This window comes from Emys orbicularis, chromosome 14 (assembly GCF_028017835.1).
Source record: "Emys orbicularis isolate rEmyOrb1 chromosome 14, rEmyOrb1.hap1, whole genome shotgun sequence".
NCBI lineage: Eukaryota > Metazoa > Chordata > Testudines > Emydidae > Emys > Emys orbicularis.
The window spans coordinates 11,236,633-11,380,811 of NC_088696.1; the positions used below are offsets into that span (position 1 = coordinate 11,236,633).

A 144,179-nucleotide genomic window follows, 5' to 3' on the forward strand; every position below is an offset into this window, starting at 1 on the left:
TACATGAAAGTAGTATATCTTTGTGGAAAAAGTCATTTTAAAAAGTTTTGAATGGAACAGATCATTCAAAATACTGAAATGATTGTCAACGGTATGACAAAGAGGGTGAGTTAATATCTTTTATTGGACTAATGTCTTTTGGTGAGAGAGATAAGCTTTCAAGCCACAAAGAGATCTTCTACTGGTCTGGAGGTGATGATCTGGTTGTATTCCTCCATTATGTTCTTCAGTCTCCTTGATTCCAGACACTGCAGGAGGCATCGGGTGTCAGCACTAGGGAATGGGGGGATGGCTGCAGGATTACGCGATAGTGGGTGAGAGAGGGGTGCCTTAACAAGAGGGATGTGCCAGGACATAACTGAAGTGGTCACTGCTTCATGGGAGTGCCCATTTTCAATATGTAGAATAGATTTAATTTTTGCAATTAGAATTGTAAGAAGATAAACTGGATTAATGTACAAATTACACACAGCTATGAGATGTCACATCCCTGCTACAGATGTAAAGGCCATTGTGATTATATCCGCTTTTGAATTACAGTTATGGCTCTCAATATGTGAAACCAAGAGGTGAGAGTCTGCTCTCATTTATATCTGTGCAACCCTAGTGATATCAACAGGTATAAAAGATTAGAATTTGGTCAAAGATTTTTATAAGCAGAAGCTCATCAGTGTCTCTCATTTTATATGGGTTTAATATTGATATTTACATTAATAAATTGTAGATTTGGCAATGATATATTGGTAGTGTATAAGTGTTGGCATATTTTTTAAAATTTCACTAGATTATTTCATTCTGAAGATTTGGTCAGGTTCTGTGTTGTTCAGAGAAGCACCAGAGCACTGGTAAATAGTAGAATTGCCTAAGATCTTACCAGGCTGTGCAGCCCTATCTATCAGAATATGAAAGTTGTGTGAAACATTGTGCTCTAATGAAAACATGTGACCCCAAATGTAGACTAGTGAATAGTTTTTCCTAGCGGGCTACTGTAATCTAAAGAGAAATGTAGCAGATTTTTTAAAATCAGCATCCAAATAAACCAAGGAGTTTAAAATTGTCTTTTCTTATTAGAGTTAAGCTTAGCTTATACCATTGTAAATCTACCACACTGTTTTGCTTAATGCACCCTGCACAATTTTACTAGCTAAGCATTAACCCTCTATGTTGCTTCTAAGTGACTGGCCTAAGAGTTCAGAGGAGAGAAACAAAAATTGTAAGATTTAACAAATAAAATCAATGGGGAAAGGACTAAAAACTGAGGATATTAATTCTGGAGAAAAGATCATACAAAGCCTGATTTTGAAAGAATTTATGCAAGCAGTTCCGCTGATTTCAAAAGGACTGCTTGCTTGAGTGAGGATTAATTTATATGAGCAAGAGTTTGGCAGGGTGCAGTCCCTTGCTAAGGACAGCTGCTGTACAGATTTTCCACACCCAGGTCTGAACAACTGCACCTTGATCTTGCCATTCCTGACATAACAGTCCAGGGCATCCCTTGAACTGAGGCTGACCATCACAGCAAATTGTGTGATGATTTTGTAACCAAGGATGGGTGTCTCCAAGTCACATCCTCTGGTAATAGTGCTAAACTCCAAGCCATATTTATCAAACATCCACATGATACAGCAGCTATGAATGCCTCACTAGAACAAATTAATTATCTTGGAAATAAAAATATACTCATTTTGGAATCAAGTATAGTTTTCACTTTCATATTGTAACAAGACAGGTCAGGCACCAATTCAAAACTTTCCTACACCTCAGTGTGGTACAACAAAATGCAGGAGATCATTTACCTTTTCAGATTAATTCCTTAGTCTCTTTATCTTCTCATTTTTGTCCTCTGTTCTTTTCTTTTGCTCTCTATTTCCCTCATGTCTTCTTGTTTGGTGCTGTTTCTCTCAAACATTACTCTAGTTTTCTATTAACCTTTTCTCTCTCATTATTCCCTGTCACTCTTCTCCTTAAGGGGTTCTCTACACTATCTTATTTTCTCCTCCTCTCAAACTGCTCAGTTACGAATGTCAATCCTAAATGCCCTGTTCCAACATCTCAACTGCCGTTCTTGACTTCCCATTCCCAACTGCACCACCTCATTGACCAGTGTGAATGGATACTGATCTGAACATTCTCCATGTTCTCTAATCCAAATGTCAGATTCCAACTATTTGGTCCTAACCCTCTGCTCACAATTGCCCAGTTCCAGCTGCCTCTCCTAGATGTCTAAATCTGAACTGCCATAGACCCTTCTGCACCCGATATTTTTCATCTCATTTCTGGCCAAAGAGGCACCACTCAAAATTTTCGGCTGGCTGTGTGAATGACAGAGGTAAAGGCTATCACCCTTAGTGTAGGCCAGTTGCAGCTGCAAATGTTTACTAGGGACAAGGATGAGGCCACCAAGTACTTTTTCACTTCTGCCCTACAGCAAGTTTTGAACCTAGCTCTTCAGAGGCGGAAGGCCCAAGTGTCCACAATGAAGGAATGGGACTGGAAAAAGCTGCTCAGAAAAAAGTTGATCCCACAAGGAGTCCTTGGCAGCAGTCTGCCAAGTCTTGCTTATTGGGAAGGAGAGACTTCATTCCTGGACAGTCATTCCATGGCATTGTGATTTGCTGAAATCTTTACCCACATAGTCACAGCCTGAGTCAGCCCTGTGCCGGGCTGAGGTAACACATCACCCTATGGGGGCATCTGTGCAGCTGTCCATCCTGCAGCACAAACAAGGAACAATGGCCGGCGGGATGGCCCAGGACTGTGACCTGGAGCACGGTGGGCTGGAGGTGCAATGCTAGCTTTGACAGGCTATGCAAGCATCTCTCAGCTAGGCCTTTTGGCCCTTTCTGTGGTGGTTGGGAAAGCTCAAGAAGACCAGGCTAGTTCCAAGTTTCCACACCGGCACCCCCTCTGCGTCCTCCTCTGTTCTCTTACTTCCTCATCCCTCCATCCCCTAGTCCTCCTGCCACTGCCCCTTCCCTCAGCCCTGCCAGCCAATCCAGCCCTCTCCCACTCCTCATACTGCCCTCCCCCTTCTCCTGCTTCCTCATCCCGCCATCCCCTAATCCTCCTGCCACTGCCCCTTCCCTCAGCCCTGCCAGCCAATCCAGCCCTCTCCCACTCCTCATACTGCCCTCCCCCTTCTCCTGCTTCCTCATCCCGCCATCCCCTAATCCTCCTGCCACTGCCCCTTCCCTCAGCCCTGCCAGCCAATCCAGCCCTCTCCCACTCCTCATACTGCCCTCCCCCTTCTCCTGCTTCCTCATCCCGCCATCCCCTAATCCTCCTGCCACTGCCCCTTCCCTCAGCCCTGCCAGCCAATCCAGCCCTCTCCCACTCCTCATACTGCCCTCCCCCTTCTCCTGCTTCCTCATCCCGCCATCCCCTAATCCTCCTGCCACTGCCCCTTCCCTCAGCCCTGCCAGCCAATCCAGCCCTCTCCCACTCCTCATACTGCCCTCCCCCTTCTCCTGCTTCCTCATCCCGCCATCCCCTAATCCTCCTGCCACTGCCCCTTCCCTCAGCCCTGCCAGCCAATCCAGCCCTCTCCCACTCCTCATACTGTCCTCCCCCTTCTCCTGCTTCCTCATCCCGCCATCCCCTAATCCTCCTGCCACTGCCCCTTCCCTCAGCCCTGCCAGCCAGTCCAGCCCTCTCCCACTCCTCATACTGCCCTCCCCCTTCTCCTGCTTCCTCATCCCGCCATCCCCTAATCCTCCTGCCACTGCCCCTTCCCTCAGCCCTGCCAGCCAATCCAGCCCTCCCCCCTTCTCCCTCATCCTCTCCCCGTCCTCCCCACACGCTCCCTGAAGCCTCCCCCCATAGCCCCTCCCCCCAGGCTGTTTGTGTCGCACCTCGCACCCCATTGCTCATGCGCTCACTTCCGCGCTCCGCCCCCCTTCCCCCCGCCAACCCCGTCGCCCAGGGTAACGGCTTCGGGGTGGGAAGGGGGCTGCGAACAACCGCAGTAGCAGAGCGACCTGTGCGGCTCCATGTCCCTGCGCCCCGGGACCGAAAGGTGAGGCGGGAGGGCAGCACGAGGGGCAGGAGAGAGCCCGGGAATGGGGTGACGATGGGGAGCCTGGTGGGGGGGAGGGCAGGGGAGAGCCCGGGAATGGGGGAGCCCGGGGGGGGGAGGGCAGGGGAGAGCCCGGGAATGGGGGGAGCGCGGGGAGGGCAGGGGAGAGCGCGGGAATGGGGGGGAGCGAGGGGGGAGCCCGGGGGGGGGGAAGTGCGGGGAGGGCAGGGGAGAGCCTGGGAGGGGGGGATGTAGGTGGACAGGGGCTGGGGGAAGTAGCTCAAAGAGCAGCCTAAGCTAAGGGACTGGTATAAAATATCCAATTCTGGTTCTTTAGTTAAAAAACTCCTTGCAGCCCTCAACTCCTTGCATTAAAATTAGGATATTTGCACAATAATTGCCAGATTGATTATTTAAGACACAGATCTTATTGCAGCTTTAAAGGGTAGAACCTTGGGGCACTGGGACCATGATGAACTCCTCCAAGAAGAATGAACTAGATTTAGAAAAAAGCATTACCAATAAGAAAACAGAAGAAGCCAAGTGGCAATGTATCTACCCAAATGAGAGGAGAGAGAGGAATCATGTTTATACTCTTCTTAACATCAGCGAGAACGTATTTGAACAAGATGAAAGGTCTTTGGAATATGTCATCAGGACAGGATGGGAGGAAGCTGTAAGTTACATTTTATATCTTGAAAAATGACTTAGTAGCCTGAAAAAAAATTCTCAAATGCAGTTTTGGAACATTTGCTAACAATGGCTATTTAAAAATGCATTTGTTTTGATACAATGTAGTTTGAAAAGTCAACAGATACTGCTTTGGATACCTTAAAGCAGGGGTGGCCAACCTGAGCCTGAGAAGGAGCCAGAATTTACCAATGTGCATTGTCAAAGAGCCACAGTAACATGTCAGGAGCTCCCCCTCGCCCCTAGTGTCTCCCACCCACCACGATCAGCTGTTTGCGGTGTGCAGGAGGAGGCGGCGCAAGGGCACGGTAGACTCAGGGGAAGAGGCGGGGGCTTTGGGGGAAGGAGTGGAGTGGGAGTGGGGCCAGGGTCTGGGGCAGAGCCTGGGCTTGAGCAGTGAGCACCCTGTAGCACATTGGAAAGTTGGCGCCTGTAGCTCCAGCCCCGGAGTTGGCACCTATGCAAGAAGCCTCATATTAACCTCTGAAGAGCTGCCTGCTTTAGCAGGTGCGGGGCCCCATGCCGGGATGCGAATTGTCTCGCGCCCCCCTCCCCCGCCCCAACTCCGCCCCCTCGGATCCCTCCCCAAATCCCCGCCCTGGCTCCGCCCCCTCCCTGCCCCCATTGGATCCCTCCCCAAATCCCCGCCCTGGCCCCACCTCTTCCCCAAGCACGCCGCATTCCTCCTCCTCACCCCTCCCTCCCAGGCTTGCACTGATCAGCTGTATGCCGGCGCAATCGCTGGAGGGAGGGGGGAGAAGCAGGGCACAGCTTTTTTTTTTCCCCCCGCGCCGCTGGCAGCCCCGGACGTTGCGGGGCCGTCTTAGGCGCGGGTCCCCATTCCGGGGAATCGGCCGAATCGGCTTAAAGCCGGCCCTGAGGTTGGCCACCCCTGCCTTAAAGCCTCTAAACCAAAGTCAAAGTTGAGAATGGGGGGAAATCATGACAAATCAACAGTTGATTGTTTTAAACAAGATATTTAACACTACACATGTTTTAAAAAACAAAAAGCTAGGAGCTTCAAAATAGTTGCAGGGAGCTGCTTAAAAAGCAGAGGTAGGTATGGAGGAACTTTAAGAACATACTGAAAATATTGTTTAGGATTTTATTCTTAAACTAATAGAGATCTAGTTTGTTACAGCTGCAGATTAGTCAGCATGAAATGGAATATACAGAAAGGACCAACAGCTGCAACCTCCACACAAACCAAAAAAAATCAATGAACAATACCTGCTTAGGGGGGAGGGAAAATTAGGATAAAATGCTTTGATCTAGGTGCAGAAAAACAAGAAGAAAATGAAGTATTCTGTTCCTCATTTAGCATGTGTAGTAGAATGAAGCAAGATAATTACATGTGAAAAACAAAATAAACTTAATCATTAGTTAATCTATAGATAAACTAAGCTGTAAATGATCCTTTGAACCAATTAAAAATAAGATGAGCTTTGTGGAATCAGACACTTGCCATCTTTATTTTTAGTTTAGTATAAAGGACTGATCATCTTCCTCTAGTTCCTTCAACTTTTGTAAAGTGGACATACAACTGCCATTTTTATGTCTATCACTGTCTTGTAACATAGACATATGGAATACCTAAAAACCTCACTAAACCTTCAAGTAAGTTCCTTTCCTGTAGCTACAATGAAGTTGAATAGAAGGAATATTAATAGTGGTTAGTATAAATGGTACTCACATCTGTTTGAAGTAATTCTGATTAAAGCTGCTTCTCACCTTTTTACCTACAAAACAGATGAGATTCTTGAAGAAAAGGCAAGTAGGGTTGTGATGGTTTAGTTAGCTTAAGAATTTGGTGTACATTATCCATTATATCAGAGTAGTAACAAATAGTTCAGCTGTGGGGACAGATCACTTGTATCACAGAGGGAAATGGCTTTGGAGGCTTCTGGTTTTCTGTAGTTTTAAGATTATGAATTTTTCAGAATGACTGAGTACAATGGGTTCAAACCTTGCCATTCTAGGGTAGGATTACCATATGTCCAGGTTTTCCTAGATATTGCCTCTTTTTTGAGCCTCCGTCCTATGTCCAGGTGGATTTTTTCAAACAGGAAATGTCTGGAATTTTTTCAGAGCAGATGCTGCAGCTCAGAAAGAGCCCTGATTGGACCGCTTCCCGATTGGTATCTCCCCTGCATCAGCAGCTGTTTGGTCCATTACCCTGCAGCCAAAGCTGCTGGGTCCTGCCCACCCAGGCCTAGGGAGGGAGTCCATAGGGAGGCGCTGACTGAGGGCTGTTGCTGCTTCCTGGGCTTGTGCCAGCTGTCCTGCCACCATGACAGGGAGCGACACTGCCCCCCACCTCCAGCGAGTACCACTGCCGCAGGTATCCCCTGCAGTTCCCCCTTCCCCCTCCCAGTGTCATCTTTTTGGGAACCTGAAATATGGTAACCCTATTCTAGGGAGGCTTAGATGGTTAAAAATAACTCAGATAAACAACTGTTTTCTATCCAGTGTTAGGTGTGGACATTCTGGTGTTAAAGTTGTCTTTTCCCCCCGCCCCCACCCAGTGATGCAGTCTTCTAGATTGGTTTTTTGAAACCTATATTTAGGGCAGACCTATCTGTATAGAAAAGCTGTTTTTGTGGTTAGGAATACAGTTAGTGGGGTGAGGATAGTTTTGGATAGTCTATTTTGTTGTAACTTCTTGATTTGAGTAGATATTTCTAGGTCTAAGTTCTCTGGTACCTGCTGATATAACTGAAAAGCTAAGTCTTTCTAAACTTTAAAGGTGTGATCTGCAAAGCAGTTTAGGTGCTTAAGTCCTGTATGCAGCACCTCTGCACTCTGTGAAATTCCTGCTTGGCTGCCACCTAACCCTGGAGACTAGTGGTTTTCAACTGGGGGTCCACAGACTGTCTCAGGGGTCTGCAATAGGTAACTATGAAAATTAAATTTCAGATCCCAGGAAAGGCATTCCGTTTTTCTGATCAATCAAAAGTATGTGAATTCCCCCACATTTTACAGGTCAGAACCTGGAAGTGTTATCATTACCATAGAACAAGGGTCCCCAACGCGGTGCCCACGGGCACCATGGCGCCCGCGGGGGCATCCGTGTGCACCCACCTACTGGCCACCGGACAAGCAGCCGCCGAAATGCCACCGTGAAGCGGCAATGTCAAGAAGCGCTACTGCCGAAATGCCGCCGAATTTCGGCCGTGACGCCTCTTGATGACACTGCTTCACAGCGGCATTTTGGTGGCTGCTTGTCTGGTGGCCACAGTCCTCGGCGGCCAGGGCCGGCTCCAGGCACCAGCTTACCAAGCAGGTGCTTGGGGCGGCACGTCCAGCTGTTCAGCGGCAATTCGGTGGACGGTCCCTCACTCCTGCTCGGAGCGAAGGACCTCCTGCCGAATTGCCGCCGCAGATCGCGGCTTTTTTGTTTGTTTGTTTGTTTGGCTGCTTGGGGCGGCCAAAACCCTGGAGCCGGCCCTGTCGGCGGCTAGTCATCCGGCGCCCGCCCCACGGAAACCGAGTGGCTAGGCAGCAGTTCTGCAGAAAAGGACCTAGGGGTTACAGTGGACGAGAAGCTGGATATGAGTCAACAGTGTGCCCTTGTTGCCAAGAAGGCTAACAGCATTTTGGGCTGTATAAGTAGGGGCATTGCCAGCAGATCGAGGGACGTGATCGTTCCCCTCTATTCGACATTGGTGAGGCCTCACCTGGAGTACTGTGTCCAGTTTTGGGCCCCACACTACAAGAAGGATGTGGAAAAATTGGAAAGAGTCCAGTGGAGGGCAACAAAAATGATTAGGGGGCTGGAGCACATGAGTTATGATGAGAGGCTGAGGGAACTGGGATTGTTTAGTCTGCAGAAGAGAAGAATGAGGGGGGATTTGATAGCTGCTTTCAACTACCTGAAAGGGGGTTCCAAAGAGGATGGATCTAGACTGTTCTCAGTGGTACCAGATGACAGAACAAGGAGTAATGGTCTCAAGTTGCAGTGGGGGAGGTTTAGGTTGGATATTAGGAAAAACTTTTTCACTAGGAGGGTGGTGAAGCACTGGAATGAGTTACCTAGGGAAGTGGTGGAATCTCCTTCCTTAGAGGTTTTTAAGGTCAGGCTTGACAAAGCCCTGGCTGGGATGATTTAATTGGGATTAGGTCCTGCTTTGAGCAGGGGGTTGGACTAGATGACCTCCTGAGGTTCCCTTCCAACCCTGATATTCTATGATGATTCTATGAAAAGGTTGGGGACCACTGCCATAGAAGCTCACAGTTTAGTGCCCTTTCTCACGCTGCATCAAATGCTGGGCTGAGCATGTGCAACATTTATAATTGAATTCTGTTCAGTCAGTTTTCAGTTTAAGACTTCTATGGTAGGGGTCCATGGACCACAGATTAAATTTCCAAAGGGGTCCGCACCTCCATTTGAAAACTTGTTGGGGTCCACAGATGAGAAAAGTTTGAAAACCACTGCTGTAGATGCCATAGGCGCCGACTCCGGGGGTGCTCCGAGGCTGGAGCACCCGCGGAGAAAAATTGGTGGATGCGGAGCACCCACTGGCAGCTCCCCGCCCCGCCCCCCTGCCCCAGCACACCTCTGCCTCCGCTCCGCCTCCTCCCCTGAGCGGGCAGCCACATCCTGCTTCTCCCCCCCCCTCCCTCCCAGCGCTTGCGCTGCGAAACAGCTGTTTCGCGTGGCAAGCCTGGGAGGTAGGGGGGAGGAGGAGGAATGCAGCATGCTTGGGGAAGAGGCAGAGCCAGGGTGGGGATTTGGGGAGGGATCCAATAGGGGCAGGGAGGGGGCGGAGGGCCACGAGCACCCACCGGCGCCAACAAAAGTTGGCGCCTGTGGTAGATGCTTAAACTCACGCTGCCTAACTTTCCATTGTAAAAATTTCCCAGGTGCTTAAGTTTTTAAACTCTAGGGCATGTGCCCTGGTGATCCACTCTAGGCATCCAGATGCTTATCTCCCACCTCGGCCCCAAAGTGATTCACAAGCCAGGGGAAGGTAGGCATTTGGCTGCATAAATCACGTATGGGGCCTAAGCAGCTAGGTGGCCTTTGAGCATGACTCCCAGATCAGGTCCCATTCAGATTCATGTCTCTTTTCACTCATTGCTTTTTAATGTAAATGGTTTTCTCATAATATGAGTAAGGCTTTCCCATTTCCTTGTACTTTGGACTGTGGTTCAAAAAGAAGCTTTTCTCTTCTCCCAGTGAAATCACTTCTCTGTGTAGGTGCTGTGCTTTTTGTGTCCTGTTTCCACCTCTAGTTTATGGTCACTACTTCTATATTTGGTAAGAGTCTGCCTTAATTTTTCACATTAAATTGTGCAGAGGTAGGCTGCTAGTGCAGAGCTCTGAAAAGGGATCTTGTAAAATGGTATTTCAGTTTTTGAGCTCTTAATTTTAAGCAGTCAGTAGCAGGTGATGTGGTTTTCTCCTCTCAGCTGGAAGTTTGTCCTGTTGAAGCCTGCAAGAGATTAATATTAGTGAATCAAAAGCTAAGTAAAATCCACTCCTGGTCAGCAGTGGAACATATGTTGTTTTGATTGATTGAAATGGCACTAGAAATGCATTTGTTTTGTACATGGATCATAAAAGAAACATCACAATTCTGTTCTGTACTCAGTTTAGTAAAGAAGTGGGAACTAAGGAAAGCTATAATAATCTCTCAGATCCAAGACTTTGGGGGGAAGAGAACATGTTTTTCTTTCAAAAATAATATAATGTAACGGAAATTGGATTTTTCATGGTCTTGGATATCGCCTCTGAGGCTTGCAGTGTAGGACTCTGTAGAACAGCACTGCAAGCATAAAACTAAAACAGGCATGAAAATCTATGGAGTCTACTGGTTTTTCTGTCAATAAAAATCTTCGAATACTGGGTTTTTTTTAAGTGGGCCTGGCTAAGAATAAAAAACTACTTGTTAATTTGGCCCAAACAGTAAACCTAAGTAGCATCATGAGTGCTAGTAGTTAACCATTACTATTACATTTGTACATAGTTAATTTTTTTTCTTGTGAAGAAAGCAACTAGTATTTAGATTTAACATATTTCTCTGTTCCCAGGTGCAAGGCTGGGGTAAAGCTGCTCCATTTGCCTGCCTTCAGTTGCAAAAGCAAGCCAAGAAATCAAGGGCAAATGAAACCATCAACAGTTGCCTGTTTTGCTTAGATATGAGGCAAAATAATGACAAAAGTGTGAGCCAAGAAACCAAGACTACAAGAGATCAATCAAAATCTGATTGCAAATTAAGCACATGTGCTATAGATGATACCGTTTCAGAAAAGAAAGAGGTTCCAGTCCATTCTAGTGAGTCTTCCAATTGTTCTACCACCGATGGAACTAAGAGAGAAAGTTGTAATGGCAAGTTACGCTCTATTCAGACATTTCAAGGTGAAAAGAAAAGTTTGCCAGTAAAGGAATACAGTATATGGCAACCAGAAAAAATGAAAAACCCAGAAGCCCTAAAAAATAAAGCTGTAAAGACCCCTGAGCCTACCATGCCTGCTCCAGATAGCTCTGAATCTTCAAACTTAAAGTCTTTGCTGATATTGCCACCAGTGAAAGATGCAACTACAAAAGATAGCACAGATCCTTCTTTTAAGAAGAGCATAGCAGCTATCTCCCAGGCAAATCAGAAAATGCTCAATGCTACTTCAGCTGAGACTGCTTCCGGTAGTAAGGGTACTCAAACAATCGAACAAAAGGGGGGAAAAGAAACTGACTGTATCATTCATGATACAGTGAAGGAGAAACAAATTCACGAACCATTATCCTTTGTCCCAAGGCTTCCAAAAGCATTTCTGCAAAGAGGCCCTGAACAGTTTCACTGGCCCTGTGCTCTTTGGCCAGATAGAAAAATTACAACCACTTCTAATTCTGTTTCTTTGAGAAAGAACAGTCATCTTGCTAACATGCAGTTTCTGCATACAAAAGGAATACAGTACACAAAACATGATGAGATCAGAGGTCCTTTCACCAACAGTATTAAAAACAGAAGTCTCTCAGAGGCCAAGCAAGGAAACGAATCAAAAACACAGGCGGTGCAACTGCTTCCTGGACTATTCCCTTCCTTAACGGTCAGCCATGTTGCAATAACCGCAATGTCTTCTAGACTGACCTAACATTTTTATACTGTAACTTCATGTCATTTTCTTCTATTTGTTTGAACTCATTATATGATGAGAAAAGGATTGAAGATACATTGTACTTGTGCTCCGTGTGAGCAGACTTGCCGTTTGTTAATTTTTGTAGATGCTACTTATATGTATCAGTTTATAATACTATACATTCCTTCCAAATAATTTAATTTCCAGTTTATAGATTAACTGTCTATTGTATACAATATTCTAATTCCCATTGCCCCATATTAATTTATTTAAGGTTCTACTGGAACTAAGTGCATTCACCTCATTCAGGTGCAGCCCTCATGAACAATTAGACTGTGGGGCAAGCTGGGGTGTGAATCTATCCCACATCAGTCTGCCCTGCTCTAACTGTCCATGTACACCCTGCTGCTATATGTTAAGTTTGTTACAGTGCTTTGGGTTAGTCCTCCTTAGCTCAAAGCACTTTAACAACCGTTAATGCACACAGACAGTTAGGAGCATGTCAGGCTAATGTAGGATAGATTCACATCCCAGCTTGCCAGTGTCTAATTCTTCATGCAGACAAGGCCTAAGTATGGTCATGGGGTACCTGGCTCAACAATGCATTTTAGCACAATCTTGAGTTCATTCTTATTCAGCAAAAGCCATTTAAGAATGTTCTTTATTTTAAGTATGTGCTTCAGTTTCATTGAGATCCATGGGGCTGAATATTTGCTTAAATGCTTTGCAGAACTGGGACTTAAACGAGCAGCAGAACTAGTCCAGTAGCTACAGAACAGCAGCTCTTTCCCAGTGGCATGGTTAAATGTTCAGTTCCTACGTTTGTCCTGATTCGTTTAAGGACTATAAGTATTTTTTTGTGTATGCTTCCTTGTTTTGTTTTCATATTTTATTAACAGAGGCCAGACTCATCTATTATTAAACAGAGGGACTTTGATATCAAGTTTTATCTGTGTTAAATGTACATTTCATTTTGACTAATTAGCTATCACAGTTTCCTCCATAAAATACAGGTTAAATTTGCATTCACGACTTAGGATAGCTTAAATAAAAATTATCCACATCCACAATGACTGCGTGTTTCTCAGTAGTCAAAGATTTTCTGTGACTGGCAGCCACTTATTTATTCTCTCCCCCTTTTTGATGCATTTGACAGTAACTTGGAAGTAATAGGAAAGATAATACCAGTTAAAAATTCCCAAATATCACATGTTCCACTCTTATGCCAGAGCTCTAAACTCACCATCTAGCTGATTTAAGATTCAGAGAATCAGTCATAGGAGATTAAAGTTAAATCCAGAATTTATATTTTTATAGTATGTTAGTTTCAAAGCAGTTTACAGACTTCTACATATTAACTATTTACTCACCCTCATGTATGCACTGCTTGAGATCCAAAAAGAGAGAGGGTAAGCTCTTTCTAGCAGCAACTAGAAGCAAAGGCTAAGTAATGAAAGGACTTTTTTATTTTAAAAAGCTACATGAAGAAATCGCCCACTATTGATGTGCAATAACTTCTAGGGGAGAAATACAGCAGCCCTTCAATAACACACATCACTGTTGCATAATAGTTTAGGGCAGATGTGAATAATATTGTTTTCCAGTAGAAATTATTGCGGGAATTAAAGCAGAGTGCAATGGCTCATGTTGCAATGTGGGCAGGCCCATGCCACCACTGTTCTTTTATGAAGTGGTCAGGCCTTCTGTTTGAGCTTTAACAGCTGCAAGAGATCACTTGAAATACAATATAGTGGTACTAGTGTGGAGGGAAGAGTGCCACCTACTGAATGTTCAGCTAGTTGGGGTGAGAGAGGAACCCATACCAATCTAGGTGCTAGGCATTCAACTCTAAGTTGAGATTAAGTACTGCCTTTTTTTTTTTTTTTTAAATCTTCCTTTATTTTACTTCCTTTTCCTGAAGAGTGATTATGGAAAATAAGCCCCTTTGACAACAGTCACTGGTGGCAAATTCCATACCTTGCGATAAATTTAGAGAATACATAGTTCTAAGATTATTATTTATATGAGTTTGGGTCAGACTAATGGGGTCATCCTCAAAGGGGAATAAAATCATCAGTTTGATAGCCCAGCTTTTGCAGAGTGTCCTGGGGCAAAATTACTGAGCCATTATCCCTTACAAGACCTGGTGTTTTATTTCAACGAGGCTTTAGCCTGAATAATAACTGTAGGATTTGTCCTTGTATTTCCAATGTAAGATTCCTTCCTTCCTCCCTCACCTTTCCTTAAACATTTAGAAAAGTTCTTTTTATAGTGGCTAGTTTTGAAGACATCTGATATGCTGTTGTGCATGCTTACTGGTAGAAGTTGTGGACATATGTGAACTACCACAAGAAAGATACATTTAAGTAGAAATCCAGCCAGGACAATGAAAATGAATTCTTCTTACCTACATTCCATTCTGTGAAGTAATGGATTTTATGGTACATATGGCATAATAGAAGAATTGAGTGCTTTGTATTATAACTTTAGTTCACAAATACTATAGCAAGATAGTTTGTTTTTCCACTTGGTGCTCTCATGCTTTTAAAACAGGAATGGGAATATGCGGTTATTTATTCAAAAACAGAACTGGCTGTAAATAGTCCTAACGATTTCCACTCATTGTTTTGTAGAGGAAAATATCTATTGTATTTTGTTTACAAGAATCAAGGCAATAGAAAGTCGAGGGGTCTGTCTTAACTATGCAATTTGATCACAGTACTACAGTTGCACATGTCCAAATATCTGTCAGAATAGAGACATCATTCGGTAGGTCAGTTCTCTCTCTCTCTCTCTCTCTCTCTCTCTCTCCCTCCCCAACATCCATTTTATAATAGCTTAACTCCCTTTTCAAAATATGCCCAGTTGTTGTGTATCTCCACTTGTCTTGTGCTTTTAGGTGGCAACACCCTAGCCAGAAGGACAACTGATGCAATCTGCCTTATATCTCTATGGTCTTAATTAAAAGTAGCAGTAGTAGTAAATTCTCTAATGATTTATACTATAACACTGTATTTAAATGTAAAATATCCTTTTCTGTAGAAATAAACTGACATTTATATGAGCAGGAATATTTAAGATATATTTGAATAAGCACTACAAATAGAAAGCTGGTGTCTCTCTCCTAGTCCCCAACATTGTACTTAATTTTAAAAATACGCTGTAAGAGAAACATCAGAAAACCATTAAGACCAAATGAGAGCCTTCACAAATAATCAAAACATGTAGAAAGAGCAAATCAGTCCAAACATCTGCTTTCCAGTCCTCAGACAGTACTAGATAGCGCTATTTAAACATTATATAAGCACCTGTGAAATTACTGACATTTCCATGGCCTGAAAAGAGGGAAGGTGGTGTCTATCAGACAATTGAAAACACTGATGCTTCAAAGAGAAAATAGAAAAATGATCTACTAGAAGGAGAAAGTCACAATATCCATGTTCAGTATAGTAATTAAATAAACTTGCATTAACTGGACGTCAGCACAACTGATAGTAAATAACTTGACAGATGATAGGAAAAAGACTGGTTACAGCAGAAAGTTATGAGCCTTGCTTCTGCAATATCTAAGTTTTATGGGTGTATTGGATAAAGAATGACTTTAAAAATGAAAGTACAGATATTTTTAAACATCTTCATTTTTTTTCTTAGCTTTTGTAATTCACTTTCAGTAAGAGTACTTATTGTATTTGTGATAATTAGTTTTACATTCACACCCCCTCCCTATTCTTGTAGATCTAATTTACATTTTATAAATTTATTAGGTATTTTAATGGCAGCTTTGGTAAACTACAAGTAACAGTAACGAATACAAATATTTAAAAACTCCGAACACTAGCAAAGTAAAGATCAGAAAGGCAAAAGGACATATTTCCCTACAGTTAGAGAGTTTGACTAGCACCTTTCATTTTGGTCAGAGAATTGAGACAGGGAGAAAAGAGGGTCGTAAATGTGCCAACCAAACCTCAGGATAACATCAAACTGTGTAGAGGCCAAAAACTGCTCAGTTACTTGTTTATATCATTATAAACAGCAACATTTGGCACTAAGATGTTAAGAATTGTTACAGCTACTCTATAGCCCTCATTTATCAGTAGGTCAGATTCTGATGTCAATTACCCCCAACTGAAAAAAATCAAGAATTTTTTACATTAGAAGTATTGCACGCTGTAAGCCTGTGATGGAACCAAGACTAAAACCCAGCTCTCTTGCCTCTAAATCTTGTTCTCCAACCATAGAACCACCCTTCCTTCCCTCCACTGTCTTCTGTGGAGTTGTTCTGGATTTAGGCTGGCAAGGCTGAGATCAGAATTTGGCTCAGAGAGTAGAATGCAATTGTAGCTGCGTGGTGAACTTGGAGACTGTGCTAAGGTGTGGAACACCACAAGAGTTCCTCTGAGTGAGTTTCAGCTTCCTACACAATTGCAGTTACAGGTGAGGATTTCATGGCAGATCAGAAAAATTCAAGTGAGCCTTTGCAAAATTAACCTTCTCATATTGATTTGGGTTGGAAGGAAAAGTTTTTCTTTGGCAGGATGATATGAGATGTTGAAAAGTCATGGAAATCTGTGAAAGTCATGTCCCTACATAACTGCCCCAAAACTTGTACAGTAGTCATCTCTTAATATGACCACAAAAAGAGTGAAAAGGCCTGCAGTCTCTCCTGCAGATTTAGGACTTGCAGGAAGAGCTGAAAAGAACTTTTATAAGGGAGGTCAAGAGGAAAAAAATCCTTTGTAAATTTCAGGTGCTTTGGTTCTAAAGAGGATTTGAAGAATTATAATCAATTAATATCACCACCACAAATGCACTTAGCTACTGCATTAATGATTAGGTTTTTTTATTTTTACGGTTACAAAATCCACTTATATTAATGTACATTTAACATGCTTTTGTACCTCCAGGTAAAAGGCTGGGGTAAAGATGCTCCCTTCACCTCCTACCAAGTACAAAATAAGTCTAAAAAGCCAAAGACAAAGGAAACACTCACTCACTTACCTCACATAGATATAGCACCAACTACCAAAAAAGAATTGGCCCAGGCAACCAAGTCTACCAAAGATCGATCAAAACCTAATTGCAAATTAACCACATGTGCTGTGAGAGAGAGAGTTTCAGGAAAAGAAAAGGTTCCAGTCTGTTGCAGACAATCTTTCAGTTGTGCCCCTATGACCGATAGCACAAAAGGAGAAAGGAGTAATGGCAAATTGCATGCTACTCAGGCTTTTCAAGGTGAAAAGAGTACCAAGAACTTGCCAAGAAACAAGTACAACAAAAGGCAACTGGAAAAGCTCATAAACAAAGCCCTGAAATGTAAAGATATGAGCCTGCCACACGTAAGCCATGGTAATCTTCATGAGATCCTCAGATGTATGACCTTAAAGACGTTAGTGGTTCTGCTTCAACTGAAAGAAACAGCTCCCTGTTTGCATCTAGAGCCTTTTTTTAAGAAGAGGAAAGCAATTTCCATCCAGGGAAATGAGAAAAGTCTCAATACTGCTGCAACTGAAACTGCTTCCTGTATCCTAGTACTAAAACAAAGCAAGAGGGTGAAAAGTGACTTGTTGACAGCATAAACAATACAGAGATGGATCAAATAAAAATCAATGCACTACCAATTTTTGGTCCCTCACTTCCAAATGTCTCATTCTTTGAGAGATTGCATGTGTCCTTTCCACAGTAGGTGTTTGGGTGCTCCAGTGCACAGTTGGAGATTTTACCCTGAGCACCCTCTGCTTTCTCACACACACCATACAGGCATAAAGAGCCAAGCTGCCAGAGACCCTCTTCAGTTCCTTCCTACCACCCGTGAAGGTTGATAGAGCTCCTGGTCCTTGCTTCTGCAAGTCTTTACTTGATATCTGTACATAGTACCTGTAGATAGCGTCGTGAGTTTAAAAAGTAAGTTTTTGTGGTTCTGGCAACCAGTTTGGGTGCTGGCCACAGTATTGGTGATATGCCATGTTCTCCAGATTTCAAGCTCTGCCACTCTTGTGGCAAGACAATGCCTAATAGTGACCCTTACCCCAACTGCCTCGAGTGCTTGTGGGAAGTTCATGTGAGTGACAAGTGTGGCATTTGTAAGGTCTTCAAACCCCATTCAAAAAAGGACAGGGCAGCCAGATTAAAATATTCACTGATTGAATTGGCACTACGGCCTCCATCTCACCCCTCTACCACAGTCTGGGTACCCATCATGTCGGCGTCAGTCAGTAGGCATCTCCAGTCTACTGATACTGAGAGGCAGATCGGCGTCACAGGTGCCAACAAAGAGACATTGGAAATTGCACTTAGTACCAGAGTCCTCAAAAGACTCAAATAGGATAAGCTCTTCTAAAGACTGAGGAGGGTGTTCAAAGAGGAAGCACCTCTAAACAGGAGAGTTCATTGACTCCAAAGCCCAGTGCAGGCCTGTTGAGACCAGCTCCTTGAGCACCTTCATTGGCATCTCCTTGTGCCATGTGTCTTCCCAGTACCATCTACTCCTGAGGTGTTTGATGCCGTGAGAGAGTTGTTAAAACTCTTGGTGCCACCATCACCGGTTCAAGAGACTCACCTGACACCAGCGGCTAAGACACCCTCTAGCACCTTCACCTCATCACTGAGCAGCTCCAGGGTGCCAGTTAGGCTAGTACCATCTAGGAGAAAGCCACAGATGATCTCCCAGGAACCCCTGTCTTTAGATTCTGAGCTTCTTTACTGGCACCAATCAGTATAGCATCAGCTTGGTCTCAAGAAGCAGCTCCTTCCTCACCAGATTTTGAAGTGAGATCCTACGTATCCCAACCTAGTTGGTCCCATTCGGAGGGGGGCCCTGATTTCTGCATCAGTATCAGCTGGGAGCTTATAGAAGAGGCCTTTGGACTATGCATGTTTGGGGACTAGGCCATACCAACGGCCCTTTTGGAACCCCTGGGACTTCCTCCCTACAATCAAGAATGTCCCTGGAGCCATCTCAGCTGGCTTCATCTGCTGGGTATCAGGAGCATCGTCTCCACAAGCACTATAGCATCAGTACTGAGCCTGACACCAAGCAGAGTCAGGATCCCTTTCATGAACAGCCACAAGAGAAGCAGGCACTGAACCATCCCCTGTACTGTTAGCATCCTCTTCCTCATCCATGAACGAGGCAATTGTAGCGGAGCCTATTTCTTCACCTCTAGATGATTTTTATGACTCCTCAGGAGTTGCTGAGGAGATGGCTATGGCCACAGTTATCTACCCAGATGAGGTCCGGGAAAAATCCACAAGCTGGTGGACATTCAGACATCTGCGGCTCAAGCTAGAATAGCTCTGCCGATAAATGAGGCTTAGAGCCTACCGAGGTCCTCTGGCAGACTCCAGCGTCCCTACTACCGACTGCAAAAAGAGCAGCAAGATGACACTGTCTCCTCCCGGGGGTTTGAGCACCAATATAACCATCATCCTCCAGGCTCCCTTGCAGTGCCAGCAGCTAATGAAACAGGAAGACCATGGCACCAGGCTTCAACCCCAAAAAATTCAGAGGAGGAGAATCCTGACTTATTTGGGAGGAAGCGTCATTCCACAGGCAGATTACGGCTTTATTCCAGAGGGGTATTGCAAACCAGCAAGACTTGCTGGGATGCTACAATTTCATCCTCTGGGATACTGTTTTGAAGTTAAAAGACAAGCTCCCAGATGAAAGGTGTGACAAGTTAGACTCTCCTTCTGGGAGGCCACCTGATGTACTGGGGTTTCACTGAGCCCCTCCTGCTCCACCAGCCTGGATTCCCTCTCCCTGCTTTGCTGAATTAGGCTCTCCGGCCTCTTGCAGCGCGCGCGCACACACAGGCAGGGCCACACCCTACTTTCATGTGGCAATTCATCAGGGACACAAAGTTTCTGAGATTGACTGTTAGTGGCCACCATTATCAGTTCATAGTCTTGCCCCCTTTGGGTTCTCAGCTGCCTCACATGTTTTTACAAACTGTACAACAGTGGTGGCAACATTCCTCCAGAGGTGGCAACATTCCTCCAGAGGTTAAGGGCCCATGTATTCCCCTACCTGGGCAACTGGCTGATAAGAGGTCAATCCAGGTCGCCACTGGTGTCCAGCATTTGCACAATCTGATCCACCTTTGACATGCTAGTCATCCTGATCAACTCAGACAAGTCAGTCCCATCTTTAGAACAGAAAATAGAATTTATTGGAGTGGTCCTGAACTTGATAACGGCCAGGGCTTTACTGCTGCAGACAAGATTTCATACAATGCAAAGCCTTATTCTGGACTTAAAGGCAAGGCTTATCCTCTCACCATGATGAGAATTTGTTTAAGGCTGCTGGGGCACATGTCAGTATGCATTTATATGGTCCAGTATGTCAGACTGCACCTCAAACTCCTTCACAGCCAGGTGGCAGAAGTATATTCTCCAAGAAAGCACCACATGGACATGTTAGTGCACATACCAATTCACATCCAATATTCTATGGATTGGTGGATAGACTCGACCAATGTGTGCATGGGAGTTTTTTTGCTCCATTTCACACTCTTAATTTAGTCACAGATGCCTTGAACCTAGGATGGGAGGCTCATCTGAGCCACCTGCAGATGCAGGGTCTCTGGTCTCCCCAAGATCTCAGTATACACAAACATCAGAGAGCTGCAGGCTATCCACTTAGCTTGCATCACGTTCCTTCCTTGCATTAGGGGAAGGGGCATATTGGTGCTCACTGGCAATACAACCACCATTTTTTATGTGATTATGTAGGAGGAGCCCAGTCCTCACTATTCTGTTGGTAAGCAATTCCACTCTGGGATTTCTGCATCAGTAACGCTATACTTTGAAAATGGCCCACCTCCTGTGGACTCAGAATATGCTGGCAGATCACCTGAGCAGGTTGCTTATCCATCACCATGGACTGGTCCCTTTGCCCAAACATAGCAAGGTCCATTTTCCAGCTCTGGGGAACTCTCCAAGTAGATCTATTTACAACAAGGGACAACAGAATGTCACCAGTTCTGCTCCAGAGCAGGACATGCTTTTCTCCCATCCCTCTTCTGACAAGAGTTCTGCACAAGGCCAAACAGGACAAGGCCAGTCTTATACTAATGGCCCTGGCTTGGCCCCATCAATGCTGGTTTTCACAGCTCTCGGACCTCTCAATCAGTCCCCGACTGTTACTCCTGCTTCACACAGACCTAGTTTTGCAGAATCACAGCCACCTCTTCCATTCCAGCCTTCATGCGCTTCACCTGACGGCCTGGAGACTTCAGAGGTCCCTGCTCCAGAGAACTGCAGGAAGTATTGAATAGTACAAAACAATCAATGAGGACAACTTACCTGGCTAAGTGAGAGTTTTTCCACTTGGTCGAGGCTGAAAGGGGTCTCCCCCATTCTTACTTCTATTCAGCAAGTGCTGGACTATCTTTTCTATCTGAAACATCAAAGATTAGTAGTTAGCTCCATTAGGGTACACCAAGCAGGTATATCAGCATTTCACCCTTGTGTGGATAGCCACTCCTTTTTTTCCAACCTGATTTTGTAAGATTTTAAAAGGGTTTGGATAGGCTGTTTCCACATGTAGAGTCTTATTCCAGCATGGAAACTGAATTTAGCCTTAACGAAGCTGATGGGTCCCACCTTCGAGTCTCTAGCAACCTGTTACACCTCTCAAAGAAAGTAGCATTTTTAATAGCCATTCCATTGGCTAGGAGAATAGGGGAGTTTAGGGCGTTAGTATCATATCCTCCATATATTTTTTTTTATGCAGATAAAGTCTACCTTTGTCCGCATCCAAGGTGTTTTTCATAATAATAATAATAAAAAAAAAAAAAGTGGTCTCCTCTTTCCATATCAACCAACCAGTTTTCTTAACCTTCTTCCCAAAGCCTCGTGGTAATAAGGGAGAGGAGTCACTCCAAACACTAAATGTTGGAAGAGTGTTAGCATTCTATTGGAACAGACTAAAAAGTCTTTCAGATCTTGGTCTCAATTTATTGTTGCATTTGCAGACAGAATGAAGAGTTGCCTGGTTTCCATGCAAAGGATTTTTGTTGTAGATATCTAGTTGTATTCGCCTATGTTATCAGTTGGCTAATATGAACCCTCAGAATAGCGTATTGGGTCATTCAACTAGATACAAAGCAGACTTTGTGGCATTTCTGGCTCGTGCACCTGTACTTTGCAGAGTAGCAACCTAGTCAGCATGTCACACATTTGCCTCCCACTATGCAATCTCTCAGCAGTCTCTAGATTGTTAAATTTGGACGAATGGTCCTCCAGTCCCTGTTCAAATTGACTCCAAACCCACCTCCAGATGAGACAGCTTGTGAGTCACCTGCAGTGGACTGGACATGTGCAATCACTCAAAGAAGAAAAAATGGTTTCTAACCTTTCCATAAGGTTGTTCTTCTAAATGTGTTGCACATGTCCATTCCACAACCACCTCTGCTTCTTCCCCTCTCTATCGGGAGTCATTCCAGCAGTAAGGAACTGAGAGGGGGGTCTGGGGCAGCTTGGCCTTTTATGCCTGCATGGTGTGCAAGACACAACAGAAGGTGCTTGGCCCTTCCTGATGAGTACTGCTAAGAGTAAAAACTCTGACAACTGTGCACTGGAGCCCCCAGACATGTACAGTGGAATAGACATGTGCAAAGCATCTTGAAGAACAACAGTTACAGAAAGGTTAGTAACTTTTTTCCTGCAAGATGACCCCAAGCAGCATCACTGGCACTGTGTTCTTTGTGAGACAGAAACACTGCAACTAGTTCTAATGCTATTGCCTTGGGAGAGAACAGTCAACTTACCAGCATTCAATTTCTGCAAAGAAGGGGAGTGCAGAACACTGAACACAATGTGGCTAGGGCTGCTTTTCATTAACAGAAAAGACCAGACTCTCAGTGAGGCCAAGCAAGGTAGTAGGTCAGAAATTACAGGTCCACTTATCTCAGAACAGCTATTGCTGTCATTAATAGTCAGCAAACTCACAATCCCTATGTTGCCTTTTAAACTGTCTGCCCCTCCCCCCCTTCTTTTTGGGACAATGTAACTTCACAGCAATAAACTGATTTGAGCTCATTGGACCGAATCTATTCAGTTTAGCGGATATAAAACTGGAGTAACTCCACTAGTCTAATTGAACAGAATTTGAGCCCACAAGACATACTGTGGTCATTGGCAGCAGATGTGGGCATATGTAATTATGTAAAATAGTTAAAGTATTTTAAACGAGGATTTAATTTCTAGCTAATGATTGAGCACTGACTTCTTCACCAGAATATACATGATGATTTCAGAGATGTTCCAACACCATCTCTAGAACAAAGGGAAGCTTACAGGTAGTCAGGGCTCCAAAATAACATACTTTAAAAAAGTTGACCAGACCCATATTGTGTTTCATGAAAACACTCAATACAATTCTTTTCAATTTATTGGAAGTAATTGAAAGGCATCACTACGCACTTTACATTTCCCTGCAGATGCTTACAACCAAAATACTGCATCCACCTATTAGGGCATGAGAACAATTTTTTTTTTTTAAAGTGTATTTCCAGCCACAGCATCCCTTTAAACAGATAATTTGACATAGGCAAAGTGCAGCTGAGCTGCGCAAATGCCGTGCTAACACTTCAGGGGTTGAGCACTGTCCTAACTTACACCTCTGCACCACAACTATGTCAGAACAAGATCTGACCCCATTATGGCCCAGTGTATGTAGACAGAAGTTTTGCATACACATCTCACAGCCCTGCGTACAACATCTGTACTAAAGCAAAACAGTTTAACATTTACTTTCATTTGGTCTTAGTGCTCTGACTAAGTGGGGACTTAGGCAGGATATTGGTACAAAATATTGGGGCAAGAGTAGAAATTAGACTGTTTTACCCCCCAAAAAGTACTAAGTTGGTGGAAAAACTGCATTGGGCACGCGAGAGAAAAGAGATAACAAGTGGTCCAAACCAGCATCCAATTATTCCAACCCAGCTCGATTTGTATGCAGAATATCATCCACAAAGGCAAAATTATACGTTTTAGGTGTTTACAATTTTGTTTCTACTTCTGTTCTGCCCATTTAAAATATTAAAACCTGATTTTCTCCTATGATATTTTGAGACACGAGTTTCCAATGAATATTAGACTTTGAGGTTTCATGTAGCCAGGGCAAAGTATACATAAATGTTTGCACTATGACTGTACAATATCTTCAGTATGAGTCACAGTGGACTTCAATGCAGCAACACGACACAACAGTTCAAGGCAAGAAAATACTATATCCAATTGAAACTGGACGGGGAATTAAAGAGGCAGAAGAGTCACCCATTTTGGACTTGATGACTCGTATGAGAAGTTCCACAGGCTCTTAATGACAAATGGTCAGGACCTCAGTTTAACAGCTCTTCTGAAACACAGCCCTGCCAAGAGCATTGTGCTCCTGGGGCATTAGGTCCGTACTGATTCACAGGCAAGAGTGACAACTAAGGCCAGCAGCTGGTTGCCTGGCTACATTTGATGATGTGACAGTAGTTTTAGGAGTGCCTATCACAGTTCCATAAGTAAAGTTGACTTTTGATCTGAAAACAACTATTTGCTACACGAAATACAGTCTACCCTTTCCAAAGTTATAGGTTTTACTCTTTGGATATAGAACGAATTTTCTGAATATTGATGAGTAAATCTGATAACCCTTTTAAAAAAACGTTAAGAAATTTAGCTCCTTGTCAGTCTATTTTTTGTCATAGCTCTCCACACTTCCTATACAGGTAACTCACTGAACTCTAGGGAACTAGAAACATTTGACTGTTTTCAGGATTAATGGGGTTTTTACTCTTCATAACAGTGTCTTCTTCACCAGAGGCTGAAGAATGTGGAATACCATAGAATTGTCTTTTCAAAAATAGCCACCATTTTTCATTTCTTTTATAGCTCTTATAAGTGATGCTCTACTGCTCCCAAACAGCATGTACTTTCCGTTGCCAAATTTAGGCACAGTCATACAATAAATACAAGACAAAAATCAGATTGAAATTAACTTTACTCCAACATATTATGCATCATTTACAAGATTACTGAAGTTCTTCATTGGTGAAAAGCATTATAACACTTATGAATAACTTACTTGTAGCTTTATGTATGTAACAGTACAACTTTAGAAGGAAACATGAGACAAATGCAAAAAAAAAAAAAACTTTTGGCACAGGTTTTTTTTGCATGCATTATACTAAACAGTTTCACAACTATTAAGACAATGTTTCTTCTTTGGGATTGCCACTTGTAAATTTTATATAAAACAAAAAACCCACTTGCTTCTGGCTGTTTATTACAATTTAATTGGCTAAAATGGCAAAAGTCAAATAGGAACATCCTTCTGAAACTAAAGTTTGTCCACTAGAAGCTAGGATGACCAGATGTCCCGATTTTATAGGGACAGTCCCGATATTTGGGGCTCTCTCTTATATAGATGCCTATTACCCCCCTCCCCCGTCCTGATTTTTCACACTTGCTATCTCGTCACCCTACTAGAAGCTCAAACTCCATACAGTGAGGGGATGAAATAGACTTCTGATATTTCAAATGCGGTTGACAAATCTAGCTGTTTCAATATGCTTTGGAACAGACTCATCCATGGAGTTTTGTACTTATCCATTCCAAGTAATTTTAAATACAAGTGAAACAATCAGGTGCTAAATTCTAATAAGTGGTTAAAATGAAAATAAGGCCAACTTGAAAACATGGCTCATAGCCCACCTCTTCCATATGTGCTCTTGCAAATATATGTAGAGTACTGTCTGCTCTGCAGCCAAGTGAGTGCTTGAAACAGGCATTGGCAAAACTGCACATTCCAAAATGGAGGCCACTGTTTGAAACTTATTAATCCACTTGATGTATTGTATCAGCAGCTTCTCAAGTTATCTAATGTTTTCCACCTAAAGGCAGTATAATGGATGATTTATGGGACTGTATAAATCAGAAGCAGCTCAGCAGATTGCTGATATTTTTAAGAAGCAGAAAACTCATTTGGGGATTTCCACTACTCCAGTTTTTAGTGAACTGGAAGAGTTATGCACACACAAAACAGACAAACTTTGCATCAACCTGACCAAGTCAATACAGAGTTGAACAATCTGGCCCTTTGTGTCTATTAATTGCATAGCAAAGGAATTTTAATAACTCTAGCTGGCAAATCCTTCCACTGACTTGTTTGCCATTCAAGCATGTAGACTTTAATGCACATCAATTACTTTAAAAAAGCTTCAGAGGTTTTGAGAACCACTGAAATTCCTGCGAATTTGCACCATGCACTCAGAAAAAGTGCACGGTCACTAACATACCCCCTACCCCCCGCATATTTACCACCTAGTGTTTACAGAGCGCGTTATGAATGGAAGCCTGTTTGCAGTAGGTTTGTTGAAACACAAGCACAGCAGCATTTTTAAACAAATCAAAGTGAGACTACAAAGGCCCACCTCAAAAATGACATTTTGATGTACGTTTATTTGGAACAACAGAAATCTTCACGTGAAGATTGTGTTGTCAAAATGACAAAGAGCATCCCCAAATTAGATTAAAGCAAAGGAAACTGTAGAGAATTACTCTGCACAACTTTCATGATAAAAGATCATTTAAACATAATTTGGTTGACCTCAGTGTTGTAATTTCAGCACCAGATATTCCTTTAGTAAATTAAGAATGATTTACATTGACTGAACAAAGCATACCCATATTATCCACATCCGTGCTTATCCAAGTACGTTCTACACCCGTAATTTTACATAGATAACCTTTTAATTTAAAACCTCAACCCTTCCAACACATATGCACCTAAAGTTAAGAATGTGAGCAGTACTCACTAATTACATTAGTCACATGCTTAACGTTAAAAATGTACCAAAATATTGTCAGGACCAGGACCTAAAATAGCAAAAATCAGTCATTTTGTTAAGTTAGAAACATGCTCTATTACCTTTTTATGCTAATTCAGAGTAACCACAGGTAATCATCTAGATGTACACATGAGTAACAGCAGAATTTAGACTCTTAAAAAAGGCATGGCATATGTGTACTTGGAGGTAACATTTTCAAGGGAAATTTATGAAAAAGTAATTTGGGAAAAAACAGATGTGGCTCTGGAGTGGTTTATAGCTTGAACAAGTTCAGCAAGACTAGTTTCAGTCTTAGTTTCTTTAAGCTGTTTAACTCTTCGCTGAATATAAATGCTTTATGCTGCTTTAGGATTTCAGATAACGTCGAAGAGAAGAGTTTCTATACACCAGCTACTTCATTTTGTGTACATAAAAGTGTACATGTATATTTAAGAGAGATTTATTATCCTAGACTGCCAATTTCTGTCAGGCTGAAGAAACAAAAACTTCCCTGCAATTTAAACAAAGTGTTTTTTCATGCTATCAAATAATAGATCAAATAAGTATTTACAAGTGTATACACATAAATGGATGCCTGCATATCTCCACAGTATAAACAAACATGCCTCCTCTCCGTTATCAGGGCTTAACGTAAACTTTTACCAATATATAATGACACCAATAAAAATGCAAGGCAACTCATTGTTAAGTTTGACATATCTAGTTTTTCAGATGTCTTTTTGCTTATATTTTGCAGAATATAAGAAAGGGGCTGCGCCCTGAACTTGTTTATGTCTCCTTTGTATTAATGAATGAAAGTGCAATATGTTTAATTTGCATACAAGTGTCAGTATTCTTTCAGAAGTGAAAGCCAGTTTTTTGTTTTGAAGTTGATGTATGCATATGTTCATGTCCAAATAAGGTATGTGCACATTACCAGTATGCCACTTCTCTGCCCAGGTGCATGCAAAATACCTTATTTACAATAAAAGCACTCAAATCCCTAATGTATATAAGTTAGAAGTGTCTACAATTGCATTACTTCTCCATTTAAATATTTTGTCCTTCGTGTTTCTCAGTAATCTGCATGCCATGACGGTTATGTGGCTGTATCCAAGAGACAATATAGACTAGTCTCTGGATTGCTTTTACTATCCTTTGAAAAACTGGATGCTTTAGACAGACAAGATAACATGCAACTTTATTTACAGCCAGCCAAGGAAAGTAGAGCACCTTCATCTTAACTCATGCTTCAGGGCACAGTAAAATGATTGTGACAGACCAGGAAAGAATTCATCTCTGGCTGAGAGAAAGTATTATATGGTTGTCTAAAGGTCCGATCCAAAAGCCCACTGAGAGCAACAGAGATACTATTTACTCCAATGACTTTAGATCGGACCCTAGAGCATTTTAGGGTTTTTCATTTTCCTTTGAAGGATCAGGTAATGAGCATTGCCAGCGATAGAATACTGGATTTGATTAACCAGTTGGCTGATTCATAATGGCAAAACGTACATTCAAGTTTTTCCCCACAAACAAACAGGTCATGGGATGCATGGTTAGGTGACCAATCACAGCCCATGTGAGTCTAGAATGGAAGTGGAGTTCAGAGTGGTCTAACACAGGTGTAAGAGATCCAATAGTTGCAAGGATGAGAAATTGGGATAAAACAGGAAATGCAAGAAAATAGTGCAAGTATGACTATTTGGAAACAAGTTTGTATGGAGAGGCTATGGTGAAACCATAGGCTATTTTAGGTGCCAAAAACAAGTCTCCCTTTATTCACCAGCCAGCCCATTACAGCCAACAAAAGGGTAGTGAAACATCTAAGTCATTGTTAACAATACTGGGAAAGAATCCTGCCTAAAATCAATTTTGCAGACTGACACACTTAAGGCAGTGCAAATTATTTTGGAAGGGCAGTGCAAGAAAAATTGAAATTGAAAAAAGAAAAAAAAATTAGTTTGGAAGAGTTAAATATTAACTGAAGATTTCAAATTAAGTTTTAATGCATTTGTTCAGTGCCTAGCACAATAGGGCCAAATTTGGTTGTGACCTCTCTTGTCTATTACAAGTGTTAATTAATAAATCCAGAACTAGGGATATATCTTCCTTTAGTGCAGGGGTCGGCAACGTTTGGCACGCGGCTCGCCAGGGTAAGCACCCTGGCGGGCCGGGCCAGTTTATTTACCTGCTGACGCGGTAGGTTCGGTCGATCGCGGCCCCCACTGGCCACGGTTCGCCGTCCTGGGCCAATGGGGGCGGTGGGAAGCCGCGGCCAGCACATTGCTCGCCCGCGCATCGCTCGCCCGCGCCGCTTCCCGCCGCCCCCATTGGCCCGGGACGGCGAACCGCGGCCAGTGGGGGCCGCGATCGGCTGAACCTGCCGCGTCAGCAGGTAAATAAACTGGCCCAGCCCACCAGGGTGCTTACCCTGGCGAGCCGCGTGCCAAACGTTGCTGATCCCTGCTTTAGTGTAAGGAATTTTCCACAGCCTCATTTTCATAATTTCCAATGTAAATAATTTTCTATAATCAGAACAACACATCACATTTGTTTAGACTGTAGGTAACTTTGGGACTCAAGTGACCCATGTCCATCAAAACAAGGTATATTTACTGTTAAATTGTTTTCATGCCTCTGGATTTTATTTAACAGTTTCAAATTGTGATAATACCATACTCATTTAAGGTAATACCCCAGTATCAAATGTTAATCCTGTGGGGGCTGGGAGAAATGGGGCCAAATTCAGCATCAAAGCCCTATTGTATTACTGTGCGCTGTAACTGCATATTTTAGAGAACTGAAATAAGACAACTGTTCATGGGTACCAGCAGTGTAAACTCATTTCTATTGAAAAAATGCTGCTGGTTTCCTTTAGGCCATAGTCACTGGTAACAGTGCATGCACAATTCACTCCTTTGTAAATAGAGTTTTAGGCTTAAACCAAAGAAAGGATAACCTGCGGCTCAGCATCATGAGCCTGTGGGGTGGCTAGCTATTCTACTTGGGTGGCTAGTAGTAGGAAACTTACCTGCTGTAATTCCACTCTCTGAACGCATCATAGAAATTGATCCCCACTCTTGAGTTTTGGGCTTCTGGAACAAAGCCTGAACTTCCAAAATGTGAAGTTGTGCAGGGCCACTGAGTCCACACAACATCTCCTCTTCCACAGAAGGTGGTACGTTTCACCTCTGTAGAGCATGCTTGTTCCCTTCTTTTTGAGCAAGAGGTTGAAGCAATTACCTATGAGAACTTATGTATCTAACCGCTTCACTTTGAGATGTCAGTATAATCAGTGCATCAGTTGGATGGCCACAGCCATCTATGCACTAAGAAATGCATTCTCTGGTTCTACAATAAAGCAGTGGGAACGTACTCTTCAAACCAAAGCATAAACATTGCTACAGATAGTAACAGATAAGATGGATTCATCCAGCCATAGTTCATCTGTCTCTCACAAGAATTGGATGGGTGAGAAGGAATCCAGTCATGCATCTTCAGAGAATCAGAATTACATGCAAGTAATTTCCCCTTCTCTCAATATACCATGCTGACTGGGTTCCTGCTTCTAGAGACCAAGAAACTTGAGGGGAGTTTCCACAAAGCAGCAGACTCACCAAATCATGGAGAACTAGAATGGCAAAAGGCAGTTTTGTACACTCAAGATTGTGGAGACTTCCAGGACACTCCCCCATTTGAGAATGTCAGGGAAATATTAAATAGGGGACAAGCAGCATAGGGCATGCATTGCAAGGCAGGTATGTAGAAAGATTTGTTGTTTGCATTACACAATTTCAAGTAGGGATACAGATGCCCACCAGCGGAGCCTGTTGGCTTGATTATAACACATTTAAGAAAGCAGGAAAAGCCAAAAGCTTCCCCAAGAAAAGACTGATTTGACAAAGGAATATCCTGCAACAGAAGAGTCACCTCCATCTAGCATATTGGTTAAGTCCTACATAGTAAAGAGGGAAACATTCTCAGTTTTGCACTGGGAGCTGTCACCAGAAAGGACGGGCTATAGATCACTTCCATCAGGTCTCCAGAAACAAAAACTTCTACACAGATGAGTGACTGGTTAGTATCAAACATACATCCAATACCCCCCACCCCCTCTTCCTGTGGGTAAGCAAGTGTTCCTTTGCCTTTACAAAACTGAAAACAGGATCTTGGATCCTTATTATTACTAGTGAACAAAATATGCTAAGGAGTTGCTCTGGGATCCGTGCATGACTTTTTAAATGACCAACTAAGGATATACTTGAAGGGATATGCCGAGTGCTTAATCTAGCCTCCTCCTTTCTGCTGCAGCCAAAAGGGTTACTCCTTTAGTCAATAAAGTAACTGGACATAGACCAGCTTAGTGAGAGGCAACACAACATTGAGGATAAGATACTCAAGTTTGAGAGAGAGAAGCCAAAACTCTAGAGCTCAATAATGACCCTAGATTAGTAAACATGCCCCAAGGCTACCAAAGAATAGACCAGAGACTGCAATGAGCTCAGGTAGCCAGCACGCATCCCAAATACATCTACAAGTAGAGAATGTGGCTACCTAAAGGCAATTACCAATTGGACAGCACAGGAAGCTGCATAATTTGACTTAATGGAATTTGAATGAAGGTCTGGTGACCACAGTTAAAGGAGAGAGGCTCAGGCTTCATCATTTGTCTATATGAATTATGTATTTTGTTCTTCTTTGGACTTCAGGCTCACTGGAATCATGTCTTATGGTACATCCAACCACAAGTACCAGAATACTATTGCAAAAATCAAAATTCAAGTTTCACTATGGTCTGAGCTGGTACTTGCCACCTTCTGGCAAATACTCCCAGTTAGAACAGTGTGCCACCTTCTGGCAAATACTCACAGTTAGAACAGTGTATCACATTTCTCTCAGTTTATGAAGACTGCAGGACTCAAGGCCTCTGGACAGCTCAAACTGGGTGCTCTGGTGCAAAGCACAAACCTTATCTTCTCCAAGGCAGACACAGATGGGCAAACCTCTCCAACAAGTTGTTCTTGTGCCTGAGAGCGGCTCCAAGATACACTGATGTCTATGAATCTGACTTCCTCATCTGGAGGAATCAGGATTGTGATGTCCAATGTCCCAAGATACCTACAGACAATGCCTTACTGATTGGCACACAACAACAGTGCCCCAAAATGCAACTCTGAAACACTGGCCTGAAGAGTGGGCTGAAGAGGCATAGAAAATTGGTGTGCCTGGGAGCTGAGGTATGCAATCCATCCACTGCACATCACACTAAGCTACCCCCATCACAGCAACGTTTTGGTGTACTAAGACAAGTGATCATGCAGCAGTTGGGGTTGGGTAAAAGCGGTCTGAAATGCTCTGAGGCAAAGCAATTCAAGTCATGAAGAACTCCCCCACAGAGAAGCCATCAGCACCTCAAATTCACTTCCTTGGCACTAGTGCTGTGGGTGAACATCTGCCTAGTGCAGCAGGGGAACAGCTGGGCAATGCACCCGTACATCGTGTAAATTACTCCATAGCGTTGGTGCCAGGTATGTTAAGGGTGACCTATTTGTACACAGACAGGCCAATGCTCCAAGTCCCCTCAAAGATACCGACTGGCATGCTTGTCAGAAATACACCAAGCCTCTGTTCTGAGCCACCACCAGGTAGCACTGACCCAGCATATTGGAAGTAGGAACAGCAAATGAGCTCCAGGGCTCCAAGATGTGCCTATGTTGGGAGAGTATCACTGTAGCGCCCAGCTCTGATGTGATCCAAGATAATCTGCTATTGCATCAAGCTCCAACTGCACAGCAAGCCCTGATAGAGCAATGGTGCTGTCAGTGCCCTGCAAGTTCACCATACTCTGATGAAATGGTAAGGCAATCTAGGGCCCAACATTACAAAGTCCTCTGGTGGGCCGAGCTCTGACAACACGCTAAGACAACAGATCTTGCTAGTGTGTTGAGGCATTCTGACCCCACTGCAGTACTCCAAACACCAATGGAGCCACAACCATCTGAATCCTGGAATTCCACTGCAATTGCCACCACCACTCAGGCTGCACCAAACCAAATCGCACTTTGAGTCTCCTACCAACACAGATAGAGAATTGTGCCTTTTACACACTGATCTTCAGAGCTGTGCCCTTTCCATAAACTGGAGACAGGGGAGCATGGAATCTGTTCCAAATATTTCTGGATGGCACACACAGGGCTCTAAGGCAAGGTACAGCTGCAACCAGCCTTCCAGACTGACCTTCAAGGCAGAACTGGATGCTCCTGAAATAAAGTTGCAAGAAAATACAAAAGTTAGTAACACCTCAGAAATACTAAAAGAAAGAAAAAAAAGTGATGCAAGGCTCACAGCAGAAATTCACATCAGAATAACTGCCTCTCCATTGAAATATATGACTGTTGTAACTGATCAGTTAGGAGAAGAAAGTAGATGAAGGAAATCTCCATGCTTTGAATATAATCAGCTTTTAACAGATAACTGCTGAAGTGAAGCCAGGGGCAGGAGGGGCTGCTGAGCCCACTGTGCAGAGGACCAATGTACCTGCTGCTATACAGGGAAGTCAGCAGCCTCAAACACTCTGAACTTTGGGAGATCTCCCTAGTCTTGTTCTGGAAGAGTAAGATTTAAGAGTAGTAATTTAGTCAACAGGCTTTCAGAGAATTCAGTCGTTACAAGTCTAACAGTTTCTATGGTTTTTGGTAAGGTTCGTAGTTATAGTATAACTAATATACTATTCCTCAAATTAGCAAATAACTGTGCTATTGGTAGGTGAATTACAATGTAACCTGATGATTTGTTCTGATCTTTCACTCACACAGACATTCTAATATTTAGAATTTCCTTGATTTTGTTTGCAGGGTTTCTTGCAAATCACAGTTTAGGAACACAAATCCCTCCTTAAAAAGTCCAAAAATACTTTAGACCTGTACGCTGTTTTATTACAGTATGTGCAGTGAAGTTACTGCATGATAACTTTAAGAGTTAAGTATCTCAAAAGTTCTTTTTATACCCTGTTAACACCAACGCTGATTATACCAATTCAGAGAGAAGTAAAAACAAGTGTCGCTATTCACATTAGTTGCACTTTAAATTATATACGCAATAATCAGCAAATTTGTGATCCAGGTTCATTTTTGGGACAACTGTTTGGAAACTACATCTACTAATAAATTCCTCAACATCTATTTTTGTATAGGATGGGTAAATCTTGCCATATTATAATCTTGTCAAATCTAAGACTTTAAAAAAACAAAAAGCAGCTTATGCCAAAAAGGGCTTTTTTGGTGAGCGAGATGTGTCAGAATTAGATAGGCCTACTTTTGCGTCAAGACAGTAAGCCCAGGTCTGAGCCAGAAGTATATAGGTATAGACAAATATAAAAGCCTGAACTGAGGTTCAATGGACATGTCGATATAGCTTTATAACACAGATCAACAACGGTAGGCACCACGAGAACATTCACTTTAAAAGTTCAAACTTACATTAACAGGTTACAAACATGTATACATATTCTATGTTTAAGTTACATATACAACAGCTTAAGTACCTTATGCATGAAAAGGTTTTTTTAGACCAACTGCATATGGGCAACTACATTCAACGTAGACAACTTGGTCAGTCCCTTCTCCCGCTCCCCACCCCAATAACTTAGTTTCAAACCACAAGGAAAACAATTTTATTAAGTAGCACTCAATGGCTTGTTCCAAACTTCTGACAAACCAAGGAACACAATTCTGCACAGGTCTGTGTTTCTACTGAACTGAACTGTGACTCCATTGTATTCCAGGCCAAGTCAGCCAGAAGAAAGTCATCCATAGCTGTCTGTGTCTCATTGCTGGTAAGGAATAGGCTTCCAAGGGTCTCAAAGCAGCTATCCATAGTCTGTGTTTCAGCACTATTCAGCTGGACTTTATTTTCTATATTTTGACTAGGTATATTTTTAGCAGCAGAGGGTATTTCTGTCTGGGTTTCGGTATCAGATGAGTCAGTGCTCATGGAGAAGCTGGACTGCTTCAAAATACTTCCCAAAGGCAAATGGGTGCTACTGTCTAAGAAGGAATTTAAGTCTGTCTGTGTCTGGGTATCAAACATTTCCAAACCTAAGAAGTTAGAATTTCCTCTGCAGCTATAGGATTGAGTGGCACTGTCCGAAAAAAATAAGTCAGTCTGTGTTTCAATGTCCAGAGATTCCAAGACTGGCTCAGAGTTCAGGTTACCAAGTTCACTCTCCTCAGTTTGTGTTTGAATATTGGAAGCTGAAAAGAACTCTTCAATGTCAAAGTCTATTCCCGTGCTCTGTGTAGGGCCAGAAGGCAGATGTGTATCAGCACCAGAGCTAGTGTCAGACAAAAGACCACGATTATCCAATGTCTGGCCAGACATGTTACCTGAAAAGATGTTTTCCAGATCATTTAGTAAGTCCATTGTCTGGGTTTGATTATCTGTCATATTTTGCTGTGGGAGTATATTAGTCTGTGTATTGAAGTTGATAATGGGTTCAGATTTTATTGTATCCTGACTCAGGGTCTTGCAGTTACTTCTTTGTAGCAATCTTTGATCCATGTTTGCAGCCATTAAATTGTTTTCTGGGAGCCCAATCTGGGTTGAAACATTGTAAGCTGAATGAACACTGTCAAAAATATCATTGCACATTACAGCCTGGTCCATTTGTACTCTCCCATCAATAGAGTTCTGTGTTCTATTGGTTTGAGTCTCTCTAGAAACACCACATGACTGGAAACAAGCCTGAGCAAAAGCATCAGTCTGGGCAGCTATGGATGAAGTCAGTTTAGAACTGGGCAACAGTGTCTGAGTCTGAACACTAACTGGTAGCGAAACCTGTGAACTGAATGTCAGGTCTGTCTGAGAGCAAGAGGATACAGAAGAATCAGGAGTCCAGGCTGCAGCTGGCATAAAGTTCTGTGAAATGTAAGATAAGTCAGTTTGTACATTTATTGAAGAGATTTTATTCTTGTGACACATGCTCCCCAGCTCTTGTACTGTACTATTTGATGTTACCTTACCCAAATTGACTTGGACACTGGTGCTAACTGGTTCAACATCACCAGAATTTGCCGTTTTTGAAATAGGCACTGTGTCTTTAAATACAAGTGCTTCAGCCTCCAATGCTGGAATCAGAATTCCTATAGACTGAGGTAATAAGTGAACAGTACTCATAACAGAGCCTTGATTATCAACAGCCACTACAACAGGTTTGACAGAGGAATCTGTTGCTGATACAAAAATAGGCAAGTGAGCAAACTGCATTACTGGAAGTTTAACCAAAGCTACTTTGGGCTTTGGCAAAAGCATCTTCGGTGTACACTTTGGCTGTGAGAGCATTTGCTTACTGATATTAGAACTGCAGGAGCCTTCAAAGGAGGCCATTAGTTTCATCTCAGATGATTCCAATTCCTGAGTGCAAGTACTACTGGTGCGTGCATTGATGAATGCTTCACTCGCTTTCTCTGCCAAGTGCTGATTGGAAACCTCAGTGCACATTTTCCTTTTCTTACTAGGTGGATCCCTGTAAACATGATACATTAAGAATTTATCTCACAGTTTAGAGACCAACAACAAAATCCTCCCTCCCAACTCTTTCAATCATGGCACTAGACCTTGTGGGAGTGGAGGTATAAGTTAAATCCTTCCGTAGGTCTGAATTGGCAGAAAAACTAATCCTGACCATGAGCTTTTTTTTTTTTTTACTTTAATAAGGAAGAGAATGAGGAAAATGCTAAAAGAGTAACCTCTCAGCATTTTGGGTTATGGTGTTTAAGAAAACGTTCAAAGAGTTTCCAAAGTAGGTAGTTACAGTCTTATAGAAAATTGGAGCCTAGGTTTTCTAATCCTTGCATACAAGAATGCACAAGTATTATAATCTTGCTGCATCTCACTCTGCAAAACACATACAGTAGTAGGATTCAGTAAATAGATTGCTTCATGCATGCACACTATTAGGAAGATTTATGCACATTTTATAGATGGCAATTTTTAATACTTATCTTTTTATTAACTGCCAATCTTATTGTTTTACTAATGAAAGCAACTGACACTTATGGTGCTGTATAAGTGTTAAGAGTAAAAATATTTAATTAACATTGCTTACTTCAGGCTACAGAACTACACTGGGTGTGCACATTCCCCGTCCAAGAGCATTCCCTTTCTACTTTCATAGGACTGCAGGTCGCACAGTTCCAACAAGAATCAATAGTAGCTCTAACAACAAATGCAATAAATGTCACCAGCAATAAGAGGACCACAGCTGGTAGCACTTCTTGTGCTAGACACTAGAAGCTTGATCTTACATAGTACTGGACACTCAATTCCCATTGCCATCAATGGAGCTAGGACTGCTGTAAGTAACGGAAGGAAGAAGTAGCAAACTGCATTAGCGTTAGTGGGAGTTAACTGCATATAGGTAGGAGACAGGCCCACCTCCTATCAACCGAAAGGAGTTAATTATGAGGCACATGTAGGAAGATGTCATAATACTTAATATAAAATAAATTAAATCACTTAATCAATAATAGCTTCACTGTTACCTGTGCTCTGCAGGGATCTCATGGCCAGTTCTGTAAACATGAGACAGTAATGCTGTTCTGCTGGCATAAGGGCACCCACAAGTACACTGGAAAGTCTTGCCACAGTCTTCTATATGTCGTTTCAAGTCCCATTCCGTGCCATATGAGTTGCTACATTTATCACATTTGTGCTTCTTTTCAGCATGCATTTTCATAAAGTGCTAAAATTCACAGTGAAAGTTAGACAAGTTAGCAATACAAAGGAATTGGTTAAGAGTCATTTCTTTACAAGACAGATACAGTGTTACACATGCAAAACAATTTAGGAGATATGCTAGTCTTGGAGAAGAGTGAAAAAACTATCCTTAATTAGAAACAGTTTTAAGAACTCAATAGAAATATTTAGGCATTTCATTGAAAAAAGATTTAAAAATTTAAATATTTTCTTGCACTGCTCGAGGCACAAACAATACAATACTATTCTAAAGCCGTGAGAACTACAGAATGAAGAGAAGTCTAGTTTCATTGTCCAAGTTGAGGTGAGGGCAAAAAGTAAACAATGAAAAATTGCTTAAATTAGTTTTAATTAGTTATTTGTACAAAAAACAGTAGTTTAAATGTGATTTTACACCATCATTGACCTTCTAATTGATTTCCATTGTTTTACTTGGGAATAAGTCTTCATACAATACCAGAGAATGAACTTGTTGGCAATCTCATACACCTGGTCATTCATTTTATGTCATCAATTCCCACAGCTTTTAGATATAGATTAACTACTGCCACTTAACACTTACAGGGCCTCCTCCTGTACCATTGACATCAATGGGTGATTTACCATTGACTTCAGTGGGCACAGGATCAAGCCCACAGTGCCTCTCATTCAAGGATCTTGGTGTTTATTAACATTATTTAAATAATCAAAATACCCATCCTGAGAGAGGCACTCTCTCTCTTTCAAAAAAGAACTAGAACAAAGGGGAGAGGCTAAGTGAGTTGTTCAAAGTTCCCAGAGCAAGTAAACAGAACCCTTTATTTATGGCCCTGAGCGCTAGCCACTAGACCACATCACTACCATGCTGGATCATGCAGCTGACTGACACTGAAGATGAGTCACAAATGTTGGCAGTTGGATTTTCAACAGAATTTAATACTTTTCATAAAGAATGCATAAGTGACATTTTCTTAACAAGAGAGAATCCTGATTAAAATGCAACAGAAAGTCATCTGTCTAAAGACATCAACTCTTGAGACAAAAGTACAGGAGTTAGTCTTATTTCTTATCCATTTAAGATGGCTAATAATTTTAAACCAGCTTATTGCCGTTGGACTTTTTGTTATAATTGGACATTTATGGGAAAATGTTAGCCATAGGTCAGCTCTTAGAAAAGGTCATTCAGATACAAATTTTCCAAAGTTGTTCATTTTTTTATCATTTTTTTTAAAAAAAAAAATGAGAACATGCCAGTGCCTGTTAGACACAAAGGCCCAAGTCTTCCAAAGTGGATGTGCAAACTGCCATCTGCACACAAACTGGGGTTTCTCCACACACTTGCTCTGCAACTTGAGTATACACATTGGGATGTCTGGCACGTGTGTTTGGATACAGGAAGTTATATGCACTCGAAGATTTGGCCCATGTTGTCCCCAGATTCCTCTTATACTATTACTCAAGGAAAAGTAGTCCAGAAAAAAAATACCTGTTTTACAAGTGAAAATTGGGAAAATGGTCTGTTTGGTCCTCTAGGGCAGCCTTCAATAGGACAGCAGTAGAATTTCTGTGTAGTTTTCAAACCCTTCCTTATTGATGCATTTATTTTTCCATCCTGAAAAAGTACATTTTTATTAAAAGTTGGCAAATGGATCTGTACTATTAATACAGTGTTCAGAATACAGATTAAACTTTGCTCAACGTTTACCAGCCTTGACATTCAAGCTGAAAACTCTTTGCTAAGTGAATTGGTAGATTACCCAGCTCAAATGGAATTGCTTATCTGTTCAGGTACTATTTTGTAACTATACCAGCAGAACTCTTCAGGAATCACAACTGATGATCCTAGAGCAGTATACTATTATTTTACTTCCAAATATTAAATTCTCTCCACCATAGAGGAAATACTTTCAGAATCTAAACAATTTACACATGATATTTCTTAATCGTTTAGAGTCCAAAATGAATGGATCTAAATATTCACTGCATTTCACTAAATATTTACAGTGTTCCAATACACTGTAGTTTTAATTTTTCAGAACTGCATTATGCTTGGTGTTTCCAACCGGTAAGGTTTCTACTTTACAATTTATATTTGCCTGGAACAATCGCACTGCCATCAAAGTTGCTGAAGCAAGTAAAATTAAAGAACTAGAGTTCCATGTGCCACTTAATAAACTTTTTGTGTGTGCTTGTATGCAGTCTAGATGTTCACAGCACTATACTACAGAACCAGAATACCAATAGGGACAGATTCTGCTTAGTTGTCTCTGGAAGAGACATCTCCCTCCCCAAGGAAGATTCCCTCACTCTCAACCACATTATTCTGCTTTCCACATATTTCAGCCACCTGTGCCTGGACACTTAGGGATAGTAGCAGGTTACTAGCTAAGAAGGAATTTTGGGCTAAAATACTCAGCTGCACCCGAGCAAAACACAGTGCTGCTGGGAAGCATAAAGACAAAAGTAGCACCTCTTCTGTCCCTCCAGATCCTGGAACTGGCTGGGGAGCCAAACTCCAGGCACTACAACCCTGGATAGCTCTCTCTGGTACCAACTTCTGCAGTGTGAAATTAGATTTAACTTGATCTGATGCGTCCGGAGCAGACTGCTAATCTGATGTTGGATCCAGGGACCAGCCCCATAAGGCCTCCCTGATGAAGGCACAGAGCCTCTGCTGCTTATCAATGCAAGCTCAAGGTGTGAAGGCCCTACAATAGAGCAGCAATCCAAGTAATGGTTTACCACCCCAGGCAGAATAGCAGGTACCCACATCTGTCTCCAGAACATAGAGGGACACATCACAACACTGCTTAAATACATCCTTCTTACCTGAGACCTCAGAACCCTGATAGACATATTGGTAATAGCCAGAGAACCGTAGGGCCAAAATAAAAACCTACCAGTACAACAGTGCAACACCAGAAGTTGAGTTTTGGATTAAAAAGACCCAAGAAATCACCCTGGGAACAGAGAGAAGGTCCCTGCACCTGACCACAGAAATGCATAAACTGAGGTAGTTTGGGACTGCACAACATTTTTATAACTTCTGCTTCAAACATCTTAAGTGAGAAGGGTGCTCATGCAGCTCCAACAGGCATCGTTTTCCAGAAAGTTCCTGCAGCATAGCATGAGGTGAATCAAAGTGAAGCTTTAACAGCTACCAAACCAAGATACATTATGTCTTCAATGAATGGAACATAATCAATGCTATACAAGTTTGTCAAGCAACTTATGTTTCTAAGCATTCAAACCTGGTTTCTAGTAAAAGACATTTTGTTGCAAGTTAGTTTTACTAATACTACAAGTCCATACAATGAAGTTCAAAGAATATAACGAATGAGATGGTCAACTCTCTCATTTCACCAAAAGAAAACCTGACAGATTCTTGAACTTTGTCAATTAAATGTTTTGTGGAGTTTTGGGATAGTTTTTACTTTCACCTCTTTTCCTCTGACTCCTGAAAGTATCAAAATTAACTGCAGTCAGAGAAAACTAAAAACCATTAAGTTCCAAGATCGTTATCTTGTTACACCACGGTCCAACACCACGACATTACTAAGGGTCAGATTATTTATGTTGTAAAGGTTTAGTACAGAGGTTCTCAAACTGTGGGTCGGGACCCCACAACCCCGTTTTAATGGGGTCACCAAGGCTGGCGTTAGATTTGCTGCGGTCTGGGGCCCAAGCCCCACCTTCTGGGCCGAAGCATGAGGACTTCAGTCAATGGTGGAAGGGCTTTGGCTTTGACCCCCTGCCGGGGGCAGTGGGGCTTGGGATTGGTCTTTGGCCCCCCTACCCAGTGGGGGCTTCGGCTTTGATCTCCCCAGCCAGAGCGGTGGGTCGCAGGTGGGCTCAGGCTTCGGTCCCCCACTCCTGGGGCCAGGTAGTAAATTTTGTTGTCAGAAGGGGGTCATGATGCAATGAAGTTTGAGAACTTCATTGCATTGTATGGTAGGTGCCTAAAGAAGCAGATAGTCACCTAGCGGAATTCTCAAAAGTGCCTAGACACCTAGCTATCACTGACTCTCTAGGGTGCTTTTGATAATTCCACTAGGTGACTATCTGCTTTTATAGGCACTTAGTTAGCAAGTTGGACTTAACTGCTAAAAGGGTTTAGTAAGAGAGGTAAACTGTAAAACAATGCTGAATATGGAAGAGGCAACTCTAGATATATTAGTAAAAAGTTTCCAAAGTTGGGACTATGTGTATGTAGCTCTAAACTAAAGTATCATTCAGTCAGTCACGACCAGATAAAGTGTCATTAGAATCTGTATCTCCAAAAACCTAATCTCCATAGACACTATGTGTCTGAGCCACACAAGTGTTCCAATACTAGCCTGAGCTATTACCAAATGGAAAGTTGAGTACCTGGAATCTCATGAGTGTTCACGGCACTGTGATAACAGTTCTGAGAGCTATTACAGCAGTTTATGTGGAGAAAGAACACATTGTGTTTTCTTCCCTGATAGCAAACATGGAACACAACAGTTAAATACTGCAGTAACTGTGGTTCAAAATGATGGCCTGCGTGGATCCAGGAGTTCTGCGTGCACCTCAAAGCACAAGCTCGGAATGTTTAGAAGAACAATGTCTGCTGAAACTGCGCACAAACCCTATGTATCCCTTGTGTCCTTCAACCCCAGGACGCATCAGCTGATGCCACTCAATTCCTTCTAATTGCTTTTGAGCCGAAATCCACCTAGGCCAACTCGACCAATAATCAACAAATCTAACTGGCTATTTCCCTAAGAAAATATGAGGTTTTGATGCCTGGGGAACTATTATATGTTTGTATTCCCGTAGCACAATGTGGCCAGGGCCTCCAGGTACCACAGCAATACAAATAATGAATAAAATGATGAATGATCTTTAGAAAGAAAAAAACCCAAGTTACTCTTAACAGTATCTGTTATTCTTACATTTTTTTAAAAAGATATTAAAAGATATCACACACAAAAACCACAGAGACACAAACCAAACACTAAGTATGCTATACTGTTAAACAAGTTTATACATTTCACACTGAAGGGCGTTCTAAACAAAAAAGCTGTTGCTAGAAAATGCATCATTCTCCCCATTGTAATAGAATAAACATGATACACTAACCTAGAACAGCCCATCAACACCTATATAAATCTTCTAAACAGTGGCTTTAGAAACAATTGGACAGTTTACTGTGTTTCTAAAGAATGCTAACTATCCCTTGCAGAGGGCTTTAAAACTGAGGGTACATCTACACTTACCTCCGGGTCCGACGGCAGGCAATCGGTGTTCTGGGATCGATTTATCGCGTCTTGTCTAGACGCGATAAATCGATCCCAAATCGATCCCAGAAGTGCTCGCCGTACTCCAGCTCAGCGAGAGGAGTACGCGGCATCGACAGGGGAGCCTGCCTGCCGCGTCAAGTTCGGACTAAGGTACTTCGAATTCAGCTACGTTATTAACGTAGCTGAATTTGCGTACCTTAGTCCGAAGTCGGGGGGTAGTGTGGACCAGGCCTGAGAATGGGACCGTCCCATCTAGATGTTAGATAAATCAGAAGGCAAGAAGGACCCAGGGGACACAGATGTAGTGCTGGACAAATGGTAGGCAGTCAATGCTCAAGTACACACTTGGAGTCAGGTTGGGAGCATGGGTCAGTATGCAGACCTGGTGTGTATTACTTTTGTGCATGCTCAGGGCTGTCAGCACCAGAGGTGGCAGTCAATATCAGGACCAAGCGGATCTAGCTTAAGTGCAGACTCACTGACTTTGGTACTTGGAACCAACAGTCTTAGGTGCATACCAAGAGCTCCATAAGTGCCGACGCTGTGGGTGCTCTGGGGCTGGAGCACCCACAGGGAAAAAAAATAGTGGGTGCTCAGCTCCTCTCCCTCTCCCCCAGAGCCTCCTGCCCCCTGGCTGGCCCAGCCCATCAGTGCCACCCCCTCCCGCCCCCCAGTGCCTCCCGCCCGTCACAATCAGCTGGAACTGCGGGGGGGGGGGGGGCGGCAAGGAGTGGTGGGGGGGGCATACTCAGAGGATGGGGCAGAAGAATGGTGGGAAGAGATGGGGCAGGGCCTTGGGGGAAAGGGTGGAATGGGGGCAGGGCCTGGGGTGGAGCAGGAGTCAAGCACTTTCCAGGGAAAGTGGAAAGTTGGTGCCTCTGAACAGCTAGACATGGTGCATGCTCAGAAGATCTCAAGAGGTGAGGAATAATGGGGACAAGCAGGGGTATCTGGATCTACACTTGCTTACATCGTGCACAGTGCTGGGCTGGGGAGTTTGATTCTATGGCCTTGCTGAGGTGTATGCTAAAAGCCAGGTGTATGCATTTGTGGGAGGGAGGTTCAATACATGGGCCTTCCTTGGATCACGGTTAGGGGATTTTTGAGAGGTGGAGGGGAGGGCCTGGTTAGACTTGCTCAGGTGCATGCTCAGGAACAAGCAAAATATGGGGTTCAGCACCTGGACCTGGAGGGTCTTGCTCAGGAACATGCTCAAGGCAAGGGGCATTCGGTATCTGGACCCAGTGGGCTGGGAGTCAGGACCTGGACCTGGTCAGGCTTGCTCAGATGCACACTCAGGACTGGGGGTAGAGAATATGAAGGGTTTAGTACACGGGCTCAGATACGTGATCAGAGTAGGGAAGGTTTGGTACTTGGACCCAGTGAGCCAGGGATGTGTTGTTCAAGTGCTTGGGGAGGGATAAAAGGGGTTAGGTATCCAGATCAGCTGGGCTGGGAGAGGGTCAGTACCTGAAACAGCGGAGTCTTGCTCAGAGCTGGGAGTGGGGAATATGAGGGTTTCAATACCTGGTCCCAGCAGGCCAAGGGAGGTGGGTCATGCCCAGGTGCACACTGAGGGGAGGGTCAGTACCCGGAGGCGCTGGGGCACGCCCAGGTGCGGGTCAGTACCCGGAGGCGCTGGGGCACACCCAGGTGCACACTGAGGGGAGGGTCAGTACCCGGAGGCGCTGGGGCACGCCCAGGTGCACACTGAGGGGAGGGTCAGTACCCGGAGGCGCTGGGGCACACCCAGGTGCGGGTCAGTGCCCGGAGGCGCTGGGGCACGCCCAGGTGCACGCCGAGGGGAGGGTCAGTACCCGGAGGCGCTGGGGCACACCCAGGTGCGGGTCAGTACCCGGAGGCGCTGGGGCACGCCCAGGTGCACGCCGAGGGGAGGGTCAGTACCCGGACGCGCTGGGGCATGCCCAGGTGCACGCTCAGGGCAGGGTCGGGTCGGTACCCGGACCCGCAGGACTATGCCCAAGGCAGGGGAGGATTGTACCCAGACCGCTGGGCCGGGGAGGGTCAGTACCTGGACCCGGTGGGCCTTGCTCAGGTGCATGCTCAGGGCCGGGCTGTTGGGCAGGACCTTGCCGCAGCCGGGCACCGTGCAGAGAATGTTGGTCCGCACGGCCCGGGACAGCTCCGTCACCGACGGCCGCACGAGCTCCCGGGGGGCAGGGCGCTCCGCCTCAGGGGCCGAAGCCCGGGGCCACCCCAGCCCCTCTCCGCACCGTCCGGGCTCTGCAGCCGCAGCACCTGGCGCCGCCATGTTGTTTTCGGCCGCTTACAAACAAACCGGCCTAGCAGCAGCAGCACTTCCGGGCGGGCGACGGAGGCTGCTCATCATGTCATCTTGTAACTTGAATATTCATAAGAGACGTGACGGGGCTCGGCGCTGGCCACACCCCTTGGCACTGGCTCCGCCCATAGATACGCCTCAGCTCCGCCCGGCATCGTTCAATCTTCAGTTTTCCTTCTGCCGCGGGGCTGGCCCGGGTCGCCCCGTTCCCGACTAACCGCCACTCTCTTCTCACGGTGGGGCAGGGGGTGCGGGCTCTGGGATAGGGCTGGGACCAAGGGGTTCGGATCGGAGGGCAGGAGGGGGATCAGGGTTTGGGGCAGGCTCCGGGCAGCGTACAGGTCTCCCATTCGGTCTTTCTTGGCTCTTTACAGACTCAGGAAGACAACACTCCTTTTCAAATCTATCTCAACAGCCATAACGGTGAGAAACTCAAATTGAGATTGTGAATGCTATTCTAGGGCAAAGGGTGAGTGCCCTGACAAATTACACAGCACTGAGACAAATGGCAGGATTTAAACCACCCTTCAACTTTAAGACAATCTATAGTTTGTCTCTCACTACATCCCCACCCTCACTTCCTAAACCTTCATTTTCCCTCACTGAGCTCACCATTCACATCTCGTTGCCTCTTACCTCCTATGCACCAGTTGTCATCTCTCTATCCATAATCATATTTTGAAATATATATTTAAAATAAAAAAAATTCAGCTATGATATCAGTTTGATCCACTTACAAGCACACAGCATAGTTGTTTTCAGGATTCTTAACCCATTATCACATCCCTTCATCAATCCAGATCCACACCTATGCTTTTGTGCCAGATTCAGCTTTGATTCCTCTCCTGTGATCTCTAACTCCCAAGCATATTACTGGTAAGAAAATTTAAAAAATACCTAATTCTCACATACATTTAAAGTATAGTTTACATAAGACATACTACCTAGTTTTTTTTTTTTTAAACTATATATATTTGATGTAAATGGATGATAAAATAAGGTAGAGCTTAATGCTGCAAATACAAAATAAACTATTCTTTCCAACTCTCTCTCACATTTTTCATTGGCCCTGTCATATCCATAACTCTGGACTATACAGGCTTAACAAGGTAATCTTTATGCAAATATAAGGATCTGTAGATTCAGGATTAAGGACCTTTTCATTTTCCTCTTCCGATTATGCATTTGCACAGCAAAACCAACCTTTAAAAACGTCCTTAAGTCTATGAAGGGATACAGTGAATATATTTTCATTTTGATCTCATATGACTAGTAAAATCCTTTTAATTAACTACGTAATGATCCAGGCTCAGAACATTCCTGAGGGTTATAAAAATTTGGAAGTTGACAGCAAGGTTTTTCCTTCAGGCATTAACAGAAATGGTGCATTTCAAAAAAAATTATTTTAATCACTTAAAAATGTATGGCTAATAAATGATATGTATAACATTACCCTATAAAATCTTATACTTTGAACATATGTCCTTCCATTATATCAAACAGGAAAATAGACTTCTCTAAATGAAAGGAGGAAAGTATTAAAGCTACTAATTTTATTCTTCACCTCCTCTCCTTGTGGTTAAAAATAAATGTTACATGAAAATCAGATCTGGGTGTGAAAACTGAGTTAGATACATAAATATTTTCTCTACAGTAACTGTGCTTCTTCAAGATGTGTTAGCCACATGGATTCCACTCTTGATTAACATGGGCATTGTGTGTGAGATTACATTCTTGAGGTCACATTTGTGCCCAAAGTGTCCTTGTGCTGCACCCACACCAGAGAACATAAAGGGCAGAGCAAGCCCAACCATCCCTCAATTCTTTTGGCAATATAGAATCCCAGAGGAGTAGACTTGGGGGGACTAACAAGCAGTTGGCTGTCTGCTTGGAGGTGGGTACTAGGAGTCCTACTTAAACAATGAATGTAGGACATGCCAACCAAAACAGGCATTGAATCTGGAAGACTCTACTGTGATGGTGGCAGACCAGGTCATGCTAGAGTGCAATTCACTTGTGTATTAGTATAGATCAAAGTAATGGTTAAATGTATAAGTGTATTGGGTGTTTAAACTTCATGAAAACTAATGGGATGTTATTTGCATTGTTTTCACTTATCTATTCCTGTTATAATGTAATGGTAAATATTTATATAAGAACGTAAGAATGGCCATACTGAGTCAGACCAATGGTCCATCTAGCCCAGTATCCTGTCTCCCCACAGTGGCCAGTGCTAGATGCTTCAGAAGCACTGTGTATACCCTGTAACTAAATAACCCATCAAAGAAAAAAGTCCTTCATTAGCATTGTACAAGTTAAGGACTTTAACAGAAAATGTTGATTTCAAAGCAAGTGGCCATTCTGTATGATGGTTGGAGGTCAGAAGACTAAGTGCTCACTCACTGTTAAAAGAAGAGCCCACAGCTTGTCACTCTGCAGTAAATAAGGAATGGGCTTACTCACTGAACGAGAAGGAAACAAAATATCAAATAGTTCCTACTTAAGAGAGTACCATCGATCCTGCGCACTGAATGAGGCAGGGGTCCTGTCGAAAAATAGTATGTGTTCAACTAATTAAATATTATATCAATGTATGCACACCAGGGAGCCAAAATAAAGTTGCACAGGTAACCTTAATTTTTGGCATTTCCTAACTTTTGAGCATTTGACTTTGCAACCTTAATGTTTTAACATGTTTTTGCATGTTAATTCATTATAGAATGAAAGTATATTTAGGGACATTAAATATGCTGAGAATTGCCAAAGATAATGAGAAGATAAATACTTTAGATAGGGAACTTTCATTCATCTGTTATGGATTATGCTTTTATAAGTAGTCTTTCCCTTCTTAGGGGGATTGTGGAGAGGCCTTAGTTTGGATCACAAATTAAAACAGACTCTTAATAGTAATAGCGTAATATTATACTTAAACACTTTCAATTCTGCTGAATTTTAGTTAAAAGAAACGTACTTATAAAATAGCAGCGTAGGTCCCATAGTGTACAATACAAAGGATTCAGTTTATAATCATTACAAAAAATATTCAGTATAAATGGATCATACTGAAGCATCTCAAGCCAAACAAACTTCTACCAAGAAGTTCTACTTTACATTTTTATTGGTCCTTTCAGATGTAACAAAAACAGTATCACACAAAAGTTAACAAAATAGTTTGGTATGCTATACCACAATCTTTCTGAAAAATTCTCTCTGCATATGGACATTATCTAAGCGAATAAAAAATTCAAATACACAAAATACATCAACAATAAATTGCTAACCAACACAGAATCTAAGAGAAACATTTTGAACAATACAAGTGATCTTCAAACCAAGTAAATTACATCTGTAGCTTAAAATATTAAATGAGTGAAATGCAAAACGGCTGTTTAATTATTAACACTTAGAACTCTACTGCAAACCCTATTTCTGCTTTAACACTACATTAGCTTGGTTCTGCAATCTTTATGTACACAAAGTCAAAAGTTTTAGTGCGCAAGGAGTGTGGCAGGATCAGACCCTAGTAAGATATGCATTCAGAAACACTACTTCCCCAAAGTAAAAGTTATACCAGCTGCATTATGTTTTACGATAAGACCTATGATGAAATCTCAAGATAGCCACAGAAAAAGACAAGTTTGTTACTGGCTGTTGCTCTTGGTGATTACAAACTTTGGGTCTGATCTTGCATCCATTAAGGTCAGATGGAAACTTTGCTATTGGACTTCATTAGTAGCAGATGGTCTTATCTTGAAAGGACTATCTTTCAGTGAGGTACAAAACACATGCCTAACTGTATGCACATGAATAGTTCTACTGAAGTCAATGGACTACTGACATGTTCAAAGTTGGGCATGCGCTTTGATATATTACTAAACTGGGGCCCAAATGAGACTATTTAGCGGATTACCTCAGCCATTTATAGTTTATTACAGTTAGTATTTGTTGTCAGGTAAGTATATATAGCTTGGGTTTTGCATCTCTCACATCTAACTTATTTCACACACATGAACAGCAACTCACGTGCAGTAGTCAGAATTTTTTCCCCTTACCAACTATATTAAAAAGATATTGTAGTAACTAGGGATATGTGCACAGCCCTAATGATGCACTTTGTAGGCCCTTAATCTTAAGTGTTACTTCTTTATAATTTACTCTTAAAAAGTAATTTGCTTCAACAGAAAGTTTCAGTGTCTTACTCTTATGGGGAAACTTAAGTAACTATCTTTAATTGTTTAGATACCTAGTTACTCAGTCTTTTGATAAAATAAATAATTAAAAACCTATTGTACATTAAGTATCACATCTGTTTGTTAGACATTTAACTCCATTTTAAGGATATGAAAAATATGCACCAAATGTTTAATACCAGCTTTTGCTAGTCAATCAAACCCAAAACCTCATTAAAAAAAACCAAAAACCTCATTAAAAATGCATCTCACTATCAATGAAGTCATGACAATAGAATATTGTCACAGGAAGGAAGTCTTCTGTTGAAAAATGAAAACATCAAGGTAAGGCTAGAATGTTAGTATTCCAAGTAGTGTATATTGGTCTCCTGACATTCTCACTCAGAATTAATGTCTTTGATGCTAGATGACAGACTGCAGACTTAACCGTTTTGTTAAGTGGTGCTAGTACAGTGAAAGAACACTAATCTGCCACATTACTTGACTTATTGCATTCTGATTAGATCTGTTCTCTAATTTATTGTGTGCATCCACCAAATACATTATGATCCACAGAAGAACTTCAATGAACTAGTTTAATTGGCTGAAACAGTAAATTCAGCTATCTGCTAGACAACAGGCCATTAGTCAATCTCATTGGCTAACCCATTTGTTAAAAATGAACAGTAGGGAAAAAAAGTATTACCTTAAATGTAAACTATCATTTAAAATGATACAAGGTATTACCAAAGAATAAATTAGCTTTAAAAATTGTTCTGAAATGTATCTTTTGATTAAATACAGTAGTTAAATACATTATATATATGTATAATTCTCTGTGAATGAGTCTTTGCAGTAAAAAAAAGTCAGGGGCCTAGACAGCTTGCTGAAAGTATGCCTTTTCGCTCTTTAATTTTAAAATAGTTCCTGGCTTTTTGTGGTATGCATGTAAGTAATGGTGAAAGAGGTGCATCAGCCATACCTGGAGGGAAAGGAAAAAAAAATAATTGTAGCTTAACTCATCCACCATTTTTATCTTTCACATATGATTTAGATTAAAAGGTATAAATTGAGTATCCATGTTCAATCACTGTAATGCTGTAAGCAAATTAGACATGTAAACTCATGCTTTTGTGCAAATCTGACCTCATCAGCTAAGGTTATCTATAGAAGAATTCTTGTAGTTCACTAAATTTCTATTTATATGTACACAGAATCAGATTAACCACTCAAATATCCCTTATGAAAAATATGCAAGCTAAATGGAAGACAACATAGTAAAATAGTTCACCTATTAATATTGTAGCACTCACCTGCTGGTGCTAAGGATTTCAATGCTTCTAAAAGATGGGGACTGGAAAATTTGACTACACATCTGAATGGTTCTTTTTCAGTCAGAATGTCCATTTCAGGTTCACCTTTAAACATTGTTTCAAGCTGTGAACACAAAGCATTCAGGTGTCATCAGCAAGGATATGCCTTTATGTACATACTATTAAAAAACCAAAGCAATATTAAGACTAGAACCCTGCTTTTTTGTTGGATGTGTCCTTTCTTCTCTCAACTGGGAAGAGACCTGTAACCAATTTATGGCAACATGCCCTTCAGTTTAACACAATACAAAAATGGGCAATTACTATTTAAAACTTGGCTGTCATAACTGTTGTGCTAAAGTTTGCTAAACCATAAGTCAAGCATTTCCTGGTGCTAAGTGGTGACTTCCTCAGGGCACCATCCCTTCTAACCAGATACCCAGTTGACCTTTTTTAAAATTGAAAATAGGCCAGTTAGTGTTCTTTATTTTATTTATTTTTAAGTATTAAAGGAAACTACAAAAGGTTAAAAACATTAAATTCTTAATTTAAAAGTAGGGCTGTCAAGAGATTAAAAAAATTAATCGTGATTAATCATACTGTTAAACAATATTTTTGGATGTTTTCTACATTGTTGAATATATTGATTTCAATTACAACAAAGAATACAAAGTGTACAGTCCTCACTTTATATTTATTTTCGATTACAAATATTTGCACTGTAAAACAGAAAATAGCATTTTTCAATTCACCTAATACAAGTACTGTAGTGTAATCTCTATCATGAAAGCTGAACTTACAAATGTAGAATTACGTTTAAAAAAAAATGCATTCAAAAATAAAACAATGTAAAACTTTAGCGCCTACAAGTCCACTCAGTCCTACTTCTTGTTTAGCCAATTGCTCAGACAAACAAGTTTATATTTGCACGAGATAATGTTGCCCACTTCACCTGAAAGTGAGAACAGACATTCGCATGGCACTGTTGGTAGCCAGTGTCACAAGATAGTTACATGCCAGATGCGCTAAAGATTCATATGTCCCTTCATGCTTCGATCACCGAAGGACGTGTCCATGCTGATGACGGGATTTGCTTAATAACGATCCAAAGCAGTGTGGACCAAAGGATGTTCATTTTCATCATCTGAGTCAGATGCCATCAGCAGAAGGTTGATTTTCTTTTTTGGTGGTTTGGGTTCTGTAGTTTCCACATCGGAGTGTTGCTTTTAAGACTTCTGGAAAGCATGCTCCACACCTCATCCCTCTCAGATTTTGGAAGGCACTTCAGATTTTTAAACCTTGGGTCAAGTGCTGTATCTATCTCTAGAAATCTCACATTGGTACCTTTTTTGCATTTTGTCAAATCTGCAGTGAAAGTGTTCTTAAAATGAACGTGTGCTGTGTTATCTGTGACTGCTATAATGTCAAGTATACGTCAGAATGTGGATAAAACAGCAGGAGACATACTATTCTCCCCCAGAGGAGTTCAGTTACAAATGTAATTAATGCATTTTTTTTTTTTTTTTAAATGAGCACTGTCAGCATAGAAGCATGTCCTCTGGAATGGTGGCCAAAGCATGAAGGGGGATATGAATGTTTAGCATAGCCGGCATGTAAATACCTTCCAATGCCGGCTACAAAAGTGCCATGCAACACTGTAAATAAGAAGTGGGCACCATTATCTCCCGTAAATGTAAACAAACTTGTTTGTCTGAGCGATTGGCTGAACAAGAAGTAGGACTGAGTGGATTTGTAGGCTCTAAAGTTTTACATTGTTACATAACTTCACTCAAAAACAAAACAAAAATCTACATTTGTAAGTTACACTTTCACGATAAAGAGACTGCACTACAGTACTTGTATGAGGTGAATTGAAAAATACTATTTCTTTTATCATTTTTACAGTGCAAATATTTGCAATCAAAAATATAAAGTGAGCACTACAACACAGAATACAAAGTGTACCAATTAAAATCAATATTAGAAAAATACCCACAAATATTTAATAAATTTCAATTGGTGTTCTATTGTTTAACACTGCGATTAAAATCGTGATTAATTTTTTTGAGTTAATCGCGTGAGTTAACTGCAATTCATCAACACCCTATTTAAAAGGGATTTCAATTACCATACTTGCCCTTAGACTGTGGGCTTTTGTTGTTTCATAATCAATTTCTTATTTAAAGCAAATATTCTCCCCATTTGCTGAATGGAAGACTCATGCAAAGAGAAAACTGACTAGTGCGTAAAATAAACAAATTAAATTCTCTAATCTCTTTCAGTTCTAATCATCTTAAGTGTTGCTTGGAACCGTAATAGGTAAACATTTTCAGACATAAGCATGATTTAAGTTTAGAGTCCTTTTAACCCCTTTTGAGTTAAACACAGAAATGATTAATATTCTCATTAACTAGGTTGTGGGAGAAGACATTCCAATCACAAGTTTTAGCTAAGAAAAATCTACCGCCTCCTGTGAGATTGTTAGATATGCTAGACAATACATTAGGCAGGGACTATAAGTATCAGAAGAATAAGCTGTTCAAGGTAGACTTTTCAGACCTAATGTCCCAAAATTATTTATTCTACAGTCTCTAGTCAGGGGTTCTCAAACTTCATTTCACCACAACCTCCTTCTAACAACAAAAGTTGCCACACGACTCCAGGAGGGGGGACTGAAGCCTGAGCCTGCCCAGGCCCTGCTGTCCTGGGCGAGGGGGCCAAAGCCAAAGCCTGAGCTCCACCGCTCCAGGCAGGGGTACCAAGGCCCATGGGTTTCAGCCCCAAGCAGGGAGCCTGTAACCTGAGCCCCGCCACCCAGGGCTGAAGCCCCCGTGCTTCAACTTTGGCCCCGGGCTCCAGCAAGTCTAACGCCAGCTCTGGCAACCCCATTAAAATGGGGCCCTGACCCACTTTGGGGTCCCAACCCACAGTTTGAGAACCTCTGCTCTAGAAAATCCAATTCTGGCCCAAATTGGGACAGACCTCCCTATCCTCTGAGGTTTTCACTCCAGTTCCTCACTTCACATTTCCACTCCCACAATTTTTGGCCTTCCCCCCCCCCATAAAGCGTTTTGGCTGCCTGTGTCTTCCCTTGCTCCTTTCCTTGCCTGATATTTCCAGTCTGGATTCTTCTCTCAAACATGGTTCAAGCCAGTTCCTAACACAGTTATAGTTAGTGTTTTAAAAGAGCAGCTGCACCAACATGCTGCTTTGATTAACTTCTGACTTCAAGTCTTGGGTATACATTTTAAAAAATTGTTTACGGGGCCTATTACAATTATTTTATTTATGCCTTTCATCAACCTGTTTGCTAGTGTAAATACATTTTTAGGTGGAAGAATACCTTCTTAATGAAATCGGGGGTGCCCCCATGTGGCAAACAATTCCCCATTAAAAAAAACCCGCAATTATGTCCACTGTATATGGTAAAACATTAAGGGTCATCTCTTGGAATCCCTAATGATACATTAATAGTTTTGTTATGAAGAAGGCTCCGAGTTTGTCACAGAGGTCATGGATTCTGTGACCTCTGCAGCCATCGGTGCGGCTGGCCTAGGGGCTGCCTGAGCAGCTCAGGCAGACCCTGGGCCAGCCGCACCAGCCACTGCTGGGGCAGTCTCAGGGCACCACATCCCCCTCCCCCAGCAGCAGGAGTTTGGGTGTGGGAGGGGGCTCAGGAGCGAGTGAAGGCCCTGGGTGGCGCTTACCTCAGGGAGCTCCCTGAAAGTGGTGATATGTCCCTCCCTCCCAGCTCCGCATGCAGCCTCCGCCCCCTCCCCCTGCCCACCCAAAATTTAGTCCGGGGTATATAGTACAAGTCATGGACTGGTCATGGGGCTGTGAATTTTTGTTTACTGCCTGTGACCTGTACATGACTTTTACTAAAAATACACATGACTAAACCATAGCCTTAGTTACGAACAGATATTTTTCAACGTATCTATTGAGTGTTACCTGTACTCTGTATAATCTGGACTTCTATTTCATCAGTACTTAAAATCTCATTTTATTATAGTACAACATCCAAAATACTTTGGTCCCAAGAGTATGATCAAATTAAAGTTACTATTACTCAATTAGCATAGATTGTGCAAGGCAGATATGATCCAGAATTTTAAATGTAGCTTCTTTGGGCACTAGATCCCACGAATGCAGCAAGAGCTCTGCATTAGAAATCTATAATTGTAACTAGATTATAAAAAAAATCTAGTAACGTTTTATGCAAAAAGTTGGAAGAAAAACTAGAGAATTTTTTTTACAACTGTGCGTTAACACATCTACTGATTAGTCATTTTAACCAAATTAGAAGGATTAAACGTGTTTATCACCTTATATTGTGCAAATTCTATTTTTGGTTGGAGACCCTCACCAAAGACCTCCTGATTCACACACTGGATTCTCTCTTTTTCCCTTTTATTTTCTTGAATTATCCTCGGATCCACTGGAGGAGGGGAAAAAAACACCACCACACCCTGTTAACTCTCATATGGCATTGTTTAGCTATTATGTACACATACCATTTCTTTGGGAATTATTTTTAGATGTGACATACCCAGAATAAAATACAAATTTTAGAGAATGCACAAAATGATCATCTGGCAGATAGCTAGTGAAATATGAAGATTCACAACTTAAAACTAACTCCAAACTAATAAAACAGCCTGACCAAAAAGGGAAAAAAGTTTAGCATTATGTACTTCGTGGGTGGGGGAGTAAATGCTTGCATGCCACACACTCACAATGTGCCTAACTCTAAGCAAATGCTATAAGCAACTTAATTTTGGGAGCATCAATCCATCCAGGCTTTTAGAAGTTTGACATTTAAAAAATAATTCGTCTATTAAGATTCCTTTCTGGGAATTACCTAGATTTCATTAGCTGTTTTTCAAACAGCCAAAAGAGTGCTAGGTAAGTCATAAATAAGTGAAGATATTATTTCCTGACCTAAAAAACAAGCTTAGGAAAAACAATTTATTTCTTGACAAAAAAGTTATAATTCGACAAAAGTTCTCATTATGCAAAGGTAACAGCTTCAGAACTGCATGTTGGATTTCTTAGTTAAGGCAACCCTGCAGAAGCCAGCCAGAAATCAAACAAGCATTTTTATCTCAAAGGGAAGAAACTTTACAGCAGCTGTATAAAAAGTCTACCTTGAATGTTTTGTCCTCATGGATCCTACTTATCATGAACACGCACCTCATATGTGCAAGACCAAACTCTTTTGACCAGCAGCATTCGCTGGGGCTGTGCTTATGCTCTACATGTCCTCCCACACAAGGACAATTAGGGCAATGTGGCCCCAACCACCTGCTAATTTGTCTTCAGAATCAATCTGTGCTGAGAATGAGTGGGAATGGAGGGCAGGTCATAGGAGCCAGGTGGACGAAACATTTTAAAGAAAACAGTTACTGTAAGATAGTGGAGTCTATCTGACCAGCCAAGCTAGTATAAGAATCAGAACCACGACATGAGCATCCAAATGATGTTCAGTGACTTAGTAAACAGAACTCAGCCAGCCTGGGAAAGGGTGGAGGTGTAGTCTGGCAAGCAGCAATCACTGCAGTGTATGTACTATACTATGAATGTAATATAATAATTACTTGGCACTTTATAACAAGAAACATTTAAAAGACCTAAGAACACAAACCTGAAAAGTAATGATATTTCAGAACAAAGCTTATTTTAAAAGGCCATATATTTAAAAAAAATAATAAGCATATACCCTTTTCTGGAGCAACATTTCTTTCTTGTAGAGGTCTTGGGTGATATGTTTGGAAAGTCTAAAAACAAAATACAAAAAAGTGTGTGGGGAGGAACAACAAGGTCTTTACAATCAGTTTATTTCCAGTTCTAGGAGCTCTCGCTAGAAATAGTTTCCAGATTTCCTTAAAAAACCTTCTGAAACAGAGTGCTCTCCTTGCTTTTACCAATTATGGAAGTTAAGAATCCGAAATCCTAGTTTTGGAAAGTGACATTTTTCCCGACTATACTCAGAAAACATTTCTCTATTTGGAAGTGTTCTTTAGACAAGCAGAGTAAATACCTATTCTAATAGTTGCCAAGTCAGTACAGGCGAGTCTCATCTTACGCGCATTTAACATGCGCGAATTCAGCTTTGCGCAGTGGGCAAAAAACAAAACAAAGAGAGAAAAACAACAATTTAAATACTGTGCCTGTAGTGCGGGCGATTCCGCCCGTTATTACACTCAATGGAATTTTGACTATACGCGATTTTTGCTTTACGCGCTAGCAGCGGAATGTAACCCCAGTGTAAGATGAGACTCGCCTGTATTTTATTAAGACCAATGAAGCAGTAATAATACAAAACCTTAAGATTAAATCATTTTATCCAACTCTGTGTCGTAGTTAAATTGGTAATTCAGGAATGCCTCTAAAAAGCGGTAGGCGGGAAACTAGGTTTTAGATCACCATTTTATGTTACCTTACTGAAAGGCTGTCCACCTCAGTAGTTCAGTATTACTGTAACATGATGAATTCTTGGAAGAGGTTTTCCCCACCTGCTAGGAAGTTTAGAGCCAGGCCTGAAACAAAAAAACCAAGACTTATCTTAGAATAAACTTTAAAAGTGACTCACCTGGCTATACCTCTTGAACACAATATCTTTAAGGGAGTCTATACAACGGCTTCGGAGCTCCATTTCATGGATGTCATGGTAATTGGAAGCATGAACCAGTGCCTTTAAATAAAAATTGAAATTATTTTTATCATTACTTCTTAAGTCACCATTATATTTACAATAAAATGTAACACATTCCTGGCTAATGCAACATTTTTATTCAGCTATTAAGTTGTAGGTTCAGTCACTATCACCCAAGAGGATTCTCATATCTGAAAAATGCAAAGTTAAACAGGCTGCCATATCTTTGCAGTAATGCAGAGAATTTACAGTTGAAGAAAAGACCCCAACCACCAAAAATAAAAAAATGGAAGTGTAGTCTAAGCTCTGCATTATTTTGTGCATACTTAGGGATAGCTTGATTCATTGCATGGTAAGATATGAATTTACTAATTCAGAAATGGAAGGGACTTCATGGGTTGAGTCCAGTCCCTTGTTATCACAGACAACCCAGTCACATAATCTTATTTATAAACTTATCAAGCTCCATCTTAAAACTAGGTAGGTTATTTACTCACCCCACTGCACCCTTGTATTGGAAGGCTGATCCAAAACCACACTATTCTGATGGCTAGAAGCCTTTAGCCTAAATAGTTCTTCTCCCTCCCTGGTGTTTACTCCGTGATATATTTATAGAGCATGATCATATCCCCCCATAGCCTTCATTTTCCTAAGTTAAACAAGCCAAACTCTTTTAACCTCCTCTCATAAGACAGATTCTCCATTCCCCTGATCATTTTAGTAGTCTCTGTCTGAACCTGTTCCAGTTTGTATTAGTCCAGGGGTGGGCAAAGTACAGCCTGCAGACCGAATCTGGCCCGCCAGCCGTTTTAATACGGCCCTCGAGTTCCCACTGCCCCATTCCGGTGCTCCAGCCAGGCAGCAGGGTCGGGGGCCGCTCCGCACAGCTCCCGGAAGCAGCGGCATGTTCCCCCTCTGGCTCCTAGGCTTAGGGGCAGCCAGGGGGCTCCGCACGCTGCGCCACAGCTCCCATTGGCCGGGAACTGTGGCCAATGGGAGCTGCAGGGGCAGCGCCTGCGGACAGGGCAGCGCGCAGCAGAGCCACCTGGCCATGCCTCAGTGTAGGAGCCGGGGGGGAGAGAACATGTCACTGCTTCCAGGAGCCTCTTGAGGCAAGGGCCGCCTGGAGCCTGCACCCCTGAGCCAGGCCCCGGCGCCGCAACCCCCTGCCCTAGCCCTGATCCCCCACCTGCCCTCCAAACCCCTCAGTCCCATCCTGGAGCACCCTCCTACACCCCAAACCCCTCATCCCCAGCCCCACCCCAGAGCCGCAACCCCAGCCAGAGCCCTCACCCCCCCCCCACCCCAACCCCAATTTTGTGAGCATTCATGGCCCGCCATACAATTTCTATACCCAGATGTGGCCCTCGGGCCAAAAAGTTTGCCCATTCTTTCTTGAACGTGGGTGACCAGAACTGTACATAGTATTCCAAAAGGAGGTCTTACCCGTGCTGTATACAATGGCATTAGTACTTCCCTATCACTCCTGGAAATACCCGGCCTGATTTATTCTAGAATGAATTACAGGACAGTCAGCTTGTAATCGACTAATACACCCAGGTCTTTCTCCTGGATTATTAGGAGTTAAAGGTTATGTTATTGGAAAGGTAAATTTCCAAGAATTTGAACTAAGATCTCAGATATCTGCCCCATCATCTTAATGTCAATAATTTGGACACTCAGCATACTCATTCTTTGAGCCAGTACATCCTGTTCTCATACTGCAAGGCTTCAGAAGCTTAGTAGTCACCCTAAGAACATACAAAACTGTACTTGCAATTTGCTTTCATATTTCGAATACAGTAGAACCTGAGAGTTACTATCACTAGAGTTATGAATTGACCAGTCAACCACATACCCCATTTGGAACTGGAAGTATGCAATCAGGCAGCAGCAGAGACAACAAAAAAGCAAATACAGTACAGTAAACTAAACTACTAAAAAAATATAAGGAAAGCAGCATTTTTCTTCTGCATAGTAAAGTTTCAAAGCCGTATTAAGTCAACATTCAGTTGTAAACTTTTGAAAAAACTACCATAACGTTTTGTTCAGAGTTACAAACACCTTGGGAATGGAGATTGACTGTAACTCTGACGTTCTACTTTACCTAGAACATCCACTGCCAGTCTCCAAGAAGGTCACAAAGGTAATAGGGACAAGCGCCAATAATAAGTGGTTTTAATAGGCAGTCATAGGACATGACCCCTATTTTTGTCAGTAACTATCACTTCTACTCTAAGCCAGCTTTTAAGACCCATCATGTGGCCACTTGTAGCAATTCAGTTTAAAGATATGAAGTAAAGATACCTTGCAAGTTAACAGGTCCTCAGCACAAGCACATCCGGTTCAGAGATTTAAAATTATAGTCTAGTAAAAGCACAAACTCACTTTATTAAATACAATTTCTATAAAGAGAAAAATCTTAAAGGCAGTTGTTCTAAGTGGTTTGTATTTAAGGAGTTTTGGTATGGACTTTAAAGTGGTATATGAGGGGGCACCAATACTGAGACAGTATCTCTGAATGCATGTATGCACTTGTGCTTCTGAACGCCCCTAGTGAACTCCATTTAGAGATCTAATCTAAAGATTGTGTTATGTTTCCAGACCAAACAACTACATTCCAGATTTTCCAGTACGATGTTTCAACAACCCTCTTTTGATAACTAGAAACAACATGATTGAGATCTATAACAGTCAAGTTTGCTCTATACCTGACAAAGCAGAGGTATGCTGCTCCTAAGACTGGAAATGAAGACATAGGGAGTTTGCGAGTGATATACGACATAAGTAGCTTTGTACTGGTTTGGTTTTGTATACTGTGTTCCCCAAGCAATTCGAATCCATATTGCATTATCCTCATATTCTCTGAAGTTGATAGTCACCTGATTAGAAAAATCAAAAGCTACAATTTAGTTAGGCACTCAAATCAGGAGACACCAAAACTAAGGTTGTGTGGGTTAACTGTTCCCCTGTGTTTATGCATTACAGTTAGGTACTATATGTGAACATGTGATATGCCACTTCTGATGAAAGAGACATATCCCATTGACTTCCACAGCATTCTTTCACCAGATAGAATTTAGCCTGTAGCGTTTAGAAAATATCTTTACATTAGAAGGCGTCTTTTTTTTTTTTTTTTTTTAATAAATGCAAGCACCCTTATTGGAAGCAAAGGTAGATAGCAGCAATACCTTTGTATTGTATGTGGCGCACTAGTGACAGTAACCCAAGTGCTTCCATTCTAATGAGTCTATATCACTACCCATTTTACAGGTGTGAGGTTACATTACAGTAGTAGTTTTTCAGCCTTAGGACTGAATATATTTCAAAGAGGTCAAGGTCCACAGTCAATGCTTTGGGGTAGTTTCTCTGCCCTGTTCCATTTCCTTTTACCATTCAGGTTGCTGTTCAACTGGTTATTGGTTTTCAGCTTCACCCACCCATACCAAGTTACCCTTAGTGGCTGTGTAGGTAAGGGAAGCCACCCTTTGCTAGGTGCTCTCGTAGGTTCAGGCAGAGCCAGTCAAGCTCCTATACTGCTTCTAATGGGGGAGGGAAGGAGGAAATTGGCCAGTCAGTCATTTTTTTTCTCCCTCCCTTGCAATGCAGGCAAACTGCTCAGCAGTTGCATCAGGAAAGAAAACAGCTGCTCACAAAGCTCCCAAGTCTGCTAAGGAAGCAGAGTCCCCCTCCAATAGTGACAAGTATTTCATATACTGTTGAAAGGAACACATTAAACTGATAATTAGATCAAACAAAATTTTCATACACATTCACTCTTGATAGCCATGAGTAGCTCCCTAGGTCACATGTTGGACACTACTTCATATAGTATGTGACCCAAGAACACCACTGTCTACTAGACAATGTAAAATTTTGCCAAAATATAACAATATCAGGGCCAAAACACAGAAAATATGCCCACTAGGGATAATAAATTGAAGCATAAGCTAGAGACCATGTGCAAGAGCAGTTTACTATTTCTGACTCCATTTTTACTACTGGTACTAACTTCAGAATCGTGTATACACCCTCCCACTTCCACCCTCTGTTTTCTGCTTATTAATAAAAAATTACGCGGCTACTTCAAATTCCACTCAAATTGTTTGGTGAGAGATGTTTATTTATATATTATTAGTTAACAGAGTTGTTTTATTGATTGACAGATTAGAACAATATCAATTATATCTAGGCCACACGAATACCCTAGCTTTAAAGTCTCAGATGTATTTGTCCTGAAACACTGCACTCTTCTGGCCTATATGAGCAACATTCCATTTTTGTATCTAGCAATGCTTTTTGAAGTCTGATTCAGCTATATTTATCAAGTTTGTGTATTTTCTGAAGTACAGACTCAAACTTTTTTCCCATTATTAGCCAGTAGATAGAGTGTTACTTAGTACTGAAAACATACAAAATTGGAAATACAATTGTATTTCTCTGGAGCCTGAAACAGGTAACGCTACATTTTAAGACAGAACTCTGCCACTTTTCACTTCCCTCAACCAGAAAAAAGCAAGTCTGAAGGTAAACACTACTACTGGGGCAATATATATATTAGTTTCTCCTTGGTATTTCAAATACAATCCCCCACAACTCCAGCAATTTACAGATTTACTTCAAGTTTTGGTTAAAAAGCAGGGACAAATCAAGAATTATCTTCCTAAAGACGATATAATAACCACCCTTTATATTGCAGAGTTGCAACTCATTTAGAATGGTTTTATTCTTACATTTTTCAGAGCTGACCGAAGACTTCTCTTAAATTTGTATTTGAAATCTGCCAAGTTAAAAGAGTCAGTTTCTTCACCTGTTATACAAGAAAAGATACCACTTATTGTAAACACAAAATTATGACTGTTAGACACAATTTGGTCTGTTACAGCAAAATGGTATTACAGTGATGTAGCATCAACCCAAGAATTTAAACATTTATTGTAACCATTGAATAGATCAAATAGTGTCAGTTGAGCTCTCCGGGGAGTTTTGGCACCTCTTTTTTAGGACGTGAGCACTGACATACTACACACACACGTGCATACATGTCTCTTCCCTTATACTGTCTCACCTTAACAGATAGACTAATTTATTAACAACATAAATACATCTACTTAATATAATGTATTGGATTTTCCTAATATAAATCAGTATTTTCATGCACCTGAATGGTCCAAAATTGAGGGCATAGGAGGAACCTGTGCAAACCGAATAATGGCATTTATAAAACTGAGGAATTTTCCTGGGTCTGGGTAGGGGTGGGGTATGTAAAAACCAAAAATGAAGGACCTTTCCTACGAGTGAGAATCCTGTAGAGGTGGTATCTTTAGAGAAAGATGTTTACCTACCCGCTGCTTTGGTCATTTGGTAAACAGTCCAAACTTTCTTGTTCCGATAGGTGTAGTTGTCTGGGGAGATAAAAGTTGTCCAATGATGCAGTCAACATGGAACATAACTGTTTTGAGTAAACTACTGACATACATTATTTGTGATCAGATCACTTTCAAACAATTGTCCTCATATTCAAAAAAAGTCCTAGTGATCAAGACTGTCCTAAGCTGCAGGTAGCTTCTAGTCTACAAGTAAAATAGGCATCTTTATACAGGAGACGTTAAAATTTGTTGTATTTTGGTTAATTAATTAATGAGGTAACCTCCTCCCCAGAGCCGGCTCCAGGCACCAGCTTGGCAAGCAGGTGCTTGGGGTGGCCACTCCGGAGAGAGGCGGCAGGTCCAGCGATTCGGCGGCAATTCGGCGGACGGTCCCTCACTCCCGCTGGGAGCGAAGGACCTTCCGCTGAATTGCCGCCGCAGATTGCGACTTTTTTTTTTTTTTTGGCTGCTTGGGGAGGCCAAAACCCTGGAGCCGGCCCTGCTCCTCCCAATTCACTCTTTAAAAAGGATTACATGTAAGTTACCAAAACTCTTTCTTAACTTGAATTAAGTGGTTTAGGGCAATTAGAGAAAAAAGAAAGACTTACAAGAGTTTGCCAACTTGTAAGTACAAAGAGTTATCAATGTACAGGAAACAGCTAGAGCAACACGCAACAAAAAATTTTGGAATCACTTATACTTCAGTTTTGACATAAGCAAAAGTTTATATCTATATATCTATATCTATGTTGAATTTAGAGATCCACCTTGATTATTAGAAGCTGATGTGCCATACGCTGCTGTCTGAATTAAACTAACACTCATATTACTCCTGGGGGAATTCTGTGCCAAAAAAATTAAAATTTTTGCAAAATTCAGCAAATTTTGTCAAAACAACACAATATAATCACTCCAGTTTCAATTATTTTGGAAATTTATTTCAAAATACCTGTCAACAAGGATGTCAACTATACAGACAACAGCAAAAAAGATTCCCCCAGGAGTAGAGAGTTAAAGAAACCCCTACAACAACAGTTGGGGGATGCTGGAGGGGGCTGTGTGAGGCCCCCAGAGCCCATTCCCCCTGGACTCCCATCCCCCCAGAGCTAAGCCACAAGGCACCCCCCAGCCCAGACACCCCAAACCCAGAGCTGAGCCATGGGGCACCTTCCGGCCCCCAGACACCCCAAACCCAGCTATGGGGTGGCCCCCCGGTTCCCGAGCCCAGCCACAGGGCAGCCCCCAGCCCAGACACCAGCCCCTGAGCCCAGCTGCGGGGCAGCCCACAGCCTCCATCTCCAAGCCCAGCCACAGGGCGGCCTCCAGACACCAGCCCCCCTCACCCTCCCCAGAGGCCAGGCGCGGGGCCGCCCCCCCTCCCAGAGTCCAGCCATGGGGCAGCCCCCAGCATCCAAGCCCCCCACCCCCAGAGCCCAGCCATGGGGCACAGCCAAGCCCAGACACCAGCACCCCCATAGCCTTTACACCCCTTAACTTTTTCACTATCCCTCCAGGGGAGATGTTGTGGTGCAGCCCTGCCCTTCCTCACCCTTTCCCAGAGCTGGCTGGGTCTCCCAGGCCTGCTCCCAACCCGGGAGAATGAGGATCAAAGAGCATGCAGCCTTAAGCCATGCCAGGCTGGGCACTACACTCCTTGCAAGCTAGGCTCTGCAGAGTCCAGCATCCCCTAGTGACGGCCATAAATTCTGCGGGGAAAACTGGGAATTCTGCAAAATTCTGCATTCTGCAGTGGCACAGAATTCCCCCAGAAGTACCATATGTTCAAGACAATATTGTTTTTAGTGTGCTGATCATACTGGAGACAAAATTTTTCTCCCTAAATTTGTAATAAAGTCTTGGATTTGATCTATAATCTCAGTGTTATACAGGATTAGTCATCTCTAGTCAGTTAACATATGGGCAAACATTTATGATTTGTTGATTCCCTAGAATTTTATATAAAATGGACAAAATAGATTAATGACTGCCTTTTGGAGCAGTCCTGCAACCCACAAGGGGAAAAGCAATTCTTGACTTAATTGCTAAGTGGAACACAGGATCTTGAACAAGAGGTGAATAGTGAACCACTCAGTAATAGCAACCATGTTATAATTATATTTAACATCTTTGGGGAGGGGCTGAGGGTAAAGGAGGAAAACCAAAGAAGCCCACCACAGTAGCATTTAACTTCAGAAACGGGAGCTACACAAAAATGAGGAAGCTAAATAGGAAATAAAATAAATGGAAATAAAAAGGAATAGTCATAAGAATGAAATGCCTGCAAGCTGCATGGGAACTATTTAAAAGCACCGTAACAGAGGTTCAAACTAAATGCATACCCCAAATAAAACAAAACAAAACCCCACCCCACACAGTAAGAAAACCAAAAAATGTCACCATGACTAAAAGTAAAAGAGGCAGTTAGAGGCAAAATGGCAAATTAAAAATTGGAGGTCAAATCCTACTGAGGAAAATAGAAAGGAGCAAAAAAACTCTAGTATAAAAAGTATAAATAGGCAGGCCAAAAAAAAGAATTTGAAGAGCAGTTAGCTAAACACACAAACTAACAGCAAAATTTTTTTTAAGTACATCAGAAGTAGGAATCCCGCTAAACAACCAGGAGGGCCACTGGATGACTGAGGTGCTAAAGGAGCACTCAAAGAAGCACCATTGAGGAGAAGCTAAATGAATCCTTTGCATTGGCCTCCACCGCAGAGGAAGTGAGGGAGATTCCCATACCTGAGCCATTCTTTTTAGAGGCCAAATCTGATTGACAGCTCAGTCTGAGATAGTCCATAGAGGAGGTTTGGGAACAAGTTGATAAATTAAATAGTAATAAGTCACCGGGACCAGATGGCATTCACCCAAGAGTTCTGAAAGAATTCAAACATGAACTTGCAGAACTACTAACTGTAATCGATCACTTAAATCACCCTGTGTACCAGATGACTGGTGGATAACTAATGTAATGCCAATTTTTAAAACAGGATCCAGATGCGATCCTGGTAATTACAGGCCTAAGTTCAATATCGGGAAAAGTGTTTGAAACTAGAGTAAAGAACAGAATTATCAGACACATAGATCAACATGATATGTTGGGGAAGTTAACACTGCTTTTGTAAAGGGGAATCATGCCACACCAATATATTACAATTCTTTGAGGGTGCCAACAAGCATATGGACAAAGTGATCCAGTTGATATAGTATGCTCGGACTTTCAGAAAGCTTCGACAAGGTCCCTCACCAAAGGCTCTTAAGCACAGTGTCATGGAATAAGAGGAACGGTCCTCTCATGGATCAGTAACTGGTTAAAAGGCAAAAAGAAAGGGTAGGAATAAATGGTCAGTTTCCACAGTGGAGAGAGATAACAGGATCCCGCAGGGATCTGTACTAGGAATAGTGCTGTTCAACATATTCATATATGATGCGGAAAAAGGGGTAAACAGCAAGGTGGGAAAAGTATGCAGACAATACAAAATTATGTAAGATAGTTAAGTCTGAAGCAGACTGTAAAGGGATCTCACAAAACTGGATGACTGGGCAACAAAATAGCAGATGACATTCAATGTTGATAAGTGCAAAGTAACGCACATTGGAAAACATAATCCCCCACCATGCAGTCTAAATGATGGGCTCTAAATTAGCTATTACCACTCAAGAAGACAGACCTTGGAGTCATCATGGACAGTTATCTGAAAACATCAGCTCAGCACTCAAAAAAGCTAACAATGTTAGGAACCGTTAGGAAAGGGATAGAAAAAAGACCAAAAACAAAAAAACAAAAAAAAACACAATGCCACTATATAAATTCATGGTACACCCACACCTTGAATACTGCATGCAGGTCAGGTCACTCCATCTCAAAAAAGATATTAGAATTGGAAAAGGTACAGAGAAGGGCAACAAAAATGATTACGGGTATGGAATAACTTCTGTACAAGGAAAGATTAAAAACAGAAACTGTTCAGCTCAGAAAAAGAGATGACTAAGGATAGGATAGATAATATGACAGATGTTTATAAAATCATGAACAGAGTGGAGAAAGTGAACACAGATGTGTCATTTATCACTTCACATATCACAATAACCAGGTGTCACCCAATGAAATTAATAGGCAGCAGTTTTAAAACAAACATAAGGAAGTACTTCACACAACGCACAGTCAACCTGTGGAACTCATTGCCTGGGGATGTTGGAAAGGCCAAAAAATGTAACTGGGTTCAAAAAAGAATTAGATAAGTTCATGAAGGATAGGTCCATCAGTGGCTATCAGCCAAGAATGTCTGGGATGCAACCCCATGATCTGGGTGTCCCCATAACCTCTGACTGCCAGAAGCTGGGACTGGACAACAAGGGATGAATCACCTTCTAAGTTGCCTGTTCTGTTCATTTCCTCTGAAGCATCTGGCACGGGCCACTGTCAGAAGACAGGATCCTGGGCTAGATGGACTATTGGGCATACTGGGTCAGACCATTCTTAACATACCAATATCTCAGAAGGGCAATTCTCTGAATTAGAAGTTATTTGATAATGTCAGACAAAATATAAATAAAAGGTATTTTTAACTTACAAATCATGTCTAGAATGGCTGCTTGCTTGATACTTGCAGAGTTTTCCTGCAAGAAAATATTTAGAGTGCATGGTGAACCGTAGAGCCAGAATTCTTTATAGCACTTCATTAAAATTGCAGCTTAAATAAACACAGTCTGGAATTTTAGCCCCAGAATGTAGATACTGTTAAAATTACTTAGATTGCATTAATGGCCTCAGAATGCTGGGCAGTTTCTAAACACTGGAAGACAAACTCCCTGTCACAAAGAGCATACAGTCAAAAAAAAGGTTTTGCCAACCCAGTATTAGTCATAGTTTTCTTAAAAAATTGAAAACATTTGAGTGGACTTATGCACTCCCTCTGCAGAGGCTGCAATTTAAACATTGCTATTCTGAACTAGTACACAAGACCCAGTAAGTGAAATTAACTAAACTTTATTATAAACAGAAGAGAAAATGACTAGCGTTTCATTATCCAAACCAAGTAAAAGGTGAACTATCATTTTCTTCCCATCAATTTTATTTAGTTTTTTAAAATTCATGCCATCTGAAGAATCTCAGATACTCTTAGGAACAGAGTAAAGAAGTTTCTACAAAACACCCTCGCTATTTTAAACCTGGCATTTGTTATCCCACTAAAAGTAGTTTAACAATACTATTTATGGCATTCAGCAAGTCTTTTTGGCTTGCACCCGAAGCTTGCATATTAATACTATAGATAAGAGATCTGTGGAATCATGAGATTCCAATGCCTTTAAAACTGTGTAACAAACAGTAGAATTTAAGGGCAGATATGATAACAGACTCCACAGAAGCCAGCCCAAGGGTCTGCCCATGCAAATGCAATTGTAGGATCAGGCCCCAACTATGGAACATTATCACAAGCAGTGTTATATGAAGAAATTTTGTTTTACACCAAGTAAAGTGAAAACAAATCTTGCAGAGGAAATTATTCCATCTAATGTGCTTGTTTGTCAAAACAGAAACCACAAACCTCAGAAATAACACTACAGAATTCCAGAAGAATAAAAAACTATAGGCATTCTACTCCTTAAGAGAGACAGCATTTTAGGAGTAACATGTCTTAGCCTTCTAGATGTCCAGATAGAATATGTTTAACATTCATATTCACAAATACAGATATCAGAGGGGTAGCCGTGTTAGTCTGAATCTGTAAAAAGCAACAGAGGGTCCTGTGGCACCTTTAAGACTAACAGAAGTATTGCTCCCAATACTTCTGTTAGTCTTAAAGGTGCCACAGGACCCTCTGTTGCTTTTTACAAATACAGATGAACTTCAGAACAGCTCCATCCCTATTGAATGGCTGGAATCTACCCAGTGCCAATACATAAATCTTTGAGGCTAGGTCTACACTACCCGCCTGAATCGGCGGGTAGAAATCGATCTCTTGGGGATCGACTTATCGCGTCTCGTCAGGACGCGACAATCGATCCCCGAATCGACGCGCTTACTCCACCAGCGGAGGTGGGAGTAAGCGCCGTCGACTGGGAGCCGCGGCAGTCGATTTTGCCGCCGTCCTCACAACAGGGTAAGTCGGATCTGATACGTCGAATTCAGCTACGCTATTCGCGTAGCTGAATTTGCGTCTCTTAAATCGACCCCCCCCCTGTAGTGAGGATGAAATCTGAGTAATTGTTAACAGTAACAGGCTCTAATCTATGATTCAATTAAAGAGCAAGGAAGAATTGAGTCCAACTGAGCCTTCCTATGGGTCAGTTGTGCACCCACTGAAATTAGGCCAACTCAGTATTCATGCACTATATTTCTCAGATTGGAAACTATTAACCTGTGGGATTAAGGAAAATAAAGTTAATTTGAGAATGAGAATATTTTCCTTCTTAAATGTGTGTCACACATTACAAAGACACCAATACATGCTTCTAGTATACCATCCTGCCATTATGCAAGTAGAATGAGAATGTTTCAGACAGACAGACCATTCACAATGGATGTTATCACCTCACAAAGCTCCACCACTGCTTGGGAAATTCTTTCCTTTAGCTGATGCACGTTAATGGTTTGCAGCTGCGTCTTGGAGAGGAATTCCCACATCGTTAGCATTTCCATGATTTGATAGCGTGGGATTTTCAGCACAGTCCTTCTGATATACTCAGCAACTGTCTCATCAATTGTGAAGCCACTTTAAAAAGCAATATTAAAGAGTTATAAGCCAATGACGAGGGAAGGTGGGGTGTGGATCACTCTGACTGGTCTGTGCTGTATACTCCCGCTGAAGCTCTGGTACTGGCCACTGTTTGGTTTGATTGGCAGTTCTAATGTACACACTGCAGAGAATCAGCGTATTTCCGAGGCTTAGGACATCTGCTCCTTTGAGGGAGTATCACATCAGCAATGCTTCTATATCCTGGGACATTTCCCAAAATCTGGGAATTTTTGAGTAAAATGTTTTGAATGAAAATTCCCAATTTCCCAAGGTGAAACATTTTACTCACACATTCCCAGGTTTTGGGAAATGTCCCAGGATACAGAAGCACTGTAGAAAACTTTATCTGGGCATTTTTCACCAGATTTGGGACATTTTTAGCGCTCGGTTGGGAAAAGTTGGCATCACGATATAGAAGCACTGCACATCAGCTGCACCTTAACGCTACCCTGACAGACAGAAAATGCCCCTGTTCTAGCCTCGGGGAGTCACCGCCCATGCTGCTCTGAGCCTGGCGAAAGGACACCTCCGAGTTCCCGCAGCAAATTCCTCCAAACCGCTGCTCCGCTTTACGAGACAGCCCAGCGCTGCACCCAGAGCAGGGCCGCTCCATGCGGGACATAGCGCAGGGCTCTCCTCGCCGTCCATAGCCTAAGATCCGTCCCCTGTGTGTGTGTCACGGACAGGCTGCGGGGTGTCTGTCAGCGGAGGGAGGGAGACGCCCGAGGTTTGGGGGAGCCGGGCCCCCGAAGACGCTCTCTCCACACGGGGGAACGTGACTCCCACGGCAGAGCCGTAGTGGGAAGGCCCCGTGAATACCCGCTGGGGCCCCTTCAAGCTACGCGGGTGGGGAAGTGCTGCAGCCCAGGGCTACGGGGAAGCCCCTCCCGCGGGAAATGGGGGTCAGTAGCAGGCAAGGCACGGAAAGGGGAACCCCCCCTGACGCCCCAAGACCATCTCCTCAGGGCCCGGGCACCACCCCGCTTACCTGTCAAGGGGACCGCGACGGCGACGGCCGCTCGCGGGCATATCGACAGAGCAGCGCTTTTCGGGCTCACCAAACTGCCCGCTCTTTCCCGCCAGCCACGCCCACACCTTCGAAGCACCCAATCATCCAGCTTCCTATATTTGAATGGTCCAATCACAAGCGCTGTTTCGTGTTTTCCCCCCCCTTGGGGCATGCGCTTTGTGAGAGCTACGTCCTGCCGTAGGCTCCGCCCCCAGTGACCGCTACTTCGCAGGGCCTTCACTTCCGAAGTCCTATCTATTTCCGGGTCATGACCGCTTTCCCCCTCCCCTAGCTGGGTTGTACTTGTTGTCAGTCGTGAGGTGAAAAGTGGCTGTCGCTGGGGCCCGGCTTTTTCTCCTGACGGAGTTTTCTTCTCCCCGGGATTGGAGTAAGTGAAACGAGGCTGAGAGGGGAGGGGCCAGCCGCCCTGACTCCCGCCTGTTAACTCCCCTTCCCCTCTGACTCAGGGGCGCTGGCTCCTCTTCTCCCTCCCCCCCCCCCGAGGTGTTCACTCCTCTCCAGTTCTACTTTCATAGACACGGGAGACGTGGGTGGCCCCTTCCCCTGCATGCGCACCGATCAGAGCATGGGGAGCGGGGGGGGGGGGGGGACTAACCCCTTCCATTCTCTCACGGGGAGGAGAAGGGGCTCACTCCCCCATCTGATGGGGAGAGACACCCCCATGTGCCCAGGCACACGCAAGTAAAGAGGGTTGATCTCCCGAAGAGGGGAGAATGAATCTCTCCAGGCCCCTCCCACAGGAGAAAAGGGGGGCCCCTGCCGCAAAACAAACAAACCCTCCTTTCTTCTTTAGCTATGGGTACAGGCAGGCTGCAAGTTTATCTGCCGCATGCTGGAGCGGGTGACATGGCAGTGAGGTGAAGCACTGTATAGATCAGGGATCATCAACTATTTTTTGTCACCGTCCAAATTTCTTGGTCAAGATATAGGCAAGGTCCAGACTCCAAGAGAAACCTTTTTCACACAGCAATACCAATAATGATAATAAGTAAATAAAAAAGATGCGGTCTGTTCAAAAGCATCTGGCGGTTCAGCTTTGGCCCACTGTCCACCTATTGTCTACCCTGGTTTATCGTACAGCTTAAGCCTTAAAATATGGGAGCAGTCTACCCAAACTGGCCAGCCCCCTCCTCTGTGTACCTTTTCTTCTGTTTATGTTCCTATGCCGAGCCCATCCCTGGGGTCTCTTCATTCTAGAGTGGTTTGCATTCCTATTGGGGCATGGTATGTCACCAGTGTGGGTGCCAACAAATTTAACAAACCATTTTCTGTCTCCAAGGATTACTTGACAATTAGAGGAAAAAATAGTCCTACAAAAGAATGTGCATAAGAGTGACTACAAAGAGAGAGCGAGCTAGCTGCAATAAACTTGTGTTATACAACATTGATTTCCAAAGCATGATTCATTGTATGTGGCAATAAAATGTTGAAAGCATTCAAGGAAAAAAAATTCCATTACATGAACTGTCATCTTTCTGTGGTTCTGATCTAATGAATGCATCTTGACAAGTAGAGAATGGCCTGGTAAAACACCTGTCAGCAGAATTGATGAAAATACACCCTTGCAGTTTGATTTGATAATCTACTATAGTAGTAAATAAAGCAGCGAACATCTGTCGGTTTGTTTAAAACTTATGGTGTTCAGTAGAAACAGTACGTCCTTAGTATGTCCTAGTCCAGGGTGGGCAAACTTTTTGGCCCGCGGGCCACATCTGGGTGGGGAAATTGCATGCAGGGCCATGAATGTAGGGTTGGGGCCGGGGGTTGGGGTGCAGGAGGGAGTGTGGGGTGTGGGAGGGGGTGCGGTGTGCAGGAAGGGGCTCAGGACAAGGGGTTAGGGTACAGGAGGGAGTGCGGGAGGGAGCTCAGAGCAGGGGGTTGGGGTGCAGGAGGGGTGTGGCAGGAGGTTGGGGTGCGGGATGCAGGAGAGGTTCGGGGTGGGCTCTGGCCCGGCGCTGCTTACTTTGAGCGGCTTTGGGGTAGCAGTGGTGCACAGTGGGGCTAAGGCAGGCTCCCTGCCTGCCCTGGCCCCGCGCTGCTCCCAGAAGCGGCCACCACCACGCCCCTGCGGCCCCTGGGGGAGTGTGTGTGTGTGGAGGGGCAGAGGGCTCTGCGCGCAGCCCTCGCCTGTGGGTACCTCCCCCAAAGTTCCCATTGGCCGTGGTTTCCCTGTTCCCGGCCAATGGGAGCTGCGGGGGAGGTACCCACAGGCGAGGGCTGCGTGCGGAGCCCTCTGCCCCTCACCCCCCCGGGGCCGCAGGGGCATGGTGGTGGCCACTTCCGGGAGCGGCGTGGGGCCAGGGAGCCTGCCTTAGCCCCGCGGTGCCACGTGGGTGGCAATCCCGCAGGCTGGATCCAAAGCCCTGGCGGGCTGGATCTACCCCACGGGCCGTAGTTTTCCCACCCCTACCCCAGCCTAATGTATAAGATGTATGCAACCCAGCTTTCACGGATGTATCTCAATACAACACATAAATTAACTGTAATATAGTGCATTTGCTGGAAAATGTAGGGGTTATTCTTAATTTGCCTAATATGGTGTCTCAGTATAATAGAATAGTGTGATGTTTATATATTCTGACATAACTTTCAGTGATGTGGGTATGCTCTGCTAAGGGCAGATTGTCCTTAACTTTGAGTTCTCTGGGAAATGAGTCAATGTTACTTGAATGGAAACTTAATTACTGGCTGCTTTTATGAAGTTTTCAAGCACATATCCATTGTTATTTTTTTTTTAGTAATTTGTATGAAAATTAACAGTTAATATCATCTACAACTTTGCATCCTTGACATGATAGGTGTTTTAAAGTAATATTAACAAGTAGTTTAGGTCCAAAATCTAATTTTTTTGTCTTTAAAGTTGTGTATAACATAATGAACACGTTAATTAAAGTTAATAAAAACAGTGCTAGAAAGCCAAACAGTATTGTTAGTGAAAACTCAAAAAACAAACCCTGACCAATCTGTTTTTCACTTCCATAGGTAATTTGGTTAGCTACACTCTCTTTCTAGAGTCATCATTAGTTCTTACTTTTCATGGCTACTACGCCACCATGTGGACATCCTTATCCTTTTTGTAAAGTATATTGCAAATGCTTTAAAAGCAGGATTGATGATCAAACAATCTAATAACACATGGAGCTCAGATATAATAAAAATGTACTATGGGTCAGCTGAGATGTTTAAACTTGTTGCTGGTTTTTGTGTTATGCTAGATGAAAAACATGGAGGCAGGTTTTAAGGTAGAATCTGTATAAATGCAAGGGTTTCCCTGAGGTGAAAATAAATCAAGTGCAGAATTAAACCCCTTAGGCTTTCCTCTATCTCCAAAATTGAGGAATATCATAAGGGCCCTTTGTTTCCTTAATATGTGTGTGCAACTTGTTTATACAGCAGTGTCAGAAAGTTTAGGGGAAAAGGCATCACGATGCCTACTATTAACAAATATTTTCATGAAGTGTGTGTGGGTGGCAGGAGAATCAAGGAAAGCAGTTTTATCTGGATTTGAACATTCTTCTTCAGTGCCTTCCATCCAAATATGGAAACATGTTTCTCATACACTAGAACAAAGTGGAACTTGCTGAGGTTGGACAATTAAAATAGATTAATCAATGAAAAATAGCTGAACAAACAGTGTCAGTGATACTAAAAATACTACTTAAAATTTAAGTGTTTTTAACAGTAATGCTTTTTAAAAATATATTTTAACCTGAGAGCTTCCCTTTAAGTATTAATGGGAATTACCTATTATGCGGGAATAGTAAACATTTTATTTAGGTGTCATAGGGCATTTTCTACCTTTTGATTAAAGGTTAAAGGATACTGTCAACCTGAATTTTCTAAATAGTTTTTTAGGGTATTCTTTTAAACAGCATGTCCTCAGTAGATTTTTGTTGTTGTTGTTGTTTGTTTTTTACGATTCAGATAGAGTTTTTTTCTCTTTCCCTGCTGATGTTATAAGGGTCAGCAAGGGCAGATAGGTGGCCCATGAGCAGCAATATCAAACATACTTGTGGCCATCTCCCTCTGGGTGCATGTCTGCCTAACAGCGGCAGTACTGAAATAAGACCTGCTAACTTCTAAGCTGCTTGTTGAGAACTGCAGAGGAATCTCTGTGATTAAGGAACTTTCATCCATAGGCGCTGACTCTGTGATTACTCCAGGGCTGGAGCATCCACAGGAAAAAAATAGTGGTCCTGCCAATCAGCTCCTCCCCACTCCCAGCGCCTCTCGCCTGCCATGATCAGCTGTTCAGTGGCGTGCTGGGGGGGAGGGGGAGGAGTGGGGCAGGAAGAAGTGGGGCAGGGGTGGGGTGGAGGTGGGAAGAGGCAAGGTGGGGGTGGGGTCTTGGGAGAAGGGATGGAGTGGGGGCAGGGCCTAGTGTAGAGCAGAGGTCGAGCATCCCCGGGGAAATTAGAAAGTTGGCACCTCTGCTTTCATCCTATGTAGCTGTGTCTGGTCTTATGAAGGTGTCTGGGGAGGGAGGGAAGGAGCTCTCTAGGTTCCTGTTGCTCCTCAAACCCATATTTGGGTCTGGAAAGTGAAGGAACCAGATCTCCTGATCTTCTTCCCCCTAACACCTGGCTCGGATTGCTTCTGGCTCCATGTTGGGGTCTGGATGGGGACCAGATGGAAATGCTGATCCAACCTAGTTGCCTGGTTTCTTGCCCTCTACCCTAGCAGGGAGAGTGTAGCAGATGGCAGCATGCTCAGTTACTTGGTCCAATATTTGGGGACTACAAATCTGCCTATTTATGTTATGTTTTTTTGTCTATATTTTGGACATTTAGTATCTTATCATGAACTTCCCTACACTTGCAGGTTTCTTTTTAACACAACATTGTTTCAATATTTGTTTTGTTGAACTGAATACAAAGAATAGATATAATTCATTTCTTGGCAACCTGGGAGAATCAAGAAAACTTTTTATGGGGAGGTCTTTATGAGCTTAATATACCTATATGTTTCAGGATTGTTGCTATAGGGGCTCGTCTCTATTTTTCTCTTACGACTTTAAATGAAGATATTAATAATTGGAATTTTGAAAAAAATATATTCAGAGGGATTTCTGAATTGGGGTTTTCTTTGGCAAAAAAGGGTTAATGGACAGTCCCAGAGGAGTTGAAGACTACTCCATTTTTCCTGTAAGGAGGTAAAGACAAATTTAATAATAATGCTGTATTATAAAACTTCTCCCTTTCTCAAGTAAGTCAGGAGTAAAATTTATGTAGTGTTCTTGAATATCTTGAAGTTGAAGATATGAGCTTGACACAATTTTAAATCTCCTCTTGAAGCTCAGGGAACAGTCCTGCTCAAGTTCTCTGTGGACATAAGTGGAGGCGAATAAAACAGTAACTAAAAGAAAAAGCTCCACTCTGGGTTGAGTGAGTGAAGTACAGTATCAGCAAAATTGGTAGAGTTGTACTCTTATTGAATTTTTCTATCAGAGGAGAGGTAGAGTTTTCTGGTCAGTGCTAATGAGAGCGAGTTTTTAGGTATCATTCTTGGATGCATTAGCAGGAGTGTTGTAAGCAAGACACAAGAAGCAATTATTCTGCTGTATTCTGTGATGATTAGGCCTCAACTGGAGTATTGTATCCAGTTATGGGTGCCACATTTCAGAAAAGAGCTGGACAAATTGGAGAAAGTCCATGGAAGAGCAACAAAAGTGATTAAAGTTCTAGAGAACATGACCTGTGAGGGAAGATTGAAAACATTGGGTTTGTTTAGTCTGGAGAAGAGAAGAATGAGAGGGGACATGATAACAGTTCTCAAGTACATAAAAGGTTGTTATAAGGAAGAGGGAGAACAATTGATCTCCTTAATCTCTGTGGATAGGCCAAGAAGCAATCGGTTTAAATTGCAGCAAGGGTGGTTAAGGTTGGACATTAGGAAAAACTTCCTCTCAGGGTGGTTAAGCACTGGAATAAATTGCTCAGGGAGATTGTGGAATCTCCATCCTTGGAGATTTTTAAGAGCGAGTTAGACAAACACCGGTCAGGGATGGTCTAGATCAGTGCTTCTCAAAGTCGGGCCACTGCTTGTTCAGGGAAAGCCGGGCCGATTTGTTTACCTGCCGCGTCCGCAAGTTCAGCCGATCGTGGCCACACTGGCCGTGGTTCGCCGCTCCAGGCCACGGGGCTGCGGGAAGCGGCGCGGGCCGAGGGATGTGCTGGCCGCCCTTCCCGCAGCCCTGGGGAGGTAGGGAGAAGATAAATCTTATTTTTTCTAATTCACGTTGGGCTGCATCTTGATGTACAGGTTTTCATCTTTCATGCAGCGAAAGAATGGGCGAAAAGAATTTCTAAAGTTATTTAATTGCTGTTGTGTTGGAACATAAACATTTTCCAGCTTTTTGCTTTTGTAATGCATTAAAAATAACAACAAGTACTTGGTCCAGTCTGATCCACAGAGTATGCATTGTCTACCCTCTCTGCCAGCGCTAGATAACTTAGTAGGTCTCTTCTATTTTTAACGTATAGGGGATTCCTGGAAAGATTTCATCTAGTCCCAGCTGCTTATCAACAAATAAAACAGTTTCCCTTATCATATCTATTTGTCTTAACAGTGTGTAAAAATAAAGGGTGGAATTCTCCTGTCCCTCTGCAATTATTTTAAAATAAACGTTTGTGCTCATTAGGGGTGCCAAATTGAGAGAATTGAATATATGAAACTATCAACAGAACAGGTACAGCATAGGCATCAGCAGCAACTTCCCCACATTGTCTAGTCAATATGCTTCAATTGTTAACCTCTTCGTGGGGGAACTGAAGAGATGCCATATGTTAATGACTTTTGGCTGCTACTATATTTGATCCTGTGACTTTCAGGTGAAAGACTCTCTTGTGTCTTAGTAGCTTCCTAAGCCAGCCAGTCTTTCTCCTGCTCTTCAGTTAATATTGACTAATGTCCACCATTGGTTGCGTGGTATGGATGCTATAAATGTACATCAGAGAGGGATAGTTAGTTTAGCTGTAGGTATACTGTCAGTATTGCACATAGCAGCACAGCAGGCCCAGAAAAAAACAAAATAGCCATTCTTTCTGGCTCTGGTAGATGGAGAGCTGTGATAGGTGAAAGCCCTCCCACAACAGAATTGCAATTAGGCTATCTTTCCCTTATTGCATACTCTCTCCTGTTGCATCCTTATACTCTGAGACCAAGTCTATACTGTGAAAATACATGATTAGAAAATGTTAACTAACCAATTTCAACTAATATGATGTTACACCTATCTTTAGTACCTAGTGATGACAGGGACAAGTCCTGAAACGTTTAGCTGGTCATGGTTAACTTCTAGTGACCAAATATATAGACCTCCTCTCTGGGCTAGCAAGGAAGGACTGTTTAAGAAGGGACATAGGTGTTTGCAGTGATTGCAAAAGGACTTGGGAGGAGGGTGGAAACAGTTTAGAGAAAAGGAAGGTTTCCTTTCTCACTTCATATAAGATGTCAGTTGCTGGAAGACAGCAGAGAGGAAGGAGTCACTCCCTTGGCAAGTTCTCCAATGTCTAGTGAAGCCTTAAGGAGAGGGCTGTAAGATTCTTCAGCTCAGGGAAACCTTACCAATAGGGCTGGAAGGACTGTGGGGTGTCTGGGCAAGGTAAATGGACTGACTTGTGAAACCAAGCTGACAAGGGTAGGAACTGATTATGCTGTAGGTGAGCCAAGCAAACTGTTTTCTCGTTGTAGCTTAATAAAGCAAACGTTGAAAAGGGGAAGAATGTTAAATGAATCACCTGTGGTTGGGATATGAATATTTCTAGAGTCCAGAAGGATGGGAAACTGAGGCATGGTGGCACACCCAGACTGGAAGGGGAGTGGCACCCTGCCATACCCCTAGTAAATACATTTTCTAATTGAATCCTATTTTCCCTGAAAAAGGCCCTAGTGTGTTAAGCTCCAAGGCTCTCAAACACTATAGTGATGGGTGCTTTATAGGAACCTACATAGATTATTATTATTATTATTATTTTTGGCATCTTTCTCCATCTCTGACTACTTAATCACTCTCTAGGATATGCCAACTAGGGAAGAGCAGTATGCATTTTTTCTTTTAGTGTTCAGTTATACACAGGTTTCTTTAATTTTTATAATCTCGGATCACATGTTTTGTCGGTATTACTACCTCATCATTTAATTCCAAACCCTAACAATTTACAGCTTGAAAAAAGGCAAAAGCACTGGCACTCATGCCATTGTAATTTGATGATTAATAATTAAAATATAATCCATTGAAGAATGAGAAATTCCCTGTTAGAACTGTTAATAAGCTATGCTTACTGTCCATGAACTGTGTTTTGAATCAAGTTTCAAATAGCTTCTTGCTCTTAATTAAAGATTGCTATCTTGTTTGGAAACTTCCAAGAAGGGAACAATTTAGTGTGACTATGTCTTGCTACTTGTAATGATACAGCATTTAAAAGATTTGGCATTTTCTCTCTGTCCAACTGGCCTTAACACTGGCTTCACTGAACTCCATTCAGAATATTGCTAGGATCATCTTCCTAACTTGTTTTTCTGTCCATGGCCTTCTCTCCATTGCATCAAATAATAGCTCCTTGTCTTTTCATTTAAGGCCCTTCACCATTTACCCCGGCCCTATCTACCAGATTACTAATTTATTGAGCCATTAGCCTCCATTTTTGCTTTGCCAGCAATGGCATTTTTGATTGCCCACCTGTTTTTCTCCCCTGCAGATCTCTATGCATGGGAAGAACTTCCATTCAAAACTCATTAAGTTATCACCTTTTTCTAAACCAGGGGTCGGCAACGTTCGGCACGCGGCTCGCCGGGGTAAGCACCCTAGCGGGCCGGGCCAGTTTATTTACCTGCTGACGCGGCAGGTTTGGCCGATCGCGGCCCCCACTCGCCGCGGTTCGCCGTCCCGGGCCAATGGGGGTGGCGGGAAGCCGCGGCCAGCACATCCCTCGGCCCGCGCCGCTTCCCGCCGCCCCCATTGGCCCGGGACGGCGAACCGCGGCCAGTGGGGGCCGTGATTGGCCGAACCTGCCGCGTCAGCAGGTAAATAAACTGGCCCGGCCCGCTAGGGTGCTTACCCTGGCGAGCCGCGTGCCGAATGTTGCCGACCCCTGTTCTAAACCTTTACTTAAATTCTACCTCTGCCGTGATGCCTGCAAATCACTACTTGCATTGGTTGGGCAAGTGGCGAACTTAAAGTTCTAGTTTTATAAACTGTTAATTTTGTTATCTCATCCTCCTACTCATTCGCACCCTGTTTCTGTTTAGTTCAACTGTTGGTCTCCTCTTGACTCCAAGATTTAAAAGCCGTTGAAGGCAGGGTGTGTCTTTGTATCTAGAACAATGGCGCCCAGATCCTGTCTGGGAATTCTCGATGCTACTACAGTACAACTAATTTTTAAAAATTAATACATCTCATAGTCTTTCTCTGTAAATAGTCTGTTTCTAATAGTTTTCTGTCTAGTTTAAAATTAAACTTGAATCACTATGTATTTTTTGAAGCAGTTATTATCCTCCTGAGACTACAACTTCTGATTAGTCTTGTTTGCCTTGGCTTTTTTCATTATTCTGTTCAGGAGCTTTTCTGCAGAACCAGCATCCTAAAAAAAGGAGTTCTGGTCACACGATACTGAATTTGCTGGAATATAGGACCACGATTTTTTACTAGATTTTTAATTTTTTTTTTTAAATAGTGTATTTTGGATATATTGCCTTATGTAGCCAGGCTCATGTTGTTATAGGAAGATGTCTAAAAAGAGAAGTCCGATAAATCAGATGGATCTCTTGCACTGTCAGTCCTGTCTCTTAACTGAAACAAAGATGTCCTTATTTTACCTTCCCCCTCTCCCTGTTTGCTTCTCATTGGGATTTTGAATACCTCCTGGACATATTGGATAGTGTGTTGTGTTAAAATTTAACATTTCAGATACCCAAATCTCCATAAAGCAGGTTACATCCTTCCACTTGGTTCCCTCTGGTGGGCCTATGTAGGGACAATTTACTTAGAGCAAGTAATACCCAGCATTGCTAAATTATGGCAAAGAAAATTGTGGACCTTAAGAGTGATTCAGATTTTTGGAGCATGGGCTGTATCTATGAGGCTAGAGATAGTATATCATCTGTCAAGGATGATAGCTTCTCAGAGTACCTGCCTTAGCTTTGAGATTCCCAAATATGACCTCTTCTTTTCCCATCTCCCTCATCTTATCTAAGTGAGTATACAGTAAAAAGCATTGCTACCTGCATGGTCATTTTTGATTCAGTCTGTTCCATTAAAAGCTCGTTCAGAAAGTTGGGAGGAAACTGACCTGTTAGTGTTTATCTTTAGCTCCTTTTGGCATTCTCCACCAAACTCATTACACAACTATTATCTGTATTGTGGTTGCCAAATATGGAGAGAGAAATATGGAAGATTAACAAGATTAGCAAGATTCTTAAAGAGAAATCCTAGGAGCTTACCAATTTGTGTCCTGTCTCAGCAGTTAGTGCTGCCCCATGATGAAATATACTAGGGTTACCATTCGTCCGGATTTACCCGGACATGTCCTGCTTTTTGTGTTAAAAATAGCGTCCGGGGGGGAATTTGTAAATCACTAAAAATGTCCGGGATTTCCCCCCCATGCAGAGCGAGGCGCGGCTGGGAGGGCTGCAGGAAATTCAGCCGCTCGCATGGGGCTCTGGCCGCCAGAGCCCTTCCCCCGCAGCTTGCCGGGCTGGACTCCGGAGCAGCTGTAGGGCTCCTCCTCCCCGCCCCCCCCCCCCCCCCGCATTCTGAGCCGGCCGGCCTGCCGGGCCGTTTGCATCGGGCCTCGGCAGCTCCTCCTCCCCTGCTGCCCAGCGCCCCGCTCCGGCAGCACTGGGTGGGGTGGGACCGGGTTGTGTGTTGCGCTGGGGAGCGCAGCCACGTGTCCGGCTCCGCACAGAGCCCAACACCATGTTCTGAGCGGCAGGGTAAGGGGGCCAGGGGGCAGGAGAAGGGGCAGGGAGATTTTGGAGGGGGCAGTCAAGAGACGGGGGGGGGGTCGGGAGTTCGGGGGGGGCTTTTTGGGGGGGGTGGAGAAGGTTTTGGGCAGTCAGGGTACAGGTAGGGGGTAGGGTCCTGGGGGGCAGTTAGGGTGGGGGGTCTTAGGAGGGGGCAGTTAGGGGACAAGGAACAGGGAGGCTTAGGTAGGGGGTGGGGTTCTGGAGGGCAGTTAGGAGCAGGGGTCCCAGGAGGGGGCAGTCAGGGGACAAGGACGGGGGGGGGTTGGGAGTTCTGGGGGGGGGGGGCTGTCAGGGGGCAGGAGTGGGGAAAGGGATCGGAGCAGTCAGGGGACAGGGAGCAGAGGGGTTTAGATGGGTCGGGAGTTCTGGGGGGGGCTGTCAGGGGGTGGGGAGTGGTTGGATGGGGCATGGGAGTCCCAGGGGTCTGTCTGGGGGTGGGGGGGTGGATAAGGGTTGGGGCAATCAGGGTACAGGTAGGGGGTAGGGTTCTAGGGGGCCAGTTAGGATGGGGAGAGGGTCTCATGAGGGGGCAGTCAGGGGACAAGAGGCAGGGAGGCTTAGGTAGGGGGTGGAGTCCTGGGAGGCAGTTAGGGGCAGGGGTCCCAGGAGGGGGCAGTCAGGGGACAAGGAACGGGGGGAGGATTGGGGGTTCTGAGGGGGGCGGGAAGTGGGAGGGGCAGGGGCGGGGCTAGGGCGGGGCTCCTCCCGTCCTCTTTTTTGCTTGCTGAAATATGGTAACCCTAAAATATACTAGTGTCTCTAAATAAATGCACAGACTTCATCTTTTATACATCTCTCCAAATAATCACTTCAGATCTTAATGGTGTTTGCCTAGCATTTTAAAACCCATTTTTCTCCCAGAGCAATTGCTCTACTTTCCTAATATTATCCTTGTGCTTTACTGCTAATATTTCTTTCAGAGCAATTGCTTGTTTCCCTTGATATTCTTTATCCAGCATTTCTGTTAATAGATCTCTCAGAGCAATTTATACATATAAAAAAAGTTCTTTACAAACATTTACTGCTAAAAATTCTTTCAGCATCACTCCATTCTTAATATCTTAGTAAGTTTTCACCTGTGTTAAAATTCTACCTACATTGATTTGTTCACTACTGACAAGCTATTTACTATCTTAGAATAACTTTTTAGGGTTTTTGCAAGGAAACTAGCAACCTTCCCCCAATGCTTCCTTTGTTACTCTTGAAATTTCTCCTGTCACATAGTATTCCTGACCACCAGTCATTGTGCATTTTCTCACATGTAGGTCTGTCACATCCACCTTGAAATCATCAGCTCCCCCATCTCTCATAGGCTTACTCGTGAACATAAATAATACTTAGCATTTAAAGCGCCAGTCATTCAAGGATCTCGAAGCATTTAACAGATGCTAATTAAGTCTTCCATCCATCATTTGAGGTGGCTTATTTTACCCATATTATAAATATGTTAACTTGGTACACACAGTCAACAATGCAATTTGAGATTGCTGACTAAGCTTTGAAGAATGTAATGATGAACTGCAAGCATACTTATGTTGTGGTTTATCATGAAATACGTTACAGTGAGGGTATCTGGTTAGTCTCCTCCCGTTTAAAGAGTTCATTGTGTCAGGGCTATCTAAATGTTTTTCAGGAATGATTAATCTAACCGTTTTCTTACTTTGGCTGAACACGACTTTATTTGGTAAGTTAATGACTGAACATTATCTGATAAGAGATAATTTAAAGAGGACTAATGTTACAAAGCTGAGTGATTATGTATTCTGTAAATCCTAGGTGAACTCAATGGAACAACTCGTGAATAAGATCTGGGCACTAGAAGACTTACTTGGGGAAATGTAGCTTTGAACAGACATCTGTTTATGCTATCAGTGCCTTTTCTCACTTCATATGAAAATAGTTTCTTTATATGAATTACACTACTAATCCATTCTAAATGAAGAATGGGAATGACCTTTCTATTGTCATGCTTTCCTCCCTTCTGTTGTTCTGTTTACTTCATTGGAGTGTTAGTCAGTGCTTTCTATTTCTGAGGCCTTGTCTACACTGCAAAGTTTTGTTGGCAAAAGTTATGCTGCTTTAATAAAAGCACTTTAATTAAACCGCTGTTGCATGTCCACACTAGTTCCTTGTGTCGGCAGAGTGCATCCACACTAGCAGCTCTTGCATCGACACAGAGAGCAGTGCGCTGTGGTAGCTATCCCACTATGCAACTGGCCGCAGGGTGCTTTGGGAAGGGTTTGCAATGCCTCCCTGAGGCAGGGACAGTGTCACATGATGCAGGTTTCTCAATCCCATCCTTCCAGGGGCATCCTACTAGATTATCAGCTGCTTTTTCAACTGAAGGGGGTGGGGGGTGGGAGAGGAGAGTGGTGTGTCTAGGTTGGGGGAGACAGCAGGCTGACTGACCTATTCTGAGGAAGGAGGAGGGGGACACCCCCCCCCCCAAGTCAGCCCCCGGCTCTGTTCCGCACAGCAGTCTCTCCCAAAGCAGTTTGTGATTCCCTCCCCGCAGCCTCCTCAGCTGCCGGGAGCCCTGCGAGCTCTCGGTGCTGAGGAATGTCAAAGCAGCACAGCAGTCCCTCTCCCCCCTGCAGCAGCAGTCTGCCTGCCACTGTGTTCCTAGAGCAGGGCAGAACAGGAGCATTCCAATGATTTGTTCTTTGTTCCACAAAGGGAGCAGCACACTCAGCTGTCAGATGCTTCCTGGAACTTCGAAAGGGGAGGGGTGCATTCCTGCAGGGCAGCAGAGATCAAAACAGTGAGCAGAGCGGTCACGGCATTGTGGGATACTGGCGGAAACCACTTCTGTCAGACAAACGGTGTCTACAACAACGCTTTGTCGCAAAAGGCTTTATGTCTCTGGTTGAGGTGGTTTTATTTTGTCGGCAAAAGAGCAGGATTTTTCCGCCAAAAATAGCTTTGTAGTGTGTACACCTCCTGACAAAACTTTGTAGTGTAGACAAAACCTGAGAGAACTGATCAAGATGACACCACTGGCAGAAGACTGATTGAGACTGCAAGCTGATTATCAAATCACTGACACACACCACCAGTCAGTCTTCCACCTATTCTAGTAATACATAATCACTGAAGAGCGCTCAAAAATGTTAGCTAATGCTATGAGGAAAATCCATGGACAAATTAGTAGAGCCTTGCAAATCCACAAATATCCACTTTATATATGTCCACGCAGGGCTCTACAAATTAGAAACACTGACTTACTATGGTGTGCAACCAAGAATGGGTAGTGGCATGGCAGAGTTCTTACTTGAATCACTTAGGGCATGTCTACGCGTAAAGGCTGCAGTGGAACAGCTGCACTGGTGCAGCGCTTCAATGAAGACGATACCTACTCCGGCGGGAGGACTTCTCTCTTTGGTGTAGGTCCTCCACTTCCGCGAGAGGCGGGTAGCTATGTCAATAGGAGAAGCCATCCTGTCAACTCAGTTGTCTACACCGGGGGTTAGGTTGGTATAACTACGACACTCAGGGGTGTGGATTTTTCATACCGTTATACTGTAGTTATACCATTGTAAATTTATAGTGTAGACCTGGCCTTAGTTGGATGCAGGTACTGGGTCTGTCATCTGCAGTTTTAGGTTCACTTGTTAATTTTCTGAAAGGAACATTTAGCAATTTGTTTAGTTCTAATTTTGCTGCATTAGGAATATAGTGTAGTATTAGACTTCCACACAGTAATGTGGAGGAGGGGCTTGAAAGAAAATACCACAACAATTATATTAATGTGGAGGACTGTTTAAAACACTTCAAAGAATGTAAATACACCTCTACCCCGATATAACGCTGTCCTCGGGAGCCAAAAAATCTTACCGCCTTATAGGTGTGTAACCCTTCTGCCCATCTAAGTTGGCAGCAACAAGGGCCGGGTTCTGTATCTAGGGGTTCCGTTTCAATAACGCAATGCAAAACTGGCTCGAGCCCCCACCCAGTGACCTGGGACAATTACATACCACCCCCTGGGTGCCTCTAACAGGCAATACTTCCCCTCTCGCAAGCACGGAGTCTGAGTGTAGCAGAAAATGTTTAATAACATGAGGTAAACGACATCAGCATTAAATTGGAAAAAAACACCACAAACAGGATTCATAACACAAACCATGAGCAAAAGACCCACCCCAGCAAATTGGGCTGTGTCCTTTCCCTTTGGTTCTTGAATCCAGCAACCCAAAAATCACCCAGAGTCCCCAAAGTCCAACACCCTCAAAGTCTCTTGGGTCCAGCAACCACCCAAAGTCCCAAAAGTCCAACAAACCCCAAAGTCTCTGTCCCTGGTTAGTGCAGCCCCAGAGCAAAAGGGGGGGGCACGCAGGGTGTTAAGGGGCACCTTACGTGATCCAAGGCCGGCCGGCCGTCTCTCCGTGGGGTTCCGCCGCAGCCTTCACCACGAGCCAGTCCACTTCCTGCTGTCCCACAAACTGCTCCGCTCTGCTCACCGACCTGTGAGCCGCTCCAGCCGTCCCCACAAACAGCTCCGCTCGCCGTTCCTTGGGCCGCTCCAACCGGCTCCGCAAGGCTCCGCACCGCTCCTCCCCACAAATTGCTCCGCCAGCTGCTTAGCAATATAGCTTCAGGCTCCCACACTAGTTTACACAGCACTCAGTGATCTCAGCTCTTAATAACTTTAGCTCTTTTGTGATTTCAGCTCTTAGCGATTTCAGCTCATAGTAGGGGAGCCCCAGTGCTGGTGCACCATTGGCCCAAAGTGAATTCAGCTCAGCAGCCTGTAACTAGACTCCTGATGGAATCAAAGTTAGCTCTGACATTCAACAGTGGAGAGAGGAGGTAGTGCAATGGGTGTTTCAAACCCTCAGAGGGGGCCCATCCCATCAGGTACAAATACCTGTCCCCATCCTCTCTCAATTCACTGGGTTTTGTAACCCATGCCCCTTGTCAAGCAAGTGCTACTTAGGTAATGGTGAAGGACTCACTCAGTCCTTCTGTCATACAACAGTTCCACTGGCCTTGATTCACAGAATCAGGGTAACAAAACTTTATTCTTCCTGCCCCAATAACAGAGAAACTGGGGATCCCACACCAGCCAAAGTAACCACTTTCAGTTGCTGTTGTTTCATGCCAGGCGAGTGGGTGTGCCTCTGCAAACAAGATCAGCCCCTGGAGTTCTTTTCCACACTCGCCATAATTCACCACCAGATGTCAGGGTAGAGCTCATCCTGACTCTGCTTACAGGTGAAACCGCGATATATCGAATTTGCTTTGATCCGCTGGAGTGCGCAGCCCCCCCCCCCCCGGAGCACTGCTTTACCGTGTTATATCCGAATTCGTGTTATATCGGGTCGCGTTATATTGGGGTAGAGGTGTATTCTTCAAGTGCTTGCTCATGTTGATTCCATGTTAGGTATGTGTGCACCACCTCCATTTGCGTCCCATTATGCCATTACCCAGCAGGCACAGGATGACTCAAGTTTTGGTAGAGCAGTGCTGCAAGCCGCAAGACCATGAACTCCGAGCCCACCTCCAGGGATACTGCTTGTGAGTCACCTAACATGGAATCGACATGAGCAAGCTCTCGAAGAGGAAAAAATGGTTACCTACCTTTTGTAACTGTTGTTCTTTGAGATATGTTGCTCATGTCCATTCCATGATCCAACCTCCTACTTGCCATTGGAACTGACAGCAAAAAGGAACTGAGAGGGTGTAGGGCTGGTGGCGCTTCATATACTGGCGCATGAGCGCAGCACTCCAGAGGGCGCCAGAGCCGACCCTATGGATACCACTAGGGGAAAAATTTCCATCAGTGGTACATGCAGCGTGCACACACCTAACATGGAATGGACATGAGCAACACATCTAGAAGAACAACAGTTAAGAAAGGTAGGTAACTGGGTTTTTTTCTCATTGTGGCAACAGGGAGACTATTTCAGAGGCTGGAAAATTAAGAGGCTTCCATGTCGCTTGGATTTGTGTAAATTTATTTTGTGAGCATTATAGACTGTTAGGGTATGTCTGCACACCACTGAGACACCCATGGCTGGCCCATGCTAGCTGACTCGGGCTTCTGAGGGTTGGGCTGTGGGGCTGTTTTATTGCTGTGTAAACTTCTGGGCTCTAGGACCCTGCCGGGTGAGAGGCCCAGGCTCCAGCTCAAGCTTGGAAGTTTACACAGCAGTGAAACAGCGCTGCAGCCTGAGCCCCGGGATCCTGAGTCAGTTGGTGGATTTTTCTTTGCTGTGTAGACATGCCTTTAAGGTTTAGAGTCCCTGCTGGGCAGTGTATTGGCTTGATTGAGAGTGTCTAATCTTTCTGGCCCCAAACTTCCCATCACCAGTTCAGTTGCACAGTTGGTAGAAATAGTGGGATCACTAGTGCAGACAGGACTTTAGCTGAACGTCATCATTTTAAGCATTGTTGTTTAACCTGAAAGTCTAACTGTCATCTAATGGTGCTTAAAATGTCAGCTTTGATGATACAGTGGTTAGAACAGCAGTGGTTGCCTGGAGCGTGATTTACACTAGCATTCTCACTCATGATACCTATTGGGGCTGAAAAGTTGTAGAATTCTCTGCCATTCCTAGGGAGGGAAAGCTTAGTTTAAACAAGATCTAAGTGACTGGCCTCTGTGAGAGGAGAGATTATTTCTTAAAATGACAACTAAAAATTAAATAAAATACCACATTGTACAAAATACTGACTCTTTCCTTCCTCCTTAAAGGGACACTGCTAGATACTTTTGGGCCCAAAATTCAGCTTTTCTGTGTGGCTTTCAAAAAGAAAATTTCAAAAACTTGAATGAAGAGAATTTCTATTAAAATATTTTGTTCTATCGTGATGGAAGGGGTTGGCTTTAAACATAAAAATGAGTTGTTTGTGCCCCAAATGTGGCTATTGCAATGTGAGTAACTTACAGTGAAACTGACCATTCTGTTTTCATTGTTCAAGGGAGTGAAGTACCAAAAATAAACAAAACATGAATGATTAATAGTATTTGATTTTTGAAGATCCTTTCAGTTTTAATCAAAGGTAATGATAGTGACATAGCTAAGGATGGCGATGTTGAAAAACGACTTTTGACCTCATGTCCCTCTATTTTTATGACAATTTCTAATAGGGACTGGATTTTAGAATTTCTATTAAAGGGTGATACACCAGGTATTAACTCCTTGCCATTGGTTGAATGGATCCTCATTAAGTGGAGTTTTTGCTTCTGGCAGAAGTCATTGCTATTTATTTCATTAGGCAGTACTGTTTCTCTGGGAGATGTCCCAATTAAGTTGCCTCCTTAGTTAAGCACAGCCTCTTGCATTAAAGACAAGTTAACAAGTTTTTGTTCTGAGTAATTGCTTGTGAAGGGAAGGTTAGTAACAGCATCAGATGCCAAAGCTCTTAGGTAACTCTGAAGTAGCTATTCTAACTATAGTGAGGGCTTGTCTACACTGGCAATTTACAACGCTCAGGGGTGTGAAAAAACACCCCTCTGAGCGCAGCAAGTTTCAGCGCTGTAAAGCACCAGTGTAGAGAGTGCATCAGTGCTTGTAGCTATGCCGCTTATGGAGGTGGGTTTTTTTAGAGCGCTAGGAGAGCTCTCTCCAAGCACTCTGTTGCGACTACAGAAGCCACGTTAAAGCGCTGCCGCGGCAGCGCTTCAGCTTTGCCAGTGTAGACTAGCCCTGATAGCTTGCAATATTCCCTTCAGTCCCAACTGTTGTCAACAGTTACTCTTGTATATATGTTTATTCCTATGTGGAGTTCTTTGAAGAACTGATTGCAGGGTCAGGCACTTACTCAGCAAATCTAACTCTGATGTGGAAGGTGTGATGCTTTGGGATTCACCCAGGCCAGTAAGGGGTTCAGTCTTGCAACTCTGGGTGCCTTAAATGCTATACAGCTGTGGCTCACAGCCATGTCACCAACAGCCACCATACAAGCAAGAAAGTCTCACTCTGGCTTCCACTGCTCAATTACCCTTTGCAGGGAGATCTCACTAACCCTTGTAACCCAGAATTGTCCCCAAAAGCATTTCTCTGCAGTGCTCAGCTCCCTCTCATGGTAGCACTCACAAAACCTTCTCAAGTTTGCTGCTCTTTTAAAGTGACAGTACACAGCAGCCTGTTAGCTTAACTGAGATTAACACAGCCTCCATTTGAAATACACAGCACTGAGTTGGTGTATAGTAAAAGTAAAACAAATTTATTAACAATAGAACATAGATTTAAGTGGTACTAAGTAGAAGGAGTAAGGATAGAAATGGTTACAAACAACTAGACTAAAATCTGATTTAATAAACTAGTCTTTCCAGGAGCGCCGCCAGCTTTTCTGCCGACCTAGGCAGCGGAAGGTCCCGTCCCGAAATGCTGCCCCCAACAGAGGTGGCGGAAGGTCCCACCACCAAAATACCGCCGCGGTCGCTGCCCCCAAATTGTAGGTCGCCTAATGGGTTACACCGGCCCTGAGTCTTTCATTCAAAGTAGTTTTCTCACCATAGTCATTCTTCCAGCATGGCTGACCAGTCTTTAGCCAGGATCCAATGCAGAGACCAAAGCACTTGGGTACTTTGTCTGAAAGGTGAAGGATAAAATGACTTTTGCCTTTGCTTATACCTTCCCAGAGTTTACTGATCCTGTTCCACGAGGCAGAAAGGCTTCTTGTGAGTGCAATCACCAACCCCATTGAGATTAAGTGGTCATCTTTCCCCACTTGCTTGCCTGATGGCTTTTTTTTACCTTGCATGTGAATGTGCTTTTCATTGTCTGAGGTCATATCTTCATTTACATTGGAGACTGTAGTCAAGCCTGCAAAACAACATTGCTTTGTCTAGGACCCACTGGGATTAGGCACTGTCTGCCAAATACATTTGAGGGACATATTTTCCAGCACATCTGTATAGCTTTTTACATGTCAACTGTACATACACCATGCAAGAATACTAATGATCAGTGAGTTACTAGTTTGAGTATATTCTAGTTACTAGTGAGTTACTAGTTTTTGATACAAGACACCTTCTAAATAAATATCATGACAACAGTGTGTGGGGTGCACACAAAGGTGGGCAGGCCAGCTGAGACACATTGCTACATACCAGGAAGCCCCTTGCCCTGTGGCATTGGGATGCTCTTAGGGTCACAGAGGGCCCCTCTCATAACGGATTATTTATCTTCAGTGTTAGGCCATGTCTCTTCATGGAGCAGTTCAATGGTGTACCTATACTGATATGCTATACAGCAAAGCCCTCCTAGTGCAGACGCAATTGTATTTGCAAAGCTGCACTTTCACTGGTATAGCTTATATTGTTATCCCCAAACAAAACAAGCTATACTAGTACAAGTATAGTTTTGCCAGTATAACTGTTTCTACACTAGGGCCTTCTGCCAGCACAGCTATGTCAGGGATCAAAACCTCTTCACATCCCCAATTGATGTAACTATTCTAGCAGACGTTTGTAGTGTAGACATAAGTTTAGTTTAGCTTCATGTGCTTTGCCACATTTCTGGCTGTTGAATAGTGTGCAGTAGGAACAGAAGTTATCTCAACATTTATTACTTAAGATGGGAAGTGACATGAAAGCCTCTTTCTAGAATGGGGATGATCTAATTTGTATTTCCTTGTAGCATTCTACAGGCCAGATCGTTCTAATAAGCAATGAAATATTTTTTTAAATAGAGAGCTTCAGTCAGTGGATTATGTATTTGAATTCAGTATGTCAACTATTTAGATCACCTTTAATCAAAGTGTGTTGTGCAAATATGGTAGATGATAATGAGGCTTAGGGTATGTCTACACTGCAAAATTGTTGACAAAACTTTTGTCCTTCACTGGTACTTAAAAAAGCCCCCCTGTGAAAGACAAAAGTTTTGCCGACGCAAGTGGCAGTGTGAACGCAGCTTTGTCGGCAGGAGCGCTCATAGCTTAACACTGCTCGCGGGGCTAGAAGTATTTTGTTGGCAAAAGTGCTGACAAAGAGCGTTTACACATGCTGACTTTTAGCGACAAGGCTGTGTCGACACAGCCTTGTCTTTAAAAGCTGTGTAGTGTTGACAAGTCCTTAGTTACCACTTTAATGACACTTGCTACCTGCTAATTCACTGTGTGTTTCTATTTTTAGTTTCCCTGTTGTTTTGGGGATTTGTCAAAGATGAACTCAGATGATTACATGTCTTGGAGTGGAGCTAGTATCCTTTCATGTAACCTCTCTAGAAGTCTTATCTTTTTTCCTATTATGCACATTTATGTAGCAAATATGATCTTGATATTTACTACTTGCTGCAAACTTTAGCCTCTAAAAATTGAGGTTTTTTGATATAAAGCACTTTGAAGAAAAAAAGTGCTGCTAAGTGCCAACTTATAAACATAACTTGTAGTCAAATGTAATATATTAACTCTTTGTAATTTTAGTAACTAATAGAGAAGACACTTTTAGCTAATAAGATACGATAAATATTTTAGAGCAACCCTTTTATTAGGACAGGTCTACACTTAAAACTATGTGCTACTGTAGCGCTTTAGAGAAGACACTGCTATGCTGACAGGAGAACTTCTCCCGTTGACATAGTTAATCCACCTCTGTGAGAGGTGATAGCTATGTTAACGGGAATGGTTAGAGCTGAAAAGCTTACAAATATAACTTGTGTTAATCATTTTGCTATTTAGTTTGCACTGTAACTCTAAACAAAAAAGCTGATTGTTACTGTTATTTTTGTTAGCATGACACTGTTCATTTGGATTGCAGTTTGGGGTAATATCTAAATCCCCTTCCCAAAACTGTTCATTAAATAAAAATTAATCACTGAGCATTTGTATTAATATTAGATTTTGTTACAGCACTTTAAACAAAACCTAAAGTGTAGCCTTAATAAGATTTCTTAACTATTTTATAATTAACAAGAAATTTTAAATTGTATACACAGTATTTTATTTTTGGGACGTGATTTTTTTTCTTAATCACCAAGTACATTTTTGTAGTACTGTAGTTGCTAAACAAAATCAGAATGTGTCTGTGTCCACCAAAGGGTAAAGCTCATTTCTGTTTTGATATGCTACCACGCTTCTGGATGTGTGTGGTTTTGCTCACTAATCTTTCTTCAGATACTTTTAAATCTTTGAATAAAATAGATAAAAGTCTATCTGTGAAATGATTAAAAGGTGCTGGATTGATACCACCATAACTGGCTTTTTCTCTTTCCTCACGTTGTGTTCTCTACCTCTTCTTCAGTTTCTTTGTCTTTTCTTCTCCCATTTATGCCCCCCCCAGTCTCGCTGTGTGCCATTCTCTAGTATTATGCAGTGATTTCCTCCTGCACCCCAATATATCCCACCACTCTCTTCCTCTAATCTCTCTAAAGGGATAGTATTTTTACTTGGTTAACATCCAGTGATTTCATTGGAGTTGAAGGTGCTCAGCACAATGTAGGACTGGACCCAGTGTAATCAAAACAGGATTATGGACTTCTCTGCAGGATCAAGACAAAGACGATGTTGCTTTCTGAAGGACACTACTATCTGAAATACCATATGCACTGCAAAACTTCCAGATACAATGGTTATTAAGGATGACTGTTCAGCCTTAATTTTTCTGCTTGTGGGTTTGTTAACCCCTTGGGATAAATTTTAAAAATATTGCATAAGGCTTTATTTTGTGATTCCTGTTAAAGCAGTGGGTGTTGCATAGCCAAAATTCTGAGTGAAGTACAGGGACATGCTTCCAAAGCATATCAGTGTAACTTAGCTACTCGAAATTTGACCCTTTTCTCCACCACCGTCTCCAGTCAGTCAAGATCAGTTAATTAAATTTTGCATTTTAACTCAGATACCTAGGCACAAATAAAAAAGCCAGTGATTCGAAGTACTGTAGAAATACCAGAATACCAGGTGACATGTATACTGCCCTATACCCACATGGGTAGTGGACGTGTAGTGAAAATAGACCATAGTTTTAGTTTTTACCTTCCACTAAAGAAGCTAGAAAATGGAGGAGGAACGGACAGCAGCAAGGAGAAAGATTATTTCATCTTCAACAACTCCCAAATGCCATGAAACACATAAAAGCAGCAAAGAGTCCTGTGGCACCTTATAGACTAACAGACGTATAGGAGCATGAGCTTTCGTGGGTGAATACCCACTTCTTCGGATGCATGTGAAGAAATGGGTATTCACCCACGAAAGTTCATGTTCCTATACGTCTGTTAGTCTATAAGGTGCCCCAGGACTCTTTGCTGCTTTTACAGATCCAGACTAACATGGCTACCCCTTTGATACATGAAACACATAGAGGACCTTGATCCCACAAAGCTCTTAAATGTGTGCTTAACTTTAATCATGTAGGCAGTCCATAAATGAATAACAGAAAGGCAGAGGCATATGCTGCATTTTCATTTTTAACTACGTACTTTGTTAAATCAAATTATAACCTAAATAAACAATTTGGGATGTCATTATGTTCTGGTTTTGATTAAAATTAAGTTATTTCTATTAGTGAACTGCAAGGACTTCCTAAATGGAGATGTGTTAGACTTTAAGATGTACTTTCATATGTTAATATTTGCAGGTGGAACATTTTTCAAATTGTAGTCCATGAACTGCACAAGCTACCCTTAACTCAAGATGCATCCAGACTTGTCTCCTCACCTGCACAGTGAAGAATGTAACCGAGTTATCAGTCTGCTCAAAGAGTGTCACAAAGAGGTAAGAGTTTTGAAAAGTAAAACAAGTTGTGTGTGGGAATTGAGTGTTAGTATATTAGCGAGAATATTATTTCGTCATAGAGTGACATCTCCCCTTCAGGCAGAACAACCATGAGCTGTTCTTCCTCCCATCTGTCACACATGCACTAAATTTACCATATTCCGGCCATCCAGAAGGCAGATGGTTCAGTCTGTTTGAAAGTAGGTGCTCTAGGCATATTTAAAGTGATAAGAAAATGCAGAGTGCCTGACACCCACTGTGTGGAGAGTTGAAAATTTAAACAGTTGCTGGGATTTCAATGAGATCTGCTGTTAGACTTCTATATTTTTAATATGGATCAACCAGCACTATCTAGATATATAATCTAGAACATTTCTGTGAAGTGGCTCAGAGGTCCTTCATTTTTTCAAGCAAGTAGAAACTTGAGATCACCCACTTGGAAAAACTCTTTACATTTTCATTGGCTGTGCAGTAAATCTTAAATGTAGAAGGGTCATCCTCTATATTCAAAAACTAAATAATGTATCTGCTGTATGCTATATCATTGCTAAATTATTTTCCCAGTTGGTGGTTTTACTCTAAATCAGTGTTGCATGCAGAAGTATTTCTATATCAAGACATAAAAAGTCAATTTAATTTCAGTTGTTTTCACTGAGACAAAGAATAAATTTAAATATTGAATCTTAATGAGCAAAACAGTGGCTTGCCCTATTACACATTGAATGAAATATCTTCATCTCAGGTTGTTGAAACATCACATTTGAATCTTTGCATGGAATCTGTTGCTTTAGAATTTATTGAAACAACTAAATTCATTCATCTCCTTTCCTTTAATGTTTCTACTAGAATTTTTAAATAGCTTCAGAAATAAAAATGTTAAATTTAAAACTGCATAAACTTGAAATGGACTAGTAACATAGAAGGTATTGGGATCAAAATTAAGGCTGATAAGAACATTAACCTACCCTGTAAGACCACTGAAGGGAAATGGTGAAATTGACTAAGCAATTAATCAAGTATAGAAAGCAAACTGCTAGATTTTTTTTTGTCCAACTAGTTTTAGTTGTAGTCCTTAGATGTTACTTATATTTCTAGTACATGCAAAATATTTGGATAAATCTGATTTTCAATTTGATCATTTAATCAACAGAAAATTTTTTAAAATGGCTTCAAGTATCAGAGGGGTAGCCGTGTTAGTCTGAATCTGTAAAAAGCAACAGAGGGTCCTGTGGCACCTTTAAGACTGTTAGTCTTAAAGGTGCCACAGGACCCTCTGTTGCTTTTTTAAAATGGCTGTGATTTATAAATCGCAACAAAATATCTTAAGTACAGACTTAGTTTTCAGTGTTTTTTACTAGCAGTGTGAGTATAATGCCATGTCAGAACATGATGTTCTGCTGGACAAAAATTAATGTGTCAGCACTTGCATTAAGTTGTGAAGAGGCACTCCCATTTAAGAACTGATAAATATCCATTTGTATTTAAATGGTCCAGGGCCACTTCTGTAAAGTGGTGTCGGTAGAACTGTAATTGAGAATGAAAGGTCTGAGCCTTTATGTGACAATCTTATTGGGTCTTGAAGTCCTTCAGATATGAAATATTAGTGGAATAGTTTTAATTCATGATACATTGGCAATAGATGAGTGTGGGACTCTTCCATTGACATTCTTTTGGCTTCATATGTCTTTAAGATGCCATAAATTATGTGAAATCATTACAATAGTACTGAAAGTTAAAATATAGAAAGAACTTTTGGTTACTCTGTTTCAGCTGTACATACCATATATAATTTGTGGTTACTTTAAAAACTCTGCTCATTTAATTTCATTCTCATGTTTCAAAATAGTAAGACACTAGTTCACAATAAAAGGCACCAGTACTTCAAACTTTTAGTTTATAAGTACATATTTTAATTAAAGCTAATAAAAAAGTGTGATCTTCTCCTGAAAATGAGTTCAAGCTAGGAAATCTGGTGAGATCTGGTTCCATCCGTATGTGGATTTCCTCCTTCCTTGCTGTCAGAGGTTTAGTGAGGGGACAACAGCTACTCCAGGCAGGTTCTTTGGCCTTGTTTGCAATAAACAATACATACTGTCCAATGCAAGCAATTTTGTTATAGTGTATTTTGGGATATATTGTATATAGGGATTTTTTTTGTAAGTTTGTTCAACCATTCTCCTGTTTGGTGGTGTATCTTGGTTTACTTGTAAATAAATCACACAAAGATTAAGCAAAATGGACAGGAATATTTTTCAGATTAATACACTGTACATAATTTGCACAAGTTTTAATTGCACCAAAATGAGGACAGATAAGATTGTAATATTACTCCACTATGAAAATAAACTAAGGAATGGCCTCCTTCGTGATGACACAGACGTCTGACTCAAGGATTTTGGGCCAGATTCTGATAACTTCCTTCTGATAATAGCCTTATTCAAGGTATTTTACTCCACAAATAGCTCCTTTGCGTTCAATGGGACTGCTCACATAATAAAGGTATTACTCACCATGAATAAGAGATCAGAATCTTGCCCTTTGGGAGTAGGTTAACGGGCTGTAGAGTCTCTGTGAACAATGTTGTGGCAACTATACACTCTTAAACTACAAAAATTGGTAACTTTTCCTTTTTTGGATTATTGCTTCAATCTGCCTTTTAAAATAGAGATAATCTGAAATTTACTTGTGCTGAAAACTTTCTATTGGTGCCTAAATGTGCACTGTGCTGTTTCAAACGATGAGTGGCGATTGTGTAGTAAACTCTTTGACACTATCATAGCTCTAACTCTGCCCTCATGGGAACTTGAAAAATTCTGTGGGCAATATCATCCCAAACTACTTATTAAGTAATGTGACCCATGTCCTCCATAATTTAGCTCATTAAACACAAGAGATTAGTTTTCATTCACAATCTAGATAGCCCAATTTCTCTAGCAGCCCTTTAGAGGATAACTTCCAGTACTAAAGGACACACTTCATTAATTTCCATACAAGTTTTGCCTTTATATTGTATGTAGGAACAGATAATTGCTATTAAAGACAGCCATTTGCCCCAACTTCATTTCATTTGTGTCACTGCTCATCAATTTAAAGTCCTAGTCCACTGGAATCTGTTACTCAAGTTGTCACTTAGTACTACTTGACCACAGTATGCTCTCTTTAAATCTTCGGCTCCTGTGCTCTCTCTAAACTCTTGAATTATCATGAGGGAGCCTTGCCTAGAATAGCTGCAAGTTCTTAAATTGGAATGGAGTGTCCAGGGTATCTTCTCTGCATTGCCTCCAAATTCTGCAGCCTCATTTGTCTGTGCAGTTTAAATGATCTAGGGGTAGTCTGAGGTGTTGCATGGGCATACAGTTTTCCTCAGCCAAGTTAATTAAAAGCAAGCAGGATTCTAACCAGGTTCCTAATAACTAAAACCAGGTTAGGGAGTTCCTCTCCATATCAACTGCAGCAATATCAAAGGAGGTTGCCAATAAAATGATAGCTGCTCACATTTAATGGGAAAGTAGAAGTAAAACCAAAGCACATTTTTATTTAGACACTGCAGAATCCTAATGTCTGGATTTTGTAATCACCTAAAGAAAATACTGTAAATAGCATGCAGGTGAAAGGGGTGAGAGAGAAGAAAATGAGTTCGGTTTGTTCTGCCTAGTGGTGTATAAACTGATTTGGCTAATAAGCTTTGACCAGAGAATCCTGTTGTATTCCTTTCATTGTTGGAATTATTGTTAATCTGCTTTCCTTTTATAATTTTATGTTGTGTATAGGTTGGCACAATATGTCTAATAAAACTGTCCATGAGCTTTAGAAAGGACTTGATTTGAATATGCTCTTCTACTTGAACTCCTTGGCAACAGTGATTTGAACGGGTTCATTGCCTGTTTAAGCTGCTAAAGGACTAAGGGTAGTGGTAATAAATTGATGCAAAGGATTATATTTTTTTCAGAATGTGTTCTCGGTTTGATTGAAAGACAATTTCTCCTTGGGTGAAGAAGGACTTAATTGGTTCTTTCAGCTTTGTGCATAACTATGAAAAGAGAGGTGTTTGCACACTCTAGTACGGGAGTCGGTAACGTTCGGCATGCGGTTCGCCAGGGTAAGCACCCTGGCGGGCCAGGCCAATTTTATTTACCTGCTGACGCGGCCCCCACTGGCCGCGGTTCGCCGTCCTGGGCCAATGGGGGCGGCGAGAAGCGGCGCGGGCGAGCGATGTGCTGGCTCATCAATTTCAGGTCCAGTCTGAGACATTCTAAATTTTCCTCTAACTTTCCATAAAGGGTTGGCTCCAAGTGAAATAATATACTTTCAGGGGAGTTTCTTTACATTATCTTCAGGTCTGTCATAGTGCAACTACTTCAGGTCTGTCATCCTATCACTCTTGCTATTTTTGTAGCTTTCCTTTGCTGTTCTGTGTCTCAGCTGGGCTTGCAGATGGTATACTTATAAGTCTTAAGAGTAGGATTCATTACTGTTTGTCCAAATGAAGGGGAGGGATAGCTCAGTGGTTTGAGCATTGGCCTGCTAAACCCAGGGTTGTGAGTTCAATCCTTGAGGGGGCCACTTAGGGATCTGGGGCAAAATCAGTACTTGGTCCTGCTAGTGAAGGCAGCGGGCTGGACTCGATGACCTTTCAGGGTCCCTTCCAGTTCTAGGAGATAGGATATCTCCATTAATTTAAAATTTAAGTCCCTGGCAGGATGCTGCACCAGAAAAGAAATATCTCAAGTGCACATATACAGCAGGCATAGTCTCACTTCTGAGAGTTGAGGTGTTGCCTCTCTCGCACCCTTTGTGCAAGTGTTTGATCTCTTTTTGCCTTTGCAGCAAGAAGCATGACACTTCCTTCTGATTATGCTGCAGATGGATAACAAACTTGGCTTTAATTTGGTAGAATACTTACACACTTACATCCAGCTCTTTCTTGCAGCTGTAATGGAATCCTTCCTTTTCTTTGAATTAACAGTTAGTCATTTATGACTACAGCCTGTTCATATTACAGTGAAGCTGAAATGTTACACATTTAGAAGTTAACAAAATATGTTCTATGATCAGTCTTATTTGACAAGTAAATTTGATTGCTTGTGGAAGAGAGGGGAAAGGATAATTCTGCTTTTTTTAGCTTGCTCTCACTCCTAAGTTTCCAGAGCATATAGCGTACATATATTATAAAATAATACTGTGGGTGTACAATAACATCTTTCAAACTGAAGTGAGGTGCACATTACCTGAAAAGGTTCACTTGTGAAACAAGAATAATTTAGGCAAGCAGTCTTAAAGAGAAACTTTGAAGTTTCATATGAAACATTTTTCTTATCCTAGCTTCATGTTACTCATTTCCCCCCCTCTTTATTTGCAATATCCAGAAGCAGACAGAGTATAATTTCCTATCAATGTCTTGCTCCCCATTAATATTTCATACTAGATCTATGGAAACATGTAGTAGGGGAGATGAATCTGAAAGAGCATGAAGTTTGTTAAGGAGAGAACATGTCCAGGCATCTTGTGGGCCCTACACAGCCCTCTCCAGCACCCCACAACTAGAAATTAGTTGTTGTAGGGGTTTCTTTAACTCCCTACTCCTGGGGGAATCTTTTTTTGCTGTTGTCTGTATTGTTGACATCCTTGTTGACAGGTATTTTGAAATAAATTACCAAAATAATTGAAACTGGAGTGATTATATTGTGTTATTTTGACAAATAAAATACATAGAATTTTGCACAATTTTAATTTTTTTTGGCCTTGAATTCCCCCAGGAGTAACAAATAGAATTACCTTTCCAAGCCGGTCCATAAGGCCATTACCCTTTTTCCACAAAATCCCTCCTGAAGACTCAATCCTTGTCTGATGCCTACAAGAAATAAAATAAATCCCGTATTTTAGTTATATGTTTAAAAATCGCTTTGTTATTCCTTCATGCTATACACTAGCCTTCACTGAGTAAGCACATAATCTTATTGATGTTACCCCTGTTCTTTCTTCTCTGCCTTGTAACTCCCCTTGTTGCACTGTGTCTGAAATTAGTAAGCACCTCCGGGCAGGGATCATGCAATCTTTATCTATGTTGTGAGGCACCTAGCACACACTTACATGCTATAATTAAATAAGGCTGAGACTATATAGTGCAACTACTACATTCTGAGATTACCTTTAATACAGTAACTCCTCGCTTAACGTTGTAGTTATGTTCCTAAAAAATGCTACTTTAAGCGAAATGATGTTAAGCAAATCCAATTTCCCCATACAAATTAATGTAAATATGGGGGATTAGGTTCCAGGGAAATTTTTTTCACCAGACAGAAGACATCATATATATATATATATATATATATATATATATATATATATATATATATACACAGTATAAGTTTTAAACAAACAATTTAATACTGTACACAGCAATGATGATTGTGAAGCTTGGTTGAGGTGGTGGAGTAAGAGGGTGGGATATTTCCCAGGGAATGCCTTGCTGCTAAATGATGATCTAGCACTTGGCTGAGCCCTCACGGGTTAACACGTTGTTGTTAATGTAGCTTCACACTCTATAAGGCAGCAGGAATGGAGGGAGGGGAGACAGCATGTCAGAGAGAGACAGAGATACACACCGTGTGTGAGAGAGAGACACACATATTGCCCCTTTAAGTACTCTGACCCCACTCTTAAGTACACTGCCTTTTTAAGTAGATCATCAAGTTGAGACAGCAGCTGCTGCCAGCAAGCTCCCTCCATCCAGAGCCCTGTCATACCCCCTCGCCCCCCCCCCCGGCTCTGTGGAGATAAGGTACAAGAGTGGGGTGGGGACACCCTGACATTAGCACCCCTCTTCTCTCCCCCTCCCCTCTCCCCCCGCATAGAAAACAGGAGGCTCCCGGGAGCAGCTCCAAGGCAGAGGGCAGGAGCAGCACAGGACAATGGGGGGGAGGGACAGCTGAACTGCCCAGCAATTGATAGCTTGCTGGGCAGCTGCCGCACAGGAAACTTAGGGGAGCTGATGCGAGGCTGTGGGTCCACCCTGGTTCCAGGCCCCCACCAGCTAGCTCCAACGGGCTGCTCTTTCTGCAAGCAGTGGACAAAGCAGGTGGCTGCCAAACAATGTTATAAGGGAGCATTGCGCAACTTTATATGATCATGTTCTCTAATTGATCAGCGATGTAACAATGAAACAACGTTAACCGGGATGACTTTAAGTGAGGAGTTACTGTATTAATGTGTTTCAATCTTAAGTATATACAGACATACAAAAATATGAATCTGCTGAAGTTTTGTAATATGTTTTGTACCATGTCAAAAAATCTACATTGGTTAATAGTTGAACAGTATTTGTTTTGTTTTTTTTCAAAGCCTTCTTTTGTTTCATACTTAAACTAACTGTACTAACTGCAAAATAATGCTTGGATTTCTAAATGGGCAGGTGTGGTACAGAAGTTGTAAAACATTTGGGCTGAAACTTTGACAATCAGTGTATCTGCATGGGAATATTTCTGTGCTACTTCATTAGAAATAATTTAGCTCTTTCCCATACTGGAAAAAATGGTTGCTCACACTAAAAGACTTTAGCCAGAGGAATGTAATATTTACTTTTTAAAAAATGAATTTTGAATTCTTCTAATTCAGGAAGACTAAAGCCTCTGGAAGATAATTAGTGTCCATGTATGTACCTATATACAGTAAGCACATGTTTGCACTTGGATGATGCACTATACGTATCTAAATATAAATGTAAATCTATAACATTTTTGTACTTGTAAAATATTGTCTATTTTGACATACTGTAAACAACTGTCTATTGCTATAATACTGCACTACCACGCAAAAACAAATTTGCATCCCTGCGAAGGCTTAATTTATGTGCTAAATATTGGCCCTTTTATACTGTGTGATGAGTTGTTTGCTGTTGTGGTGTTTTATAATGGTGAGGTAAGCTGTAATGTCCAATTCTAAACATAAAGGGGCTGAGTTAATGGTAACAATTGCAGTCATGACCTATGAATTTTCTTACCGTTTGTGTGTGGACGTGTTCACTTGTGATAGTCTGACCCCATTCATATTTTACTTAAACAATTTGCAGGACGGACAGAGTCAGGGAGGTTGGCTATTGGTATGTTCACGTGATTCACAATAAAGATAACTCATTTTGCTAAAGGGATCATGTTATGGCTATATGGGGTGGGAGGTATTGTAACATAACACACTTATTTCCAAATTCCTTCCCTCCCCCTAAATAGGGCTGTGTGGAAATCTTATCATTCCAAATTTATTGAATTAATTCTGTCTGTCAACTAAATTTCTTAGTTAGAAACCCCATGAACCAAATGTTTATATGTAAGGAAGAGACTTTAGGTGACAGTGTGAGTGAACTACAGCATCTTAAATGCTCTGCAGAATATTCATGTTGAGTAGATAGCCTGCAGCAGTGCACCTTGGGAAGAATGGAGTAAGCCTAGCATGAGAGCTCACACAAAAATTGAAGTGCAAATATAGGGTATATTCTGTTACGAATTAAACAAAGTCTGTACTAGTTAAAATGAAAATGTTTTTTTTAAACAGGATTTGCTCGTAGTAGAGTACAAATTGGGGAGAGTGAGGGCTTATCACGTGCAATTGCTGTGTGTGGTATCATCTGATGCCCTCCTATTAAGTACAGAGAGGTATAAACTAATTAATTATAGCACTGCTACAGTGAAGTGTCTGTCAGCATCTTCATTAACCCCTTCCTATTCCCAGGAATCTGTAACTCTGAAATTTGTAACTCTGGCTGAAACTTCACACACACATTAATGGTATCCCACCCCACATATGTATAAATCATATGTTTGCTTATAAGTCACAGGAATGCAAATAAAAGTATTTGCTACAATTTAAACGAGAAGCAAGTGTCTGGTTTCTATTTTTAAATAGCTTAGAGTTCAACAGTCAACACTTTTTCTTCATAGAAGCTGATTTTTGTAAAACTAATTACTAGCCTGATTTATTGAAAACAACATTTAACATGGTCTCTGTATGCCACACATACAGGCTAATATATGCATACTAAACTTTAGCAGAGATGTATTGCTCTTCATTAAAATACTGTGGACTTCACCATACTTTTTCAGTTTCTGTGCTCCTTATAGCGCCTCCATATTGAATGGCATGGGTAACCAAGCTGGGGTATAAAGGGAGTTACAGTAAAGGCCAGTCTTTTTTAGAGCCATCCCTGTGTACCCAACCCTTTCTATTTTGCTACGGATGTGTTCTGCACAAGGTGGACTAAGCAGACTCAGTCTAGCCTATAGTTGCAAGTATTTTTGAATCTGAGTTTTTGTAGGTTTTTGAGTAATTTGGGTGTCTTAGGACATGGCTACACTCAGGGCCGGCTCCAGGCACCAGGCAACCAAGCACGTGCTTGGGGCGGCACCTGGTAAGGGGCGGCCAATCTTGGGGTGGCGGGGGGGGGGGCAGTGCAGCGCGGCATTCCGCGGGGGGGGGGGGGCGCTCCGGTGGCGCAGCGCTCGGCGGGGGGGGCGGCACGGGACGCGGCGCTCGGGGGGGGGGGGTTCCGGCGGCGCGGCGCTCGGCGGGGGGGCGGCGCGGGGTGCGGCGCTCGGCGGGGGGAGGCTCGGGGGGCAGCGCTTTTTTTTGCTGCTTGGGGCAGCAAAAAAGTTAGAGCCGGCCCCTTCTACACTTGCAGATGTAGAATGCTGTGAGTTAAACCCGCCTTCGTAGAGCGCAGTAGGGAAAGCACTGCAGTCTGTCCACACTGACAGCTTCAAGCGCACTGGCATGGCCACATTTGCGGCACTTGCAGCGGCATTGGGAGCGGTGCATTATGGGCAGCTATCCCAGCATACAAGTGACTGCAATGTGCTTTTCAAATGGGGTGGGGTGGGGTGGAGTGTGACAGGGAGTATGTTGTGTGTTTGTGGGGGGAAAGAGAATTGGTTTTTGGGGTGCTGAGAGTGTGTCAGCATGCTGTCTTGTAAGTTCAGACCTCCCCGCCCCCCACTCACTCAAAGCAAACAGTAAATGTTTGCTTTTTCTCGGAGCTGATAAGCAGCCGACTTCTCCGAAACGGAGCTTTGAAAGGGCATTTCCGCGTTCCTGAAGCCGATTTCACAATGACAAGAGTGGCAACTTGACTTAAGGGGATTATGGGATGTTTCTGGAGGCTGATCACAGCGCAATAATGCAACACCTCGTTCACACTGCCGCCGCGGTGCTCCAGCGGGGGCGCAGCAAACATTATTCCAGTCGCCGAGGTGGAGTACCAGCAGCGCTGTAGCTGCGGAGTCAGAGCGCTCTGCGTGCCTTGCCAGTGTGGACGGGGAGTGAGCTAGGGCGCCCGGGGCTGCTTTATTGCGCTGTAACTCGCAAGTGTAGCCAAGGCCTTATATAGCATTCTACTGCCAAACCACTTGGTACTGTCATCTTGATTATCATTCTGTGAAAATGGCACTTTTAGGAGGTGCGGGCATATTTTTGGACAATGCTCTTTGGCATTGCTTCAAAAAGTTTTGACTTTAGGTGCCATACTTTCATGGCAGACACTTGACTTATTTGGGGAAGATAGCTATAGACAGCCAATCAGAACAATGGCCATAGTTTCCCCATCAGTATCTTAGAAATGGGATAAGATTTAAATATATATGAAGCCCCAGAAATTGCCGTGATTTGACTCTTAACCAGAGTGAATGCAGTCTCAAGTCATGGGCTTGGTGAAATGGGAAATTAGGGCTGATCTGAGCGGTAGGTTGGAGGGGCTTACCTTCTCTTCTCTTTTGGGCTATGTCCACTTCGGTAGTACCAGTCTCCCACTGTATAGCAGCTTCAGATATTTTGGACAAGCAGCACACTCTTATGTGGCCGGGATGGTATGCAGTTTAATCTGAAACTGTAGTTCTGGATTTACACCTGTTAGAGCTGTGAAGGAGAAGCAGTGTATACTGTGCCTTATCCTGGGGATTGAGCACATCCCCTCCACAATGGTTGCAAACCTCTCTAGTCGGAAGAATCTGTTCCAGAGACTTTTACACACACGAGCAGTTCCACTGAAACTAGCTATACTGTTTGGTGAGTAAAGGTTACAGAATTGGCCTTCAAGTTAATAAGTACATGCTTTAAATATGTTGTCAATAAGCCATGCATCTGACTTCAATTTGTATATCTTATTTAAGAGTCTGAGCCTGCAATGTGTTGAGTGCCTCCTAACACATGTTGAACAACTCCCAGTAAAGTAAACAGAAGGATAAGCACCATCAAAGTTTGGGCCCTAACTGAGTAACAACGCTTCCAAAGAAGTAGCTCTGATTTTTAGATAGAGTAAATTCTCTTGAAACTCAGCACACTTCTACAAGAGAGGAAGTGAAAGGAAGAATAGAACACAATATATGCTACAAATAAATTTCTAAGTCGCTGTAATGCTTTTCAAGCAGAAACTTTGAATTATATAACATGGCAAATTGTGTTTTCTCTCCCATAACTACTTAGCACACCTTTTTGAGATTTTTTGGCCACTGCAATGACCTTGACCGTGAGATGCGGAAATGCTTAAAGAAGGAGGTAAGGTACTAACTTCAAATGTAACTGAAACACTTAAAGTTTTTCAAAGGTTATATTAAAGTGGATAGCAACAGCGCAGTTGTGTCTTTTATCTAGTATACAATTTGTTGTGAGAAAGGTCTGTGCATGGAAAATTGTATGTGCAAAGTGAGAGACCAGGTTATGACCCATCTGTGCAAGGATACAGAATCAAAGCCCTCTGTCAGCAGTCTTATTTCTGTAATCAGTAGTAGGCTTCAATCCTGAAAATGGATCCCTGTGGACAGACCTCTGAGCTCACGCAGAACGCTGCTGAAGCCAACAGAGTGCCGTAAGGGCATAGATGTCCACTTTTGTGGATCCAGTTGCAGGATAGTGACCTAACTTTGATACTTTTTCAGTTAAATGTAGACTCTGATATTGTATAAAGCACTAGTTAAAATAACCATTGAGTAAAGTTTAGAATATTATTCATTCTTCCATAAAACTGAATCAGTAATTATCTGTTTTCTATCTTGCTACCCTTACTTTGGGTTAGCAGCACTGTTAAATAGCCCAGAAGTACATTATGTACTTTTTGATTCACAAATAATTATAGTATTTTTTTCCATTCTGTATATCACCCAGAAAGGTCTTTTTCATTAACACTCTTGTTTGGCAATTACACTGTTAGTTGCTTGCTTTGTAAGTGTTTTTAAGCTTGACAGTATGTTGGTCCCTCTTCAGCAGAAATGTTCATTCAGCTCTAGTGCACATGAAAACAGAACTCATTGTGAGATCATGTTCAAAAGAAATAGTGCCTCTTCCACTCCAACGTTGTTTATTTTTTTATACCAAAGGCAGGAGCCTTTTCTAGAGATCCAAAAGTAGGCAGATATGTAATACCCTTTCCCCCCCTCACGCATCTCTAACAAAATAAAATGCTTCCAAACAGAAACTGATTAACATTTCACAGATTGTTCCTGCTTAAAAAAATAAAAATAAAGCAAATTTCCTTGGTATTTTCTTTTCATAGGATACCTATGTGTGCATTATACAACATGAAACAGAATGACTAAGTTCTGTCTGTAGAGCACTACTCGAGTTATTGGCTTCAGTGAACTATTCAGTGAGTCGCAGAATTGGGCCTTAAGTGATTCCTATAGATAGAACATTCCTGCTCAGGACTCTGCTCATTACAATACTGTACTGCAGATAAAAGAAAAATGAAAAAGTTTAGTTAATAATCATAGTGGAGCACCAACTCTCCTGTAGTTAGGGTTGAGAAGCCCTTTCTATTTAAAGGATGAGTCTAAGTGCTCCAAAATCTGCCTGGTTACTCGGCTTGCTTTGAAACTTGGCATACCTCATGGAGATGCAGGGTAGGCTTGTGATCCAAATTTGGGGTCATTTTTTTGTTTAGATGAATTTAGTCTTTGTCTGGTTCCCTTGCATCTGTTTATAACATTCATTATTGAAAGCTACTTGACTTACTTTCTATTAACATTTGTTGTTATAAGTTATTGTAACATTTATGAATTTTCATATACTCTTTACAGTTGAGCTTAGAATTAGGGTAAATTTGTAGGCCCAGTTATCACAACAGGATCCACTCTGATCTTTACACTTGTAATGTCATGCCAGGATGAGAGAACTGGTATATTCAGAATCTGTGTGTGTCAAATGATAGAATGCAGAATTGTGCATACGCAGAGTTGTATGTGCTAAGTTAGTGGCCATGTTCTGAAAATGTGGCTTTGAAAAGCCAAATACTGAACAGCCAGAATAGCTTGCCCTACATTATAAATCTGTGAGAATGCCACTTCATCTGCTTGAACTCTAATGGCATGCTTTAAAAAACCTTCTCAAACTATAATACAAACTCAGTGAAATAAAACTATGAAAAATAAGAATAGATATTGTCATAATGCCTAGAGTGGGTCACAGCTAAGAATGCCAAACTCAGGACAAGCTGTCAGAAAACAGGACAGACACACCGAAACTGGTGGTATATTCTACAGTTAGATTTTACCAAGCCGGTAACAAAAGTGTACCCCTGGATCACTATATTAGTTTTACCAAGGAGTCACATACAGCCTCCTTCGCATTCCAGCCCCTTATAATCACCCAGACAACCTGGACTGTATGATGTAAGGTTATTAAACGCAAAAAAACCACACATTACGTTCTTCTAGTCCCAAAGGACCAGTCACTCACCCCCAGTCTCACCAAAAACAGCTGTTAGCCACTCCTTAGTAAACTAACCAAAGATTAATTGTCTAAGAAAAGAAATGAGTTATTAAAGAGATTAAAGCATAGATTCAGAGTCTGTTAGAATCCTTTTCATAAGTCCTCAGGGCTTCCCAAAAATCAATTCTAGGAATCTCTGTCCATATGCTTAGAACTCTCCCTGCCAGAGTACAAGCAGTCCAGAAATGAATCAGAGATGATAGGATTGTTCCCATGGTCCAGTATTTGTAGTTGAAAGTAGCTCAGGCCTTGGCCACACTTGCGGATTCACAGCGCTGCCGCGGCAGCGCTGCGAAGCGCCAGTGTAGTCGCGCCGCCAGCGCTGTGAGAGCTCTCTCGCAGCGCTGCAAGTACTCCACCTCTCAGAGGGGAATAGCTTGCAGCGCTGCGAGGGAGCGTGCAGCACTGCAGGCGCTGATTACACTGGCGCTTTACAGCGCTGCACTCGCTGCGCTCAGGGGGGTGTTTTTTCACACCCCTGAGCGCAGCAAGTGCAGCGCTGTGAATTGCCAGTGTAGCCAAGGCCTCAGTGAGGGTTACTGCCACAGCATGGGTTTTTCTCTGACGAAGAATAGGTAATGCAAACGGTTTGTGAGTCTCCATTGTTAAACCAACGACCTTTGCTTTGAAGTTAACTACCGACTTCTCATGCATACACAAATAGTTCAGTTACACCCATTTACATTAGGCAATTGCTGGCCATTCATCAAAACATGGACAGATAAGTGAGGACAATACAGGAAATATTCATTAGTTCCATGCAGTGTATACACATCTTTGATCCTATAATTGAGTATAGGATAGACAGATGTAAACATACAAACAACATTTTCCTTGATTTCTTATCAACATCAGCGAATGGGTTTATGTCTCCCAGCTAATTTAACATCCCTTTGATACCCATACACAGTTGAATTGGCCAGATTAAAGGCATGTCGAGGCATTGCAATGTAAAGGTTACACACAGGTGAACTGAGATATATAATTTACCAATCTTCCAGTACAATTCTAATTTTTTTTTCATTGAAAGAAAAAAGGCTGTGAAGTATCTGCTCCCTTAAATTATGGCTACAGTGATATAGTAGTGTAACTGCAACTTCCTGAAAGGGTCAAAAGCTTGTTGGTGTAATAGTTAGCAATTTCAAAATATCTTATTTGAAATGACTGTAGTGAATATACATGGGTGGAAAAAACAGGAAAAAGCCCATCCGTGAATTAGTATGTACTTTAGAACCAGCAGAATCTAAGTACTACACCAGAAAATACTACTTTTTTTTCTTGTGTCTTATCAGATGAATCATAAGCATATAGTATCAGGAACAATGTACTTTAAGAACAAAGCTTCTCTTCTTAAGCAAAAATACAAATAGCATATAATGATGGGAAGCTAAATATAAACCACATGCTATAAAAAAATATGTACTTGAGATGGGGGAATACTATTTGCCATAGTTTTCTTCATTATTGGAGAGGGGTTGGAGTTTTGCTGATTTCAAATGAGGTCTGGGTCCATGATTTCTTAGGTGGTAGCCAGGTGTAAATGTGAGCAATGTTCTGTCATAAAGTAGGCCCATTTTTCTATTTTCAAAATCTTTGAAATTTACTCAAAGTGTTGGCTTTTTAAAATGTAACTCTTCTGGTACTAGTCTTTGTTCATTTAGGAAGCTGTGTTAGTCCCTTGACGTTTGTGAGTGGGAACATACATCTTACATAAGGAGAAATCATGTACAAAGTGGTTTGAAACTGTTCAAATATCACTTGCATGTAATATTATCTCAATCAGTGTGACGTTTTGTGTGGTTATAAATGCACTTCACTTTAATCAAAATCTTATTTTGGGGCAAACCAAAATGCTTTTGTAGTTAAGACCTATTGCCGCAACACTAGTTGTGGAGGCAAATTCTGGGAAGATCCTTCTTCCTAAGGACAGCATCCAAAGAAAATTGTATTTTTTATTGGCCCTTGACACCCAGTGTGTGTTTATATTGGAAGAGAAACTTGTTTAAATTACACACATGTGCTTTCCTTTAGGTGAAGAGTAGCTGTTGCCTCTCATATGAAATCCATAGCAAATATGTCATCAATGTCTTTTTTAAAGATATCGGGATTTAATATTGGGAAGAGAACTAATGTCTCATGCCATGCAGGAGCTATGAGGTGTACAGAGTTCCTAAGATAGGGCCTTTAGACAAGATCTTTGCACATTGATTATTTTCACAAACAAAAATATTCAGTAAATGCAGACTTGAATAACTTGTATAGTGGCTTTTAGCTGCACTGATTTTCACTGTTGTCTGAGGGCTTGTCTACATTTAAAACACTACAGCGGCATAGTTGTGGTGCTGTAGCGCATCAATGCAGACACTACCTATGCCAACAGGAAGGATTCTCCCGTTGGCGTAGGACATCCACCTCCCCAAGAGCGGTAGCTAGGACAATTGGAAGAATTCCTCTGTTGACCTAGTGCGTCTACACAGGGACTTAGGTCAGCTTAACTACACTGCTCAGGAAGGTGTGGATTTTCCACAGCCCTGATCAATGTTGCTAGAACGACCTAATTGTCTAGTGTAGACCAGGGCTGAGTTTAAGAAATATAAAAAACATTTGACTATAAGCACTTTCTAATTACGTATTGGTAGTCAGTAACCCCCTGTGGATCTGCTTTTAAAATGTATATCACTAAACTGGCAATATTTAGACTTATAGCTGTATGGAAGCTATTGTAGCAGTAAACAATTTGTTGCTCTTTGAAAGTTAGAAAAGCATTGCAGATGCAGGCAATTGCTTAACACAGACTGCATTTTTCAAAATTTAACACGAAAATAAAAATAGTTTGGGCCCAATTGTAGAAAACAGTGATGGAAAAGACCTAAGTCAAGTTGTCCAGACTCCTATTAATGCTAAAGATTGTCCCCAAAAGTATACTTGTAAGTACATTGTCTAGTCTAGTATGAAATTCCTCAAGTTAAAGGGTTTTCATCACTTCTTTGGCAGACTATTGCACAGTTGAGTCTTTCTCTATTGAGACCTTTGAGGACCTGTTAGGAAAGTGTGGGCTGAATAAGGGAAAGTTTCCTTTGTTCACTTTTTTTCCACTATGCTCCTTTAGTCATCCTAATCAATTTCCCCCTTTTTGGTCTTCATACTTTTCAGATATTCAGAGAACTATCACTTTGGGTTTTGTAATTATGCCAAATCATGCTGTTTTGATTTATGAAGAAATTATATCTAATGCCTCGCCACTCCTGTCCCAACCCCCCAGGCTTTTGATTTTGTTGTTGTTCTTTCCTGAAATGTATCAAATCTTTGTGCGCTGGGGTAACCAGAAATGTACACAGTGTTCTAGGTGTGGTCTTACTTGTGCCATATCATCAGACATGTCTGGAATTTATTTAAATGTGAATGAATGTCCTGGAATAAAATGAACTTGAGAATTGAATTATGTAGGCTACAAGTTCCTACCTGAGCTTATTGAGCTCTTGCCAGTTCTGATGTTGGTCACCAAGACTGTCTGTTGTGGTTATCCAAGACACTGAAGATGGCCAAATCTCTAGGGCATTTGTTCCAGACTGCATGAACTTCATGGGGTTATTCCAATTTGTTTCTGGCTCAGCTGAGATCAACAGTAACACTTGAGAGATAAATTTTTGAAATGGGACATTGTCAGGCATCTGGTCATGATCATTGGACCCTTTAAGCTGAAAACAAGGCTTTAGATGTCATTGCGGGGAGGTTCTGTTAATATGGCGTATCCTAGCAGGCTGGCTCCTGTTAACGTCCAGAATGCTGTGAGGGAATGTGTTACTCAGCCATTGGGCTGCTAAAGGAACGTTATAACTAGGCTAGGCAGAATTAGATTGTTTTTTATAATTTTTGCAGATGATAGCGGTTTGTTTTAAGCATTTTTTTCTATTCAACTTAAATTTTCACAGTTGCAGGAAATTGAGAGTGGGATCAGACAGCAATTATTTAATGACAATATACTTTGAGATTCAACAAGTTAAAGCCTTATAACAAAACACAAATTGTCATCATCACATGTCCAGATATACAAAGTAAATATTTTAAAATCAGACTAAGTGCTCCAACTATTTTTGTTACCTTGCCTATCTGTAAATTTCAGTTATCAATGAAAATATTTTTTTCGTCAACCCGTGTGTGAAATTGATGTTTTCCGACAGTTACCAATAAAAATCTAATCCTTCTGAGCCCAATTTATAACCATCATCTGTCTGACAAAATATACCAGCAGGAGCATAAAGCTGTCTTATCTTTTTGGCTTAGAAATGTAGATATGTGTGGATCACAGATACTTAAGTTACAAAGAGGACAACTTCATGTCCAGGATGGCTCCTCTACTTTCTGCATCTACAGCTTATCATTAGGGAGGAATTGTCTGGAGCAGTGCCTTGGCATGGCGCTTACATTCTACACAGGTGCACCTCTTTAAGTATCTTCGTGATCCAAAGATAGCTATATTTCTCATCCGTGAGATGGCTTGGTAGATAAGTTTCCTCCTTGCTGTACTCTTGCTGTATGTATGCTGTACTCTTACTAGAATTGTTATTCAGTTTTTGTACTCGTTTCAGACTGAGAAAAATGCTCTTTATTATGAAACAGACCCTTTGTTAATTTTAAAGTAAACTGAGTCAATAAAAACATGAAATAATGAAAATAATGTTGTCAATGCAAGCATAATTTGTAGGGCTTTCGATTAATCGCAGTTAACTCACGCAATGAACTAAACCAAATTGATCGCGATTAAAAATAATCACAATCGCAGTTTTAATATTTTGGATGTTTTCTACTTTTTCATATATATTGTATTCTGTGTTGTAATTGAAATCAAAGTGTATTTTTATTACAAATATTTGCACTCTAAAAATGATAAACAAAAGAAATAGTATTTTTCAATTCAACTTATACAAGTACTGTAGTGCAATTTTTGGTGTGAAAGTGCAGCTTGCAAATGTAGATTTTTTTGTTTGTTCCATAACTGCACTAAAAAAACAAAATGACGTAAAACTTTAGAGCCTACAAGTCCACTGTCCTACTTCTTGTTCAGCCAATTGCTAAGACAAACAAGTTTGTTTTCATTTACTGGAGATAATGCTGCCCTCTTCTTATTTACAAAGTCACCGGAAAGTGAGAACAGGCATTTTATATGGCAGTTTTGTAGTGGCATTGCAAGGTATTTATGTACCAGATATGCTAAACATTCATATGCCCCTTCATGCTTTTCAGCCACCATTCCAGAGGACATGCTTCCATGTTGATGACGTTTGTTAAAAAAAAAAAGCGTTAATTAAATATGTGACTGAATTCCTTGGGGGAGAATAGTATGTCCCCTGCTCTGTTTTACCTGCATTCTGTCATATATTTCATGTTATAGCAGTCTCGGATGGTGACCCAGCACATGTTGTTCATTTTAAGAACATTCCCTGCAGATTTGACAAAATGCAAAGAAGGTACCAATGTGAGATTTCTAAAGATAGCTACAGCACTCACCTCAAGGTTTAAGAATCTGAAGTGCCTTCCAAAATCTGAGAGGGACAAGGTGTGGAACATGCTTTCAGAAGTTTTAAAAGAGCAACACTCAGATGCAGAAACTACAGAACCCGAACCACCAAAAAAGAAAATCAACCTTCAGCTGGTGGCAACTGACTCAGATAATGAAATGAACATGCGTCGGTCCGCACTGCTTTGGATTGTTATTGAGCAGAACCTGTCATCAGCATGGACGAAGGCCTCCCACCTGGAATGGTGGTTGAAGCATGAAGGGACATATGAATCTTTACCGCATCTGGCATGTAAATATCTTGCGACGCTGGCTACAACAGTGCCATGCGAAAGCCTGTTCTCACTTGCAGGTGACACTGTAAACAAGAAGCGGGCAACATTATCTGCTGCAACTTGTTTGAGCAATTGGCTGAACAAGAAGTTGGTCGGAGTGGACTTGCAGGCTTTAAAATTGTACATTGTTTTACATTGTTTACATTGTTTTACATTGTTTTATTTTCGAATGCAGTTTTTTGTACATAATTGTTCATGATAAAGAGATTGCACTACAGTACTTGTATTGGGTGAATTGAAAACTACTATTTCTTTTTTTTACAGTGCAAATACTTGCAATCAAAAATAAATATAAAGTGAGCACTTTACACTTTGTATTATGTGTTGTAATTGAAATAAATATATTTGAAAATGTAGAAAACACCCAAAATATTTAAATAAATGGTATTCTATTATTGTTTAACAATGCGATTAATCGCTCAATTAATTTTTTTGATCGCTTGACAGCCCTAATAATTTGTCAAGCAAAAACACTTGTTTTCTTCCCAAGTGATAAACCTGTGCTGCATTTTAAATTCAGTGACATAATTTATCTATTATTCATTTATTTCCTTGTCTTCCAGTACCAAGAAAACCGAGCCAAGAGCCAGGCACATGCTGAAGAGATGCGTCAGAGGCTCATTAATGCTTCAAAACACTCTGAGAGCTGAGCTATGTTGCAGCTGGACAGCTATACATCATATGGACATTTGGCTGAACGCTAAAGGAACATATCTTGTTTTGTCTTCTATACACTTGGATATAAAATGCTATTTCCTCAGCTGCTGATGTTTGTAATAAAAATTGCTGAAGTTTACACTTATTGCTGACAAGATACTTTAATTGTTTGGCGAGAGATTTAGTGGACTAGAACTAATTTTTCTAGGGTTGCCATAATGCAAACAATACTTACATTTGAGAGGAAAACAGGGTTAAATAAAAATAATAAGCATGTTCTGTTGTTGGACTCCTAAAACAAGATAAGCTATAAGCTGGGACCTTTAAGTAAAATAAATTGGCTACAAAATCTTAACCTGAGGTTTCATCTTCTTTTTAATGTTATTCATTTACTGTGTATGTCTCAAGTGTTTTTTCTCTCCCTTTTAAAAAACAAGCCAGCTTGAGAAAGTCAGGAGAAAAAACGATCTTCTTGTAGTTCAATTGTTTTATTCTTTAATCAGAACTAATCCAGTGTTGTGAACTGTGTGTGGGTAACTCCATTTGGGGTAGCAAACTGTTGTATATTGATCCCCTTAGAGGGGCAATGGACCTAATATATCTGGACTGCCCAGGAAAGGGGTGGACAGTGCAGAACACACGTTTTTGGGAAAATCCGGGACTGGGAATGTTGGGTGTGCAAGTGGTGACTAAGGCTGGTTGAAACCACAGTGTGACCGATGTGTGGCTGGCAGGCTGCAGCTATACACAGACACTCAGGGTGTGACTGCATGCTGGTAGGCTGTTTGTGGAGGATAAAGGTTGCATACCAATCCATGGGTCCTGCCGTATGGGGTCCTAGAAGCCTTGGCCCATGTGTAAATAAAATTTATAAATCTTACAAATGCTTTTGGTTTAATTTCTTACACTCTAAGTGTGCCTGAAATCCAACCAATGTCCTCTTTCTTCAGGCAATCATGGTAACAGCGCACATAGACATGGTGCACAGTTGGACATGAATTTTTAGGCCCATTGATTCTGAGCCAGACTTCATGAAAATCAGGTGACATTCTCAAGAAAAAGATGTACATAAAATATTTAGCATTATTTGGTGCACACCGTAGGAATGATGAAAGGAATATGAAAAAATGCTAAAATATGCAGCTGGAAAGTTAGAAATTATGCATATTATAACTGTAAATCTCTGTAATGTAAGTATTTCTGATGTGTTATCTATAGACTGATAAAACTCTGCGCCACATTAATGAAATGCCTTCAATAGTCTATGTTATTTAATGCTGGCATCTCTGCATTTGCCAGTACATATGATGTAGACTAGTATGAAATTCAGTGTTCGTTCAAAATAGTGTGAAATACTTAGAATAGATAGTATTGAGGGAGAAAATGGGATAGCAAAATCTGACCGACTCTAAGTGTTCCTCTTCATTTAAAGAAAAAACTTAACCCACTTCATTTAAATACAAGTGTTATCTGTCTGGACAGTTAATGGATTTCAGAATTGTAAATCTAAATAGTGCACTTAATTGTATTGATATCCACTGGAAATAAGATGCATACCAATTATTTCTGGCAGTTTTTCTCATTAGAATTGCTGATTATTTGTAACTAATATGGAGCATTTCACCTGCAAGTTGCATTTCAAATCCTATTCAGGGTGCTAAGAGTAAATTATCAGATAGCTCTTTGCTCTGTTGAGTTCCCAGTAGAGATAGGCAAAAAAAGCTACTAGCCACTGAATATATAGAAAAGTGTGACTGTTCATGGAGACTGAACTATTGCCTCACTTCCATGGAGGTTACCACGATCAGGTATTCAATGCACAGTGGAGGGAATGTTGCCCAACTGAACCTCTTGTGTGGCAAATGGATTGTTAAGCCAACACCTGAAAGGGTCTGTAAACTCACCCTCCCCCCCCCCAAAAGCCATTCATGTTGCTGTGACTCAAAATTATAATTGGTTGAAAAAATACTTTTTGCTAAATTTAGGCTGAAAACTGCACTTGGTTTAAAATTATTCTTTGAAAAGGTCAACAATACTTCTAGAGTTTCAAAGCCTGAGATAGAGCTATGGCTCTAACCAGCAGGATGGTGTGGGGTTTTTTTGTTTTGTTTTTGTTTTTAAATCACTAGATAAAAACATGCTACATTTCAAAGATGTAACTGTGCAGAAGGATCTTTTGGAGGATTCATTACCTAGAAAAGTTCACGCTGATGGCTTCACAAAATTCATCCCCAGTACAGTACTTAAGCACCTATAATCTGACAATTTGCTTTTTGGCTCACACTGTGAGAAGCTAGGCGTCCCTCATAGGGGCTGATGTATTACAGTCACTAACAAAGCATTAATACTATGAAATATTTCCTGTTTATGAAACAGAATAAAATTTGTCCCCCCTCCTCCCCCCCCCCCCCGCTTCACAAAAAACAGTCTAGTTCCCAACATAACACTAATATGCCTAATACGCTGAAAGATCAGAAGTGCTCTTTTGGTTGTGTGAAATTGGTAGTTTAACTGTTTGCCTTTAATCCCTGAAATTATGAGCCATCTATTTGCCATGAAGACACTATTGCATTTGTATAAAAACATGATGAAAACTAGGCTTGACCTTCACCCGTGACAACATGGGGCAAGATCATTTTGTTGATTTTGATTAAATATGCAAAACGCAGAACTAATTACTTCTTCAGAGCCATCTTGATACGGTTATTTTCCACATTTTGATCAACAATGCTCTTCTGTTTTCATTATACAGTTATTTTCTTTCAAATTGGTGTTTTGAAACGCAATCCTTAAATGGTAATTGGAATACTTACCAAACACAACTTGTTAGATAGTACGTTGCCACTTGCAAATGATTCTCTCTGTCCCTTCAGATGTTCATCTCTTTGTTTTAAAGACTGCAAGGAAGAGCACCACATCTGATTTAGAATTTTAATATGGTGATGGAGGCTTTGCCACCATGCTGTTGTACTGTTTTATTGTTATAATGAAATCTGCTAGAAATATGCTTTGGAACTGAAAAGATTATCCTTCCAGAGAAATAGGTATGCAAAAGACAAGTCATATCTATTAAACGGCAACATGCTGGATTTGTAGACTTTAAAATTTAGCTCTTTCAGTAGTGTGGATTGCACTTGCGTGTGCCATTTAAATGTCAAAAATAGTTTTGTTTAGAAACAAAACAGCTTCTCTCTAAACCAGCTGCCTTACATATATCTGTAGACAGGCTTTGATTGACACGACTTACTAAAAACATTTAGTGTCACAGTGACTGATCACCTAAGGTAGGTATATAATCTTATTTTATTACATGTGCTTCCAGCTAGTGTCTGAGGTAATTGACAGCAATATCTGTGATGGGCTATGAAGGAAGATAAAGCAGGGGGAACTGTTATATCCTGCACTAGAAATAACATTTCTAGTATACTGGCTACTCAGCCGCAGCAATGTACCTTCTTTCCTTACAGTGCTTTTCAGTGGTGCCATGAGTCTTTTGCTGGACCTTTTTATCACTGCTGAAGCATTGCTACTTAGTTAATTGGAACGTTAGGTATACTGACACAAATTGGAAGTTACATGCACTTCCCCTGCTACTGCATTCACCTGAGGCTTGTTTGTTCAGTGCTAGGGCTATTAAAAAAATAAAGTTTTGGACTCAGAAAACCCTACAGCCTGCTGTCTAATAACTATTTAACCAACAGTCCCTAACAATGGGGCATTATTTGGGCATAACTGACCACAGCCTGAACTAAGGGCCTTCTACTTGAAAGCAAATGCCAAACTGCCCTCCTTGGACAGTATTACTCACCCCCCATCTCAAGAGTTGTAACTACAGAAACCTATTGAAACAGTCAAAATCTAGTCTGAGCCATAACAAGTGAGATTAATTTTGATCATTCACTTCTCTGCCCTGCTGGGCTGGCTGCTTCTGTCCTACCCTGCCCAGCCCCTGTGTGCTGTGTGGCTGCAGCTGCGCTGGAGAGCTGCACAACAGCGTCGCTTCATGGTCACTAGTACATTGTACGGCCAAGCTGGCCACAGCAGCTGTGGACCAGCAAGTGGGAGAGGTGAGGCCAGACTGGAGCCAGAGCAGTAGCCGAGCCCGGGCTCCAAGGGGGCGAGGGCAGCTCCTTGAGCCCAGCAGCAGCCACAGCCTGTAGCCTATCCAGACAATGCAGGAGCACCCCATCTCCTCCTGACTCCCAGCCTAGGTCAGGGCGCTGCAAGGGGAAAGTGATGTTGGGGGTGGATGAATTGGTTGGGAAGGCAGCAACCCAGAATAACTGGGGAGGCGGAGGTGACTGCTCCAGCCCCAGTGAACCTAGAGCAAGTGGCCAAGGCCTTCAGCAGTGACGAGTGAGTTATGATGCCTCAGTTTTGGAGTCCCAACGTGACACCCTCCCCCCCCCCAGGAGCCTGTTGTTAAAGCAAGGGCTCAACACCCCTCTCCCCCACCCCCGCAAGTACAGCCCTTTTCATACAAACCAGGCACGCAAAATCACTTGTGGAAATCTTGGCAGTTGCTCTAGGAGCTGGGGGGAAGAAGCCCTCATGGGGTTCCCAGGCCCCAGACAGAATGGCACTTTAGGGGGTATGAACTACTCAGGAGATACACAGCCCCCTCAGCACAAAGAGACGTCGTGGGGGATGGAGAGGCCAGGAGCAGCTTTTCTTTTGAGCCACCTAAAATTTATATCTTGGTTCTGCCTGGAGGCCTCAGGCCTAGGGTCCTGTTGTACTAAGCACTGATCATGATGGACTCGCAACTCAGGGGTCACAATTAGGTCTAAGGGTGTCACACCCACCCTCTTTCTTTTGATGGCTAGATTGGGGGGCCTGAAACCTTTCCCTATTTTTAGGCTGGGGTGAGGTTTTAAAAAGGTTGAAAATCAAGCTTGTACATTCTAACCACTGTTAGTAACACAGGTGAATCCCTTTCAGCGGTGATGCTTGAATATTTAAATATAGATGCTGCCCCCTCACGTATTCCTTTGTAATTTGAAAGTGTGTATTTTTAAAATTTGTCTGTGTCTTGAAGCATTCTGTGTTTTTTATTGTGTTGTTTGTTAAATAAAGTTCTTGGTTGAGATTAATAATTGATGCCCAAGCCCATTCACATAATCCTGCTTTATTTTCTACCTCCTTGTCTTTTTATTCTACTTGACACTCCAAGTAACACCAGTAGAATAAATAACTTTAGTTGAACTTTGTCATCCTCAGCTCTTGTCCCGCAACTGCGTTGTTTTACAGCACTTAGCACAATGGTGCTGTGATACATGGCTTAGAGCCACTAAGTGCTACCACCATGCAAATAATATAACTGTTGATAAACAACCCTAACTTTATAAATGCTCCTTTCCTTTCTGTTTGGCAAGGATAGAAGACCTAACTTCTGATTTATTTATTAAAACATTTTTTTTTTAAATGAACTGACCTCATAGGACTATATAAGGGTATTTTGGAAATAGTCCTTATATGTACAGAATACAGGAGCTCCTATCTGATTGCAATATTTTCAAGAGTATTTTAACAGGGTGCTTGAACTTGTTGCGCTAGTTGTAAGGCTGATCCAGACATACAAGGTCATTCTATAGTTCATCTGCATTGCACCTGTTTTTATCTATGATTTTATATTTGGGATGAAACTGTAGTCTAATGTCTATTGCAAAAATAATTGTATCCGGTTTTAAATACAGCACATCTCAGACTTTCAAACCCCCTCAGATTGTGTTCTTGGTTGGTGATATAACCTAGCGCTATTAATTGAAAAACTATCCAAAGTCCCTTTCGATATTATAACTTTTTTCATCACTTGCAGCTGAAGCTCATAGAATATTTTACTGTATTTCATAAATACTGGATGCATAAATGGGAATCTCGAATAGGAGTAGACAGTTATTTTACTTCTCTATTTTGCACTTGTGCGACCACTGCAGGAATATTGTGTCCAGTTCTGATGTCCACGATTCAAGGATGTTGATAAATTGGAGAGGGTGCAGAGGAGAGCCATGAGAATGATTAAAGGATTAGAAAACATGCCTTACAGTGATAGACTCAAGGGGCTCAATCTATTTAGTTTAACAAAGAGAAGGTTAAGGAGTGACGATTACAGTGTATAAGTATCCACATGAGGAACAAATATTTAATAATGGACTCTTCAGTCTAGCAGAGTGAGGTATAACACAATCCAATGGCTGGGAAGTTGAGGCTAGACAAATTCAGACTGGAAATAAGGCACAAATTTTTAATAGTGAGAGTAATTAACCATTGGAACAATTTACCAAGGATTCTTCATCACTGACAATTTTAAAATTGAGACTGGATTTTTTTCTAAAAGATATGCCCTAGGACAGGGGTCGGCAACGTTTGGCACGCAGCTCGCCAGGGTAAGCACCGTGGCGGGCCGGGCCAGTTTATTTTCCTGCTGACGCAGCAGGTTCGGCCGATCGCGGCCCCCACTCGCCGCGGTTCGCCGTCCCGGGCCAATGGGGGCGGCGGGAAGCGAGCCGCTTGCCAAACGTTGCCGACCCCTGCCCTAGGAGTATTTTGGGGAAGTTCTATGAGCCTATGTTATACAGGAGGTGAGATTAGATGTTCACAATGGTCCCTTCTGGCCTTGGAAGCTATGAATTTGCTTTTGAATTCTAGTATCACTGGTAATATACCCATCATAAAATATTTTATACCCAAGCTGCGCTAATTTTAAAGTGGCTATAATCACATACCCTCCAGATAAGCATGTTAAATCAGCATGCCGGCATTTACTACTTGCTGTGCAATAGAGAAGGGTTATGACTTGGGGGGTGATAAGGGTCTTGATTCTAGTTTAAAACGAACAGACACAAAAAAACTAAACAGAAACAAGGTAATTCCAAGCGGAGTTACAGGTTTTTCCACAATTGGCCTGGGATGTGTGTTTAATAAAATGAAATAGAAAGGTATAGTATATGGCCCCTGGAAGTTTACAGTATGTTACCATTTGCCATCATATTGATGGATCAAAGTGACTAGATTTTACTGAGATGACTTTTTTTTTTTTTAATCAGGTAAAAGTCTTGAACTATTTTATCCTGGAAAACCTCCAATCAGCTCTTCACCCTTCTTCTGATACACAGCCATGCTGCAGAAAGGTCTGTGGGTTTTGTTTTTCAGAAGGACCAAGAATAGATGGCATAAAGGCTAGAGTAGTAGCAACAAGGGAACCTGAAACACCGATCCTGGTGTTCGAGTCTCTGCTAGCAGAATGGTGCTGCAGATGGAACTCAGTTCCGGCAGCCCCTTGGTCTTAGATGTGCCCCATAATCCTTTGTATTGGCTGTCAATCACTTTCCAGTGAACCAGGATTGCAGCTGATAGGAGTCTGGAGGACATATGGGAATTACACTTGTCTTCTTTAATGGTAAATTGCTGGGAGGAAAGGAACTTGCGGGGATAGGGGCAGGGTACTAGATCCCCTATTGGCCTAGGATCACCCTCGTATAATATTTTTCACAACTCATTAGTGTTGGTACTTCTGCTTTTTTTAGGAATGTCAAGAAACAGGACATATTTCTCTATTTGTAAATAAGATTCTAAGTGAAGTTAACAAAGCGAAGGGGCTGACAGTTCAAAGCACATTTCTTATTGCTCCTATATTATTTTAGCCTCTCTGACTGTCAGTGTTGAGTTGGCTGTTTTGAGCCACAATGCTTGCTTTCTGTCTCTCCAGGAGAATGGCATTAGCGACATGAGTGTATTTTGACATTTTTAAATCTTAATAGATCTTTTCCTTTTAATATGCTGAATTAAAAAACCCAAAGCTGAAATAGAAAATTATTTCTATTGGTAATGTGTTTCTGACTCCTTAGGTCTCTGAGAGCCAACTCTGTGTAGGAGACAGCTTCATATAATGTAGACAAGACGCACTTTCATCTTGTGGGATGGTGGCTCCTTGTTAGCCAGCTTTACTATTTAATATTCTTTCACTGTTTGTTAGGCTAAATGCACTGGCCATTGCCATTTAGAGACTGGAGTTCAAATCCAGCCTTGGCTCACTAGTAGAAAAGAGTTTGAATCTTATCTTCATCTGCAGTTTTCACACTTCACAAAAACTACCAAACAAACTGAGCATGATGTTGCATCCATTAGTTAATGTTTGTGATTTGAAGTATGTAAAGTACTATGTATAAATGCTAAGTGTTCCTTGAATACAAATAACCAATACAATACTGTATTAAAAACTGATATTTTGAGGATGGTGATATACAGTATTTTTCTTTTATTATATTAATGTTTCTATAAGGATAACGGTTCAAGAGACTACAGATTGCTCCCTAAAATGAATCAATGGTGCTCTTTCTGCTTCTGATGATGGTAATGGTTCAACATTTGTATGTGGTTCCTTGGTGTGCATGGCACCTGAAAACTGAGCCAATAGTCAGCCAGGAAAGACAGAACTAACTCATGGCTACTTAAACTTTTATTGTGGAGAAAAAAATGTTAACTGGTGATTGGGCCCAAATCAAAGTCCTGGATCTTGCTTTTTGTGGTTACCCCTTCTGCCTGTTGTAAGCTGGAACAACCCCCTGGTTCCAAGCACCTCTCATCTTTGGGATGAGGCTGTGGGTTTGAGATCTAAATTCTTTGGCTTGGAGTCATCTTTAATTTTATCAGTCTGCATGAAACAAAGTATGAAAACCATTTGAAACTGTTGGTCATGGCAGCAGCCATTCCACTATAGCAGAATATGATACTCTGTTTGTTGAGAAAATTTAGTACCCGTGAAAGTGAAGGTCTCTTGGAGCTGGTTAGAAGTGGTCATAGTGCTGGCGTGTTTATTCAGGCTTTTCCCAGATAACTGCCATTGCTGTTTTACCCTGACGTGCAACATTAACAATCATTCCAGTTCTGGGATCTTCTCAATCAGAGACTATCGATTAGATTGAGTTGTTGGATGGCATACAATTATGATGATGTGCATAAAATGGAGTGGAGGAAAGGGAAGGTAAAGGATGGGGTCAGATGCGCTAAAGATTTCTGGTTATAAAATGGCACCGGTAGCTGTGTGTTGGCTGCCATGTGGACAGCAGGGAAGCTGTAGCCAGAGCTGCTGATTATTTGTCTGCAGGATTTGTTGTATTTATTTAATATCCGGGTTAGTTCATTCCATTAGAAGACATTTAGCTGTCTGCAAACGGCTTTCCTATTGGTTTAGAAAGTGGCATTGGGACCAGCCTAGGGTATTGTGTTTTGCATCGCTGAGGGGGAGCTGGGCTTGATTTCCCCATTGTAGGCCCTCTCTTCCTGGGTCAGCAGGCAGCAGCTGGGAATGCTAAGACACAAAAATAGAATGATTATTTTTAGATCAGCTACATAACCTCCTGTTTATAATGTTTACGTTTCAGCTTCGGTCTGGCCTCTTTCGGGTCACTGAACCATCTCTCATTTGTTGTCTTATCTGTTCCTTTCTTAACACCTGGCCTGCCTGCTTCCTTGGGCATTTCTTAAGTGCTGGGGGGAGAAGGGATACTATTACGGGTCTCACCTTGACAAGAGCTGAGTGTACTCAATGCATTGTCAAATGAAGGCATGAAGCAGCTGGAAGGAGGTGCTCAGAACATGACATGATCAGGCTCCTACGTTCAACGTTACAGAACAAAGAGTGTATTGAGAAGACTGGAGTTGTTACAATGCATCTAGGGCAGCAAACAGCCAGATAGATGTTTGTTTTGGTGTTTGATTCCTCATGCTGAGAATATTCATCATCATTTACTTTAGCAACATTTCCCTCAAATAAATATATATATATAGGTAGTTTTCTTTTTTTCCTACAATTTTTGTGTGAATTTCAGTACTGCTGACCTTCTGCTTCTCAACGACACAGCAACAGACCAGGAAGTGCCTCCAATGGCAGAGAGGCAAAGAGTTTAAAAAGAAAGATTTTGTGGCGAACCAGAAAATTGGACTGTGGTGGGAGGCTAGATAGCTAGAGAAATGTGTTGAAACCCTGAGGTTCTAGCCAAAGTCTAGAATTTGGCCAGGTGAAAGGTCCTTTGGGGAAGTTTCACGCTGTTTGGATATTAGGAAAAGTCCATTAGCACAAGAGACTGTTATAACTAAGGTCCATGGTTTCAAAGATAAGGATTTCATTGCAACAATACAAACAGTTCCAAAATACAATAGTCAGCTGGGAATATTCGAGCTTTTATAAGGAAATCTTATCAGCCATTGTTGTTTCATCATAATAGAATGGGCTGCAAAAACAGAACAATCAGATTGGCTGGACCAAAATTCCCAGCAGTAAAACTCATGTAGTAGAATTCCAAGCTAGGATCTATCTAGTCTCATAAGTTTCCTTTATAGCCCACCAGGGACCAGGCACCAAAAATAACAGCTGTAACATTTAATTTTTTTTTTAATGCATATGACATATATTGCTTGAAAGTACTGAAATGAATGGGACTGGCTTTCAGCTGGGCTGAGTTATGCTACCCACTGACACAGAGCTGTTGGAGTAGGGGTGGCAAGTATAATACCAGTGACCTGGAGACCTTGAACATGTGTGGCAGTCTGGTTTTTAACAGTTACAATGATGATGAGATTAATTTTGCCACAATGGAGGAAGTACATTATGCCAACTATGGTGTGCTAGGGCAATAATCTGTAGGAAAGTGCAAATCTTGGTGGAGTTTGCCAGGCTTGGTAAATTTATTGTACAGGTAGAAAATCCTGGCTCATGAATGGCTGAAAAGAGTCATGTACTGCATCAGGAAGCTACCTTTAAAAAACACCAACAAAAAACTTCACTGAGGTTACTGATAGAATGAAACCATTTAAACTAATCAGATCCTTTGTGTAAATCAGCTGTATGCTGACAAACTCAGTTGCAGCCAATGAAAATTGTGTTCTCTGAAAAATGAACCAAATAGCTTTTTCTGGGTATCTAATTTCATCTGTCCTTTGGAATATCCTTTGCAGTGTTATAGCTGTGTTAGTCCCAGGATGTTAGAGAGACAAGCTGAGTGAGATAATACTGTTTGTTGGACCAACTGCTGTTGGTGAAAGACACATGCGGTGTAGTTTGAAAACCTGTCTCTTTCACCAACAGAAGTTTGTCCAATAAACAATATTACCTCACCCAACTTCTCTCTTGGGAATTGCAGTTTAGAAGGAAAATCTCTCCCATGTGAGCTTGATGCTTTTCTTTCTCTGTTTTAATATAGTTGTTGTTACTAATATCACTTGTTTGTATTGATGATACAAGATAAAAATAGCAGCGAGGCATAAACATGCAAAATCCATCAGTTACACATGGTGGTAGACATATCTTAGATGCACTACGCTAGTTGATATTATTAATGTAGCCCCCTATTTTTTTTTTGTATCAACATGATGGAAAGTTAAATTATTGGAGAAATAGGCAGGATTGGAAGAGGCTTTTATAGGAAAAATGAGAAGTTCAATTTTCATATTTAGTCTAAGAAAGTGGTGAAATGGGAACCAGAGCTGAGGTCAGGGAGGGAGAAAAGTAGATTTGAGGGGTTTTGGTATCTGGTAGGTAAAAACAAACAAACTCTGGGAGTGAAGGAGGGCAACTGGACGACAAGTGCAGAGAATGTAAAAAAGGAGGGGGCCACAAACGGCTCCTTGGGAAATGCCAAGAGAATCTACAGAACGTAGTGTAGAGAAAAACTAGGCAGAGAAAGCGAAATGGCAGGTTGATACTGTCAAAGGCTGCAGAGAATGAGTATGGAGAAGACACATTTAGATATACAAAAGAAGAGCATGTTAGTTAGTGACTAATCACTATAGTTTGCAAGGGGGATTGGAAGATACCTTTCAATAGAGTGGCTTGATGGTTTTTGCCATTAACTCAGTGATAATGATTCCCTGGATGAAGAAATTCCTCAGCCTCCATACTCTGTGAGTATTTAGCGCAGGAGATGGTAGTTATTCCACTCATAAGACACACGCTCAAGTCCTTACATTTTTGTAATGTCATAAATAATACTTATTAAATGTAACCTCAATGGCAGAGCTCCAACCCTTCTTTGCAAAGCAGCTTACATTTATGTATTACTTATTACAAAATTAGGAGAATTAATAGTATTAATATGTCCCTCAATATTTGGAGTATTTACTGTGAGATACTAAACTACCAGCATTTTACATTTTCCCAGAAAATTAGTTTTAAAAATAATTCTTTAAGAAATCCTTTTGAAAGCACCTACAGCTGGCAATACCCCAAATACAGATTTGTTAAATTATGCCACTGTTCTTTTGTTTTTCCTGAAGCTGTTTTCTTGTTTAATGCAAATCCATTTGATAACATCTTCCCAGCTTTCTGATAAATATTTGTATAAATATTTGTGTAGCATTCCATTCATTTTTGGATGTTTAATTTCAATTTCCCTTTTCTTGATTTTGTAAAATATTGGAATGTTTAAGTTATTTTTATAAATGCCATGTACAATTCTCTCTTCCTTTCCCCTCCAGTTTTCTCTGCATCTTTGGCAATTCTCTCTATTTGGGATTCAACTCTGGTTTCATTTCTAATATTTCAGTTACCATTTTTGTGGTCATTCATCCCATCACACAAGAGTTTGGCACATGCAGATACATGTCAAAAACCAAAATGTGAGACTAAGACCCTGATGCTCAAAGGTCTCTCTCCCACATCATGGCAACCTCCTATGGATGAAGATGGTCGGATGCCTTCACAGCCCATCAGCACTGCTACTACATGCTACTACATTCCATCTTATTTTTATAGCCCCCCATTAGCAAATCACTAAACAATAGTTACAATAGCAACTGTCAGCCTATTTCTCAAAGCTGGGTGCCTAAATAGCACATAATTTTAGGCAACCAGTTTTCAAAGCTAGGTCCACAATGACCAAGACAAAGATTAAATACCACCAGTAGACAAAACCAACAAAAGCTAGTGCCTTCTCCACACTGCAAACACAACAGGCTCAATTTTCAAATTTGGGTGCAATTGTTATTTGCCTAAATTCAGGTTTAAGCTCTTATATCCCAGTTTTAGACAACTTAATCAGCATCCATCTTAAGGCACCTGGGCTTGAAGACTAGACTAAGGCAGGGGAAAGAGGAGGGTGTCAGTACAAGTTTTGGCACAGAGTTCAAGGGCAGCACAAATCAGACCCTTAATTTGTGTGCATGGAGGATGTGTCTCCAGATGGTTTGCTGGTAACAGTGATGTTAAGTGTGTGCGTGCAATATCTTGTTTGCTGCTCTAGATAAAGTAAAATCTTTCCCATTTCATTGCAACATTTTATTTGCTTGACTGTTTACACGTGTTGGACCAGCTGTGGATGTAAGGATATGACGGACAATGGAACAGAAGTATTGGAAAGTATGTTAGGTTCTTTTAGTTAATGTTCCACTCAGATATTTACCATCTGTGTGTTGTTGTTCTTTTAATTCCTTGAGCACTGTGGAAAGACTCAATTGTAAGCAACTTTGTCTCCAACGTCTCATATTGTAATATGAATGTGAATGTGGAAGCTTCTGTAGTCCTTGAAGACCTACTGAATAATAAGGCTGTGTTCCCTGTGAAAAGAGGTTGGTTAACTGTTGGATTTATTAGCCAATGGGTCAAATTAATTGCTAGTTGAAATTCCCCAGGAATGCAGTCGGCCCAATGTTTCTAGTGTATAGTAGGCTATAATATGAGACTGAAAGGGTTTTCATGTTGAAAGTGTTGGTTTTATACTAACGTAAAATATATTGTCTGAGTACGTGTAAGAAAGAGAGAAGTCTGATTTATTAGTGAGTCAACTGCACAGGAAATTAGGAGCAGAGTTCAAAGAACATATTTAGATCAAGTCAGTAGCATTTGTACTACTTGGACAAAAGCCTGCAGAGCATGTACTGTGCATAAATACAACATTACCACTTTCAGTAACATGATGCAATATTCTTGTGCGCCTCACACTGAAGCTGAGCTACTGAAGTATAGAGCTGAAGCAAAAATTTAAGCTCAGGATAAAATTAAAAGTGGTGGCTTCAGGATGCAAAGATCTTTCATTTCTGAATTTAAAGCAGACATTATCCAATCTGAGATTTAGCATTCAGGATACTGACACTTCCTTTAATCCCATTAAGGAAGATCAATTATAAAATGAACTGGAGACAGAATTGTTTTGGGTCTTAAGTTTTTAACAAAAATTGGGCTGATCTGAAAGCCACAAATAATATAATTCCAAGCTCCTAGTTATAGTTGCTAGCCACTTTTTTCGTGATTATTTTTCTTTTGTAAAAAGCAGGTATGTGGATGAAAGGCACTTACCTTGAATGTATAAAATAGGAAGCTTCTTAGAAGCATAGCTAGATAGGCAATGTCTGTGCCATGGATCATCATGCAGATATACCAACTGCTGAACCAGAAGGCAGGTGCACAAGAAGTGCAGACAACAACTTGAGGTAGACACTTTAATGTAAATTATAGCATATGTGGTGTTTAATATAGGAGTCTTCAAAAGCAGCAAGGAATAGTTTATAAACAAAATTACATGACGGATCTGTATACATGGATAAAATCCAAAAAGTCATAAGGGTTAGGTAAGCTTTCCAGAATGGATCCTTTATCTGAGACAAAGCGCTTCCCTGCAAAGTTCAACCTAATAGAACAGAGAAGGGAAGAAGAAAAGCTTATAGCAATTACCTATTGTGTCTTAAGACCCAAGGAAACAAGTGTAGTTGTTCACAATGAGTCAAAATTCTGCTCTGTTACCTTGGACCACTTTCATGGAAGAGAATTTAGGCCAATAAATGGATTTAAGACATTTTCCAGATAACCTGAGTTCAGAGGCAACACACCAAATAAGTGAAAGTTGTACAAAGGTCATTGCAAGAGCTCTTCCTGCAGGGAGCAAGATCGTATGACTCACAATCAGTTTGCAAGAGTTGGCAGCACTGCATATTTGGAGAATGTAATTAAATAAATGGAGGCTGTTAATCCAAAAACTGGAAGCTCAGACAAACCTGAGGATAAAGGAGTGCTTGTTTATATAGGTTCTTAGCCTAGAACATGACATAGAATCTGGCTTAATCCAAGTGTAAGTCAGATCACAATATGGCTTCCCGCATCTCCCCTGACTTAAAGAGCAGCCTTAGCAACCAAGGTGATGAAAGTACAAAGTGGGTGTCTATTTTTATTTATAATACATCTTACTGCAATATCCACCAGCCCCAGTCGGGACTGGAGTGTCATTGTGTACTCCTGAAGGTATTCTGTGCCACTGAGCACATGCAGTATTCATATCTCCTGCAGATTTTTTTTCTTTGCAGAATATAGATTCTGCTGGAGAGGTGCTGCAATTGCACCTTTCTCCCACCAGGGGCTGCTGTGGCACCAGAAGAGAGGGCAGCCAGCTAGCAGAGAGGTAGGGGGAGAGGCTGCATTCCTCTCAGTGGGGCCAGGTGAGGCGGCACAGGACGGACAGAACAGAGGACACAGCGCTGCTGGGGGTCACAGTCACAGAAAGGCTAGTAGGGAGGACAAACTGGGGTGCAGGCTCAGGAGCTAGTGGGGTGACAGCATTGAGACGGGCTGAATGAGACAGGGGCTGCAGGGCCACATAGGAAAGGGGGCAGATATACCTGACAATAGGGGAGGCTAGGCAGTCAACCAGGGGCTGCATGGGGGAGGCTCCCCAACTCCCTAACAATCCTTCCCCTCCCCCCCCAGAATCCCCTGTTCCATACTGTTATGCTACCCACTGACATAGAGCTGTTGGAGTAGGGGTGCCAAGTATAATACCAGTGACCTGGAGACCTTGACCATGTGTGGTAGTCTGGTTTTTAACAGTTACAATGGTGATGAGATTAATTCTGCCACAATGGAGGAAATACATTATGCCAACTATAGGGTGCTAGGGCAATAATCTGTAGCAATAAAATGAGCATAACTCAGCTCCTCTGTTAGCTCTGACTCCCCCAAGCCTTTGCATTGCTTCTGAGGTATGCAGGAAATTCATTTAAACTCCAATACAGAAACATATTACTCAAAGTTCTGTATTAATATGTCTCGTAAGGAATCTATTTGTCAAATTTTTTTCCTAAATCTTAGTTTTTGTCTGAATTGTTACAAACAAACTTGCTGACAGGTATTTTGAAATTACCAAAAATAACTGAAACGAGCGTGATTATGTGGTGTCATTTTGACAAATAAAATATACAGAATTTTAAAATAGTGTTCAGAATTTTTAACTTTTTAGCACAGAATTCCCCCAGAAGTAATTGTGCCAGGCCCTATATGAACACAAGAGAAAACCTAGTTCCTGACCAAAGAGTTTTCAAACCACTTAGACACCTTTTGCAGCTTCTCAGGGAGTCTTGCTGACTCTTTCTTTAGTATGGGATGATTGGAAGAAGTCAGAGCAAATGACTGAGAGAAAATGTAGCTGGCTCCTTACATTCTTTTGGGAATGAATGAATACCTGGATTAATTCAATGAGCACTGTTCCTTTTCTGGGTGAAGTTTGACGTAATGGAGCATTTAGCGTAAAAGCCAACAGGGTAAGAGACAGAGAGATAACCTAAACAGATTGAGGCAAAAAAAAGTTTCTAACCCGGAAATCAGATTTTAAACCTAACAATCTCAAATGGATTAAATCCTCAAGTAGACTAAACTGATGCTGGTGAAACTGGGCCAGTCAGTCATTGGAAAAGCTGTTCTCACTGGCCTCATTACACATTTTACATTGGTGCAGGTGGACACAGAGACCTTTCTAGTCTTCCATGTTGCTTGAAAGAGAGAGAAGCCTAACCCCCACTCAGCTCTCTTTTTGCCATGCAATTGATTATTCTATCCTTATTGATGCTGAGTAGTACTTTAGTGTGTAAGAAGTATAAATAGTCCAAACACCTCCCCCCCCCGCCCCTAATAAACCAAGACACACTTCATTCCCTGCAGATGACCCATGGAGGAGGTTGAAGAAAGATTAGCTGAAAGCTCATCTGTAGTGTGAGTGTATTGTAGGTTTCTAAAACGTATCTGTCTTGTATTGACATAAGGAAATTTTAAAAAAAAATCTTGCTGTGCCATTACGTAAAACAGGAATGATATTTCACATTTCATTAAAAATCATAAAACTTGGGTCCAGAATCAATAGCTACAAAGTTACGAAGGGCCCAACTCTGCCACCCTTACTTATGCTGAGTAGCGCCTAGTCCAGTATTTCAGGAGGTAACACTTAAAAGCATAATTAACTGAGTCTTTGTGGCAAAAAGCATGGTGACTGGGTCTGGATGTCTATGTATCATAAAGTAGAGGGAGATGGAACTGAGAGGAGTGTAAATTCAGAAGAATTCCACTGATTATAGTGGAGTCACTCTGGATTCATATTGGTATAAGTGAGATCTTTCAAGATGTATACCCTGAAGGATGTTGCAGAAATAAACTGGTGAAAAGGCATTAGGCTTACAATAGGATAGTAATAATATAGTAAGGATTGAAATGAAATTACACACTTTAGCTAATCAAGATGATCTCAGAAGGAGTTCACATATACAGATCGTGTAGAACCACTTTAAATTCACAGATATAGTTGATAAAGGAGTCATGAAAGCCTGACTATACTAAAAATGAACCCGAAACAAAATGCAGATAACTTGAGGAATATAGTAAAGAGAGAAATTGGCAGAGATAGGAACATAATTGAACGAACATAGGAGAATATATAAAAACAAACCCTGGACAGCTATTAGGATCAAATAGAAATCACTTGGATAGAACAAGAGAAATGCAGACCAGGACTATATAAGAATGCTTTAGGGAGAATAAATAATATAGCTCTTGTAAAGTTATTCAAATAGCTTTTGTTAGTAGGTGTAGGTTGTTTATCTACATAGCAAGGACTCGAGGAAGATTTTCAAAAGGCACAAACAGGAGTTAGATTTAAGTCAAAGAGAGTTGGGCACCTATCCTCTTGGGCTGCAAACCAGGTAATAATAAACCATCATCCTTGCTTCACCCTGAGAAGAACTGATCAAAGAAATGTTATTTTGTAGGGTTGCCACAAACTCCATTTAGAGTTGAGGGACCAATGGAATTTGCACTCTCTAGGTTCTCATCTTTAAATCTGATTTTCTTGACTGGACTTGAGTTACAAAAGAAGTTAACTCTGAATGACTAGTGACAAGAGCAGCATTCCACAGACTCGGCTGAGCCCTGCTGTTCTGAAGGGCAATCTTTGTGGGAGGCAGGCTCAGGGAGAAGAGTATCCACACAGGTGTTTATAGAAGGGTCCCTTCTTTTCCCACCTCTGAACATGGTGATGCCGGTATATTAAGAGCTACAATCCCAGTCCTGCAAAGAGAATGGCATGCCTGAATCCCTGAGGGTTAACAGAGCCTGCATGGTTCTCTTTGCAGAATTGGCAGCCAAGAAACCACCAGGTCAAAGATGCTACAAAAAGCATCAGCTTTGAGCAGGTTATCATCATCCAAACAGATCAAGAGGAAGACCAATGGCAAACAAGCAAGAGTGTCATCAGAAAGACCCAGGTAAAGAATGGTATCTGATAATGACAATCTGGCCCTAAAATTCTGCATCACCCACAAAAGAAAACATGGGGAAAAGAAAATGCTGCAAGGTTTGCCTCTCAGAGCTTCCCACTGAGGGGGTGGGACTTGTCCCGCTGCAGAATGAGCAAGGACTTTAGTGTGGAAGATGCCCTGTGATTTCTCTAAACCTTGTGGCAATCTGCCAAGGCTCTCTATGTAGAAGACCTGCACCCCCATTTTTTTCCTCTCTTCTCCCCTGCAGCGGAGATATGCTGGCAGGGTTAACCTTAGTATCTCTGCAAATGGGTTTCACAACAGGGAGGGACTGGATGGCGAAAGCAGTATGGCCTCAGGCTGTCATGACTTTCCAGCAGATTTTTTGCTGGATCCAAGGAACTATGATCTTACACACTGTTCCTTTGCTCCTTTCCCCACACCCAGCTCCCCAACCCAGTTGAGGGCTCACTTGAGGTAAGGAGCAATCTCTCCATTCTGCATGGCGAGAGGGAGATATACACACAGAGGGTATTCGCCGCACATGGATCTAAGGTGGGCGGAGGGGGATAATCCAGCACACAAGTTTACAGACACAAAAATCCTATATGCTCCCCTAGTCCATTTCCCAGTGGCCAGGACAGGATTATTCTCTATAGCACACATAGTTGTGGTGCAGTCTAGTTACACTGACCCTTTACTGCTTGTTTGTTGCCTCACACTCCATCAGTGCCTAGGCAGAATTTGCATGCTCAGCTGTTTGAATGCACCAGGTGCAAACAGTCTACTGGTTTCAATGGGATATTTATAGAAGACACTAACACAGCAACATACACAAGGTGCAGCAAAAGGAGCTAGTAACTGCACCTACTTTTTAAATTCAGCCATGCAAAATTCCACTTGCTTTCTCACCTGGGGTAACATCTCTTGATGGGGGCCAAGAAAAATATCGTTTATTATCCACCTACCCCAATCTTCCTCACTATTAAAGGCAATGCCAGAGATTGTACCTGTAAGGCACCCCTGTGCAGAAAGGGTGAGCATCTCTCTTGGCCCGGACGTTCTGACCTGGCTGTAGATGTTGCTATAGCACTGGTTGGGAGGTCCTCTGGCTGTTTGTCTTAGGGAGGTGGCTCCCCTGCTTCTAGGCATGACTGAAAAAGGCAAACAAAATAATTACCTGCAGTTTACTGAGCAGTCCTGGCTCACCCCAGTGTTTCTCACAAGGCAAAAGGTAAATAGTCTTTGGGTAGGGGTCTGAGAGGTCTAGGCTGAGGGACCCAGGGTTCAAAAGGAGACGATAGTCCCGCTACCTCACCATAGGGTCCAGGCAACAGAGGCTTGTAAGCAGGGCTGGATTAACCTTTTGTGGGCCCCCATAGGAGCAATGGAGCATGGCGTGGAGAGATCGGTCCCTGGAGCAAGGGGTCAGCCGATGGCAATGGGGCGTGGCATGGCAGGGGCGGCCTGCCTAGCCCTGTGCTGCCAGCATGCCCCTTCCCTTCAGGGGCAGGCCCATGCCACTATGCCCACTTGCCTGGAGGGGCCAGCCAAGCCCCCCACACTGCCCCCCCAACTGGCTGAGACTGGCCAGGCTTCTGCACCAGTCCCAGGTGGCTCAGCTCCAGGGAGACAGGCTGTGTCCCACAGGTGCTGGGAAGCAGAGACTGCCTGGAGCTGGAGGTGCACTGGGGTGCAGTCAGGGGGCAAAGAGGAGCCGGCGGGTGGGGCCAGGAGGCGGAGAGGCGCCCTCGGCCAGCTGGCGGGCAGACCGAGAGGAGCAAGTGATGGGTGGGGGAGCGAACGGGCTGGCTGGGTCTCGGGGCGCAGTGCAAGCGGAGCAGGCCGGGGTCCCTTCTGAGCATGGGCCCGGCTCTATGGCACCACTGGTGCCATTGTAAACCCGGTACTGCCTGTAAATAGCTCTAGCTGAGTGCCACTTTGCTCTGAGCAGGGATTCTCCTTTTTAAGCACCCATCCATTGCCCGGCTTGCTAGGTCTCACAGGTGTGCTGGGATGGGGCTAATTGTGCCCAAAGGAGCTCTTTAACCCTTTCCTGACTGGGATGGGGCACTGCCCCACCAGAGGCAGGTAACTAGATATTGGTGCCTTTGCCAGTAATCTTCATGGTGATATTGCAAGGCAACTTTAAAACAGCTTATTTCTCATTTCAAAAGATGCTTGCGGTTTTGTGTGAGGGGTTTCAAGTTTGTCAGCTTTGGTGGGGTTAGTAGCTAATTAGCATTTGGTGCCAGAGGTGCCTAGGGCTTTAAATAGGCACTCCTTTTTATACCTATATAAATAAGAAATAATTCATAAACAAGTTCAGACTCATGCACAAACTCCTTACTGTATTATATATATTTTGAAGCTTGAAATGAGAACCCAGACATGATTCAAAAAGCTGCTGCTCTGGTGTCTACTCCAGTTTAACCTTTTTCAGTCTTTTCTAAATGGGAATATAATCAAAACGAACACATGCAAACCTAATAAAAACATTGCTTCTGATATTTTAACTGATTACTATACATCAACAAGGAAGGAAATGCAGTGTACACTATATATGTATAGTATCAGAGGGGTAGCCGTGTTAGTCTGAATCTGTAAAAAGCAACAGAGGGTCCTGTGGCACCTTTAAGACTAACAGAAGTATTGGGAGCATAAGCTTTCGTGGGTAAGAACCTCACTTCTTGCATCTGAAGAAGTGAGGTTCTTACCCACGAAAGCTTATGCTCCCAATACTTCTGTTAGTCTTAAAGGTGCCACAGGACCCTCTGTTGCTTTTTATATATGTATAGTGATAATGATGAGGAACAACCTTCTATTACAAGGGGGGGGGAAACAGTGAAGACTTCCTATAGCCATGAAAATGATGCTCAGGTAGATTTTTAGGTATCTGCCAATAAGCCCCCTGAGACATTAAATTTTGTGCATTATCTAGAGTTACTCTCCTTATTCTTGATTCCTTTTCTGGAATCATAGGACTGGAAGGGACCTCAAGAGGTCATCTAATCCAGTCCCCTGCACTCATGGTAGGACTAAGTATTATCTAGACCATCCTGGACAGGTGTTTGTGGAGTTTCTATCATTGGAGATTTTTAAGAGCAACCTCCCTAGGCAATTTATTCTAATGCTTAATCATCCCGATAGTTAGGAAGTTTTTCCTAATGTCCTACCTAAGCCTCCCTTGCTGCAATTTAAACCCATTGCTTCCTGTCCTATCCTCAGAGGTTAAGAACAATTTTTCTCCCTCTTCCTTGTAAAAACCTTTTATGTACTTGAAAACTGTTATCGTGTCCCGTCTTAGTCTTCTCTTTTTCAGACTAAACAAACCCAATTTTTTCAATCTTCCGTCATAGGTCATGTTTTCCAGACCTTTAATCATTTTTGTTGCTCTTCTCTGGACTTTCTCCCATTTGGCCACATCTTTCCTGAAATGTGGCGCCCAGAACTGGACACAATACTCCAGTTGAGGCCTAATCGGCGCGGAGTGGAGTGGAAGAATTAGTTCTCGTGTCTTGCTTACAACAACACTCCTGCTAATACATCCCAGAATTATGTTCCTTTTTTTGGCAACAGTGTTCCACTATTGACTCATATTTAGCTTGTGGTCCATTATAACCCCGAGATCCCTTTCTGAAGTACTCCTTCCTAGGCAGTCATTTCCCATTCTGTATGTGTGCAACTGATTGTTCCTTCCTAAATGGAGTACTTTGCATTTGTCCTGATTGAATTTCATCGTATTTACTTCAGACCATTTTTCCAGATCATTTTGAATTATAATCCTATCCTCCAAAGCAACCCCTCCCAGCTTGGTATTGTCCACAACTTTATTAAGTGTACTCTCTATGCCATTATCTAAATTATTGATGAAGATAGTGAACAGAACCGGACCCAGAACTGATCCCCGCAGGACCCCACTCATTCTGCCCTTCCAGCATGACTGTGAGCCACTGATAACTACTCTCTGGGAACAGTTTTCCAACCAGTTATGAACCCACCTTATAATAGCTCCATCTAGGTTGCATTTCCCAGTTTGTTTATGAGAAGGTCATGTGAGACAGTATCAAAAGCTTTACTAAAGTCAAGATATACCATGTGTACTGCGTCCCCCCATCCACAAGGCTGTTAAAGAAAGCTATCAAGTTGGTTTGACCTGATTTGTTCTTGACAAATCCATGTGGACTGTTACTTATCACCTTATTATCTTCTAGATGTGTGCAAAATGATTGCTTTATTATTTGCTCCATTATCTTTCCGGGTACAGAAGTTAAGCTGACTGGTCTGTAATTCCCCTTGTTGTCCTTATTTCCCTTTTTATAGATTGGCACTATATTTGCCCTTTTCCAGTCTCTCCCGTCTTCCATGACTTTTCAAAGATAATCGCTAATGGCTCAGATGTCTCCTCAGTCAGCTCCTTGAGTATTCTAGGATGCATTTCATCAGGCCCTGATGACTTGAAGACATCTAACTTGTCTAAGTTATTTTTAGCTTGTTCTTTTCCTATTTTAGCCTCTGATCCTACCTGATTTTCACTGGCATTCACTATGTTAGACGTCCAATCACCACCAACCTTCTTGGTGAAAACAGAAACAAAGAAGTCATTAAGCACCTCTGCCATTTCCACATTTTTTGTTGTTTTTTCCCCCCTCATTGTGTAACGGGCCTATCCTGTCCTTGGTTTTCCTCTTGCTTCTAATGTATTTGTAGAATGTTTTCTTGTTACCCTTTATGTCTTTAGCTAGTTTGATCTCGTTTTGTGCCTTGACCTTCCTAATTTTGTTTCAACATACTTGTGTTATTTGTTTATATTCATCCTTTGTAATTTGACTTAGTTTCCACTTTTCTTGATTTTTAGGTCATTGAAGATCTCCTGGTTAAGCCAGGGTGGTCTCTTGCCAGACTTCCTATCTTTCCTACGCAGTGGGATAGTTTGTTCTTGTGCCCTTAATAATATCTCTTTGAAAAACTGCCAACTGTCTTCAATTGTTTTTCCCCTTAGACTTGCTTCCCATGGGATCTTACCTACCAACTCCCTGAGTTTGCTAAAGTCTGCCTTCTTGAAATCCTTTTTATTTATTTTGCTGTTCTCCCTCCTACCATTCCTTAAAATCATTAACTCTACCATTTCATGATCACTTTCACCCAATCTGCCTTCCACTTTCAAAATCTCAACCAGCTCCTCCCTATTTGTCAAAATCAAATCTAGAATAGCCTCTCTCCTAGTAGCTTTCTCCACCTTCTGAAATAAAAACAAAATGTCTCCAATACATTCCAAGAACTTGTTGGATAATCTGTGCCCTGCTGTGTTATTTCCCAAAAGATGTCTGGGTAGTTGAAGTCCTCCATTACCACCAAGTCCTGTGCTTTGGATTATTTTGTTAGTTGTTTAAAAAAAGCCTCATCCACCTCTTCTTCCTAGTTAGGTGCTCTGTAGTAGAGCCCTACCATGACATCACCCTTGTTTTTTACCTCTTTTATTCTTACCCAGAGACTTTCAACAAGTCTGTCTCCTTTTTCCATCTCAACCTCAGTCCAAGTGTATACATTTTTAATATATAAGGCAACATCTCCTCTCTTTTTTCCCTGCCTCTCCTTCCAAGCTGTATCCTTCTATACCAATATTCCAGTCATGTGTATTATCCCACCAAGTTTCTGTGATGCCAACTATGTCATAGTTGTGTTTATTTACTAGCATTTCAAGTTCTTCCTGCTGATTCCCCAAACTTCTCGCATGAATATACAGACATCTAAGATACTGATTTGATTTCCCCCTCCCCCAGTTCTGTCTTGTCTCTCCCTTATCTCTGCTAGAACAGCCCATGCTCCCCCCAAATTCTGACCCTTCTCTCAAGTCTCCATGTTTTTGACTTACCTGTGGGCTTTGTGCTTTGTGCCCTCTTCAAACCTAGTTTAAAGCCCTCCTCACTAGGTTAGTCAGTCTGTATCCAAATATGCTCTTCCCCTTCCTCGATAGGTGGACCCCATCTCTGCTTAACAGTCCTTCTTCCTGGAACAGCACCCTGTGGTCAAGGAAGCTGAAGCCCTCCTGATGACACCATCTTTGCAGCCAGGCATTCACCTCCAGGATGCATCTGTCTCTGCCTAGGCCCCTACCCTTGACTGGAAGGACTGAAGAGAACACCACCTGCACTCCAAACTCCTTCACTGGTACTCCCAGAGCCCTGTAGTCACTTCTGATCTGCTGAGGGTCATACCTCGCAGTATCATTAGTGCCCACATGGATGAGTAGCATGGGGTAGTAGTCAGAGGGCTGGATGACCCTTGACAATCCCTCCGTAACATCTCAGATACGGGCCCCTGGCAGGCAGCATACCTCTTGGGATGTCATGTCAGGGCGACAGATGGGTGCCTCCATCCCCCTCAGAAGAGAGTCACCAACCGCCACAACCCTAGGTTTCTTCCTAGGAGTGGTGGCTGCGATCCTCTCAGCCTTGGGGGTACATGGCTTCTCCTCCTCCACCTTTGGGGGTGATTCCTCATCGCTCATTGCCAGGGCAGCATAATGGTTTTCCATCACCATGGTGGATGGGTTGGAAGCAGGGGTGGAGCACTGCCTGCTGCCAGAAGTAACCAGCAGCCAGTGTCCTCCCTGGGACAGAGCCATATCCTCCTCCCGGGGTGGTGTGACAGCAATCCTCTCTAGCTGGATAGCGTCCTCAGCCTTGGATGTCTCCATATGAATACTCTTGAGGAATTCCTCGTGGGCTCGGATGCGCCTCAGCCTAGCCACCTCCTCCTGTAGCTCTCTCACCTGCTTCCTAGGAGATTCCCCCAGCCTGGCTTTCTGTGAGTGGGAAATGCAGTCCACAGTCTCTGCAAGTCCACACCAGGATCTGGGTAGAGGCATCCATGGTTAGGTTGTCTGTCTGGATACAGGCGCAGGTGGAGGAGACAGGAGCAGTGCTGGCACTGACCATGCAGCCCTTCCTAACCATAGCAATTATATTATGACTCCTTCCCTCAAACTCCCCTGTTTGCTAGCTCCCATTGGTTGCTTATCCTCTGGGTTTTAAGGCCTTCTCTCCTAGGTCAGCCCTCCCTCCTCATTAATCACACAAGGGGAGGGTGATCAAAGGCTGATTAAAGATGATCAAGGATGATCCAGGAAACAAAGGCAAACAGTCCCCAGACACACAATCCCAACTGACCCTGTAACAGAAATAACCTTAAAGAGAAAGAAAAACCACAAACAGCCAAACAAACTCACTCACCCCAAGACTAGTACTTGCACCTTGCTCGTTCAGCAGGGGGATCTCCTTCTCCCCCTCTCAAACCCCCCTGTTTGCAGTCCCCTGTTCATTAGCTACACCAGGTCTCCACTCCCTCTGGATATCTTCTACTTCTGCTTTTCCTTACGTGTGGGGTCAGCTTATCAAAATGTGCCTGTCAGCAGCAGGTTTCCATAGAGATTATCTAAGGTGTGGTTTACAGGTGCTTCTATTGCTACTTATAAGCCTCTAGAAATGTCAAATGAAGGTAAGAAGTGGCTGCTACTCGTGGGATGCATAATAGGAAGTCTCCCCCTGCTGCTACTTCGATGTTTGAAACATTCAGTTTTTAAAAATCATATGCCACTTATGGTTATGGGTTTCCATTGAGGATCTCTGGGCCTGTGACACCCATTTTGTTTTCTAAGGAGCCAGTCTGTAGCCTTGTGGTGTTGAGGATTCTTTCCCCTGCCCCACCCCCAGGGCTGGCTCTACTATTTTTGCCGCCCCAAGCAGCGCGCCGAATTGCTGCTGCGGACGGTGGGGGCAGTCCGTGTGCCGTTAGGGTGGCACGCACGTTTCCGCGGCGGCGGCAATTCGGCGGCAGTTTCTGTCTTCAGCCGGAAGACAGATGCCGCCGAATTGCCGCCGCGGGCAGCTGAACACAGAAGCTGCCGCCGAATTGCCGCCGCCACGGAAATGCGCGTGCCGCCCCCGCCGTCCGCGGTGGCAATTCAGCGCGCTGCTTGGGGCAGCAAAAACACACGGACTGCTGCCCCTTGCACATTGCCGCCCCAAGCACCTGCTTGGAATGCTGGTGCCTGGAGCCGGCCCTGCCCACCCCCTCGCATCCTTTGCAATACTTCAAGACAAAGGAGATTGGGGGCCCTTTAGACCCAATGAGCCCAGTTTGCCTGGCAGCCAGAGGTTGTAGTTTTAATTGTGGTGGGGTTACTGCCTCTCCTCACTATGTATGTGCATATACCCGCACACGTTCCACAAACTCATTACAATTTTCAGGATAGATGTTTGGAATATAATGTTATTGTTTTTTTAAACAATAGGGTAAAGTAATATGATTTCTTTTCTTAGGTGAAGGAGATGACTTGATGGTCTAAATACAAGGGGACTAATCTTTGAAAACCTGCTGCTCTCTTTAGGAATTAAAGATTCAATGGCATTTTTTTTCAGAGTAGGGTTTGGTCTTCAGTGTTTTGGTTGTCTGCCTCAGTGCTGACCTCTATCGCAGAATGGCTGCAGTACTGACAGCACAAAGCTGTTGAGGAGTGTTGAGATGACAGCCACTGTATCAGTGTAAGCTGTCATCAGCGGTGGAGGCACAATGCAGTGCACGCTTTGCAGTCTCTCTCCTCCACCCTCCTGTTGCTTTCAGACACGTGTAATATGCAGAATAAGCTGACATCATCTGAACAGTCTCAGTGATGCCTAAGTCCCCTTCTCCCTCCCAAGCTGGCAGCAGTTTCAAAAGCAGCAAGTCAGTTCGCTGACAATCCACCAGGAAGAATTGTGTTTTGTCTTCTATTAAACTATGAATCTAGAGGGGCAAAGAGAGGAATGGGCCCAGGTTCAGTAAATAAGAACAGCCCTGGAGGGTTTTGTGCACCAGAGTTGCAATCTCACGTGTACCAGCGGCTGAATCCCTACTTCAGCATAAATCACTGAGTAGCTCAGTACACCTTTTATTTAGCTGGATATAAATAAACAGCAGGCTATGTGAAAGAAATAACACTCCAGAGAAAACACAATCCTAGCGCAATTAGAGCATTTCTATTTAGATAATTGCTCGCTGAAATTGTAAACTTGGATCTAATCCTCAAAGGATCCAGAAAATTGGCAGTTCCAGGAAGATCTCTATTTTCTGTTCCTAACACTGAATATCTTTGTTACCCAACCCCCAAAAATGCAGGTATGTCAAGTTAGCCTTTCTTTCTGTCATATCAAGAATGGCGCCGAAAATGAGGAAATAAAGGATGCCCTTGTGGTAATCTAATATTTTGAGGGAGTTGTGGGGGAAATGACAGCAACTATGGTAATTTAGTGAAAAATATGACCTCATGCAGCCACAGAAGGGTTTGCCCTCATTATGGATGCAGACAGGTCACTAGGGCATTGGCAAGACAGACAGTAATCTCCAAAAACAAGTACTTACTTCAATTAAATAATTCTCTCTCTCCCTCTGTGGATGTGTTGCTGTGTGCGTTTGGGTTTTTTAACCAAGAAGAAGTGTGGCCTAATGCTTAGAAAAGGGACTGGAAACATTATACTCTTGGCCTTGCTACCAACTAGGGGTATGACCTAAAGCAAAATGCTTCACTTCTTTGTGTGTCTGTTTCCCCATCTATAAAGTGGGGACATTACCCATCTATAAAATGCTCTGAGGTCCTTGGTGCAAAAGGTACTGTACAAGTACAAAGCATTATTATTTTCACTCCACTAAGTGTCTCTCTCTCCCTTTGCCTGCCCTTCTTATAAATTGACCACAAAAAGTTATCAGAGATATGACTTAAATTGAGACCCACAAAAACCAGGAAATTCTGAGTTCAAAGAGAATTGCTGCCATGCTACTCATCACAGGGCTCTGAAAACTCAGACAGCCAGAAGCGCTTCTTGCCAGAAAGAAACAGTTTGCAAATACTGTACTATCAAAAAAACAGATCTGTCCTATAATCCATGTGACTGCTTTGTTCAGTCGTGCTTTCTTGATTCTATTTCCTTCTCCCACCAACACCCTTTTGTGCCCAGACATCTTTGCACTTGTGGTATCTAAGCCTCATGCCTTCTTCATGGGCAGCTGCCAAATGCGGGATTTAAGGATGGAACAAGAACTAGGAACTTGGAACTTCTTGGTTTTCATGGGATTAAGTCAGATATTTTAATAATAATTTAAACCCAGATTTGTTGACTAGTTTAAAAATTGAGTTAATTGATAGAAAAAATTATGAAGCCAGCAAGCTGTGTGGGCAGTACCCTTTGCAACATCCAAACGTTGAAAACTGGGTCTATATTTATACAGTGAGAGGGATTCCAGCTCAGAAAAATGAAATGTTACCCTCACATATGACACAGAAAGCCTTATTGATGTTAGGAGCAAAATTTGCCTCTAATTTGGCCACTGCAATTTTGTGAGTGTAATTTTTTTTCCCATGTGTGCAAGTTGTTCATGGTTATTAATTTATTCAGAGCACCCCAAGGCGTACTTGGCTCCATGATCACACACACAGAGAGGCAAGGCCCTCCTCAGAAAAGTCTACAGTCTACATAACAAGGGATGACAGAATGGTGGGGTGGGGAGGAAAGACAGGGGTCATAACAATATTTATTCAGCCAGGGCCTAGCCCTGCACTCATTGAAGTCAATGGCAAAGTTCCCATTGGCATCAGTGCGCAGGAATAAGCCTTGAAAGACATGTACAAGACATAGCTGAATTCATGTTTTAAATGTACAATAGCTTTCCTTCTCTTTAAAAACTGGAAAATTAGGTTATTGTGGATAATTCAGGTATCTCGTGTCTGCAGATGAAGTGGATGTTTTCCATAGGGTTTACATTACCAATTAACATTCCCATGTAACGAGCTATAATCTCCCCTGAGAAAGTCTGCTTCATCTGCAATATATTTCCCAAAAGAAACTCAGGCCCCCATGGAAGATATCTTCTAACATATATGGGTTGTTAGGGTGTTTGGGTTGTTAGAAGATAGTGAGGTCCCACAAAAGGGGAGGGATTTGCCTGCATGGAACAGTTTGTAGGGTGGGTGTTAGGGTGACCAGGTGTCTGGTTTTCAACCGGAAAACCTGGTCAGCACTGCTCACCGGGCTGTTAAAAGTCTGGTCAGCGGTGCTGCAGCGCTAAGGCAGGGTAGGCCCTACATGTCCTGGCTGGCACTGCATTGCACCCCAGAAGCGGCCAGCAGGTCTGGCTCCTAGGCGTGGGAGGGGGACACAGGGATCTGCGCGCTGCCCCTGCCCCGAGCACCAGCTCTGCACCAGTCAATGGGAGCTGGGGAGGGGGGCAGTGCCTGTGAGCGAGAGCGGCATGTGGAGCCTCCTGCCCCCCCTCCCCACACCTAGGACCCAGACCTGCTGGCTGCTTCTGGGGCGTGCGCAGAGCAGTACCAGGACAGGCAGGCAGCCTGCCTTAGCCCCCTTGCTGCGCCACTGACCAGGAGCCGCCCGAGGTAAGCCCACGCCTCAACCTGAGCTCCAAACCCCTTGCCCCAGCCCTGAGCCCACCCAAGCCCAGAGCCCTCTCCTGCACCCCAAACCCCTCATCCCCAGCCCCTCCCCAGAGCCAGCACCCCCAGCCCACAGCTCTCACCCCCACCCACACCCCAACTCCCTCTCCCAGCCCTGATCCTCCT

General features: G+C 42.3%; 4 protein-coding genes across 5 annotated transcripts; 2 read left to right on the forward strand and 2 right to left on the reverse strand.

The window, feature by feature from the left end:
- Positions 1–3,957: 3,957 nt before the first annotated feature.
- C14H16orf46 (chromosome 14 C16orf46 homolog) lies at positions 3,958–12,035 on the forward strand. The gene is made up of 3 exons (XM_065416845.1): positions 3,958–4,015; positions 4,452–4,691; positions 10,739–12,035. Exons 2-3 carry the CDS (start codon positions 4,485–4,487, stop codon positions 11,795–11,797), a joined length of 1,266 nt encoding a protein of 421 aa, XP_065272917.1. The 5' UTR covers positions 3,958–4,015; positions 4,452–4,484; the 3' UTR covers positions 11,798–12,035.
- Positions 12,036–34,048: 22,013 nt separating this feature from the next.
- Positions 34,049–37,348, reverse strand: ATMIN (ATM interactor). Its single transcript, XM_065416747.1, has 2 exons — positions 37,149–37,348; positions 34,049–36,130 (listed from the first exon to the last, which is right to left on the reverse strand). The coding sequence occupies exons 1-2, from the start codon at positions 37,340–37,342 to the stop codon at positions 34,294–34,296; spliced, it is 2,031 nt and encodes a 676-aa protein (XP_065272819.1). The 5' UTR covers positions 37,343–37,348; the 3' UTR covers positions 34,049–34,293.
- A 12,597-nt stretch (positions 37,349–49,945) lies between these two features.
- On the reverse strand, positions 49,946–70,185 carry CENPN (centromere protein N). Its single transcript, XM_065416724.1, has 11 exons — positions 70,145–70,185; positions 68,952–69,132; positions 66,991–67,036; positions 62,396–62,455; positions 61,784–61,860; positions 59,762–59,932; positions 56,988–57,089; positions 56,115–56,172; positions 54,721–54,833; positions 50,393–50,516; positions 49,946–50,061 (listed from the first exon to the last, which is right to left on the reverse strand). The coding sequence occupies exons 1-11, from the start codon at positions 70,183–70,185 to the stop codon at positions 49,946–49,948; spliced, it is 1,089 nt and encodes a 362-aa protein (XP_065272796.1).
- A 273-nt stretch (positions 70,186–70,458) lies between these two features.
- Positions 70,459–114,206, forward strand: CMC2 (C-X9-C motif containing 2). 2 transcript variants are annotated; one of them, XM_065416706.1, is made up of 5 exons: positions 70,459–70,553; positions 91,233–91,299; positions 93,738–93,808; positions 105,275–105,346; positions 113,971–114,206. In XM_065416706.1, the coding sequence occupies exons 2-5, from the start codon at positions 91,263–91,265 to the stop codon at positions 114,055–114,057; spliced, it is 267 nt and encodes an 88-aa protein (XP_065272778.1). In that variant the 5' UTR covers positions 70,459–70,553; positions 91,233–91,262; the 3' UTR covers positions 114,058–114,206. The 2 variants fall into 2 exon arrangements, with proteins under 2 accessions (XP_065272778.1, XP_065272779.1); XM_065416707.1 differs by lacking the exon at positions 91,233–91,299 and having other exon boundaries at positions 93,672–93,808.
- The last annotated feature ends 29,973 nt before the right edge of the window (positions 114,207–144,179 follow it).

What these genes read in the sequence shown, in the direction of transcription:
- CENPN (XM_065416724.1), bottom strand. Translation starts at nt 70,185, where the DNA reads ATGCCCGCGAGCGGCCGTCGCCGTCGCGGTCCCCTTGACAG. An exon ending in CCAAATGACCAAAGCAGCGG is followed by an intron (nt 61,861 to 62,395) that starts GTAGGTAAACAT and finishes CTTGTATAACAG; the next exon opens with GTGAAGAAACTGACTCTTTT. An exon ending in TTCGGTCAGCTCTGAAAAAT is followed by an intron (nt 59,933 to 61,783) that starts GTAAGAATAAAA and finishes TTTTCTAATCAG; the next exon opens with GTGACTATCAACTTCAGAGA.
- C14H16orf46 (XM_065416845.1), top strand. Translation starts at nt 4,485, where the DNA reads ATGATGAACTCCTCCAAGAAGAATGAACTAGATTTAGAAAAAAGCATT. An exon ending in GGACAGGATGGGAGGAAGCT is followed by an intron (nt 4,692 to 10,738) that starts GTAAGTTACATT and finishes CTCTGTTCCCAG; the next exon opens with GTGCAAGGCTGGGGTAAAGC.
- CMC2 (XM_065416706.1), top strand. Translation starts at nt 91,263, where the DNA reads ATGAACTCAGATGATTACATGTCTTGGAGTGGAGCTA. An exon ending in CATGTCTTGGAGTGGAGCTA is followed by an intron (nt 91,300 to 93,737) that starts GTATCCTTTCAT and finishes AGATGCATCCAG; the next exon opens with ACTTGTCTCCTCACCTGCAC. An exon ending in GGAAATGCTTAAAGAAGGAG is followed by an intron (nt 105,347 to 113,970) that starts GTAAGGTACTAA and finishes CTTGTCTTCCAG; the next exon opens with TACCAAGAAAACCGAGCCAA.
- ATMIN (XM_065416747.1), bottom strand. Translation starts at nt 37,342, where the DNA reads ATGAAAATGCATGCTGAAAAGAAGCACAAATGTGATAAATGTAGCAAC. An exon ending in GAGATCCCTGCAGAGCACAG is followed by an intron (nt 36,131 to 37,148) that starts GTAACAGTGAAG and finishes TCATGTTTACAG; the next exon opens with GGATCCACCTAGTAAGAAAA.